General features: G+C 40.5%; 2 protein-coding genes and 1 long non-coding RNA gene across 18 annotated transcripts in view; 2 read left to right on the top strand and 1 right to left on the bottom strand.

Annotated features, from left to right (window-relative positions):
- GK (glycerol kinase) overlaps positions 1 to 7,130 on the top strand; it is a 37,712-nt gene extending 30,582 nt beyond the window's left edge. The window contains exons 19-22 of one of the 7 annotated variants that reach the window (XR_012039955.1): positions 1,444 to 1,530; positions 3,484 to 3,554; positions 4,660 to 4,996; positions 6,495 to 7,130. Coding sequence is in view for 6 of the 7 variants with exons in the window: in XM_072848529.1 (XP_072704630.1) it covers positions 1,444 to 1,530; positions 3,484 to 3,527 (131 nt within the window). In the remaining variant the exon portion in view is untranslated. Of the gene's footprint in view, positions 1 to 1,443; positions 1,531 to 3,483; positions 3,555 to 4,659 lie in introns of all 7 variants that reach the window. The other 6 variants (XM_072848529.1, XM_072848561.1, XM_072848542.1 and 3 more) reach the window with 6 other exon arrangements.
- Positions 7,131 to 39,627: 32,497 nt separating this feature from the next.
- Positions 39,628 to 84,299, bottom strand: TAB3 (TGF-beta activated kinase 1 (MAP3K7) binding protein 3). Of its 8 annotated transcripts, none has more exons than XM_072848451.1 (8): positions 84,117 to 84,299; positions 83,457 to 83,552; positions 56,131 to 56,319; positions 51,658 to 53,110; positions 48,393 to 48,553; positions 45,021 to 45,114; positions 43,576 to 43,659; positions 39,628 to 40,552 (listed from the first exon to the last, which is right to left on the bottom strand). In XM_072848451.1, exons 3-8 carry the CDS (start codon positions 56,230 to 56,232, stop codon positions 40,404 to 40,406), a joined length of 2,043 nt encoding a protein of 680 aa, XP_072704552.1. In that variant the 5' UTR covers positions 56,233 to 56,319; positions 83,457 to 83,552; positions 84,117 to 84,299; the 3' UTR covers positions 39,628 to 40,403. The 8 variants fall into 8 exon arrangements, 7 of the variants coding, with proteins under 7 accessions (XP_072704552.1, XP_072704578.1, XP_072704588.1 ...); XM_072848477.1 differs by lacking the exon at positions 83,457 to 83,552 and having other exon boundaries at positions 51,658 to 51,831; positions 51,976 to 53,110; XM_072848487.1 differs by lacking the exon at positions 83,457 to 83,552 and having other exon boundaries at positions 51,658 to 51,795; positions 51,976 to 53,110.
- On the top strand, positions 83,839 to 117,856 carry LOC140645202 (uncharacterized). Of its 3 annotated transcripts, none has more exons than XR_012039952.1 (8): positions 83,839 to 83,973; positions 101,339 to 101,436; positions 105,259 to 105,436; positions 106,056 to 106,393; positions 108,116 to 108,177; positions 108,741 to 108,832; positions 110,141 to 110,314; positions 117,617 to 117,856. It is a non-coding gene; the product is annotated as an uncharacterized lncRNA (long non-coding RNA). The 3 variants fall into 3 exon arrangements; XR_012039951.1 differs by lacking the exon at positions 117,617 to 117,856 and adding an exon at positions 116,233 to 117,536; XR_012039953.1 differs by lacking the exon at positions 117,617 to 117,856 and adding an exon at positions 114,601 to 114,906.
- Positions 117,857 to 144,179: the final 26,323 nt, after the last annotated feature.

The following is a 144,179-nucleotide window of genomic DNA, read 5'->3' as shown; positions in this document are numbered from 1 at the left end:
AATTATTACTTAAAACCACTGTGGAAACAAAGCAGGAAAATAAATAGATAGGTCTTCCTCTTGAAAGGAAGGCACAAGCAATATCTTGTAGGGCTCTAAAAACAGAGGACATGAAATCAAGGCTAACTGCAGGTTTTGCAGAATAGCATTGGTTTACAAAACAAAAAAAATCTTACCTAGAAGAAGAGATACAGCACAATTCTAAGACAGTGCAGGGATTTCATAAACTTTCTTATATATAACCTCATGTTACAAAGGATAAAAGTTTCATCCTGTGATTTTTCTTGTTTTATCTTGCCTTTATTATTTGCTGTATAAGAAGGAGGGATTGATAGCCACATCAACATCTCTTTGACCTACAAGGGCTAAGAGCAAGAAGTTATCACAAAGTGAAGAATTGCATAGATTTATTGATCACACACAGAGAATATACAAACACTTTTGAGGGACTGAACAAGATCTTTCTTTTGAAGTAGAGGGCGTTTTCATCTGTCAGGCTTGAATTAAATAAAACCTGCAGTCTTCTGTGATCTATAATTTGAATTTATATTTCAGCAGTATTTCAGGATAAGGTTTTAGTCCTGAATCATCCTACAGCACATCATTTATAGGCTTTATCTTCATTTCATTTCCCTTTTGTGGGAAGAACTATTAGAATGAAAAGAATTAAGTAAAGAATCCTCAAAATGTAAACTCCCCCCACAATCCACAGTTGCAGGCCTCAAGCTGCATGAAGTCTCTTACTTTATTCTTGAAAGCTAAAGCTAAAATTTTCCTTTTACCATCCTATATGTTGGTTTAAGTATTTTATTTAACACCGTGGTTATACAAACAATTCTGTCAAGGCTATTTGAAAGGGAAATAGGTAACTTAGCATGAGTAACAAGATTCACTTCAGTGTTGTCCATTATGATTTAGTAGCCTTACATCTAAACTCTCTGTTACGTATCCTAAAATCCCAAGTGCTTGATGTGTATCTTATTTATATATCTTTATTTCCTTTTTGAAGGATAGAAGATTCTGCCTTGCAGAAAATAAAACTAGATCTTGTTCTTCAGCTCATGTGAAAAAAGGGATATGTTTATCAAAACTTACCCTCAGTGATTATCTGATTTAACACTGGGGGGAGAAATGTTATTTTCCTTAGTTCTTGCTTTGAAACTTTGTCTTCTGCCTACTAGGAGTATTTAAGGTTGAAGAATACTAGAAATGGGGTCAACCTAGATAGTGCTAACAGTGGAATTTGGATTTGAACTCTTCTATTGAGAGCCTGTTTTGAATATTGTGCGGGTTATGCGTAATCTTTTCTAGTTTTTCTGCAAATGTCACTACATTTGTTACTTTTTGCTGTTCATATGATTTTTAACATATATATTGCAATTTATATATATATTTCTCTTTTGATTTGCTTGACTGGAAACACCCTCCCCTGGATGACATCAGGAGACACTAGTATCTTCTGTAGTCTGCCTTTGGGTTTTTTTATTATGAGTAGCATGATAATGTTAATCGGAGCAAAGTACGTCTCAGGTTAGTTACTATTTGAACTAGATCGCTTTAAAAGCTATATACACTAGTTTAAGTGTTGGGGGTTTTTCGTATTCCATCTGTTTATTTTTAGCAAAAATGACTGATGCTTTTTGTTGTTCATGCACACGAGTGTTTGAGGATGTGAATTAGACATATGGTACCTAAGGGAACCAAGTGAATACCATCTTGAATTCATCCTCATGTGCCGTGAAATTCATAGTTGTTAGATGCACATGAAACCTTGAACTCTCTCCTCCCTTTGTCTAGCTATGCAGACTGTACACAGTTTATAAAAGGGATATAGGTTGGAGCAGCCTAGCAAAGTTTTGCATTGCCTGCATTACAGTGTGCATTGCAGTTAGAATAAGGTTCCATCCTTTCTCCTGTATTTCTTCTCATAACATTTAAAATTATTTTGATGATCTCGTTTAAATAAAGTGAAGACTTTTTCTGGCCCTGAAAGGCTTCATGCACCCCTTTCATTTTTCTGGTCCTCTTGGAACTATTGTATGGTTAGAAATCTTCATCTACTAAATCTATAGAATATTCTTTTTGTACTTTGCTCTTGATGGATAAGTGAATTCATTTTGTGTAAAGAGAAGAGACCCTAAAAGGCCTATCTGCAAAACTGGGGAAAGGGACTGTGTGCATATGCAATGAAGATGCATCTTCAACCTATTAATATATGTTTTATTTTAAAAGAAAGTTCTTAATATGGATGACAGTGTTAGTTACTTATGCCAGAAGTAAGACATTTCATTAAGATATTCTTATGGTAAGAAAAAGAAGTTTATATGGTGATGTCATTTGTTCTTTGTTGTTGTGTTTCATAATTTCATTCCAAAGAAAATATTTTACAGTATAGCCATTGCTGCTGCTTAGTAAGCTTTTTGGGGATGGTTGTTTAGTTTTCTTTCTTTGTTTTGGTTTTGGCGGGATGGGCGGGGAGTGTTAATTAAACAGACAATTGAGGACTCTAGCATGCTCCTGTGATGATGTGTTTGTATTTTGTTTCTACTCATTTAGCCTGAATTAACTATTCAATTGTAATTTTCCTTGCATGGGAGAGACTGCCTGAGCTTGTAGGAGAACTAAAATCAAAATAAACAAATGCTAGGCAAAAATCAAACTGAACAAATGGATTGACATTGATTTACTAACTCTGGAATGGATCTGTGAATGAGAACAATCTTGATTATGAAGAATAAAATAAAACCAGCTGTGAATAAGTGGGTAAATTTTTAACAAGCTGAACTAAGCAACTTGAATATTAATTCCAAGTCAGGTTCTTCACCACATGGAGGATACCAGAAATAATATGAAGATCATTTTTAAGTGGGCAGATAAGCAACTTAAATTCTGGGTTTATGGCTTTTAAAAACAACTAATTGGTAACCTGCATATAAATATCTAACCTTGCACCACTGGAACTCATAAAAATTTTTTTTTTTCTCCGTTCCCTAAGCTTGTCAGTGCCTTTCTGACCCACAAGCGGCAAATGTATTTATCTCAACTTGCTCAAGCCTCCAGAACCCATTTTTGCCCATGTTTTCAGATAACAGAAACTATTGATATAGTTACAGTTACTTTATATACCAATATATTGGTACATTATTTACATGGTAAGCTTGGGGACAGGAGAAGTTGCAAGAAATTTCCAGCTCTTATTTGTTTTAAAAATGATGATGTCTAAAAAGGAATAACATCAATGATATGTACATGTTGTAGTTTTGCTCAGCTGTGTGTTATCTAGATTTTGTGTAGATATCTAGAATTTGTGTTTCTGATTGGAGCAAGGCTGCTTCCCCCTTAGACATTTACTCTGGTAAATATCCTTTTGCTTTTAAAAGCTGGAAATAGCTGACCAGACTTTCCTTATAATTCCGTACAGGACCGCCATTAATTAATTTGTTACATTTTATCTTTTAATGAAACACTGGAACTCCAACGCAGTCATCAGTATAGTAGGTTTGAGGATTGAATCTACTGAGGATTGAATTCATCCTTCATGTGCTGAAACAGCAGTAAGTCTTGCATGGCAACGGTGCTGTTGTTGAACATGTCTCTGTAGGGCAGGGCCATGATTTTACAACTACTGAAATGGGAAGGAAAAATCTGCTGTGGCAGAGTAGAGAACACTAACGTGGCAAAAACCCATTTACAGAACTGGTAAACTAACTGCCTTTTCATGCAGCACCTGATAACTGAATATGAAGAACAACACTGTATTTCATGATATCATTTCATAATTTCATCAAAATCAGTTGAATTACTTGTACCTTATTTTATGATCTTCATTCTTCTTCTCTCCCAGGGGAGAAAAGGCCAATATTTTGTTTTATTTCACTATTAAAGCAAGTTGTGTGTAGCAACTGGAGTCCTTATGCTAAGATTCTGTTAAGTTGTTCACACTAGTTTTGGAAGTGGACATCTGAGAGATTTCAACATATTCTGTAGCTGTACTTTTTTGGTGGGTGGGAGTTAACCAGAAGTGATACTATATTTTATTAGACTCAAATTTAAAGAAATGCCTTTGCATGCTTAAATTGGCACCTCTCAAGTGAGGTATATATGGGGATTGGCTATATACAGGATCTTACGTGACATCTGGGATATAAAGTTCTTTGACTTTATTCTCACAGAATAAGGTGTCAGTGCTGATAGTGATACTATATTCTTCCTGCTTGAATACCCTTTGGGTTTTTTTTTAAGATTCTGTTTTTCCTTTTTAGTTTCTTATGTTGTGATAGTTGCTGCCAAATTGCCTACTAATTTACATATAGGGATCACTATGCAGTTCTGCAAGTTAGTTGCAATAATGTTTCCCAAATTTCTGAAAGCTGAGCTCATATTCAGAAAAAAAAAATCTTAGAGTACCTTCCTTCAATTCTTCTACTTGTTAAAAATTTACCCATCTTAATAGTGTGGTCTCTTCTCTCCTATATGCACATCCCACACACATAAGTGCTGGCTTACCTAGTGTCACAAGATACGTCTAATTTATAATTGCATTAATTGAAAACAAAAGATGGTTATACTGAATTCCTCTTATAGCTCAGCTGTCTTCTAGTGTTATTAATGTTTTAGAGTAAATGCTATGCTACTAATGCTCATTCTTTCTTATTTAAGGTACTGGTAAATGAGACTACTTAGTGGACTCTCTGGATGCAGCTGATTTTTTTGTTTCGTTTTGTTTTGTTGTCTGAAGAGATTCCACCACCGGTGTGATTATACTACTTGTGTGACTAAATCCATTCGTGAATCCATCTGGTGCCAGTCCCTGAGTAACCTCCCAGTGGTACACTGAAACTTAATTCTTCAGCCCTTCATTACTCTGCTCCCTTCCCCATCAACTCCAACTGCGCTGGAGGCCTTTGTGTGGACTATCTCACATTATCCTCTAAAATTTCACAAGTCCCAGTTTGCTTTGAGGAAGTTGGTGCCACAAAACCCTGCAACTTCTGAGGTAATGTCAGATGTTTAGCTAACCTTTTCAGGGATTTGGTACTTTATACAACACACTGCAGAAAGTTAATGATGCACTATAGAACTTTGTAAACATCTTACAATTCTTCCAGCTGCTGTGTATTACCTTTCATTTGCCTATGGTTGCCAAAGATGTTTTATTGTAGTGGTCACTGGTCTGAAACACCTTCAGTGGTACAAACCTTTTAAACACTAGCTTAAAATGTATTCTCAGTAGCACACATCGCCACTGGTTTGGCAATGAAGAGGTTGCTGATATGGTCCACAGAGTAATGTTGGAATGATCAATTACAAAGTTTAAAAGTTTGGTTTGGCTTCTGGCATATGTAGTCAGTTTGCCCATTATAAGTACTTAAGACACTAAGTCCTGTAGCTGTACCTTTAAAGAGATAGGAGTAAAGAGATGTTTTGGCTAAGGCCATGTTTCTTGTTCTTGTGCTTTGTGTTAGTTTGGAAAGACATGCTATTGACAGGACAGTTTCTTGGTCCTCAGCAACTGGTAACTTAAAACTACTCTGTACAATGCACTTTTCTTGACCAATACTGCATATATTCTGTCATCCTGCTTAAGGATATTTTAGTGACTATTTGTTAAACTTTTGAAAGTTGAAGCTAACTTAGTTTTCCTTAAAGAGGGTCCACTCCAAATTAAATATCAGTGCTTTTGTTCTTGATCTCATTTAGTATATCTCAGGGACCAAAAATCTCCCATTCAGTTTCCATGTCCATAGTTTTAACAGCAAGTTGTCGCAAAATATGCTGGGACAACCCAAAACCCCGGCTTGGAAGAGTAAGCACTTGGCACGTGAAACGGGCCACTGGAATTCACAGGCAACATGCACGACAACTGAGTTGCGTCCACTTTGAAACTTTTTGTCCTCCACAGGTAAAGGAGTGAGGCAATAATCTTATCTTCAGCTTTCCTGTTTGTACGAACAACGTGACAAATGCCAGCCTTACTGGTTAGGTCAGAGAAAACGTGTTCTTGTATAGTGTCGTTAGATCAGTATAGAATGATAGTGAAGTTAAATGTGGGAACAACATGGAGAATTTCAAAGATGTGTTTAAATGCACTAGGAGTTAAAGGGAGCGTTTTTTTGTGTGCGTTTGTTCTTAAAGATTTTCGTCTTTAACAAAGTTTGGTTTTCCTTGTTAAACTATGATTAGAGGCTTAGTTTTTAGAAAGATGTTAAATATGTGTGTGTCTGAAGCAATGGATTGCACAGAAGTTCAGGTCTGTATAATATATTTAATATCAAATGCATATCAATTGCCTTTTTATTGTCAAGTGCAATGACCTTTGAAATGTGACTTTTAATTAAGAAGTTAGAGAAGGAACATTTTTCGTCCTGTGGTTGCATGTATAAATTCGATGGAGGGGATTTTTGTGCCCAGGTGAAAATATATCATTCAAATCCCGTATCCCCTGTAAATACTCAAATGTGAGGTGTGAGAACTAAAATTTCTGGGTTTTCCAGTTTGCTTTGGAGAGGTGAACAAAGAGCGAAAAATGAACACGAACCCGTAGAAAAATCTTCATACTCCTTACCTTTACTCGGAGCTGTTGCTGATCCCACCTTACCCCAAGGAGCAGGAGTAACAGCAGCCTTTGGAGCACACAGGGCAAGGGCAGCACACACCTCAAACACTGGACTTTTGAGTATGACTTCTTGCCAAAAACACTGAAGTACTGAACCTGGGAATGATTAATGTTGAAGTGTTGCCTTTGCCAATGATATATGTGGCGGGGGGAGAGGTAGCACATAATAAGTAGGAGGGGGATTTTTTGCTGCTTTTCTGACTTATCTTTTGCTGGGAAACACAATTCCTGTTACTTTTTCACTGAGTAAAAATCATTATTTTATTTTCAATTGCTGTTGCAAATATTTTTTAAGAACTTCACACCACTGTTAACTTTCTATCAATATAGTTGAAATATATTGTAAACTGCTTGAAATATATTGTAAACTGCTTGTTGGGGGTGAGGGGACAAACTGTTAAAAGTTAGATTTTTGTGAAGCTGTGATTTACTTTTTTCTATAAATTACCAGATTTATAAATTCTTACTTGAGAAATGCATTAACTTGGTATTAAAATACCATAAATAAATTGATGTAAGCTGTCAGTTTATTCTTGCACCTTATCTTTCAGACACATTTTCATTAATGGTTTTTACATGAGGCATTAGTATATATTGACGCATATTAAACAATAGAGCACCCTCTTTAAGTATCACAGACACATGCTTTAACTTGCGCAGATATACGGCTCAAATACATGCAGTACTGCATTCTGCTTTTCAGTGATATATTCAGTTTCAAGGACTAGATTAGAAACTGCATTTCCTCCACATTCAGGAAAAAGCAGGAAAACACAAGCAGAACGACAAAAGGGAACACGGTCGTAATACAGGTTTGATCCAAAGGTCTTGGACAACATCACTTGCTGGGGCCAACAGCCCAAACGGTTTTTGCTCTTATACGATGGTCTGGTAATTGCTACAGATTAAAGAGCCATTATGAGTTGGGGGAAGAAATGTTCATGAAATCAGAAAACATTGCTGGGGGCACTAGCCAGGAGCATAAGGTATTTCTGTTATTTTAAGAAGGAAGCACGGGGGTATGTGTATATGTGGAGGGTATACGTATGGAGTGTGCCCGCCAGATTCTTGTTTGTTCTGTCTCTGTGTAGCTCCCAATTGTATTCTACACATTTAGTGCTGCATAAGTATACCAAAGATGTAGTCTTCATCCAGCCTTTACAAAGTCTTTAGTCCGCTATAGCAAAATCAGTTGTGTGAGTCAGAAACACCCCCCCCTCAAAAAAAAGGGCATTTAAATACCATATCAGCACAGAAACCTTAGGTAACATGTTATTACTCAATATCAGACTTCTCCCTCTGCTCGTGAGACTCTAGAGTCTTCCTTGCACATGGCAAAATTACAGCCTTGCCCTTAGCTGCGCTGCACAAGAGCATACTCAAATTTCATGATTCATCAAGCTGGAATATTATGAGATGAGAACTTTGTTAATGTAATTAGTACCAGAAATTTACATGTATAAAGAATTTTTGTTCAACGAAAGCTAATACAATGTCTAGTCTGTTATTGGAACTCTATACAAACATGCTTCTTAATATCCATATCAGCATCCAAGCCATAATCTTCCATCTAAAGAATCCTGGATCTGTAGCTACTGGAACACTGTCCCAGTAAGAGCTGTTACACAAGCTCAGTATGTTTTGGGTTTTTTTAATTATTGTAATTGACTGGCATTTACGGAAGTAGTACTCATTAGTCCTGGAGATAAGGGCAGGCAAATGAGTAGCAGTCCCTTAAAGCTCAGAAATGATTAATATTGCTGGAATGATTTTCCTGTGCTGTCCAGAGGGACTTCAAGAGGCTGGAGAACTGGGCTGTCAGGAACCTCGTGAAGTTCAACAAGGGGAAGTGCCAAGTCCTGCCCCTGAGAGGAACAGCCCCATGCACCAGGACATGCTGGGGGCCAACCCCCTGGGAAGCGGCTTTGTGGGAAAGGACCTGGGCACCCTGGTGGACGCCAAGTTGAACATGAGGCAGCAATTGCAAGAAAGAAGGCCAACAGCACCCTGGGCTGCATCAAGCACAGCATCACCAGCAGGTCAAGGGAGGTGATCCTTCCTCTCTAATTAGCCCTGGTGAGACGCATCTGGAGTGCTGGGTCCGGCTCTGAGATCGCCAGTATGAGAGGGACATGGACATACCAGAGTGAGCCCTGTGACAGGCCACAAAGGTGGTGAAAGGATGGGAGCATCTGTCATATGGGAGAAGCTGAGAGATCTGGGACTGCTCAGCTTGGAGAGAGCTCAGATATAAATACCTGATGCAGGGAGTAAAGGCAATGGAGCCAGACCCTTCTCTGTGGTGCCCAGTGACAGGACAAGAGGCAATGGCCACAAACTGAAACACAGGAAATTCCATTCAAGCAAAAGGAAACAATCTTTACTCTGAGGGTGGTCACATACGGGAGCAGGTTGCTCAGAGAGTCTGGGGACTCTCCATCCTTCAAGATACTCAAAGCCCAACGGGACATACCCCTGATCTCGCTGACCCTGCTCTGAGCAGGGGGTTGGACCAGATGATCGGAGGTGCCCTCCTGCCTTAGCCAGTCTGTGAGTCTCTGATCAGGTCAGTCACAACTCATCTCCAGCACAGGCTGAAGGCTTGAGCCAGCTAATAATAAAGGCCAGGGAAAAGGAAATGCTAGTTTGTTTGGACAAAACCAGTTCACTTTATATGAATCAGTTTTCACCCCCTGCTGTATTTCGACATTATTCAACTGGAGTTACTGCTATGTTACCCTATGTATGTATTTGTTTTGGAAGAGTCAGCCCTATTGTGTGGGCTTATTATCTTACTTGTTTTAGTTTTGAGATATAATCTTTGAAGCAGTTGCTAGTGGGAGTTTAAGCAGAATGACTGTTTTTCAGATTCCTGATTGCTTTAGTCTAATACCCCATTTTTCATAGGGAATTGTACCACCAGGTGCTTCAAAGCAGCCCAGAAGGCACGCATGGGATAACGTGCTTCCAAAGAGACCACAGTTAAATTATAGTTACCTAAAAATATGGCTTCGTTAAATTTTTGTAATGGGAAGACATAGGTTTGGGAGTCGCTTCTTTTTGTCTGTAGTGTTTTTTCTTCAAATCCAGGGGCTGCTTATCTGGGGGTTCCTTCCCTGACTGCCCTCGAAAGTACATTCACTTCTGTTGGAAGGATCTCCTGCATGGTCACTTTTCGGTTCTGCAGGGATGGAGCGCTCTGAGAACTGGAGAGCCAGCAGCTCTAGCTTCCTGATGGCCTGAGACACTTGTCAGGTCTTGTGCAAACTAGAAAAGAGCTTGCAGACAGGACAGCTTTGGTGATCAGTTGTCACTGTCTAGAACAAGTGTTTTCCCTCCCAGCTCTAAAGCTGTTGGAGTTGTCTTCTGTTGGTTTTGGCAACAGGATGGGTTAGTCCGCATGCTCAACAGCACCCACCTTTCCTATATGCTACTTCATAAACAGCTTCAGAAGTTTTGAGCATATCACTTCAGCTACTTATTTTTTGCTAAGTTTTCTGACTACATCAGTCCTATCCATCTTCCTTGCAGGTGAACAGATTACTGAAAACCTGCCATAGAGCGTACTGTTTGACACAGAGGAACTCAAGATTCATTGGTGTTTATGAGCACAGAAATGCCTTCTGTACTACTACTCCATGTCCAACAACAGGAGTCAGCTTACAGTTGAGAGGATGCATAACACAAATATTAATACCCTCCCCTGCATGATGTTTCAGTATCAACATCGCTTTCTTCCACGAATACTGAAGCTGAGTGCTGCCCCACTATGAAGGAAGGTTACTTGAAAGACTATGTAAATGGCTGCAATCTCTATCTGCTTATAACTAGAGTCTAACTCCAAGTCTTTTGTGGACAGCATTTTCTGGAAATGAATGTGCCAGTGCTGCTTGTCAACCTTGATTTTTCAGGGACAATTGATTCTTCAGTTGTACAATTCTGAAGAATTGACTCTTCAGCAGAAGAAGCTGCTTTAACAAGAAGAAAAGCTTCTAGAGCTCTCACACTACAAATACTGGAGGCACCAGATATTCTCCAAGTTTTTTGCTTTTATTTTAAGGAAGAAGGGGAAAAGGGGGGAGAGTGACCTATCTGGAATGCGCAAGAACCCTGTCTTTATCGTGAAGCAAAATACGAGATGATAACTTTAATATTGTTCTCTACATAATGATTGTTGTGTCTCAGTTAAACTTCAAGATGCATATTATTAAGTCTCTTTAAGGCACTCTCCCCCAGGAAATAGGTTTGTATTACCAATGCAAGCTATTCTTATTTGGGCTCTAGTTCGTCTTCAACAAGGTGCAAACCACTTCATGTGCAACATGCCGCCTCTATTCTGTAACCCTCTAATACATAAGCCTTCAAGTAAACAAATTGTACCTTACCTTGTTTGGGGTTTCAGCTCATTGATGAACTTCTGACTCAAGAGTTATTAAGGGCTGTCATGCCCAGCAACAGATTTCAGATCACACAATCATTTCTTTGATTGTCTTTCTGTTTGACTGCTGATATTACATCAACAAACAACCGTATACAATGCAAGGTTTGCTGAACGTCTAAACGTTAAGTAATGTAAGTAAAATTCATATTAATTAAATTAATGAATTAAATTAAATACATGAGTTTATTCATGAGTATGTGAAATACCGAGTCCTGACTGATGTGCAAATGAAGCACGTTGTATACTGGAATATGCAGGTATGGTTTTATTATTCGGTGTGTGAGGTAAGCACTTAGGAAGGTAAAAAAACATACCAGAATTCTAGCAGTTCAGAACCCAGTGTAACGCAATAGTAAATCAATATAATGAGCAACAGGACAGTTGAAGGCCATAACAGTAGGATGATACTGATTTACAGAATATCCTTGAATATCTGAAATTGTTGGAAGATTTTGTTATAGCTTCATTTAAAAAAAAAATCAGTTAGTCCCACTTGCTTTTCAAAGTAGCATCTGTTGAAGCTATCACAGCAGCATTTGGCACAGTATTCTCAAAATGAAAATGTTGAACTCGTAATTTAAATATTTATGCAAAAACACGAGTCACAGCTGTACTACCTGACAATAGAAACAACGATTAAGGCCAAAGAAAGAAAGTCATGACATCTCATCACTGCCCAAGGGATGGTGAATTTACCAAATGGAGGTAGATGCATACCCTAAGGGGCACAGGCAATATAGAGGATTTATTCCCTTCCTCCAAGGGACTATAGCTGGTTTTCTGGCCATCAGTTTTTTGCTTTTCCTCTTTCTCCCTCCCTAGGGATCATTCTTCCACCTAATGGGATTGCCATTGTTAGCTTTAATTATTTTAATACAAGTTTCACAGTACTTAGAGTTCTGGATTAAAATTATTACTTGCAGGCATGGTTATATATATACGTATTTTAAAGCTTCTAGTTTTCACCTTTTCAATCTTTTTTTCTCTCAAGCTCATGAAGAAGATAAAAATAATTCCCTTTTTCAGATCATGTAGTGTTTAAGTTGTTGGACTTGGCAGCATATTTCTGTCCTCTAACTAGACTTTGGAAGACAGCTTAGATAGATAGAAGGTCTGTTGGGTCTACTAGAGCTTTTCTTCTCTTATTACTATGTGCCTTTTATTTTTTCTCTGTGTAGAGTAGTGGGAGTACATCAGGTGTATTGTACTCAAAGTTTATTATTTTTCCATTACCTCCCTTTCTTAAAAGAGAAACTTACAGTACAGTATAGTGCTTCATGGAGTTGTAATATGTCAAATGGCTGATTTTTATTTTCCTGACTCCCTATTTTTAATTAAATGGTATCTTCTGCTTTTTAGGATTTAATCTGTAACATGCTGAATAATTGTCTTAATTGTAGTCTGTTTTTTTTTCTGATGGGGGGGAACAGTGAATAGAGGAGTTTATTATTAGAAGGCAAGTTCACAGACTACTCTAAAATCAGAATGTGAGTAGATGGATGAATATGTAAAATCCTTGTAATTATTGTGCTTTCCAGACTTCATGGTGGGAGTTGTATTATTTATATTGATCTATTACATATTAACTGTGATGGCCCATCAGCTCCAGATTAAGTTTTGAGCCAGACTGCTTGTTTCCTTGCATGATCATTTTAGTTTCAAAATAACCTTCATTCTGTTTCTGCTGTTCCTGATGGGGCTAATGAGCAGTGCTTAAGTAAAATACCCCAAAGGCAGTTAAAAACCCAGAACTTAATTGCTGGTAAGAAACAATTTTTTATTAGAACATTGCTATTCAAAGCCATGATTAGTCATTTAAAATCATCCAAGTGATGTTTACGTAGCTCCTCCAGGATAAATATTATGTAGTGGGCTGTTGATTGGGTCTCTAAATGTCTATGGGGTCTGATCAGGTATTGTTTGCACATTAATAACATTTTCAAACACTTAAACTTCATCAGAGTGAGCAGGAATAAGTGACGAAAGTTTAGGGATGTGGGCACATGCCTACATGTTGACTGCACCGTGACTACATCTAAAGAGATGGTTTACTGCAGCAGGTACCAAGACTATGAATTGGGATCAAGAGCAGACAGGATGCTTTCTCCTTATTTTCTTCAGCAGAAGGAGTAGTTAGCCAGTGCCCAAGGACATCTTTTTTATCCTTCCCGTAATTAAATAAGAGACAATTAAGTGCAAGTAGTGGGAATAAAAGTGACTTGACTCTCCACTGGGGTATTTAGTAGCTCAAGGGAAGCTGTTGCTGGAAAATTCTGCGCAGTGGCCACTGGCAGAAGACTTGCTGTGCGACCTGCCCAGCGCAGGGGTCATGCCTGGGCTGCCAGAGACCTGGGGAGCTGCTGACCACAGCTGACTCTGGCGGCATTTCCCACCACCCAGCAACATTTTCCCAGTCATCCTAGAGACTTAATTAGGCTGAGGAGAGCAAGTCGTGGGGCTGTCACTGGCGTGTGCACACCCTGTTTCACCATTTGCTTTACAGGTGTTGGTGGAGCGGCATTGAGGATTGCTGGAGAGAGAGTGATGACTATGAAATGAAGAAGAAGCAGTCAGTCCTTTCCTCCAGTCGCCCTTTCTGCCTGACATAGACCTCTCACAGCAGCGGTGCACACATGATTTACCCTGTTTCTCCCCAAGCACAACCCGCAAACAATTGCTACAAATTCTGCTCATATCAGGCAGTACTTTTGCCCTTATATTAACTTGCACAGGGAAAATTTTCGACCCATCTTAGAGCAGCATTTATTTCAATGCTTGCTGATGTACTTAGTAAATGCAATGAGGAAGGATTTGAATGCACAAACAATGTGTACTGCCTGACTCTACTTTGATTTTTTTAAAAAGAAAGCTATTGCCTTTTAATTGTGTAAGATATGTCAATGCTTTCCAGACAATTTGTAAGCTCCTTTCACCCAGCACTGAAACATGGCGGTGTCTTTTCTGTGGAATGAAGCTGGAGTTTAAAGCAAATGCATCCATTTGCTGGTATCTGCTACTGCATCTCAATTTGAAATTTCGTGGAGCATATAGCTCGATATTCTGGGCTATCAGTAAACACAGTACCTCTCATTTGAAATTGGTACAGGTCTTTGATACTCTTTCATATAAACCCAAAAATGAATATGTGAAGTGCAAAACATAGCCTGTGCTCTGAGTGGGTTTTTGTCTACCTAAGCTGAATTTTGTATAAGTATTTAAAAGGTGAAGTATAAAAATTAGAGCAGAAATCGTAAGTCTTTATGAGTTGTGAATACATGGCACTTCAACTTTGCAACTAAACAAAACTATTGATGCATGTTGCCATCTGATAGCCTAAGAGACTCGTTAAAAAAAAATGAAGGAATAGTTTAGCACTATTTTACTTATAATTATATTATTTTATAATTATTTATAATTATATTATTTAAATATCCTTAAATTGAAAGATGACTAATTGGTCTGTGCAGGCAGCACTCTGTTCACTACTTTTGCTGTATTTCCTCTTGTGCTTTTCCCATCTTTTAGTTGTAGCTTGAAGGACAGGAAGAGATTTTACTTTCCACTGACGGTGCATTTCTTCTTTGTCTTTTCAGGACAGGCAAGTGCAAAAAAATAATACCCAGGACAAAGTGCTGGATGTAATAGCTCTGATCCAGAGAAATGTCTCCATTCAGAAAAGGTGTTCCACTGTGTTTTAATGTTATCAGCTTCAATAAAAAAGAAATAGGTGTGTGTTTCCAGAATAAGAAATCAACTTTGAACGATTCGCATGCTTAATCCTCCTCCCTGGTAAGGGCAGGAGGTTTGGGTTCCTTGATGAATGAGAATGACAAATATGCAGATCCAGCACAGTAATCCTTTAAACAATCATCCTTTTAGCAGACTTAGTAAAATATATACATAACTTAAGTAGGGAAAATCTGGCTATGTATCTCACATCACAGACTCTTTGAAATATAAAGGGCTGAAGCAAAGTAAATCAGTAAATGTAAGGACAGGACAGCAAAACTGGAGTAACAATTTTTCAGGAAAAAAAAAGTTTGAAAAAGTAATAAATGTTTCATTGCCTTAAATTCTAAAAAGAGTTTGATCAATAATGGGAAAGGTACCAAAAAATTTCTGTAACTCAGTATTGATTTTTATGTTATATTTATCCTTTGAAAGGCACTAGCAGGTCATTACTGAATTAGATAGAAGAACCCTGAAAAGTTAAGGACTTTTACCACCCTCAAAAGCTACATATTTGTTACTCAAGGTCACACCAACTGTTTATTTTTGGAAAACCATTAGTTCCACATAGTATGTAAGGAAGAACAGTTCCAGTTGCCAGACAACAAACCTGAAGTTTCTATTACTGTCTGTGAGGGCTCATACACAAGCTTTTCTGTCTGAAAATAAAGGGGCATTTTTTCTACCCTAACACAATAATTTATTAAGTTCTATTATTTCAGCTTTTCAGTTCATCATTAGCCAACATCACACTGTTACCTGATTTATGACCCTCATTATTACAGTTTTATGTTAAACCCATGGCATTTACATGTTGGACTCCTGTATAAATAAATTCTGGACTAACCAGAGACACCGTAAAATAAAACATGCTCATAAATACCAGCCTGATGGCTAAAAATTTCCCCCTCCCCTGAGGGAACTTCATAACCTCTGCATTTGTGTGTGTGCTTTCAGGGCTTGGACCATTCACTCATACGTGTGTTGACCTCCCATACAGACCCCCCAGCCGAAGGGCAATGTACAGCCCTGTTGTAGCAGTAGTTGTATGGTTAACCCTTGTGAGACTGACGGTTCTGCACTAGGTACTGAATTCCACGGGTTTCCTTCTCCAAATGAGGATGTTCTTGGATGCAGGTATCATGTTCTCTAACTAAAACGTACTAAAGGTCTTCAAGTTACGGTGTGGAAAGTATTTTCTTTTGCAGCTATGTCATGCCCCCAGTTTAGGTACTCGGAAGTTTCACATCCCTGTTGCCCTGGGCCCCATTTGTATTCAGCACAGAAAGTCACTGCTGGAGCACAGTCGGGATCTTAGGCGACCTGAATTAGCATCTGGACTTGCCCCACATTCCCTGCAGGGAGGCAATCTTGTTAGCAGAGGGAGACAGACCACGAGGCTGCTTACATAGCTGGGCACCAAAGTGTCTAAGTGAGGTGGCATTAATGTGTGTATGCTTGGACTTTTCTTTTTCTTTTCTTTTCTTTTTCTTTTCTTTTCTTTTCTTTTCTTTTCTTTTCTTTTCTTTTCTTTTCTTTTCTTTTCTTTTCTTTTCTTTTCTTTTCTTTTCTTTTCTTTTCTTTTCTTTTCTTTTCTTTTCTTTTCTTTTCTTTTCTTTTCTTTTCTTTTCTTTTCTTTTCTTTTCTTTTCTTTTCTTTTCTTTTCCTTCTCTTTTCTCTTCTCTTCTCTTCTCTTCTCTTCTCTTCTCTTCTCTTCTCTTCTCTTCTCTTCTCTTCTCTTCTCTTCTCGCTTTTTTAATGCATTTACTTGAGTTTCTTTATTGCTTCAAGGCACAGCAATATTTAATATCATTAATTTAAGAGTTCTGGACAACACAGGCGGTAGTGCAATGTAATATCAAACCTTTAGCTAGGAAATAAGTTTGGTAGATGGTTAGGCTAGCCTCTAGAAGGACAAGAGTCTAAGCAGTAACTTTATTCCTAGTGGTACTGGCAATTCAGATCTATCTTCATTTCTGGTGATGTTAAGAGTTGGGACATACCGTCTTTATTTCATCCATCAGCTTGGCTAAGCCAAAACACTTGACTATTGTGCAATGTTTATTTGACATCTTATCTATATTAGATTGCCAGCCAGCCTTCTGTTTAATTACACTTGAATGTAACTAAATTTACACTAAATTTAAATATATGCTTTTTTTTTCAGAAAAAGAATAATTCTCTATCCCTTTTTCTCTTGCAATAGCTCATGTTCACTTCAGTGCCAGGTTTTCATTTCACTCTCTGCATCATGACTACACTTTTTCTTTAATTATGTAATTTTTCCCCCATATATTTTCTATTGCTTCTTGGGGAAGAAAGTATCTTCTTTGAATATTAAATATACAGTAGGACATAAAGAACAAGGAAATCCCAGAATTAACCCTTCTACCTAATTCTGCTTTACAACTCTTCCTTTCAGTTTTTCCTTTAATAGCCTACCGACGTCATGAGAAATTGCTCCAGATAACCCTTTTTCCTCAATACAGACCAAATGCTTGTGTTGGGGGAAAAAAAGAATTGTTTAGGGAATTTTAAATGTAAGCCTTGGCATTTCCTATTGTTTTTACTAGAAATGCTGACTGCATGAATGAGATGAAGAGGAATGTGCTGGGAAAGGCTGCGCAGCGTTGCAGTGGGACAAAGCCCTAACACTGCTTGGGTGTACCTGATACGGTACCAGCAGATAGCTCCAGCTGGATCCTGTGCCTAAAGCAGGATGAAATTGGCTAAATTAATTCTCTGTTATTTTGGGACTTGTGAAGATTAGACCAAAACAACAATCCTGCCACCAGTGGTTTACTCCTTATTTGTTCTTCTTTTTACCAGGTAGAAGGTAATCTGAATGTTAAAAATAGTATGGTATCTATATTTTATTCAGTTGTTTTTCTTTCAGGTTTTGGTGCCCCAGTTAATAAAATGAAATATGGTGTAAAGGCTTTATTTAAGGAAAAATACATTAATTTGATTTGACCTTTCCCTGGAGATAAGGAATTATGAAAAGGACTTTGTGCTGAGTGTCTGCTTTAATTATTCTATAAACTGCAATAAAAGAAACAGAGTTACAGTGAACCTGAAACTCAACCACAGCATCCTTTATGTTCTTCCAGTGTCTAATTGCTGTATTTTACATATAACTTGCTGTGGAATTTTTTCTACTTTCTCTTTGGGGAAAAAAATATGCTGCTTCTGCTCTTTTAATCAGAGAATTTTTTGCTATACCTTATATGATTGACAGATTTTGCCAGACAAAATGGGGAAAATTTAATTTGTACTGTTTGATCTCTTATCAGTTTTGAAGGATGTGATTATTTCTGTTGATCTTTCCTAGAGATGATAGGTCTTCAGGTAGGTATCTTTAAACAGTAATTATTTCTGATAGGAAGAAAGGGAAAATAAACGGACTGCTCGGTGTTTGCTATTTACTTTGATGATATTCATTCAGCCTTGTTCTAAATGCCTTGTCATTATGTTTACTAGATAAAGTAACCACCGTGTTTTGGCACTGAATTTTGCTATTCATTCTCTGTTGTGCCTGGACTTTTGTCTACAGTACCATTCTCAACCTATACAGTCCAAACTGTCAAAACAAGTAACAAATAGACTGAAAAGAATGCATTGAAATCTGTGGAAGGTGTGGACAAAAAAATGTTTTTTCTTACTGGAAGGAGAGCTGAGCACATGAACACCAAAGACACTTTTTCTGTTAATACTCTTCACTGAGTTTCCATTATTGCAAAGGTGGTTTAGTGCTGGAAATAAGAAATTGCACTAGTATTAGAGCTGATTTATTCCATATTTTCCTGTAAAATAAAATTGGCTTCTACAATTAAATAAAACTACAAGTTCCAGTCTAATATCTTTTTACTCTACATAGTAATCTCTTTAAGTACTATAATTCAGATGTTTCAAGAATGCACATTGAACACTGGACACCACGGTTGTTGCGTTCTCATAAATACTCCTGTAAAGTATGTTAAAAATTGTCATACATCAAAATCAGTACTAGGTAGTTCTCAGTAAATGTTTTACTTGCGCTATGTGGATCTACATCGTTTTTTGCAGAGTTACATGAATATGATAAATTCAGATATCTTCAGATGACTTAAAAAAACCTGTCAGAAAAGAGCAGTGAAAAAAGAAGGATGTCTAAAGGAACTTGGTTGCCCTGTTAAGGGCTGCTGCCTGGCGTTGCATTTTTTAGTGGATTATCCTGTATCGACCAACCCCGCTCTGCGAGGTGCTGAGTTTCCCAGCTGCCGCTACACTCACTGGGAAGATGAAAGATGTCTGCACCTCACAGGATCAAACCCACAGATAAAAAGGAATAGCAGTATTTTCTCTGAGGCCTATGATTGAATGATTATGTTCTGTGAGCTATAAAAGTTTCAGTCTATGAACTACAAAACTGAGCCAGGTGCTGGGTTTTCCCCATACTAATTGAGGGGCAGCTGCTCGGACGTAGCAGACAACTCAAGTTCAATTCCTTACCGCTGTGCCTCTCTGCAGCAGCACCCGAGAGCAGTTGCCAGCACCCCGGCCAGCTGCAGGGCACATCTGCACGAGCTGAGGGCGTACCTTCTCTGGCAGTGGCCGTGCCCTTGCAGGCAGACGCTTAGGCACCTGCCTGAATCAAGGCTGGATGGAGGCTGGTAACACCTCACTCTGGGTCCTGGCACGAGGAGCGCTCCGAGTACAAGGAGGTGCTCCGGAGCTGTCTTCTCTGGTGGTACCTTGTGCACAGCTCTTAGTTTTAGGTCTGGGTTTGGTATTTTTTTCGACACGGATCTTATTGCAATATTGTTTTCTCTTTAAATGGGTGTAGGGAAAGCGTAGGCTACAACATTTGAGGCCCATTTTCATTACGAAGTCATGGTCTAGACCTCATAGTTTCATAAGCAGATGAAATGAGATTGCTCTTTATTTTCCCAGATGCTCCAATTCGGGGCAGTAACACAGGGCATGCCTGTGACAACCTGGATTTTGACAGAAGTTTTGGAGGAAGGGAGCTCTTTTTTCCTTTGTAGCTGGGTTTTGAAACATTCTCCTTGTACGTTATCCTGATAATTTTTACTGAAATCATTTTTGTGCAAGAGGCTTTTTTTCCGTCTGAAAGATGCCATTGCAGGCTTGATACTTAAGTTATGGGTTTTTGTGAGTATAAATTCATGCACTAAACAGTAATAAAATAATAGTTTAGTTGAGCCTGCTTTACACAGGCTCAGTCCAAGCAATCTCACAGTTATTTCTGGCTGAGCTGATGTATATCCAGTGTGGGGGTTAACTGGGTTTGAATGGAGAAGGCAAACATCTTTTAAATTGCTCTTCTGTATTTTTTAAGACTTTCCATTTACCTATTTAAATTTCATTCAAACTGGTGAGGACCAGCTAATGAATTGTATCTGTCCACAAGGAGGGTTTTATTTTCTTTTACCTTGGTACAACATTAAAAATGCTATGTTTTGTTTGTTTCTAATTTTGATGTAACAAAGGATATTTTCCTTCATTTCCAAGGCTTTTATTCCTATATTGAACCTTTTTTCTTTGTAAGTTAACACATGTAAATCATCAAGTAGTTAATTTGTATTATGCTGGCTTTCAGTAAAGTAGATTTTCCTAAGGGTACCTAGAAAGCTGATGCAGGTTTTTTCTCACCAATACTATGACTTGCTCACAATTATTTCCTTCAGCAGTTGTCTAATAACTTGTACTAAGAATGAAGAGTGTATAGTATTGTCAGTTTAATTTTGCTTTATTTGACTGGTTAAGAGAACAGCGATGACGTTTTCTTGCGTGGTGCCCCTGGGGTTACACGGGGTTACATCACGTGCGTAAGAGGTACGGATCCAGCTCCCAGCCGTGCTATGTGTGTGCCGTGCGACTGTGGACCGGTCTCGCAGTGCTTGTTTCTGTGGCTCGCCCCTTGAAGTGGGGAGAGCGGTAGCGCTTTGCTGCTGGCGGAGAATATTGTGGGAATGTGTTGGCTTCGATGCTGTCCTCTTGGAGGCCAGCTGCTTAACTGCTCAAAAATATTTTTCTTCGCTTGTTTTGTTAGAAAAGTAACTATGTCATTATCCCAGCTCAGGATTAATAGAGCTGTTTGATGAGTCTAGTAGGCTTGGTTGTGAGAGAGGGAAAGACAGGCTTTCCTAGTGTTCCTTTGGTTTACGGCTTATCTCAGCTTTACCGAGAGGCTCAGCAGCACAGCATTGACCTCAAGAGAGGGCTGCTGAGCATGTTTGTACTTGGTAATTTTGCTGCACCTAGCAAAGGACTGATGATATCAGCACGTCTGCTCAGCATAGGAGCTGTGGCACATGGATCTTGATGAAGCTTACGTAAAAATAACCACCGCTCCACTAGGAAGATGAGGATGTCAGCCTGAGATTCCTCATTCACTGTACCTGCTAGATCCATTGCTGGTCTGTGAATCTAAATTTCTTTTATGCAATGACGTGATCAAGATGCATTATGTCATATTCCAAAACTTAACCCCTTTATATTTGTTTTTGTTAGGATTTTGAATGGAAAGCTTCTGCTGAGTGGCAGCTTCAGTATTGCAAGCATATATCTGCAACTGCCTTAGCATTAGGCAGGTACAGTTGATAGATTTATTAATACCCACTGTAGTCTCAGATGCAGAGAACACAAACATTATAGACATTATAAGCACAAGAAGTCAATTTCCAGAAGGCAAAATGTTAGTTTCTCTGCAATTAAAACAGAGCTGCACAAGAAGATAATAAGTGTAGTTTCTGTATCCTCTTTTACCTAATCTTTAGGCCATTATGCAAACATCACAATGATCAACTCATCAGGTTTCTCTAGGCACTTGCACCATCTTCTATCTATCTTTCCAGACCAGTCTGGTTTTTAGGATGTAGGAGCATGTATTTGGGCACTTGTTGAAATGCTGATCGTCTTTAGACACCTTCAGAAGCCGGGTGATGCTGCAGAGCAGACAGTATGAATTACCCTCTAGGGCTTCAGCATCTAAAGGCTTCGATACCTTCAATTCCTTTAAATTACTTTGACCAAGTAAATCTCTGGACCTCTTGCAAGCCCTTTCCAATTCCAGAGATCTTTTACCAATACGTACTTAGGTCCTGCAGCTCATTGTGGACACTGAAATGAAAAAGGGAGTGGCACCGGCTGTTTGGCATGGTGAGGAAGCTGAGGGTTGCACTTCTGCACTCAGAGTGTAGAAAAAGTGCTCAGCCCAAACCCAGGTGGCCTGCCTCTGCTCAAAGGAAGCCTTTGCCCTGGGACCTTGTTCAGTCATGAGGCTCTAAGTCCAGTATTTATCCAAATATTAAAATATATAAGAAGTCAAGCTGCGGGTTCTGCCTGGTAGCTTAGTATGTTACTGGTGTCATCTCCCTGCCTTGTCCCCCTGGCAATACATGAATAAACCTAAATACCTGTTGTCTGACCAGAAGGAAAGGGGGGGGGGGAAGAAAGCCTGACCCTGCTTCTGTTTGTTTCCTGTCTGAAGCGAGCAGCGGGAGGGCTGAAAGGAAAGAGAAGCCTGAGGGAGAGAGACCCTGCTGCCGGCCAGGCAGGGTGAGCAGGGAGAGGGAAGGTGCCTGGGCGAGCAGGGACGGGGTGACGGCGGCACGTCCCCGCAGGGAACCGGCAGCAGCTTGGGAAGAAAGTGAAGCTTTCTGGGGTTTGACCAACTTGTGAGTCACAAACTAGTGATAACTATGGCTTTAGAAATGCTGTTGTCAAGCCTAGGCTGACAGCTTTGCGGATGGCCTTAGGGTATGAACGTGGGAGAGCACAAAGGATGTCACCTCCAGATCCACAGGGTCAGGGAAAACAGTTTTTTACTGAGTAGCAAAAGAGACCATTAGAGAGGAGTTGTAGGACTCATTTCTAATTTTATGTTGGAACCCCTTCCACTGCTCAGGCAGTGGGGCAGAGCCTTAATATTGATTTTTTTTTATTTTTTCAGCCATTTGGACCTGCACCGTGTGATTTTTCAAACCTAGCCAAGTATAAAAGGCGCTGTGGCATGTAACAGCGTAATTCCGAACTTTTCACAGGGGCATATATCTGCTATTTCCACAAACTTCTTATGTCAGATTTCGCCTTTGTTTTAGGGTCAGAGCATGGCCTCCAAAAAGCCCCTTTTGTACGAGCCGGCTGGCGCAGCCGGTGAGGCGGGCTGGAGCTGCCCGCTGTCCGCAGCGGCTCTCGCCGATGCAACGCCCGTCTTCTGCTTTCTGCTTCAGCGCCATGAAGGGACGAGCCGCGCAGGTTTCGTGAGGCAGCGACAGCTCGGACCCCCTGGCGCTTTGGACAAGGGGCCGGGGCTGCGGACGCTGCTGCCCGCGGCCCTGCTCCTGCCCCTTCAGCTGCCACAGCCACGCACAGAGGGCAACGGGGCTCTCAAGGGAGGCTGATGCTGGTGCTGAGGGCGCTGGGTTTGGGCGCCTGGGCACGGGCTGAATGGCTAGAACAGGGAAAGGAAAATGAAAGCAACAGCTGGTAAGGTGGGAGAGGGATTTTTTGCTTTTAAACCAAAATACAGCCGTTGTATGCAAGCAATAAAAGAAGGGAGCCTTCTTAATGTCAGCTTGTCTAAAAGAAGCCTTCCGACTACAAGTTGTGCTATCGTGTCTGCATGATTATGCGCTGACGCCTGGATATTTTGCAGCTAACATCTACGTATAGCACACACTAATTATCTTCCAGAAATATATACTTTTTGATTTGATTTATTTAGCAGGCATTACCTTCAGGACATTTTTGGTTCAATATAATTAAGCGTCCGCAGAAATTTCAATTGACTTATTTCTTTTCTCTTTATGCCTGCCTCATGTTGGTTAAACAGCTGTCTTCTAACTGTTGTCTCTCTTATTTAGATTTAGTTAGGAGGGCTTTAAGAGATTAATCACAAAGCCGCTAATTATTTAGCTTTAAAATTACCATACCAGCAACTTTAGAAGAAAAAGCAAATATAAATAATTATTAAACATACTTATTATTTGTTTCATTCAAAAATAGAGAAACTTATACAGCTGAGTATATTTAGTCATACAGTTTAGTATATTTAGTCAGACAAGCTAGACTAAGAATTATCTATACATTTTTGACTACACCTGTTTGTACGTTTCTTATAGTTTCAACACCATAATGTATTTCTTATTGTTTTAACACATGAATTCAATGTATGTGAGTGTACAGCTCCACTGGGACCAGCTACAAGCTATCAGTAAACCAGATTGGCCGTTATATTTGTTATATTGGCCGTTATATATATGCACCCACACACCCACCCGTGTACCACACCAAACAGCCTGCTTACAGGGCAGGTAAACACCAGGTAAAACTATCAATATTTTCCTATCAGATGAAAATAAAACCAAAACAGATATGAGTACCTCTCTTGTGGTTCATATCATGAATGCTCCCTTTGTAGGTAGTTTTTCTTTGCTAAATTCGGTGACTTAACTGCAGTTGAACAACACCACAGCAATTGCAAAACTCCATAAATTGGAAGGTGAGAAACAATAGCAAACCATGGCATGTGAGAAGTCCGTGCATCACACCAATATAATTTCAGATTAAGTGGTATTGTTGTTGCTTTCAAAAAATCTCTCATGGTGATAAACCCGACGGATGTGTAGCAGGTTGTCACTGCTCCCCTGTCCACAGAACTCCTGCTCTTGGCTCCTTCTCCTCTCCTTCCTCCTCCTGCTCCTGGAAGACACTGGCCACTGGCCCGGTGCTCAACTAATGCAGCTCTTCTTTGTAGGGAATGGCTGAAATCTTTGAAAAGGGCTTTGGGATTAACCTGTTAAGAGATTCTGTACTACTGCAATGTGGGAATAAATGTCACCTGACGACTAAGAGGTACATTTGAAAGGAATAACTGGGATTTTACCAGCATCTTATCCTGTCAAAGCTGATGGGTAAAATTAAGTCATATAGATTTAGTGCTATTAGTGCAACTTTCTGCAGTGTTCAGAATTAGTGCAGCACATCAGGTCGCCTTACTTTTTTTTTTAAAAATGAATCAAAAAAGAAGGGAAAAAAAATAAGTAATGGGGTTTTCAGTGATGGTGTGACATGTAGAGCCTTAATCTAGACTGTATCTCTTCCTACAGCATATGAAGGGTCTTACTCTGCTGCAGAATTTGCATTTCTGATTTTTCAAATGGTGGCAAACCAAAGATAATATGCTATATTATCAATATATTAGACCAAGAAAGCGCAGCCACTCTCTTCCCACTGTGAGCTAAGCTTGTCTCCCATGTCCAGCCTTAGCCATAAAATGCATAAAATGCTTATGGCTCGAAAGCATTTTTCCTGCTTGCAGGTAATAGCTGAGAAGGTGTTTATTCTGTTGAGTGGCAGTTCACTGGGCGTTGTGTAGCTGGGATGTTTCAGCACATTATCTACTGACACTCTGTAATATTAGCCAAACTCAATTTTTTTTATGTTTACAAAGCCTGAGTTTACTAAGCAAAATAATTAGTTTGCACTAGGTGGCTTTTACAAAATTCTAGTGAAATCAGGTGGGGTTTTTTTGTTTCGTTTCCCTAAACACTGGACAAAGTCACCGGAGGAGATGGCCGCACCGCTGCCGATGCCGCTGGTCAGGAGCTCGGAGCCGCAGCCTCGCAGCCGGCAGCAGCCGCAGGCGCAGCACCGGCTCCCTGCCGAATGCAAGCGGCTCAGAAAGAAGGTGAAGTCGGGTGTATTTCTGATAGGGGCCTTTTTTGTGTCTCCAATGGACAATGCGTCTGGAGCAAAACAGAAGAGGTAATGAAAAAATGGTCTTTCTGCAACATTTCTTTTAAATGATAGGCAGTTGGACAACTAGGATGTAGACTGCTTTTTTTTCCCCTTGAACAGATAACAAAAAAAATAGTTGTTCCTCATCTTACTTTCCCCACTTTTCTACCTCACAATAGATCTATGACAGAACTGAACACAGGAAAAAAAAAGTCATGGCTGGGGGGACTCTTCATAGATGAGGACAGCTACAAGTAAAGGAGTTTGGTATCATTATGCTGTCAGTATTTCCTGATCTGACACGTTCAGGGAAAAAGACTTAATGTTATCATGTTCTTAATAAGCAAACAGTTGCACTGAATGATATTGGTAACACAAAAAACAGCACCCAGAAATTCTACACATGGATCCCCACTACTCCCACCTCACTCCGTTCTCCATTCCCACAGTGGGAAGTGCAAGTGGACACGAATAAATTGGGGTATTTCACACCTGTGCTCCTTGAAGCAGCAGCCTACAATAACAGGAATATAATTTAGTCTTAAGGTAGGACTTACCTGATTAAAAGTAGGTGGCTTGTTTTTCTACATGCAAAGGGAAAGAGTCACTTTTAGGGTGAAATATGTTTTATTTTACAAGAGACGCTAACACAGTGTGCTGGCTCCTCTCCATATTAAAAGAGGACCCGAAGTGAGCAGTTCAGATATAGACTTCAGCCACGTGGCTATCTAAGCTTAGGGGAGGCAAACATCACCTTTACCGTCACTAGTTTTCTTTACCTAAAAAAACTAACCCAACCCTCTGTTCTTCAGTTGCATGTTTCCTGTTTCTGTCCATTCCTCAATCTTCCCGTTGCTGCCTCTGTGAGAAAGAGCATAAAATTTCCTGCACAAACCCGCCGTGGTCTTTTGCCTCTCACTGGTCTGGAGGGTGCCTCACCACCTGGTCACAGACTCCTGTGACGGAAGATACACTCAGATGACCCTTTCAGAAATGACGGCAGCAGCTAAAGATGCTACCACAATTTTTGTTCCTTCAGCAGGAGTGTATGCTACCCTTAGCTGTCTTCCCGAGGAGCTGCGGGGTTGTACGCAACTCACATAACACACTCAGACGCACATAACAGCTGAAACCGGTGCAGCCCTCCCGCAGCACCTGCCCAGACACATGTTGCTACATGCAGGAACGGTCAATGTGTTCATTCTTTCAGCTGATGTCTCCTGCCTTGCATTTTTGTTTGGTAAGCAACCAGTCAAATTTGGTAAGAAGCGGGATTTGTTAGTGCTGAAGCAATGAACGGCCATGCAGCTAACAGCCCAATGGCAAACTGCCAGAGTTCACTACTCTCTGACCAGGCTCTTTTAGATATTCCACAGGAGGAGGGTTTAATGTTTTAATACCTAATTTACTTACTTGAAGATATTTGACATTACATGGGATTTTGATACAGCAGAATGATACAGCAATGTTCTGAAATCACAACACAAGCATGATATAGCAATTGCAATATACGGCTGAATCATAATACGAAGGGGATTCTCATTCATGGTCTCTACATGTTCATCATCGTGATGCTGGGCATCCCCACTCGCTGGGAAAGAATACGTGGCTTGAAGCCAGCTCAAGCCTGTTGCTGTCTTCAAAGTTTGTTTTGTTGGCTGCTCAGTTTTTATACTCTGTGTTGGGCTGAGCCACGTAGACGCTTATCTCATGCTGCTCTGACTGGCTCAGGGGGACCTTCATGCTTTTCTGATTGACACAGGCAAGGCCATTTACACAACCCATTGACCCACTCAACTGATACAGCCATTTATCTACAGCAAAGGCCATCCCCTGGTCCCCTTGGTGTTGGGATGAGTTAATCTTCCTTTACAACAGCTGTGGTCACTCCCTGTATTCGTCCCTGAACTTCAAGAGCACATTGTCCTTGCCCATCTCCTCTGAGCCTTCTTCCACTGTAGGGGTGTGTTGGGCAGTCACAGAAACCTGGGACAGTGGAGAGAAATGTTTCAGGAGCAGGTAGTCTGAGCTCTTCATTCAACAGATGACAACATTAGGAAATCAGAAGATAAAAATACTCTTTATCTGTCAAGCTGAAGTTAGCACTGAACTTGGTCTATGGTACAAACACTTGGAGCAGCCACACCACTGTACCAGACAGACGACATGAGAAAATGAGTAAACAAGCAAGTGGGGCGGGAGGGCTGCAGGGGGAAGGAGAGTTAAACTTCAACAGAAGTGTCATACCAAGAACAAAAGGCAAGCTAAATATTTCTCGAAAATAACAACATTTCCTTGGTAGTAAATGCTATAATGCCAATTGAATGTTTTCATTTTTAGGGAGCAAGTACCAATGAGGACAGCTTCCAGTCACGTCCCTATTGACCGTAGTTCACCTCTAATACTGTAGCAGCAGATCACAAACAAAGTGATGTTTTTTATAGGCACTCATTTGCTCTTTTCTACAATGGGATACATTCACAACTTTGTTATTTTTATCAAGATGTATTTCATTGACAAACAGATGGGGGGGGGGGAGGAAAGAAAGAAACCTGAGAGACTTTGCTGAATAGCACAGCAGCACAAAATATAGTTGCTCTTTCTGTCTTTGATGTTCATTCACACTCCCTCCCACACACTCTTGCTGTGAGATTTTGTGGGAGAACATCAACCAAAAGGAAACACAGCTTTGCAGCAGTCCTTGTGCTCTTGCATTGGGGGAGCCCCCTGGGCAGCTGGGGTCGGGGAAACACACAGGGTAAGAGGCCAAAGCATGCCGGCTTCTGCACACCTCTGGCATAGCCAGCCAGTGATGGCAGCCTTGGGACATGCTGAATATCTTGCTTCTCTTTCCGTCTCTCCTTGGTCTCCCAGAAGCAATACACTTACCTCTTCTGAGACAGGCCTTTCTTGGCTGTTAGGACTAGAGGACCAGCTTATCTATATTCTATCTGACCCTTTTTCATGGACTTTGGGAAGAGTAAGAGATGTGAATAAAGGCACCGTTGCCACTGTGACAATAAGGGACAACCACTAGTCACAAAACTTGCCATGGCAATAAGGAAAAGCCCAGCTCTAGCTAGATTTCTGTATACTTCTTAAGATGCAGGTTTTTCAATATAACTACTGAGAGAAAGATATGCTAATGTTCAATAATTCTGAAGTTTGTCAATACAAGAAGAAAACAAAGTCGTATAATTGGAGAAAACTAGGAAGCTAAAAACTGAATGGGGTTTAATGTGATAAATCTGGTTTAGCCTTCCAGATAAGGAGGTAAGAAAACCTATTTGTAACTGTGGTCTCATATAACTGTTATGCACGATCAACATTGCGTATCTGTAATGTTTTTGGGTTGAGAGGAAGATGCTCTTCTCTCAAATTTCCCTACTCTCTTCTTTTGAGAGGTGTGTTTTTAACCCTGAAGGATAACCTCTACCAATAAAAAGTTAATCACAATGCCTTGAATACAGTATTTCATTTAAATAACTACACAAAGGAAACAACACATTTTACTCTTGATGTTCCTCACCATCATCTAACTCTTCTCACACCTGAATACTGAATATTGTGAATAAAAATAGCAACTGGCTGTAGTGTCTCACATGTTCTGTTACTAAAAATCTTAATCTGCCAAAACACGCGTACTAAACTGGATCGTCGTCTTCTGCAGCAGGACCCAGGCGTGCAGTTATAGAACTGAGCTCCAAAATACTCTCCTCCGGCCCAGCATGGAAAAAAGGCAAAAGTCAGCTATAAGGCATTACATGAGCACTCTCAGATGTCTTTAATGATAACACACTGCACTTGGGTCAGCATGGTTTCAAAATGGGTAGTTCAGACTGGTTGCCCCAAAATCGGAGACAGAGAAGCAGAGGCTCGGAGAGGTGACCAAGATCACGAGAGGAATCTGTGTCCAAGGTGGTGCTGGGATTTCTGAATCCTAATGGAACAGCACGAGTGGTGACCTCTTCCCGTAAGAAACTGGCATGATGTTTAATAAACCTACCTAGATTACACATGTGCATATCTCCGTCACAGCAGGTCTTCGGCATCAGACCAGTGACCTGCAGGAGGCCAGCAAGGCCTTTACTTGCAACTGGCAAAAGCAGGAGAAAAAGTGTGGCAGCTGAAGAACGGCACGACTTGATAAAGATCTGCATATCTGCAGAAGTTAGAAAAACTCAGACAAGACAAAATTCTTTTCTGGGAGAGAGTAAGTTATTCCTCTGGATAAGGAACAGGTCTCTCATTTGTCAGGGCAGAGAGTTTTTTTCAAAGCTGTTTCTCTCGTAGAACACATTTGGTATCAGTAGAATTTGTGAGCTGGAAAAAGAGCAAAGTGGTTATCTTTCACTTCCAGTTTTAAGGAACAGCTTTGAAAACTACTGGGAAACATTTACACACTCTGCATTTATTTCTGTAATAAACTTGTTTCATTTTTAAAGCCAGGCAACACCATGAGGGAATTTCACACACTTGGTGATTTTTATAGCTCATAAAAACATCTGTATTTCCCTCCTTGGTGGATAGATGATTCATGTTGCAACCAGAATACACTTAAATAGCTTAGTCATATTTAGCATAGCATCCTGCTATTCCTTGCTTGTCACTGCTACGATTATGTCTCTTTCCTGGGGTTTATGTGCTACGTTCTCGCGAATGACTGGACCTTCCGAAGTGCACTTCTGTGGCTACATACAGCCCGTGGTGTGGAGCTGCCAAATCCTGTAACCTGATGGAGACGAGGCTGCAGCTGCTCCGTGCCCCCGGTCAGACCAGCAGCAGGGCTGAACGTGTGCTCCCCGTAGGCACGCGTACACACAGGGGCGCAATACGCAAGTATGGGTACGTATGGCTGGGCACACAGATCCACACGGTCAGACACACTCAGCATTTACATCAACACAAACAGCACCAGCAGTCTCACTCTGATGCGCTCTCCAGTGGGTCAGGATGGAGGTCTGTTAGGGGCAGAACACGCATACGCGTGTCCAGTGTGGATCCCCCGGCAGCTGGGCTCAGACATGGGGTCTCTCCAGGGGCTGCCCCGGCCCCTCGCCCTCCCCAGCTGCTGGCACCTGGCACACAAGAGCAGTTGTATACACTTGCATTTTCCTCCAAAGTGTTCTCAGTCTCCTTGCCCCAAGTAGGGTATCCACCCACCCTGATCTACAAGGACTGAAGGCTTGGATCCTAATAATCTGATTCTCCATAACCCCAGTAGTGAGAATTAGCCTCTGGCAGTCTTGTCAAAATATTAAAGAATCTCTCAACCCTTTGATCCACATCTCTTCTGCAGTAGCTTTCCTATACTGCAAGTTATGCCATACAACACTGACAGGTTTTTGCTAAGCATGTAAAAAAAAAAAAATCCTTAGGGCAGCAGGTTCCTGAAGTGAGAGAGCTGATGCACTGGGCTCTAATTTAAAAGATCCAGAATTTCCCTGTGTAGACATCCAAGATGTGACCATCCACCGAGATGCGCTTGCCTCTGACCCTCTGGCATACAGGGTCTTTCAAAATCTGCTACCGACACATAAGACCGAGTCAACATCAGTTTGCGATGGGAGTGATTGGGCTACTGTGAAGTTGGATCAGAAAAATCAGAAGGCACAAGAACCTCCCCCCCAAAAGCCCTGTTCTGGAAGGCCCTATTTTCTCTCCCCCTTTTCTCAACTGGATCATACCCTGTGTAACGGCGGGCGCACCCTGTCAATACAGTAAGCCAATTCCATTTGATTCCCAGTGAGGAAGAGAGCACCTGAAGCGGACGGCAGGACATGGCAGTGCTCTGAGATTAGCGACCTGGGTGACTGCGGGGAGTCTCAGCATTGCCACTGATCCACGTAGATCAGGAAGACAAGGAGAAGGAGAAATAACTATTGCTTCTGAGTTCTAGATATTGAAAACGCATAGCTGGGATTTGAAATAGTCAGCCTCTCACAAGGACAGAATTCCTACTAAGGATTTATTAGAAAAAATAGACACTGTAAAGAATCACAAATGGTAGGGCTTTGCACCTCAGTCCCACTGGAATGGGACAAAAAAAAAAAAAAATCAAAATTTAGGGTTTAACTAGCAACCCAGGAAAGAGACAGTCAAAAAAAGCACATTGATGCACCTAACCCATTCTCTGCTTTTCTAAAAGATTAAATCGGGAAGAGGGGATCACTTGAAGTTCTACATGAACAGCAGCTCTTGCGCTGGGATACAAATTGCATCAGCCGCTATTCCAGGTGGAATAACATCTCAGAATAAAGTTTCAATAATGATGATTATTTTTCATAACAGATAGTGCATGCACACAGCTGTTCAACACTCACAGAATTGTCTTCAAAAGTTCATAAATCTGTTTGGATTTTTTCACTTCTAAGAGTCTGCTTCGTTTACAGAACTGTTGCTGGAGAGGAGTTGCTCACAAGGTGAGCATTTGCACCAAGAACACTTACAGACCTGAAAGTTCGTAATTTGGAAGAATTTTGCTATCCATCAGATAACCTCAGTCAAGGAACCATCAAATACTTGGGGAACCTCCCTGGCCAAAGCAGGATATATTTAATCTTGGACTAGAACTGGAAGGCAAACAACTGGGAAAACATGCCAGAACATGTAAAGGCACATGGTATCACGTTCAGTAAGTTTAATATTGCTGCAGTTGAAAATAAAAAGGAACTTGTTATCACTCTTTTGAAAAATTTGATTAATGGTTTTCTGTTTTAGTACTGTAATACATGGACTATTAGATGAAAATGTTTTGCATGCAAACCACTTAGCTTTTTATTTAATCAGTCCTGTGATAACTAAGGCCAACATATGTATTTAAAAACTAAACTTGTTTCGAATCTATCATTTCAGTTGTACAAAACAAGGTATGCAAATTTTGTCTGGCAGGTGCTGTTTTACCAGAGACAACGGTTCTTACTAGCAGCATGGGCTTGAGTTTCTTAAAAGGGCTACAGGACCATGTCAGCCAGTCTGCTTCTCAAACAGTTTCATTAAAAAGTAATAGTAAAGCCTGAAGTAAGTTTCAAAATGACATGTATTTTTTAAGAGTTGCTTTATAGATTTATAAAGTATTTATCTAGTTCTTTCTGTGTGGTACAACACTGACCTAAGGTATCAGTGTCGTGAGGAAGAGTGTGAATGTACACAAAGCTCGTTTCCTACTCACTGTAGCTTTGAAATTTTCAGAGTTTGAAAAGATAATGATCAGCAAGAGATTCATGGTCATCTATCACTATCAGTCAAAAAAAGAAAAAGAGAAAAGAATGTCTGTTTGGCTTATGAACAATCGTTTGGGACAAATGTAGGAGAAAAAAAAAGTTAAAATCAGTTGGAGCAGCAACCCAGTCAATCCATTAGGCTACAGTATCTGCGGGGATGAAAGATGACCAAGGCTTTTCACCACCACAGCTGTTCATCATGAAGAAAGCAAAGCATATACAGAAATCTAATTAGGGGAAAGGATTCATGAATCATCATAAAGACACCAGTCATTCTCTGCAAAGTTTTCTCAGACCCTGCTTACTCTAAACCCATGTATCTGTCTGGGAAGCATATCTGACTGTTACTCTCCCTCTCCTTGTGGGATGGGTCACAGAGGTACTACTCGCGGATCTGAACCCCAGGCAGTCACACGAGGCACCCTCCAGAGGACCAGGTGCTCTGCAAAGAGACCCATTTACATTGCCAAAAGCAACTTCAGCTTTGCCAAGCCATTAGAATTAACTGAATAGGCTCAAAATTAGAGAAGAAAAATTTCAGGTGAAAAATAATCCCCAATGCCAGGAATCTGCAAGGCTGGTTCAGGATACTTGAGAACAAACCACCAGAGAGCCCTTGAGAGCTTGTGATGAATATTCATCGAGCTCTGACTTATGTCTTTGATTTAGGGCAGGGAAGCCCCAGCTTCAGCTGACCCAAATCCACAACTCCCAGGTAGCTCCTGAACCACCTCTTCCGCAAGGGTGGGGAGTGTTTGGTCCTGGGTTTGGCGTTTTTGGTTTTTTTTGTTTTGTTTTTTTTTTTTTGTTCTTTCCCCAAAGGCCAATGATCTTTCCCGCTGTGGTAACCTCTACACGTCGGCTGACTAAGCTGAAGGCAGGCCCCGTGAAGTGACAGTCAGTGGGTGAGTGTACCACGAGGCATGCCGGATGGCCATCTGTCGCTGGCTCGTCCCGCGACGTGAGGGGACGACAACCAACTTCTTGCAACCCCCAATGCTTCACTGTCACATACCAGCTGCACATCCCAGCACAGGACACAGGGCCATAATATATGGCCATTAAATGCTTCCAAAAGATGGCACGCATCCCGTTTCAGCCGAGCCGCTGGCCACCAGCAGCTTCAGGCACACTGCTGCTGCTCTCGGTCTTTGCAACCGCCAGAATTCGGTACCAATCGTTATACAACATACTGATAAGCTGTATCAGTTTGGAATCAAGAGTATCACTTTCAAACCTATGATAACCTCCCTCACCTAGCATATTTTTTCCTGAAATACTCTGTATTTTTCCTAAGAAGAAAAAATAAAAAACACTCCCACATGCCTAAACTTTTTTCCTAACACACTTCCAAAAAAATGAAGCTTTTAGTAAAAAAATCAAGTAGCACCTGTGCTGCATGCCTTTCATTCAGAGGCTTTCTGTTTTTTTTTTTCTAAAGCAGTAACAGAATTGTATTTACTCTTTTTTTTAACAAAACTTGCAAGAGAGCCTTTGTTAACTTCAACAAGATCACTATGGTTTGGGAATAAAGGCCAATTAATTTGCCAAAATCTTCAAAATGGAACTTGTAAAATCAACAAATACGTGCAAGGTTTTAAGTCTTGCCTAAATGGAAAGAAATTATCTGCAGAGTAGAGTTTTTATGAATTTTTTTTTTTTTTAATCAAAAAATTGCAGTTTTCTAGAGAGATAGAATATTTAATAAAGTGTCAGTCCTGCAAGAGGCTTTTACGCGTCTGGCCTGGTTTTTACTGTCAAACTAGAACATGTCACAACCACAGACCTTCTATCTAAAAATTAACACAGCCCCTTCTCTAACAACTTTACAAGGTTTCCACAAAACGTCAGGTAACCCATTTAATATATAATGATTTGAGTCCAGCTGTTAGGTGAAATTAGTTATCGAAGTCACCTCCTTCCAAAAAGTGTATTTACAATCAGAGAGGGTGCAGTTAAAGAATATACAGCACTTACCCGGCACTAAGGATCATCTTGACTGATTAGAAGCAGCAGCACTTAATTCCTGGAATACTTACCAGATCACAAGACAAATCATCTCTCTAAGCACCACAGGTTTAAGACATGGTGCAGTACTATCAAAACCAAGCAATTCTTATGAATAAATCAATTAGTTTTATGCAGTTATTTCAGGCAGATACTCCTCCTCATGACTTCAGGGAAACAACAACAACAAAATGGTGGCCACGGTCAGTTGTTAGATCTACTGTCTTTTGGCTTTGTGTGATCTCCATCAGCATAATATATTTTACAGGTACCTTAACATTTTTAAACTTTTGTAAAGCTTTGAAACTTTTTAAAAGTTTCAATTGCAATGATTTCTGAAGTGAAAGAATCGAATGCTTGATTAAAAACCAGACCTATCCTGAAATTTATAAAAATTCAATTTAGCAAAAGGAATGCAAAACTAAATTCTTACACATTTGCTGACAAAAGCTCAAAGCCAAAGTTGCAGGTTTGTTAGACCAGAAAGTATTTAACAGCTGGAACTGTATGTGAACAAAGTACAGCTGTAGCACAGCTAGAGCTTTCAAGTTTTAGATTATGGGGAGTTGATACCATCAAGATAATTGAGAAGGCATACTAATAAAAAGAAACTGCCTGCATACTGACCTACGCATTTCAAATTCTCCACCCTCTCCCAGAGCAGCGCCTTTCTGTAAGAGGTTATAGCAGAAGATGGACTTTTGTAATCCAGATACTCAATACTACCGAGGATACGCAGGAATGCCTGCAATCAAGACTACAAACAAAAGATGACAATCTGCTATAGCAGGTAAAGCTACTCCTTGAGTAACAACTTCCCATTCAAAAATAAAAGTGGCGAGCTCAACTTCACACTCTGAACATCTGATGTCCTGTTTCCACACCAGAAGCTGCACAGAATATCCACCGTCTAAATGGGACTCCTGCTTGTACAAGCTGTCCACATTCACAGGAACAGGATTTGGACCCTGATTCAATATTCAGCAATTGCCTAATGAGAATCATATTGATCACCAAAAAGAAAACCCCCAAAGCCCCTGAAACGAATTTTTATAGCCACGGGTTCAAGTGGAAGACCAGAAACAATTGACTATGAAAGCGGAAAGGCTGTATTTTTTAAATGTTTCCTACTACATACAAGAACAAATGCAGGATGTGATGTTTGCTTAGTTTTATTAATTTATTTTTGCAGGAATCTGCAACTCGGAGTATGCACTTTCTGGAGGTACCATGCATGCATAGCCTCTGAATGCTTTTATACAATTTCATCTCTTAGTAATAAGTTCATTCACAGCATACACAAATCTAGAATGTAGACACCATATATACAGGATTAAACAAGATCGTGTCTTCTTTTTTTAATGAAAAAATTTAACAGGGTTTCACACAGCAGGAAATATGGATTAGATACACTGGTGCCACCATAAATAAATAAGTTTCAAGAACACAGTTTTTTAAAATTGGTTTCAAAGGTACTGAAAATCCAGGATTATAATATTGCATTAACTCAATTGATTTCTGATTATTCAAAACAAAAAAATATTTGCATTAATATTTATGGACATAAACAGCAATGAAAGCCCCAAACTGAAGAAATCTGGCAAAATTCAGTCACGGCTAGCTTCATATAATATTGACATTTTGAAACGAAACAAATGCAGCAGCACATAGAGACACTACTGACTATGAGATGTGATATCTGTGCATGTGTTCTTTCTTTATGGGATTTAGAGTCACTGTAGTACAGAGCACACAAATTCTGTGGTACCAAACAAGCTGATGAATTGTTTATGTCCAACTGTCCACTTCTCATCAGGATAGTCATTTTCACATTCTAGGGTATATCACTGAATTTTAAAACAGAAGCTATCATCCTGATGACAAGCTTGTTTTTAACATATTTAATATTCTCACATTCTTTTTTAAAACATTCTTTATTGTTTTTATTTTGTTTTGTCCCCATTTCAAGTCAAGTATTTTTATTTCAGTTTCAAGGGGTTTTACAATCAATATTAAATGTAAAAGTATTTAGAAATTGAAATGAGAGATGTATAATTGGGACAGATAAAGTAACTGAATGAAAAGGTTTTTTTTTTTAAAAAAAGTGATTTAGTAGCATATCATAACCAGAAAGTACTGAGACCAGCTCTTTTAAGAATTATTACACCTTTTCACCACACCTCCCATTTTTCAAGGGAAACACACACATACCACAGACACACAGATACACAATTCGATCTGATCTAAGACTACATTTTACAAAGTACTTCCTTTTGCTTGACTTCCCACCCCTTTCCTCTTCACCCAAACAAGACTAATAATTACATCAAATTAAAAGTAGATCCAAAGTTCAGGATTTCTTTTGGTTTACTATGTTCTGAATCATTTTCCACAAGCCCCACTCTAAATAAACTTTTAAAGAACTACAGTAGGATTCTATAATTAAAGGGAATTCATCTTAATAGCACAGTAAATATAAAATAAGCTTTATAAAATTTCAATGAACAGTGAAATAATTTTGAATATCTGAATGTCCAAGTCAGTTACAAACTCTACCACTCTAGTAGCATGGTTGAGAGAAAGCTCAGTCATTAAGGAAAAAAAGAAAACACAAGTAGTGCATTAACTCAACACAATGGCATCAGCGTCCCACCATTCACACACACACACACACACGTTTTATACAATACAGTGCATTTTGTATGCCAGCTGACATTAGGGTTTTATATGCATTCAATAAATATTACATAAACCAATCTTTTTGGCATAGTCTACAATTCAGTTGGGGTGTGAACGGCGTCACCTGCTTTCAGAAGGAAAATGGATCTTCCAAAATTCAGAATACAATTTACATTCTAACAAACTAAAAATATTCAAGCACCATGTAAAGTCTTTACTATTAATGTTTTGAGTATGGGCTTTTACAAATAAAAGAATACATCAGAAGGGGTTTTTTTGTACAAGCAGCAAATGAGAGTAACTGAAAAACTGGAGTAAAATTATTGGTACGAAGGAATTCATTTGCAATTTAACAACACTCAATCAGTCTTCCAAAAAATATCTTGCTGTCACTGCAGCCTTCCTTCTCTTCCTCTGGTGAAGCTACAACTAAGACTAGCAAGTCTCCATTTATGGTTATTACAGTTCAGGGAATTATTGGACAGCATGCATTCCCTGCCCCTCCTTCCCCCCCCCCAAAGTAGCATCTATTCTGTCTGAAAATGGCACAACTGTATTGATGTATGACACATCTACTCTCATTTGCTGTCATCTCAGCTGCTATCGTTTTGTAATTCCAGCAAAAACAAATGCTTCCAGAACTTCAACAGAAGTACAAATGAACAGAAAATTGAAATAATACAAAGGCAAAGGCATCATGATAGAAAAGTCATGAAGTTACTGGTATTGTTTTGAGTAATACATTACACAACTGATAACAGCAATGGTACTGCTTATCTGGGGTATAATGCTTCTGCTCATCTGTTTTCTAGTTATCTCAGTTTTGTCAGACTGTCCACTTTAATGAACAAAATTAATATTTGCCTTCTAACTTCATTTGACAGTAATTTTTTTACCCCTTTCCACATGTGATGAGGTCGGGAGGGAGGGAGGGAGGGAGGAAGGAAGGAAGGAAGGAGGGAAGGAAGGAAGGAGGGAAGGAAGGAAGGAGGGAAGGAAAACTAGCTCTGATGCCTTTGACTTTGTTTTGCTCATCAGTGGCGCACAGTGATTGCTGGAGATCTCTTAGCTTATTTAAAGTTATGCTGAGGATTTAATTAGTGCAAGAACATATTGAAAAATGCCAGATAAAATATTGGTTCCTCAAAGATCACAGTTTGTTTTTTACTGTTATCTTTATAAACTGCAGGGTGAGAAGACACCAGATTGAGCAATGCAGTCAAGATGAGTTTTCTTCCACCCACCCCTTACAAACGCTGCTTGATCTTAAATAAGGATTCAGACGCGTGATTGTTCTACCACAGCTTAATATGTTATCACACATCAAGTGAATTGTGGTAATTGACCATATGGATGTGGCTGCCATGAGCTAAGAGCAATTTCACATGAAGTAGTTTAAATCTCTTCTGGTAAGGTTTAGCTAGCACATATTGCCTCACAGTTGCAAAGTCAATTACCGTAACTCAGCTGATGTGCTTGGTTGTGTCTCTGAATCTTGACAAAGTCATAGCATAAAAACTCAAATGCACTGTACCAGCTTCTGACCAGTACACAAGAACATCCTACTCAGTCGCACAGTTGTGTAACATAATCACTCAGCTGCCCAAACCCAAGTTCGATTTCACAAGTATTGAGTGCTTTATTACAGCAACCTGAAGCATTCAAACAAATTGAACATCACCTTTATAATACAGTATATCATATGCATAAAAGTACCAGTATGATTTTCAGTTGCAAGTCTTGTGTTCTTCAACTTACGGCAAATATTTCCTGACCGAAATAAAAAGAATGCAGTGTGTAATTTTTCAGGATCTGGCATCTGCTATTTTATACAGGCTGGTTTATTAACAATGTGCAAATAAACCTTTACTGAAGAGCTAATTGATTAATTATTTTTCAGCTAACTTTGAACTGGGGCACAAAGTACCTTCTGTGCTGTAAACATCATGAATTCTTCACAAATTGGAAGCTGAAAAGGCCTAAGGAACTGGGTATAAACTCTTCTCATACACAACCATGGCTGAGCTCAAGTCTTCCAAACCAAATTTGGAGTAGTCTGTGTTTGGCATATGTCACTGTGCTGCTACAGAGCACAGGCTTAGAAGATTGTTGTATATAAAAGCATACTTTTAGCTTTGAAACACGACAGCCTGATGAAAGCATGCAGCAGTATTTTCATCTGTAATAAGGTAGAATTCATTCTTAGTTTATTACCAGTGTTGACACAGCCAGGTGAGCACTGTACAAGCAAAAGGGATTGTAAAAAATTACCTCTGATTAAACTCTCTGTAACACTCATACGGTATCTCATTTAGTCACCTTAGGTTACTATTTCAAACAGCAATTTTTTGTAGACATAAGTTACCCTGAAAAAAAGCAGCAATTACAAATACCCTTCTCCTTGTTTTTTTTATACATGGCAAAATTTATTGTTGCATTTACCTGTCTTCTTTTTCAGTAGCTTACAATCTAGAAGCACAGGGAGCCTTTGTTTTCCAGCTAGCTGTGGCCAGGTTAAGTTAGCTCTGGCTCTTCAGTTTTTCTGGTTAAGTGTAACATTTCACACCATTACTAAGAGTCCTATAATTTAAAAAAAAAAAAACCAACCCAGTATTTTTTTTTTTGAGCCACTAAGCAGTTACTATAACCACAGGACTAAACACCAGTAGTTATTTGCTTTCCTGTATACATTCGTCCCAAAATTAATCCTTTTACATTTTCAGGTTTCATTTTCTGCTTTGCTCACTGCAATGGGATAAGAAAGAATTTCACCCTTAATTTATTTATTTTTAGTGTAGCACAAGCAGAAACATCTTAACACATTACTCCCACCCCTTGCAATATGAAGATTGTTGACTGGCAAAGGCCGGGCAGATGGACTGAAAGGTTCCCCATGTTTCCTTCTCCTACAGCTGTCGGCTTGAGAGCCTGTTTTCAACCCAATGCAGCCCCTTCCTGATTTTCAGGTGTATCGTGGCATTTCACACTGCTCACAGCGATTTAGTGCTGGGTGATTTAGAAAGGTGCAGCTATCACAATTCCATGGAGCTCCTTCAAAGTCTTCATCTCTTGGCTGAGTCCGTGGAGTCTGTTTGGAGCTGTTTTGATGCTCTAAAAAAAGCCAAAGGAAAACATTTTTTCTTATTTCAGAAGAGAAGGATGATAGGCAAGGTCATACTGCTGGTTTGTCACCTCATTAAACGTTCTGTCTTAAAATGAACATGGAAACCTTTCCACTTAGGTAACATTAAAGGTCTTTTGCTAAAGCACTTCTAATTCGGTTTGTGAAATCTGAATATTTGAAGTATTTCACTTCTGTAGAGAGTCACTTAACCATACTACATTAAAAACAAAAAGAGCAGTCACCACTGTTAGGTCACTGATACTGCTAAAGGTTTAATACCTTAAAACATACTGAAGAGTTTGTTACTGGCACTGCAACACCATTCTGTTAAAGAATGACTTCATAGGTTTACGTACAGCTGTCTATTACCAAATTCTAAATTCCAATAACCCTACTTTACCTGAAGTGAGCCTACTTCTAACTTAGTTCCTTCAAACAGTCTGACAGATGATATATTTTCTGCATCTTTTTCTAGCATTTATCCAGGCTGAAGAAAATACAATATAAAAATAAAATGGTAGGCCTGTTTCAAAACAAGATGATTGTTTTTCTTCCTCATGGCTTTGCAGCAGGGATGTGTGTACATGAAGCAGCACTCAAGTCTGTTTTCATTCATAAAATCAGTACGTATGCAAATCATACAATGGGTATTAAACCATGGAAAGACTTGGTTTTCCAATGTCTCCCACCACCACTTCAAGACCTCAGGTTATCTACTAAAAGTTGACAAATACTCCTAGAATGTGTAAACACAACATTTTACAAAATGTTAATGTTCGAAACAACATTAGCACACATACCTAGAAGGTAAGGTTAAGATACCCATCTGCTAAACAAACATCTGTAGAAAAGCTTAATTAAAAGAGAACTTACGTTGTAAAAAAGGACTGCAATTTGTAATTTAAAGTGCACACATTGCTGTCATCTGCTAAGAAATCTAGCAGATGGCTGATGACAAAGTTAGTGCAAATAGTACTTAGGTTTGTCTTCAAAGACATAAAGAAAATAAAAGTAATCTCCTTGCTTAGACATAAACCTGCTCCAGTCCAGAAGTTGCATAGCCACATTAACAGTGCTTGGCCGCAACGAATTCCTTCTAAGCAAGCAAGTAGTGTGGGCACTAGGCTGCATTCATGTTGACTAGCCAGGCAGCAGCACTGAGCAGACCCTTGTCTGCCCATACCTGTCTGTCTGCCCATGCCTTCAACAGATGAATATTAAGGAAATGGAATTTTTCATGAAAAAAAAAAAATATTTTGATGGCTCCATGTTAAAAGCCAAGCTCAGAATACAGTACACCAGCCCTAAAACTGATCTCTAATAAGTTGACAGACAAAACCAGGAAGCTAGTCATAAAAGTCGTACAAATCCTTACAAGACACTATCTTTCCAATTGCCAAATAAAAATCACTTACTTCAGGCAAGTTTTGCACGTTATTTTGCTTTGACATAATAAATCAAATAGGCTAGTGTAATTAAGAGAATCTCTTCAAGCATCATGAAGTAGCAGTGCCTTAAATCAACCATGTGACCACTGCTATTTAACATGAATCCAGGCAGCTGCCTACATGCCACTGCTCACCTGCTGCTACTGTCTTTCCTGGACACTACCACCTACGCAGGGAACGCGTCCCAGTATTGGAGGTTTTTTGAACCACGAGCAGTAGTTCCTGGCCTCCTCTTTCTTTAAAAATTTCCACATATTAAGCATTTTATTATCTGAAAGGGTAAAATACTTGCTTCAAAAGAGGGGGAAAAATTTCCTTATATGAATTCAAAATTCAACTGCAAAAACCTTTGTGAAATGCTTATCAGCAACTAGAACCTATTCACAAAATTTGAATTTTCAAGCAGACTATATGATTACTGATTCAGAAGAGTGACTTCTTTTCTACTAACCATTTTAGTACATGCTAGTTACAGTAAGAGGAGACACATTATAATAAATCTTATCACACATAAAATTTTCAGAGAAAAGACCTCTGTTTTCTCTATATCAGAGCACAGAATCCTAGACTGGCTATTTCAGCAGAAAGATATGAAATGTTTAAAAACTTCCACTAACATTTGAAACCATTCTTTTAACAGATTTCAGGAAATAAAAGAAAAAAAGGTCCAAAAATACCTGAGACAAAAGGTAGTATTCTGCTCCAAAATGATCACTAAACAGTAGTGGAGCTCAGAGAGCTACCGAGCTACATGGCCACTAGGTGTCTGCCAACAGTGAGCTGAGTCACTCTGGGATGTACTGGCTGAACCTCCACTGGACAAAAAGAGAGACTACATAGCTCCTGTGCTTACATAAAGTGTCCTCAACTGGATATGAATCCTAGATACTATACAATTAGCACAGAAAGTTTTAGAAACCAGTAATGAACCTGTACAAGTGGGACACTGTTATCTCTTTAGACCAATGTAAGGAAACGTGTTCTCTCTTGGTCCTTAAAATGTCCGAAGCTCTCGCTGTGCTAAGATTTCAGGGCTACTGTGAAATTCATACTCTGCACAAAAAATAGGTAAAGTGTGACTGGTCAAGTTAAAATTTAATTAAAAATATAAATGCAAATTTTAAAAAGCTGCTGTGACCAATTAAACTTGCATAAAAGGTAACAACTAAACTCTAAAATCCTAACAACATGTATTAGAAGACTGCTAAACAAACCTGACAGAGTTTTTAACCTAGAAGTATTTAAAAAACATAATTAGGAAGCTCAAGTTAACACGTAAAAGTCTGTATACTCTCAACTCTTTCTCTAATAGTGAATAACAGTATTTACAAACAACATATTAACAGGACATTCATTTGCAACAACCTGCCTGAGGAAAACGAGTTGTAGCCAGGATTACTGCACTTACATAAAAATGTTCTGTTTTGGTTTATATATAGAGAAAAGTTATAATAATCGGAATTGCTTCCTGTCATCACAGGGGTTTTTAAAAAAAGAAGGGGAAATAAAAAAAAGCTTTCTCAATGCAGATTAGGTAACTTGATGCTTGCTTGTTGACCTACCCTTTTTATATGGCTTTGGTGGCACAACAGGACCAGGCTCTATGTTATCATAGAAGTTAGATGTGGCTTTCGGATCAAAGTTCCCTGTCAGAAAAGAAAAGTAAGAAAGCGTAACTCCAAGGTTATTAACATGCCTATACCAGTGTTATGAACATCTAGAGGCTTCAGATTTTACACATCTTTTTGTTATGACATTATATATTAGCTTTTTCCTGAGTAGTCTTTTGTCACATATTTTCAGTTTTGTGTCAATTCTAGTAATTTTTAGCAGGCTAATCCCACATTGAAGAATCAACTCCAGCTCCATGTTCTGCATTGCCTTAAAAATATGTGAAAACAAAGCTTTCCGTAGGACACATTATTGGTATAAAAGGAGGACTATGCATATTCTAATCTATTTGATTGTATTTATGTCAAGTTTCTGTTGCAGTAAGAGGATTTTTAAAGACCTAAGTAGATTTCTGTTTGCCAACTTCTTGGTTGCAACCTGTAGATCTGTTTTGTATTACTTGGTCAGAGCCTTTGCTAGCAAAAAGTTAAAAATTTAAGTAAAGAACCTTCACTAAGAAGTATTTTTTTAAAAAAATTTGCTCTTGACAAAGTCACTCTTAAGTCACCACTTTCTTAGTAATGCAGTTTAACTTGGCCAACAGAAATATTAGCAAGTCAAATTTATCAGGTTGCAACTGAAAAAGACACCTTTTAGAGATAAGTTGATATTGATAATCAAAATTGAACTTTAAAGAGTCCAAGTATCCACATGTAAGCACACACTATATTAGAATCATAGAATCATTTAGGTTGGAAAAGACCTTTAAGATCATCAAGTCCAACCCTTAACCTAACACTGGCAAGTCCACCACTAAACCACGTCCCTAAAGCACCTCATCCAAACGTCTTTTAAATACCTCCAGGGATGGTGACTCAACCACTTCCCTGGGCAGCCTGTTCCAATGCTTGATAACCCTTTCAGTGAAGTTTTTTCCTAATATCCAATCTAAACCTCCCTTGGTGCAACTTGAGGCCATTTTCTCTCGTCCTATCACTTGTGACCTGGGAGAAGAGACCAACCCCCACCTCACTACAACCTCCTTTCAGGCTCATATTCAGGCGGCTGGCTCATATTTGGCCACACTGCTGCCTCATATTCAGGCGGCTGTCGACCAACGCCCCCAGGTCCTTTTCTGCCGGGCAGCTTTTGAGCCACTCTTCCCCAAGCCTGTAGCGTTGCATGGGGTTGCTGTGACCCAAGTGCAAGACCAGGCACTTGGCCTTGTTGAACCTCATACAATTGACCCTGGCCCATCGATCCAGCCTCTCCAGATCCCTCTGCAGAGCCTTCCTACCCTCAAGCAGATCAACACTCCCACCCAACCTGGTGTCATCTGCAATTCTCCTGCCCATATTTAAATTATGTTTTTTAAAAAAACCTATCAATTCTATACCTCTAGATTGAAGGAGATCAACTTCTTTCAGTGTACAGTCAACATTTATTTGGAGCTGTCTGTTGAGGCTTCTCAATCTGGTCATTTCCTCAGGCTAGAAAGAAACAACCCAAAATAGTAATTGTGGGAAAGTCAGTATCTTATCTGACATAGACATAACATTATTATACCTTTGTTAACAGCTTTATTAGAAACTAAGTATAGATAAGGCACTGAAAAAAATAGCCAAGATTCCACTGTCTGTCCCATCCCCCCTACCCAATTTATTCCCTCAAAAAACATACTTTTATTGGCATTTGAGGAGGAAACCAAACCAAACCAACAAAACTGAACAAGTTACTTATTATTAAAATTCATTAGGAAGAAGATAGAGCTGAGCTCAAGTTTATAAAACCATACACCTTATGAAATTCTGTATGAATTGAAGACTTGCTACATGAGTTTACATCAAGACGATCAGGAAACAGAATACAAGCTGCAGTTCACATTAATTACTACTCGATTATAACTGAATAAGGTCAGAGGTTTATTTATTTGCATCAGCCCAAGGAGTTCCAACATGCCAAACCTTCTAGCCCAGTATATTAATATCGTTCAATGCTGCAAGACAGTAATTATTCTTAACAGAATAATCAGTTATTTAAGTCCATATATTTGCATATCATTAAGAAACCCCAAGTTACTGGCATATAAAGTGTTCTTAATGCTAGCAGCAGTGATTATTAACATGTATGTAGCAATAACTACCCTATCCTAGGATACATTCCAGCATCACAGAGTCACAAAAATCACAGAATGTTTGAGGTTGGAAGGGACCTCTGGAGGTCATCTGGACCAACCCCTCTGCCCAGATGGCGTTTGAATATCTCCGAATGTCAATGAGGACTCCACAACCGCCCTGGGTAACCTGTGCCAGTGCTCAGTCAACCACACAATAAAAAAGTGGTTCCTGATGTTCAGAGGGACCCTCCTGTGTTTCAGTTTGTGCCCACTGCCTCTGGTCCTGTCACTGGGCACCAGTGGAAAGAACTGGCTCCATCCTCTTTGCACCCTCCCTTCAGGTATTTATGTATATTGGTAAGATCCCCCCTGAACCTTTTCTTCTCCAGGCTGAAGAGTCCTAACTCTCAGCCTGTCCTTACAGGAGAGATGCTCCAGTCCCTTAATCATCTTTGTGGCCCTTCAGTGGACTCTCCCGTATGACCATGTGTCTCTCTTGTACTGGGAAGCCTACTCCTGGACACCATACTCCAAGTGTGGTCTCACCAGTGCTGAATAAAGGGGAAGGGTAACCTCTCTCCCCTTGCTGGCAACACTCCTAACGCAGTCCAGGGTATCATTAGCTTTCTTTGCCACATTGCTGGCTCATATTCAGCTTGGTCTCCACCAGGACCACCAGGGCCTTTCTGCAAAATTGCTTTCCAGCTGGTCGGCCCCCAGCTTATACTGGGGCATGGGGTTGTTCCTCCTCAAGTGCAGGACTTAGTACTTCCCCCAGCTGAATAGCACGAGGTTCCTGCCAGCCCATTTCTCCAGCTTGTTGAGGTCCCTCTGAATGGCAGCACAACTCTCCCAGTTTTGTGTCATCAGCAAACTTGCCAAGGGTACACTCTGCCCCATCATCCAGATCATTAAGGAAGATGTTAAATGGGATCAGACCCACTATTGACCCCTGTGGTACACCGCTAGTTACTGGCCTCCAACCAGACTTTGTGCCACCGACTACCACACTCTTGGCCTGACTGTTCAGCCAGTTTTCAGTCCACCTCACTGTCTGCTCATCCAGCCCATGCTTCATCAGCTTCTCTATGAAGATCTTACAGGAGACAATGTTGAAAGCCTTACCGAAGTCCAGGCAGACAACCACCACTGCTCTCCCCTCATCTACCAGGCCAGTCTTTTCATCCTAGAAGTTTATAAAATTGGTCAAGCTTGACTTCCCCTTGGTGAATCCATGCTGACTACTGCTGATGACTTCCTTGTCCTTCATGTGCCTGGAAATGGTCTCCAGGATTAGTTGTTCCATCACTTTCCCAGGGATCAAGGTGAGGCTGACCAGCCTGCAATTCCCTGGGTCCTCCTTCTTGAAGACAGGAGTGACATTTGTCCTCCACTAGTCTTCGGACGCTTCTCCCAAACACCATAATCAATCAAAGATTATCTAGTGGCCTTGCAATGATATCTGCCAGCTCCCTCAGCACTCATGGGTGCATCCCATCCAGGACCATGAACTCATGTATGTCTGCTTTGCTTAAGTATTCCCTGACCTGATCCTCTTCCATCAAGGGTATACCTTCCTTGCTCCAGACTTTTCCTGGGGTGTCTGGTACTCAGGATTCCTGAAAGCCTGTAAAGACTGAGGCAAAGAAGGCATTCGGTATCTCAGCCTTTTCCATGTCCTAGGTAACCAGGTCTTGTTGAGCAATGGGCCCACATTTTTGCTTAGTCGTGCTTTTGTCACCTATGTACTAATAGAAGCCCTTCTTTTTGTCTTTGACATCCTATGCCAGATTCAACACTGGTTGGGCTTTGGCTTTCCTAACCTCATCCTTGCACACTCAGACAGTGCCTCTGTATTTCTCCCAGGAACATACCTGCCAAATGCTGCCCTAAGACAGGAGAGACATACAGCAGCCATACTAGTTAGGCAGCTAACAGCCCCTACTATGCCTTCCAGCCTACATCTGTATGCATTGTCTATGTCAACACAGCGAGTTAGCCAAATCAGTTCAGGCTCACAACTGCACAAAGTGGAAGTTATATTTCAGTCAGATGAATTCTCTTATCAGAGCCTTACGGATGTTTTGGATAGAGTCACTTGCAGCTGTAAGTCAAACAGATAGGAAGAATCAACCAGGAAAAGAGGAGAGAGAGGTGCCAACTATTTAAGTCAACACTGCCAGTGAAGTTACTTGGCACATCCTGCACATACCAAATGGGAAATAGATTGTCTAGGAGATGCAACTACTCAAACAACAAAATACGTCACTATAACAAAATACCTTTTAAAAAAAATGTGAAACCTTGCTGCATGAACACCAAGCTGTATGTGGCTCGGGCTCTTAAATAGACTTGGACATACACTTTTATAGGTTCTTAGGAAAGTAACTATCTATTCAGTTCTGTGGTCCAGAAAAGCACATGTATACAAGTTTCAGAAATTCTGTTGTGAACACTGAGAAAGCTTGACACGTATCTGTTTCTTAAATTATAAGAACTGGCTTACGACAAGCCAAGAACTTACAAAAAAAATCATCTCCAGAGACTGAATATTTTATACCCCAAAACATTTTTTTTGGTATAATACTTTAGTTCATGAAAACAGAAAAAATAAATTGGTATCTTGAATTAAAATACTAACAAATTGCTTACTGTTGGAATTGCAGTTGTACAGCTAACTCTTCGAAGCCGTCTCTGCATTAGATCATGCTCCATACCATTGACTTCAGCTTTCAGGCGTTCGAGCTCTTCTTTCTCAAGCTTCAGTTCCTTTGCTAATCTCTCCATCCTTGCTCGTTGATGTAACAGCAAGGCTAATGTTTTACATGGAAGAAATAGTTACTAACACACAAAAACCTGGAAAATGCAATTCTTAACTTATGCGTAAGATTCATGAGTGACCTTTCTGGAAAAAAAAAGTGATCATAAACATGCAGCCAAATATCAGTGTGAAGATGCTTTCATGCCAAATGAACTACAATTTAGAATAAGTTCTTCCAGAATAAAAAACACATTTTAGACAGTAACTTGAAGTTGATATTACCATTTTGGTCAGAGCTTCTTTATTTGCATTTGGTCTTTCTCATCTCAAAAATACAAAGGCACCTGTACAAGGAGACAGCTTCTCAGGATGAAACAGCAACCTAGTTATATTAATACTGTACTGACAAAAAAAAAAAATACCAGAGGTAAGATCAGAAGGTAACACACACTTCATATCTGCTGCTCAATAGCAGCTGACACACTAGCCTTGAGACATTAGCCAAATGTCAGTCCTGAATTTTTTTCACTGCTATTACAGATTATGCTATAATAACTTTAAGTAGTCTTAGCTTTTCAGAGAGTACTGTAATTCTCAATACTATAAGTTGACCAGTGCTCAAAGGCAAAACTATAGAACTTCGATAAAACAGACTAGAGAATCCAAAAAATTAAGAAGTGGGGGCAGCTCAGGTGCTTCAGAGTCTTTAATTCTACAATAGAGCTCATTCACTGTCCTCTAACCTCTCTCTGCTATTAATCATTCTCTCATATTTTTGTCATGGTACTGAAATTTATGACAGTCAGACACAAACTGATGTTGGGCTCCCAGAGCAGCCACAGAAAGAATACTGACTAGCTAGAAAATAATATTCAGTTTCTGCAGGAAGAGCGTTTGTCAGTATTTCATCATCGTGCAAAACTGGCCAAGTTAATTAGTGTGATGCTTAGCACTTTCTTATCTGGCTGTTTTTACCCAATTAAGGTCTATTAGGACAGAGAAAAATAAGAGAAATTTGCTGTGGGTATTCAAGCACACCACTCATACAACAATGTTCCAGCAAACTGTTCAAATGTATGAAGATGTTGTAGAATCTGCAAAATGCTAATTCATACAAAGCACCAGCCAGCACCTGTCCTTTTCTTCACCCCTATCCAACACAGGCAAAGAAAAAACACATATTATCTCAAGAATATCTGCATACTAGCTAAAAAAAAAAAGAAAAATAAGCAACAATAAGACACAGCTGACTGGGGGAGGATAAAAAAGAGTCAGGAGCATAAAAATGACAGTGTTTATCATCAGATGTCAGTATTCTGTGCAAAAAAGTAGCACTGTACTTTGGATTTTGTATGGATCCACCAATTCATAAGTCATAAGTCATCCAAGTAGAGTTTAAGAGATTACAAAACCTAAAAAAAAAAAGTACAGATACCAGGCTGTATGATTTTCCACTATTACTATTAAACCTTGTCTTTGTGTGACTCCTCCAATTTAACATCCGATATGACTACATTACATAGCTTTGCATTATACTCTAGTACAACTCAAACATGACTCACGCTACAAAGAAACAGTGGAAGTACAGACACCAGAATGGATTTTTGGTAACACTTTACAAAATGGTTCATATTCAAAAGAAAATTAAATAAACTTGTTCCCTATATTAAGCTGTTAAATATACTCTTCTTTAGGACTCCTTTGTGATAGTAAAGAATATAAGTTTTATTCTTCTACAATTTATTTATATCAAGAGTTCAGAGTACAGCTATACCAAAGGCTATAATAAAGTCCCAGCTGTGGTAGGTATTACCACAAAAGCAGATGCCCCAAAAAGCATATACTAACTAGTTTTATTGGTTTTGTTTTCCAAATACACAAATCTAGTCAAAGATACAAAGGCAAAACCAGATTTCTACACTTCAGAATATGTTTCTCAGGTATGTGAAGCTACTTATAGTTTTCTCACATAACTGACAATCTTTAACGAAGATTGTCCTAATGTAATAGGAACACTACCAAACAAAGCATATGGCCTAGGAGTTACAAACCTACTAATGTTCATTCTCTCTAAATAACATTTCTAATTGAGTCTACCAGGTACAGAACAGATCTTTGTTGACAAGTTAGAATAGCTGAAAAGACACAAAGTGAAATAAAAAAACCAAAAAAATCAAGAACTACAAGGCAGCATTATAACCATTATTTCAGCTCTCTAAAGTGAAAGGAAGGCTAAAAGGAGCAATGGAGAACTATTTTCCAAACACAAATCCAGAAACAAAGCACATTCTTTAAAAAATTGCTTCTGATTATCATTCTGTCATTACCCCAAATGATTGGTTTGAATGCTTGCAGACTGATTAATTTGCTCAATTTTAAATGTTTCAAATCTATAAAGCAGATTACTATGAGAAAAGCAGTCTTCAGCTAAAGGTTAGATTTCACCTTTTTTTTTTTTACTAAATTACTTAATTCTTCATTTATGCGTGGCATTAAGACTAAATATGTTTTATCCCTATGCAGTAGAACACACAACCTAAAATGTTTCTGCCAACCTCTTCCTCCTCTTTGAAAATTCTAAGTGGAAGAAGTGAACTTTTGATTAAGTTCCTCAAAATAATTATTTTAATACTTTCAAAACAAAGGTTTGATTTGTATTGACACCTTAAGTAATTTTAGCTGCAATCCCACCTCTCCTCTTTCACTTAATACTCTTCAATCTAAACCAAATAAATGGGATTCAAATTCCCTGCAGAAGTTAGTGCTTCAGGTTTCATAAAGCACCCGAGTATGGCACAAATACAAAAGAGTAATAAAATCCACATGTAAATTTATGACACGGTTCTTCAACGCAGAATTTACAAACCGGACATACAGTATATGAACAAACCACTTACTCTTGTTAGCTGCAGTCTTTTCTTTTAAGAAATTCCCCTAACATCAAAAGCATAGCAACTTTAAGAACCTCAGAAATTCTTTATGTATGAGACTAAAATTTGGCAACATTTTTTAAAAATCAGAACAAACTCTCTCATTAGATGATTTTTGGTGCAAGTTCTATTCTTCTCTGTACAGCTTGAAAAATTCTCCGTAAGTAACAAAATCAAGCTGAAAATGCATTTTACAATAATACAATTTGCAGGGTGAAGCATTTACCTTGAGTGTAAGCATAGTCGTCTGATCCAGAACTAGAACTTCTCTGATACTTATGGCTTCCTTTTTCTCCTCCAGATCCTGGGATTACAGAAATAGGCTGAATAGGTTCTGGTGCTGCAGAACGCTCTTCTTGGTCCACTAAATTTAAAAGATTCTCAGTCGGTGCTCGACCTACTGTGATTTTAAAAATGGTTGGGTTTGGCTGAGATACCATTACCCGAGGAGACTGTGTTGGTGCACCTGTAGGTCCAGTTGGTTGAGTGTAGGTAATATATACTGGATTAACACTAAATGGAGGTTTGGGTTGACCCGACATACCTCTTGATGGAGAGCTTGAAGGAGGAGTAGTGGGTGCATACAACGGGTGCTGGTTTCGTTGAGATGGTTGATTACTTATTGGTGAAGGACTTCTGTTCACTGCAGTCCCAGGTCTTTGCGGTGGCTCAACTGTAATTTCTATTTTATTCATGGAACCTTTGGATAAACTAGGTCCAGCAAAAGGAGGAAGATATGATACAGAGTGACTGCCTTGCTTTTGGAAAGTCTGGGATGCTTGCTGATATGGATGGGGTGGGACAGTTGAAGGACTAGGAGGCATGAAAACATGTGAACTCTGGTGACTCAACTGAGGAGGTTGAACTTGGTGCTGAGGAGAGCCAAAGGGAGAGGGACACTGGGATGCCGGTGGTGATCGAAAAGCTGACTGAGGGATCTGGGGTTGTTTAGGAGAATACTGAGAAGGTTGGTAGTTCTGTTGATGTGGATACACAGGTAGAGGATGGGGAGTATAATGTGGAACTGGGCCCTGTGGCGATGAATGCCACTGTGTATTCTGAGGAGTCTGTCGTCCTGAAGAACTTTGAGATGTTTGTCTTATATAAATAGAGCCAGGAGTCCCATAAAGATTGCTTGGAATCTGTGGAAGAATTTGTAGAGCTCTGGGTACACTCTGTCCAGAGGGGAGGTTTTGTGATACTGTAACAGTAATGGGATTTGTACTGTACCGAGGTATGTGCATATATGTGGGAGGAGGGCCTTGCATAGCAGACGTGTTCATTCCTGGTTGTATGGAAGATGGCTGTGGAGGTGGCTGTGGAGGAGGAGTAGCTGCATTTCTATTCTGGTCATTCATGAAAAATGGATTGTAACTAGGAGAAGCTGCCACAACAGCGGGAGCAGAATGTGGTTCTTGAACTAAGCATATCAGCTGTTTACCTGCTGTGCGTTGTGGATCAATATGTCCATCACTTGAACTGTGTACCAGTGTACGACCACCATTAAGTTGAGCTCCATCCCCTGCATGATAGCTGGTATGAGGATGAATACCCAGATTAATGTGCAAAAGGCTATTTCTATTCATTCTGGTGTCATCAGGGCTGTGGTACTCCATATATAAGTATTTGTTGCTCTCCTGTGCGAGGGCTCGACAACAGGCATCTAGGTTGTTGTTGTTCTAGGAGTAAGAATGGACACCTATTATTGTCAAATAGCAAAAGAAAAAGCCACTGCTCAGCATTCAACGAGCATTCAACTGAAGCTGCAATCAAGCCTAGCTTGAACGTAACTAGGGATAACATTTCACAGACATGAATTTTGAAATATATGTAATACCTACTTGGTCAGAGTATGCAAGTAGTACATAGCTCACATTGCATCTAGCCAAATGCTATGGTAACACTAGCTACAGTATGACATATTAAAAAATCAAGTCCAGTTTTGGGGAAAGCAATGGTTAGAACTCTTGGCATCTTCTACAAGGAACAGGTATGTAAAATTAACTACTTCTAATAACACCACAAATCAAATTAAACTAGATCAAAATTGCAAACTCTGGAAAGTCAAAACAAAAATACAGATTATATTTTAATGTTTACCTGAGTATTTACTGTTTTCACCTTTATTTTACTGTTTACCTGAGTATTCCTCTTTACCTGAAAGTTTAAAAGCCCAACACTTTAAACCAGCTTCTCTTGGTAGGACAGAGTTTAGTGGCTTAAAAATGAAGTCGGAATAAGTATTGCTTGAAAAAGTACTGGCAATTCCATAAAGCACCTTAGAATTCTGACATAATTTCAACTGCCTTTAAGAATTTCAGACTCAAGGCTAAAAAAGGTTTATTCATACATCAGTGAGGAAACCAAATAACCCCTGTAAATGTTTGATTTTTTCTGGGGTGCCAGCAGCTGAAACTATACAGAGAAAAAATTATGAATCAAATCAAAAGTATAGTGGGGAATTCCCTTTCCCTTCTCCTCTCCACTCATTTTAGCTTAATCTAGTCCTGTTAAAAGAACGACATGAATGATAGCTTTTTCCAAAAGAGTAAAATCACTAGAAAGTATTCCAGATTGTGGATTTATTTTTTTTTTCTCCCCAGTTTCTCATACAACATCCTGTATCAGCTGTGGTTCAGTTTTTAATTTAAACAGTAGTTAAAGAAAAAAAAAATTCACTTTAAGTCAAGTTCAACTACATCTGGCCCTCAGCACCCTAACTTTGTTACATGTAATCCAAGACTGGTACCTTCTGTGACACACAGCACCTCCTACCAGAACAAGTGTGTACATATTTATATATACACACATACACCCCCGTCTTCCTTAGTGTGCTAGATTACCATTCTAAGGAATATACATTAAAATAGAAGTTAAGCCATTATTAAACACTATCACTATATAAAGCTTGTATACATATTAATACTCATGTGGCCTTGCGTACAATTTTCAACAGCCTATCCAGTTGGTTGAAAAGTCACAGTTACATTTCTTTTCTAAAGGACCAGTCAGTCTTAATACTAAAGTGAAGATGACTTTCCCAAAATTTCATACGATTTCACTATCAGATGAACACACATATTCAGCATCTTCTCAGATGAAGACTTACTACTGAATATGACAGAAGACAGAAGAGTCCACTTAGTTATGTATTGCTCTCACTCTATGGATACTTCTCCCTGACTACTTCACCTTCATGCCAAGCTCCCCTTCTAGACCCCAATGGTCAATGGGAACATCCAGATGTATCACAGAAAAATTTAAAACCAGAACATGTGGGAACCAAACCTTGTAATAACCACCACACCACAGTGCCAAGACAGCAGTCTCAAAAAAGTTAACTGCTACCATCAGCCACTTGCCATCTAAACAGGACTTCAGAGGGTCCTCAGCTTCCTTAGGTCACTTCATCAGGGTGGAGGTAGAGAGAACGTAGACAGGACAAGCCCTAATCTAATTTTCTTAGGGTATGGAATATATTTGTCATTTCAAAGGACCCTCAGTTTCTAATAGGTCCAAAACTCACACTGATTTAAATCTAGAGCATGTATTGCAATAGGTTAATGGAAACCAGCTCATGTACCTTAAAACAAATATAAAGTGGGTTTGGAAACAAATTCTACACTTAAAAAAATGACAGATATTTGCAACGTAATGTTAACTAGCTAGGCAGAACACCGTATTATAGATATAGAACACCATATGCTTCTGCAGCATTAGGGGTTCTTTAATTTTTTCAAAGATGTCTATGACTTAAACATAGTTTGCCAAAAGGATCATGTACTTAACAGTACAGAAGAGATGACTTTCAGGATAAGTAAAGCTTTATATTGCAGGGCTTCCACTGCTTTACATTTGTCTGAAAGCAATTCATTTGTATTTGTATGGTTTAGAAGACACACAATGCAAAAATTACAGCCACAGTTATAAGTAAACCTACTCTTATGCCAGGGACAGGTAGGATGCAAATACAGCTTTGCTACTTTCATATGCAGCAGTTTATCACATTGGGTTCCACCTTAGCCATGGCCACACAAGGCCAAACCAGACCTTACATGTTTCTATTCCACTCCTAAATCTTCCCATTAACAACAGAAGGTATTCCCAGATGACTACGACTTTGAAAAATGATTCTGTGTGGTCACTTATTATCACTTCCAATTTGTGATTTTAGATGAAGGTGGAAGGAAGAAATGGAAAAGAATAATAAAAAAAAAGAACTGCCACCTGACTTGGAAACAGAGAAGTAAAAATAAACCTTTGGACAGCTGTGGCAAAAATATGCCATGAGGACAGAAAACCTTTAGATTCCTAGTTAAATCCAGTTCCTTATCTTGGAAGAATGAGTCATTGTTTGCTAAAATCTCCTCCAGTATATGTACGTTATTTATGTAGTCATCATCAATAATCATCCCATTAGCCACTCTCCTTATTCCCTGTATGCATACAGTCACAGGTCGCATAGGCAAGGAAGAATAGTCAGTGGACCCCCCCCCCCCCCCCCCAACATAAGTGAAGAATGATAAAATCTTTGTACATAAAAGACAGGACAAAAATGCAAGTAGTGGAGTCTCCCACCCTTTCAAAATAAAACCAGAAGAATGAAAATCTATGCTCCATGTATACTACTAAAAAGAATTTTCATACTGCAAAAATAAAACACACAGACTCTTAAACTCTTAAAAACTCTTTACCATACCTGAAGCATGCACTGAGATACCACCCCTTCAGGTATCTCAGGGAAACGTTGTCGGAGATCATGGAGTACCTGCATGTCAAGTTGTTGACTGCCCTGCGCCATGCCAGATTGATGATGTTCCAGATTACCAAAAAATGGAAGTCAACAGGCCTTCCAATGATTGTGGTCTTCTGAGGCTTCTGGCATTTTCTGTAAGAAAGATGACACAATCAACTATCTTTTAAGCCATCACAACAACTTTTCGTCCTTCCCCAGCTGCGTGAGTAAAAGAATTACTGTATTACATTTTTAGATCTAGATATCAAGAGAGACAATGGCTTAAACACAAGAGTGGGAATCGTCATGTCTCAAATTCCAATATTAAAACACTTAACATATCACAGGTATGTCTACATTGCATTTCATTGGAATATGCTAGTTCAGGTCTTTACGCAGTCCCATTGTGGTACCATGTAGGCATAACTTAATCTGATCTGCATAAAATGGAACTGTTACGTATTTACTCCCAGTGAAATTCTGAACAGTTTGTAGGAAAGTGTGAAGTTATCACAAAGCATGCATGTCTTTGTTATTTACAACATGCTAGAAATAACAGGCTGGAAAACTAAATAGCACAATTATGCAAATACACTCCTCTAGTAATAGGGCTTAAACTCTTCCCCCTTTATATCACTACAAATCCAAGAAGTTGGAAGCAATTTTTGTGAAGCATGAAGAGTTAAACAGAATTTTAAAAGTACTTTTTAGGATTATGATAAGCATCTATTTAAGGTTTTTGTAAAGCACCTATTATATTCATACTAACATGATTAGTGACAAGAAACCCTCTATCCATTTCAGGATTCTTGTATTCAACAGCGAAAAGATTCCATCTGAACTTCAATACCCAAGGACTACTAGAAGGCAAATACAGTCTGAGTCAACAAATGCTTTTCTCACTTGTGGCTCATGATCACAGCAGTAATCAAAAGGTAGATGAAGTCTAAGATACATAAAGACTTTGCGTGAAGGTGGTGCATGACATAGCGCCTGTAACACATCTATTATTGCTAAGCTTCAAAAGCCTTTCCAACATGATTACTCAGTTGAATACTTAACTGCAGAGAATGTAGTGCTGTGTTCAAAAGCAGAAATGAAAGTCAGATACCAGCAGTTACTGTTCAAGTAATATTTTAGCTACTCAAAGTCCCAAGTTTAAATCATGCTTATCTCAACCTCAGTGCAATTGTGGGTGGCACATAGCATAGGCATTCCAGCCAGCTTTCACTTCAGAAGCTCAACTTCTAATAGCAGTCTAGAGCAGTACAACAGATCAGCACATACATATACCTTTATGCACTAATAAACTCCAACAGTTTCCTGTATCTTTCCTAAGAAAGTCTCTTAGTTTTAATCAGCAAGAAAATAGGACTTATACCTTCAAAGAAATCTAAAATGTCAGCTTTAGGGTAAAAAAGCTTTGGTGTTTTGGGTTTTTTTTTTTTTTTTATTTTGAATATTTAATAACCATGCCTTTCTTTTTTCACCTCTTTCTAAATAGTACATCCTTCCTCTGAAAAGGGGCAAAACAACAACAAGCACCACCGTCACAGAAACTCCACTATCTGGCTGCTTTGTATGTGGACAGCTCTTAACTGACATTAGCATTCATTAAATGACACATATGCTTAGAGGAAGGGCTGCTCTCTGTCATATCTGGTATATTCTAGTACCCTGTATTTGTCACATCACACTTTCTCAAGATAAAAGAGACAAGTTTAAAGAACAGTGAGATACTTGAATTATCCTGCTGCGATTTAAGAAATACTACAATGAACTTACATTGTATAATCACAAAGCAGGTCTGTCCACTGCAGTAATGCTGCAGACCCATTTTATTTTAAAAGGAAACGAGTTTCCACGGACTACAAGAGCCAGCTGAAACTTCGTATCTACACTCACAGTAAGGGATCTTTTATAAAACTTATTTTTTGTAAATGACAAACAAACACCATACTCTGAAAGGCAGACCACCACAAGAATTCTCAAAGAAAACCTGACAGGAATCAAGCTCTATGTGTTTCTAGACAACTCTCCTTTTCCCAGGAGGCAGGGGATGAAGTGCAGTAATGGAGGAGTACCCTACCAGAATAAATTGCAGTTAAAACCCCTGTGGAATAACAATGACAGTATCTGAAAATCTGAAATAGAAGATAATAATTTTAAGAATTTCATTTGCATGAGCAAAACCCTTTGCATCACTTCTCTCCAAACGCAAATTAAAATGTAACATAGGTGAGCAGACTGGAGATCCATCATCAATACATACAATATTTTTCTACAAAGCTTTTATAATAATCTAAATTAATAATTTCTTTGATGTTTTTCTAACACTTCCTGAGTATGTGTGGTGAGTAGAGGTGTAACACTCAAAGTAATTGGCAGTTATTGGCCAACTATGAATTTTATCACAGAGTTCTCTTCTAAACACAAATAATGGATAACGGAAATTTCCATTCTCATTTGGAAGAGTTGAAGCTTCTAGCCTTTACAGTTACACAGATAGCCTTCAACAGTCTACAAGAAACCTGAAATAATTGTCCTGAGAAGCATGAACACACAATCATCCACTCCTTGGATTCCATGGCTACACTACTGTGGAAATTTATTATTTTTCAGCCAATACCACAAAACTCACTACTGCCATATCTAGGAGCCCAGCATGTTGTCCTGCCTATTCTGCTTGACCTGCCTACAACCAACTGCACATTTTCCACTCTAAGCAGGCACAAACTGGCTGGAATACAATACTTGCCTGGTGCTGTGGAACAACATGGGAAGCAGGTAGAGAAGCAAGTTGTTCAGAGAGCCAAGAGTTTACAGTGCAGACTACACAGCTAAGATGCTTAGACAACAAGAGCTCTTACTAAGCCACAAGAGACTAGAAAGCAATCCTTCAGAGCGTCTTTCTTTCACAGCATTTCACAGGCTAAGGGACATGCCGAGGTGTACTACACTACCAGACTTATAATTGATGGAATAAATTAACATTGCTACATACACGGCAGTTGGAATGGCAAAACCAAAGCATATTGTTGCAGAATTGGTCCTGCTGTGTTAACACACAGAGATGACCTCAGGAGCCACTAGTGAATCTTGGGGATTATGCAAAGCATGACTCAAGTCCTAAACAAGTACACTAATCAATTTTTCACACCTTTTACATGCCCAAGGAAAACAGTATCTTAAATGTAATCGTCTTTCCTTTAAGCCATTTGTGTACCTTGTAAGTTAAGAAAAGTCAACAGTTCCACCAATCAACTGATGCCTCTTTTCTGAAAGAATGAATAAAAAAAGTAGAATTACTATATTCTTGATACTCCTCACAGATGTGTTCAAATATATACAGAAGGAAATCCATTTCACTACTGTTATTTTTGAAGCACTAAATCACCTAAAATGAAGATACATGAATCATCAGTAAAGAGATCCAATTGAAAAATAAATCAGGTCAATACATACTATCTGGAAGTTTATAAATTATGTATTGGTGTGCACTTATGCAATTACAATATATGCAGCAACTAAAATAATTCCTGAGTTAATTTCCAGAAAACAGGTTACCTGGAAGACAGTTTCCCAGGCCTCATCAATTTAAAGTTAATTGTTAATAGTTTTATAACAACAGCAGTTGGGCCTTGAAGGATAAGACCAAAAAAACAAGACAAAACACAATAACAAACAAATCCGTTTATAAAAGCAACACCTCAAAAGCATCCTGCTTCTATATGTTTTATGTAAATTCTTTCATCTTAAAAGATTATTTAAATCTTTAGATTACAAGGATGAGAAAACACAGACGGATTTAAATACAGTCAGGTAAAGAACCTCAATTTTTCCTCTGAATACTACACAAATATAATTCTTAAATTTCATTGTCCTGACTTCTAATCAAATGCATGCTGACACCTACAGATGAGAAGTGGATTTATTGAATGGCATCAACAAACTCAACCCAATATTTGTAAATTAATCTATTTTTTTTTCCTCCTTGTTCATCTCTGATTGATTGAAGTGTTGAAGATAAATTTTGGCCTTCAGATTTATAAATACAGTAGGAATTTCTTTAGGGCAATTCCTTCGAACACTTGCACGGGACTGACAGACTTTTAGCCAAGAGATAGAACAGGATTCAGGGAAAGCTAGCAAAGCTGGATACTCTATTCTGTCTAAACATTGCAGGTACTGGAGTATGAAGATACTGTGAAATTTAGGTGGACAAAACAGTAAAACAATATCAGCTTCTTAATTATGGAATCTTCAGAACAGAAAGAACAAAATTAATATTAACACAAATCAGTAAGCTGAAAGAAAAATGAACATATATAACATCTCCACCAAGCAGAAGTGAGTGTGACTTTAGAGAGATTTGAACTCATTTGCAGTAAATATGAAGTAGAAAATCCAATGAACAGTTATACAATCCAAACTCATGACAGTAACTCCTAATTGCTATATGTTTAAATACCATCTGCCAATACCAACAACTCACTTCTGTTTATATTTGCTACTGGCATTTAGGTGTAAAACTTCTGAGTAACACTGATATCAGTGCTACTCAGAACTTTATTCCTGTTCTGAACCAAACAGAAGAGCAGTAACAGTCTGAATACACTCGCTGAACTGGAACTTTCCTTACTTCTCTGGCAGTGGATAGAGGGAGAACTGTGAAAAGTGAGGACAGGAACTGAGGCAGCAGAAAAAGATACAAAATTCTAAAATTCCGTTTCATTAATCTAGATAAGTACAGAATTTTACTTTCACCAAAAACGGCAAGGTAAATAAAAATGAGATCATGTCCAAAAAAAAAAAAAAAGATGTTTTTTAAATGGAAGAACAATAATAAAAGCTTAACACTCATTTGTAATCGCTTTACTAAAACACGCCATTTTTTTTTCAAAGCCATGCTAGACTAACTGGCTGCACAGCATGAGTGACAATCTGAGTGACATTTTAAATCTTTTGTTCTAAATTTATTTATTAAATGGAAAGAAGTTGTGAATGCATCATATGAATCACATTCCTTCTTGAGGTAATTTCAATCCATGAGACGTTTCTCTTCATTTGGTCATGTTAGCTACAGTTCTTGAAATTACTTTTTCAGTTTTGTCATTGCATTTTTCCTATTTACTTGTTTTGCTGAAGTTGGTCTCAAGAATAAGTTATTCCATCTTTTTGAAAAAAAATCTGCTCTAGTCTAAAAGCCTTTTAGAAGAACACAGACCATTCATGCTCGAAGCACAAAAGAACGAGCAGTACTAGACTTGCTCTGCAAAGTAATGTTACTAAACTATACAGCAGAGTACACAGAGTGCTTATGAAGTAAAAAAAGTTTTATATAGATCACAACTTTTTACATATAATTGAAAAAAATTAGTTGCCTATCAATAACATGTATTAGGATGTTCATGTTTCATAACTACTTACTTCTAGATTCCTAAATTCAAGACATCTTCTAGTATGGAAATAATCCTACCAAAAAGTCATCCAGGTACTGAACTACAGTGTTCTCCTTTACCAGGCACAGTACATAACAGATTCTCCAAATAATCTATTATTTTTTCAACTGTGAAAATTATTTCATTGTACTACTATAACACAAACAAAGATTTAACCTGCATTTAAAAGATTAGCCTACTTACTAGAAGTATCTTTATTAAACCCTATGGCCCAAGAAAAACAGTGAAAACATTCCACCTCTCACAAATGTAAAATATCACCTATTCCAGCTTCAGCACTCAAATTCAGCAACTAGTCCAAAGCATTTATTACTATGTGGGAATAAAAACAAAAAATCTTGGGCAAGTTAAGTCCCTAGAAACTGTCTTACTGGGAAAGGATTTCAAAGTTTTTATTTACATATACATGTATATGAAAACTATTCAGTGTATCACACATTTGTTACAGTTTCTTGAATGAAGCTACCCTGTAAGTGAGGACTGCTTAGGGAGCAGATGTCAATTTAACTTCTAGAATAGATGCGGACAAACTTCCACTGCCTCCAGAATCATCTAGAGATTTGGCTACAGTCGCCCAAGGATGCTAAGATTTAGTGCATATGAGGCAGCATGAAAAACCAGTGAGATCAGTTGTAGTGAGTTACAACTCATACACAACTGAACAGCTTTCTCCACCTTTCTTCCCACTCCAGTCAACTCAGCTGAACTAACTCAACCTGCTAAACCAATTAAAAAAAATTTTTTAAAAAATCCCTTTTTGCTAGCTTAATAAGCTTACCCTGCACAATGCATGGCCCACTGAATATCACACCACTGTGGAAAGGAAGAAAAAAGGGAAAAAAAGGTAAAAAGGGGAAAGGGACACAGGATCAGGAACAAAACCTCTCTCTTTTCAGCACAGGTAAACCAACTGATCAGTTAAAGCCATAACAAAACAGCACCTTCACCTGAAGCAGGCTTAGAACAAAAGAACCGAAGCTGTTCTTGTATGAACAGCACTAAATCAGGATAGAGATTTTTGCCAAGTGCTGTCAATACTGGAGTTAGAGAACATGGTTGGGGCACTGCAAGAAAGCTGACTGTCAGCTGAGCTCAGGTTACACCACTAGCAAGAGGTCAGAACTGAAACTGTACTTTAAACTCCACGTCACTTCCCCACAGTCCATGTAATACTGTTCTCTACAAAAATTCTTTCTGAAAACTATGATGGACCAACTGATTATAGGCAGCCAGCTCTTTATCACTGATATGATTATACCTTCTACATCTCCGTTGACACATTGGTTACACACTTCCAAAGGCTAGAATACCCTCCATACACTGCATGCCAATAGTAAAACATGAGAAGACAAGAAGGGAATTAGCTCAGCTGACAGATTTAGAAAGCACTTTATTAGACAAGGTATTAATATCTTTTGGTTTTTACCTAACACTGTAGTTTTAACAAATAAATATGATTTCGACCAAAGTCTACATTACTACATGATCACATCCCAACTTCAGTACTCAAGCAGATGTTAAGGTGTACAATCACTGTGGTGCTCCCTACAGTGACTGCAAGCATACAGCAGAAAAGCTGTTAAATAGCAACACTTTTGTAAATAAGCTTGTATAAAACCACGAAATGTGAAGATGATGATTCAGACTGCGTTGCTTCACACAAAGGATTAACTAAGCAAAAACACATTTTTTAACATCCCATCCCACACATACCTACTATTTAATAGGCATCTGCACCCAATTATAGCCTTGTAAACATGCCTGGCATGTGACCTGGCTGCAGATGCAATCACGTAATCTCACCTCTAATCCTTGAGCAGCCTCTGGAACCACTGTTGGCTTAAATTCAAAGGTGCCTGCAGTAGAATGTTAAACTGACTCTAAATGGTTTAAAGTCATCACACTATACTGATACTGGGAATAATACAGAGAACAATTTTGTACACTAAGTTTCCATTTATTTAACCATTCAAATAAACAAAAACAATTAACCAACTCATCCCACAAATGTCAGAACACTCACATCAATCCAGCTAAGACTTTGGATTGCTCTTGCAGCAAAGGAAGGGAAATACTTTTATGGCAATGTGACACCTTTATAAAGATTTGCTAGCTGGAAGATCTTAAAATCTCAGAAATATGAGAAACTAAACTGTTATAACAGTGCCAACAGAGCAATTTTTCCTCACAACCATCTTCAGTCACACACTCACTCTTCTTAAACATGATGCATGACAAAAAACAACTATTACTTTTTCCTGCAACAGTCCAGCTAATATAATTTTTAGGATTACATATAGCTAAGAACAACTCTCCTACCTCACAAATCACAATGACCATTTGTTACAGAAGCTTCTTTATTTACAGGGTGATACATCCTACTGCTTTGGGACTGTATTGCTTCACAGAATAGGAAAGACGTACAACAGAATTTAAAGACTTTTTGTCAGTTCAGACAGACATATGAAGCTCAACAAAGCAAAAGAAAAGCAATCAATATTTAAAGTTGAGCTCAGCATGCTGCTGTCACTGCTCTGAATGAATGGCTACATCACTAAAAACACAACTTCATGGTTTGGCAAGCTGTCTTAAGATGAACATTCATTCACTTGTATAGAAGATGATAAACAGATTCATAAAGCTCCTGGATGGTAAGAAGGCAATGTGAAGCACAATAAAGAGGTATACAGCAAAATAAAACTAAAAATAAAGCTGACAAGCTATTACTGCTGACCAATTGGTCTCTTATATTATGGTAAAGTTATACCAACTCACCTGACAATTCTTGGTTCAATATCCCTGTCCATTTAGCCATACAATAGTTACACAGCCATACAATAGTTACACAGATGTGTCGTTTGATGGCCTAGAACAGCTTGGAGTACCGAAATGGAATGCAATTCATTAAAACCAGTATGATGAGAATACTACTATCTCACATTGATGAAATGGGAGTGTAAAGCAATGAAGACATTCCTTCTCTCTTTTTTTTTCCCCATTTGCTTAAACTTGAGCAATGAACAGTTTTATCTATGTTTGAAACTATTTCCACAGATTCTATAAATGAGGAATATGGTGATACAATGTGGTGCGCCTCCATCACACAAAAGCAACATGCAATTCTGAGGTAAGAGAAACCTGGATGGAGGAAATCCATTTTTGGCACAACACTGACACTGCCTAGAAATAGGACTCAAGCATAATAAGGTTTTGTCTGCGGGCAAGCATGTTAATGATACAGGTTGTTACTAAAATTCAAAAATCATAATCAATCACCATTTCCTCTTAGGCATGTATTTTGTGCTGCTTTGTGTGCTTTGGCATTTGCTTTGGGTGCTTTTCTCCCTTTCATTACAGTCTGTCATCCTTGTGAGCCATCAACATCTAAATGGACTGGTGTTACCTATTTACTGTTTTTCCTCTTCCATCTATGATGAAGACAAAAAAAACCCATCACAGGAACAATATAAACAGTTTATAGTGTTTACACAGATTAAAAAAATAAAACATCAGGCACTGAGATACAAAGTTGCCAGGCAGAAAAGGAGTTAGAAGTATTGTTCTACAAAGATCTAACATTTTCAAACCAAGTCACACATTATTCTATGGCCGTGGTCACAATTAAATTTCTGTCCTTTAAGGTAGGGCTAGTATTTTACAATAAGAGGCCTTATTTATTCCACCGCTTGGAAGCAAAAGAAAAGGAGTGAAAGTCATCTCTACCCTATATACAAGTCAAATCTCCACAAAGTATAATTTACTTTTAATAGCTACATGGTACGTTATACCAGGAGATATTAAAAACTGAATGATAATGAGAAAACTACTTAACTGGAACAATGATACTCATTTTAGCAAGTAGCTAAGACGTTCTTGGCCAGTAATTCCTCTACCAAGTAGATCACAGAATCATAGAATGGTTTGGGTTGGAAGGGACTTTTAAAGATCATCTAGTCCAACCGCCCTGCCGAGGGCAGGGACATCTTCAACTAGATCAGGCTGCTCAAAGCCCCATCCAACCTGACCTTGAACACTTCTAATGATGGGGCATCCACTTCTCTGAGCAGCCTGTTCCAGTGTCTCACCACCCTCACCAGAAGAAGTTTCTTTCTTATATCCAATCTAAACCTGCCATCTTTCAGTTTAAAACCATTGCCCCTCATCCTGTCACTACAGGCCTTGGTAAAAAGTCTCCCTCCATGTTTCTTGTAAGCCTCTCATCTACTGAAAGGCCATATCAGATGCTAGTAAATACTTCATTAGGAATTTATGGTTCTCTCACTCCAAGGAGCAACTAGAAGCGGCTCTTGCTACATAATAAAGTTACAAGAGAAGTAAGTTTTCAAGGCAGTGAGATAGTTCAGGAATGATGCTACTATGCAACAAGTACTAATTTCCTGAAGAGTTCTGTGGAATACTAATTTACAACTAAAAGTTGAAAACGCAAGTGAGTTTGTATGCTTCACAGATAACCCTGAGAATATCACAACTATCATGTTAGCACCAAAAGCTATGAGGATGATGAAGTGCCTTTCTTATCAGGACACATGATCTACAATTACTGACTGAATGTTTGTGAAATATAGGCTATGGCTGGAAAAAAAACCTGCAGTGAACAAGCACACTGTCAGATTTCCCAATTCATAAACTCTAAGCATTGGCCCTGCTAAAAGCATTTTTATGATACAAAATTTTTTTGGCTGTTATATCAAAACAAATCAAAATGAGCCAGAAAGGATGCAAGAAAACATGAACTGAGTATATACTATGAAGCATGGGAAAAGGTCTACTGCAAATGCATAGATCATAAACTTCAGCTTTTTTTTTTTTTTTTTTTAAGTACAGTCTGCTGTTCATATTTCCAGGTTTAACAATTACTAGAAGCTGAGGTTTATACTAAAGAGAAACTTCGCTAACAAACTGCAAAAATACTGGACTATTCATACACAAATTGTTCCAGAAAGTGAGCTTCCTTCTTAGAGGTGAGATTAACATTTTGCAAAGAAGAAATGTCTCTGAGTATTGCTATGGAGGAAGAGTTATCTGCAGGTTGCCAGTTTGAATCTCAACCAGCTCAACAGGAATTTAACGCTGTTCCAGCCTAAGAGATGTTTGATAGCTCCTACACAAGGTAAGTGATTCTCAGCATTAGCTCCTGCTCCTACATCACGAATTCATTGCTACGCTTTGAATTCACTTGTAAGACATTCAGAACAGGCTTTGTTGCAAGATATATTTATTTACACTAGTCAAAATACAATGAGACCTTCCACAGGAGAATTACACAAAATGAAACACTGTACTTACTTTTGCAGGAGTTCAGAGCAGTAAGTATTCACTGAAGCTGGAAGTTTCAAAAAGACTGAAGACAACAGTCATAATTTAAAAAATATGAACCAAATTGTCATTTGGTTTACTACACAGAACTTGTAAAATTTCAGAGTTAACTACGCTCATAAATCAACTGTTACATATTCAAATGGCTATTCACATAATTAGCCTAAGTGTCTCCCTCACTTTTCTTCACCTTCTCACTTTGATTTGAGCTTCTCCCTATTAAAAATGTTTGCTCTAAAAAATGAATTGCTATCCATAAACCTGAAAGAAACTACTGTCCATCTGCAGAGTAAAAGCAACATAATCACGTCAGTCATCTGAGCTTGTTGATATTTCCATAGAAGGCACACAGCTGCACTTCATGCATTCAGGGCTATACCATTTGAATTTTTAACCAGCTATTTGATTTACTTGGGTGGCTCAGTAAACAATTTCACAGTGAAGTAAAAGCTTGGCCATCCTCTCAGAGTCAGCTGAAGCTGTGCAAGAACTACAAAATTTAAATTCACTTTTAGTCGACCATGCTATGAATTAGTCATAGGATGAGTGATTTATGACAACAGAAACTTTAAAAAATAAAATTTGTTTATGCTACCAAAGAAAACTTGAACTATTTGAATTAAGCCATTCTTAAGGTAGAAAAGTTCTAAATCAACTGTTTAAAGATCAGGTTTTCTGCTTCTGAAATATCCCTGACAGACTTTTGTGATGGCTAACAGTAATAGTGTTGTAAACCACAGTTAAAAATAACCAGATTCGTATGATTCCTCTGTTAAGTCTCTGATGAGTTTTCATATGACAAACCTTGAAAATACTCTGGATTGAATACACTGACTGAATCAAAGATTTCTGTTTTGTTGATAACTGCATATATGGAAGAGCGTTACAGGATAGGATACAGACAATTTCTGTAACACAGTCTTAAACTTTCACATTCTGCATCAATAAGAAAATTACTGCAAAGCATATTTATACCTGTAAAGAAGTATTCATTTTTTTGCAGAGATAAAAGGAGATACTAACGAGCATTAGTTTCAATTTAAATGACCTGTGTAAGTTTATTAGCGGCCAATATAACTGACAACAGCGCAAAAAGCAACATCTATTGCAAAGACTACCTGCATACTATATCCACTACAACTCTTATACCCAAGATGACCAGTTGAGAAAGAAAAAAAAATCGTACTGGGAAGCACAAACACCTATGCACACTGTTTCTGGCCTGACTACTACTAGCCTCTCCTCACTTTGGCCACCTTAAACTAGAAGAAAAACCCTAGATTAGAAAGAAATGGAGTTGAGTGAGCGGATGAGAAAACCTCATTTCAGGATCTCCAGCAAACACATACTAATGGAGGATATGACTCTACACAGAGGAAACAGAGAAGGGAAGTGGACAGGCACATATAAACAGGAACAAAAAATAAGACAGAAATAAGGAGAGAGTAGACAGAAAAAACAAGGAACAGACAGGAGTCAATATAGAGCAATGCAAAAGACTATCAACAGTACAGAGAAATACGAACCACATACTCCCTACACATCAGAAACATCAACTTCCACTTTGGAAGTTTTGAATTAAGCTCTGGTGGCCTGACTGCATAAATTTCTTTGACATGACTAATTGCTATAAAATACGGTGGACAAGTTATGCAACTTGCCGGTCTTTTCTATCATTCCAGGAGAATTTGTTAAGATAAAGAACTGTAACACGAACCTTGCCTATTCTGGGATATCTTCTGACAAGTCTTTGCATGAATACCCACCCATAAAGGCATCACAAAAAGAGGTCATATTAAGAGGTTACACATAACATCATATTAATTGTATTTATTTTATCTATATATGTTTATTCCAATATAATTATAACATATTAATACATTGAGGTGATCTATAATCATATGCGTTCCTCTATAGATGCTTGAGTGTATGCCATAGTTGGGGAGTTGCTGTATCCAATTTCCTAGCAGAACAGAAAAGATACTTAAAAATAAAACCATCATGTACCAACAACATATATACATACACACGTATGTGTAGGTAGCTATATATATGTATATATACAGATGCTGTATAAACCCTTGATTGAGCTTTTCTCTTTTTTTTTTCTTTTGCTTTTGGGGGCAGAGAGGAAAGAGTGCCTTAAAATTAGATTTTTGGTTCTGCAACATTATTTGTTTTAAGGCCACATTCATCTTCTATTAACATTATTTTAAGATGAAAAATTTTATCTCAGCTTAGCCCCAGACTGACTTTCTGGGGAGATGTGCCTTCGATACTGCACAAATGCAGACATTTTAAGATGTTTTCATTCTGCACTGGCTTCAGCCTTCTTTATAAAAATACTAATAGGATACAAAAAAAGTCTGGTGGAAGGAAAGCTGTGAGTTTCCCTCTTTCCGTAAGCAAGGTCTACGTTATAACTGTGGCAGAGAGAAACCTTGGTAGCATAAGGTCACTCAGATAAAGCTGTAGCTGCCCTGTCTATGGAACTGCTTCAATGGCAAATCTCCATGAGGAAGTCTAGATATTTCAGACCCACTTGTTCCATAATCTTAGGCCAGAAATAGGACAAGCCAAAACAGATAATGGAAAGACCAGAATATGAATACAATTGTTCATCCTAAAATGCACTGATGCATTCCTGCCAAAATTCTTGTACAGCTTAAAAGGACTTGAACAGTATCCAATAGCTTTACCTGATAAAAACTTTAGAGTGTCCTCTTCCTTACAGACAGCCTGGCACCAAATCAGGTGTTTTAACACCAGAGAGGGCAGGCTGAGAAACTACAGATAGCAGCAGTAAAAGGGCAGCCACCAACACCAAACTTTTCCACAAATGATATTAATTTCCATTTCACATTGCCAAATAACTGCTGTGCTCTTCTGTGTGCACTAGGCAGAGGACAGGATTGGAAACTGATTTTTCTAACAGTTTAACATTAAATTAGAAGCTTTATGAGTTACAGTCACTCATAGGTCACTCATAGCTATATAACAGCATGAACTGATTCTAAAGACCATGCTTTACCTCTCTCTTGGAGGCTTTCAGTCATGACTTTGGTAGGTTAAGGAAGGGTAGGTTAAGGTAGGTCAGGACTGTGTTTGCAGTCCTGACACCTTGGTTACTCAATGACATTGTCTGCAAAGGCAGGTTGTCAGTATTCAGGTCACCAGTCATAACATTTGTTTATTTTTGTTGGTCTGGTACCAGGCCAGAAAATTTCAGATCCAGGTGATGAGATTAACGCAATTCCTGGCTGGAGCATGCAGGACTTTTTACATACAGCTGAGTATAAAAAGACCAATTTTGTGATGATGGAGCTAGAGCCCTCTTTCACAGAGCCTGTGATCACAAGCTACAGCAGAAAGATGTTAAACAACTCTGTGGCTTTATAAAATCAGGCTTACAGTATAAAAATTAAAGGGAAAGAGGTCCTTTACTACTAGCCAGTCTTTACACAGTTGACACTGCATGGCTGTCTGATGGTGAAGTGACGAGCAAATTTCACTTTCATCAGGTACAGCTACAGAAAAAAAATAGGTATAAATCTGAATACGAGACAAAATGAATGAAGCACACTTTCTGAAACTTTCAGGAATAAGTAGTATTTGGCTTTTCAAAGCATTTCACCCAAAAGTCTGTACTCACAATTTCAGTTTTTAAAATACCTTACTTTTATTCTATATGACAAATATTCTTCCAAATGTAAATTAAACACGCATGTTAAACACTTAAGGCAATCACCATCTCTCTAAAGCCAGATCATTTCCACACTATCTGCCCTACTGCACTCCGTTAAGGTTGGTAGGATAAACTGCTCTGATTTCATTTCCCTTTTCGGAAGCTATCCTCATAATCCTGCTTCAGAAGAAGAAGAAGAAAAAAAATAGGGCTCAAAGACAGCTTCAACTTAAAATAGTTACTAACTCATTCTACTCTTAAAGAGGTTTGGATTATTTCACTTCTCTAAAACAAGAAGATACTGTCCAGCAGCTCAAGGTAGGTGCATCCTCCAAAAGCACTGTCCTTTTTTGTTTTAACAGACCTCTCCATTCTTATGGGATATATGGGCTCTTGTGGATAACTTGGTAAAGCAGTAGCAACAGAACTGCTTGAAACATTCTTTGCACTACACTAAAATTGCCCTAGTATTTGTGCTGTGCTCAGTGCTATTCACCTTCACAAGAATGGAAGAGTGCAACAGATATCCATCCAATAGTTTGAGTGGTTGCAGATGCAAGCTACAAGAACCTTCAAGTCCTTCTTTCACCTGATGTGGTACAGTGGTTTCTTTGCTTAGATGCTGCAGCAAAGGAGGAGATGTGGTCTTAAGTTAGTCCTTTAACCAATCTCCCAATTTCTTTACTGTTAAGAAGTGGCAGTGTCCATTTGTTTTGTAGAAAGTAACAATATGGAGCATGCCCAGCTTTTCATTTAGACACTAAGAATTTCAATCTGAAATACAGGTCTTTTGGTCTAACTCCCTGGACTCTTAGAAGAGCATCACTTGCTGAGAACACAAAGGGAAAAAATCAAGGTCATGTACCTCCCCGCAAATCAAATGCAGTCTTGTATACAACAGGAGGTTAGACAGCAGAAAAATCTAAAGTTTAAAATAATTTGCAGTCATCCCCCTGCCAGCCAAACGTACTGCCACCAGAGTATTCCCCCGAGGCCAATAACTGACAGATAGTGTCTGCTCTAGACACAAGCAGCACAAAGTGACAGATTTGTACATTTCAGAACCAAAAAAGCAGTTGAAAGCAAAAATACATGAAAATAACATTGTAATCTGATGCCTTGATTCTGAAATCATAGCTTAAGTAGTCACACCCTCTGCTTAACCAAAGAGCCCAGTGATTTCTTCAGAATTCTCGCAAGCGTTAAACACAAACATATCACAGCTCTAAGCATTTGCGTGACCTGGACTCAAGTGTAGCTTCGGGTTTTCTCTGCTTTTAGAAGAGAGTGCGGAGAGGGAAGGAGCTGAAAATCTTTGACATTTATAGTGCTCCTTAAGCACAAGCCTTATTCAGAGTGGTATCTGTTTTGTTCTCCATGTCGTTCTTTCCCTACAGGACAGAAAGCAATGCTACGCTTCCAGACAACAAAACACTATTATTTTATTTTGAAACAGAATGCAAACCTATCTGAAAACTAGATATAAACATACTTCTAAAATGCTACAAATAAGCACATCTTAAGAATAATTCTGCTAAACAGGACTGTGTACTTAAAACTTGGGTTTGGATACCTGAATGGCCAGATGAGCTAAGCAATGCTGTAACAGACCTGTTAAGTTAGACTATACATCATATGCAGATTCTCTTGCTCCTTCCCATTGCTGGAGAAATATGCAAGTTAAGTATTTAGATACCTCCATAGATGCCTCTTCCTTTGATTTGGCATCACATTTGAAAAACAAAGATAATTTACCTTTTAAAAACCCCTTATAATACAAAAGTCTTTGACTCTTACCTTAATGACTATTTCACATCACCAGTTTTCCATTATAGTAAACCAAATTAAGTACTGTTTAAAGTTTGGGGTTTTTCTTGGCTAAAAAAGAATAGAATCTTTTTCCAAACATTATTTACCTGAGAACCACAATCAAAAGAATCCCCAGTTACCAGATTTACATAGTAGTAGTATTTTAGCAAACTTTTCTGCCAAGGATTACTAGGCTCCATTCAGGCTATACACAAGACCTTGCATACTCGAGGCCCACTAATTCTCCATTATTGCGTAAACAGTTTAACCTGTGGAGTTACTCTTAGTTCAACTATCTTATTACATATTTTGTCTAATTGTCAAGTTAATTAAAATAAATTTCACACAAATTTGAACACTTGTAAAAGCAAATGTACATTCAACTCTGTACATACTCGCTCAAATACAGGATCCCTACTACTTTGGTAATTTGTCAGGTTTCCACACCCAACCATTCACTTTGATCAGAAAAGCAACTTTCTACATATTTGAAAAGTAAATTAACTGGACACAGACAAAATACTCTTCTAATGAGATACTGCCTTTATAATAAACAAACTTCCAAGCATGCCTAAGAGTAAAGACATTCTTCATGTAGTTATACATGCTCAAATCAACTGAACTGATTCCAGAATAAACAGAAACTGCACAAAGAAAAACAGGCATACATTTAAGCTACAAGTTCAAACACTGCAGTATTGACTATCTACTTATTTACATCAAAGTATTCACTATGTACACCAAACTTGTCAATAACTGAACACCATCATGAAAGAATCATAACAAGCATGCTTAGATTGTATGCAGGGTGAGATTTTTTAATAATTTATTACAAAAAGCAACTTTTAAAATTCAAATTATTACTTTCAAATAAAAGCCAAAGAATTAAAGGAAATCTAATTACTAGAATTCAAAATGACATATTTCCAATTTACAGAATTGTTCATACAACTGTGTTTACCTAAATAAAATGGAACTTTCAAATGTAATTTACATTTTAAGTCAGTTTTTAAATTACTAGTGTTAACAAATATGTCTCTTTAGAGAAGAGTATATAATAGAATAGACGTAATCTAGGCTAGTCTGGGAGTCAGCAGAAAGACTTAAATTACTAGTAAATTCTGTAATATTAGAACTTCTGATTAAGGTGCTATTGAATGCTATTTCCAGAAAAAAGGGAGAAGAAAATAAATTCTTAAACATCAGAAGTGCAAAATAATTAACAGAAGGAAAAAAAAAACAAACAACCCACCAAAACCTACAAACATAACTACACCAAATACCAGGCTTCTTACAAACTTTTTTTAACAGGGAGCGTAGGGCTGCAGTCTACTTCCCTTCTGTGCAGAGACACAGAAATAGGCAGTTATAAGGGAAAAGAAATACTGAATATCCAAGTCCATCCTTTTTTTCTCCAGCATACAGTGTCACAACTGAGAACACCAAACAAACAACAGCAATCCCAGAAAAAGAGGAAGTGTTTTGCTATTGTTGTTGAACTCTGAAAAACTTTAAAAATTGAAAAAACTGAGCATTAGGCTCAAAACCCCCTTAACTTCAGGAAATAAGTTTTGGAGGAAAAAAAATCTTTGTCCAGGGAAGTATTTATCAGCATAAAATGCTTAGCTATAGTATAAACTCTGGATGTTTCCACAAGAGAAAACTATCACATAGGAAGTCTCATCTGACTGTTTCATAATCACTTTAAATCAGCAAAAGTACAATAATTCTGAAAAAAGAATTTGCTTCTCCTTTCCTTTGAATGCTTGCTCCTCCCAATGCACTAGCACAAATCTTTAGGGTCCAAATGGCAAACTAAACATATTAAAGCTGAACTTTGATTTACAAACCCTAAATACTAGTTCAGTCTGGATCAGCTCCCTGATTCACCTCAAAACCCCATGAAACCTTGTGTCCTAATCAGATACAAAACATTGAGACAGAAGCAGGCAGCCAGGGGTGAGAGAGAGAAGTGTTAGGTCAAAATGGTCATGATGAGATCTCACCACAAAGATCCCAAAAGCAGATTCTCCCTTTAGGTAACACAGAAAATACTATTACAAATTAGACTATTCCATTATGAAAGCAGTCCAAGTAATAAATCTTTGATTCCATTTAGCAGATTTCCTTCTGGGACACACAGCCACCTCATAGTTGCAACCAACTATGCAATCAATAGTTCTGGTTGCAACCAATATATCTAGTTAGTCATACTTAGTGTTTTAGACACTGAAGAAAACCAGATAACATTTCTAAAAGTCTTATTCTCAAGGTTAAATGACAGAACAACCAGTATCCCTGTGAAATCCAGATGATTACATTCAAGCAAGCCAGGAACCTAAACCTTGGAGAGGGGCTGATTGTTCCCAAGTTCCCTGAAAACCTGCCTTTCTGAGTCCTCCATTTTCTATTTGGAAGAATCAGGAAGAGTTCTTCGCCTCGACCACAGAAAAACCAAAGCTATCAGTCCAGATTAGTTGTGAATGAATTTCAGGGATTAGCCAAGAAGAAGAATCACAGAACAGAGAAAATAAGCTAAACAGCAGGGCAAACTATGCAAAATACCTATATTGTGCTCAAAAAATACTAGTATTTAATACGAGATGCATAGAAGTGATACAAGTTTCATCCAGTGTCTTCCAAAAGAATTAAATCAAACACCTAAAAAGAAGTTTGCAATCCTCAGAGATCCCTCCTGAAAAGTTATTCAGCAGAAAGTTTTACAATTACATTAATATATTCAGAAGTTACTCATCTTTGACTACCTGTAACTTACTTCATAACAAGAACACAAATTATATGTACTCAAATATATGCATAATAATAACAACCTATTATAATTCAATCTTGAGGTTTACACCTTAGTAAAGTCATTTAATATTTAAGCATTCTTTTTTTTCATAGCTAGCAATGTAATTAACCGTTAAAGGAACCCTAGTTAAATACTGTTTAATACAATTGCAATCCAACTATTTTACTGCTTTTTAAGAATGCATTCCTGAAATAACCACCACAATTCTTCTGAATATTGCAAAAAATCCAGCAAGTTTTTGTAAAATACCTGTCTACTGGATAGTCTTCTACTAGCATTCTGTCATGCTATACATACTATCAGGTAAACAAGCAACTAAGATGTTCATACTACATGACATGGGATCATCGCTATGCATGAACAAATAATCCAAAACATCAAGTTTTTCTGATCGCTTGACATTTCTTATAGTTTAATAAAAATTCAGATCATTTATGATTATGTAACATGTTTACATAATTCACAAATTCTACTCTACACAAAAATAACTTATCCTACAAGTTTAAGTATACAATACACTTGCTGGGAGAACAAACCAAACAAACAAAACTCCCCCCAAAACTAACTGCAGTAAAACAAAAAAAAGCCAACAACAACAACAAAAAAGACTCCGGGAAAGCAGAAAAAGGAAAGTTCTACGCAAGTCTAAATGCATTCCTCCTAAGCATGTAGAGTTTTCATTTTCTGAACAGACTAAATAGCCTGTACCATAATTAGTTTAATTTAAAAATTAGCATAGCTTACATAAGCACATGGCAGTCATCATAACTGATTTCTGATGGCAATACAACCAACAGTGGCAAAAAAAGTATATAAACATGCTCAGTTCAGAAAGCAGCATTTAGGAACTAATTCAAAATATCAGTAACCTTTACTATAAACTACCACTAACAAAGCTTAAACTAAAATATGCCATGAATGGGCAAGTGGATACAGTAGACCAATGATTACGCTCAGGCAAATTTATTCGGAGTAGCCCCAAAGCAGGTTTGCCACTGTCATGAGAGCACAACTTTTACTGTAAGACATGCCTGTACTTTCTGGAATCTGTGTTCTATCACATAATAAAAACACAAGAACAAGAGATACTAAAATGTTAATGTCATAACTACTGTTTTCCCTCCTGAATCAAAGACTATAAATCAAAGAAAAATACTTAAAACTTTTTTTTTTCCTCTTCTTCTAGCACTCTAAGTACTTATGAAACCCTCACCTTTTGGACCTTTCAAAAAACAAGAGACATTAAGATAATTCTTTAGATTTCTTTACAGAAAGGTGGACTAAAATGATCTATGATGTAGATTTTAATAGGAATCAATGGGGAGGAAAAAACAACCAGAAAAGGACTGGTTTTTTTGTTGTTTGGTTTTGTGGGGTTTTTTAAACTGAATTCACAGAAGAATAGCCAAACAACTTCTGATCCTTTCCTGCCAGTTCCCCAACACCACTTCCCCTTCATCCAGTTCTTAGAGTGTAAAGTCCATATATCAAGTCCGTGAACAGCAAGCGCCACAGGGACTGCTTCAGTGAGTCCAAGACTGGCAATAAAAAGTTGTCCCCACCTCCCCCGACCAGCAGAAGAGTAAGCAGAATTTTCTCTTTGAGAAGATATGGATTCCTTAAAAGGTGAGAGAAGTAGGAGCTCTTCCCTCATCTTTTCTGTTGTTTCTAGGAGGGGAATCCTCCATCAGACTGAAGCCACCTGTCCACTAATGCTGTGTTTCGACCTCTCACTAACAGATCTACATGAGAACAAACTGCACCAGGACTTCTGAAAATTAAGAGCCCAGAATCGAACTGTATAGCTAAGAACCAAACAACACAAGCTGCTGCCTCTGTGCCCTGATCGCATCTTGGGTAACATATGCTCTTAGGAGACCTGTCATGCATTTTTGTTACAACTTTTACAGAAAGTGGTCTCAGTTAGGGAAAAGCAGCTTTCAAGTGACTGGGTGTTCCTCCAGAAATAGAAGTACTGTTTGTCACAGTACCAGCAATGTCTGTGTTGTTGGTACTAGGGCCTTGCTGAGTAACAACAGGAAAGATCAGTGAAGACCCCTCAATGTCTGCATTACTATAGGAAGATGTCATCCACGTAATGGTACTAAAAACATCAAGACCTGCTGTACAGAGTTGCTGAGGGTAGTTTCTTTCTTGTCTTTAGAAAACTTAAAGTTGTGCTCTACAGAAGCCACTAATTCATCTCCCTCTCACAGACCCTTTACTTCTACATGAAGGAACTCTATTTCAACACTTTGGTGACTTTTTGACCCTTTTTCTCTCTCTCTTTTTTTTTTTAATACAGTAGAAGATCATTTCTAAAGACAAATCAAAAAAAGCTGATCTTACTTAGGTCTCTTAGGCCTAAGGCTACCTTCAGCCTCATTCACCTCAACTCCCAAATCTGGAAAAGGATTGGCAGGTAGAACATTTACTTGACTTGGAACTTTCTTTAGAGCAAAAGAAGCATTTGCTGTATCTAGAGAAAGGGCTTCAAAACCACAGAGGCAGATTTCATTTAAGAGGGTCTACATTCTGCCATTTATAAACTTAATTCCACTGCAACAGATATAGTAGAAACTGCTTTCCCCTTCTGTCCCCTCTTCCTTTAAACTGGATATTCCAAGAAAACAATAGTAAAATAATATGTTTGTTACAAAAAATGCTAATAAGCTCAAACCAACACAGAAGGAAGCTGGATGTGAACAGCGACTTATCTCACTGTCACTACCTGCTACTGAAAGCAGTACACAGCTAAGACTAACACCTTCAATAGAGAAGCAAGGGAAAGTACGAAACCGCATACATCATCTTTAACAGTTATTCAAAAAGCTTATAAGCTCACAACACGAAGCATTTGCAGACCAACTGAGATTTGTTTTGAAATACCTGCATAAAACACTGATGTTCATGAAGAAGGAACAGCAAGCAAACTTCTATAACTACATTTTCACAATGCTGTCCTAAGAGCAGGAAATGAAGCAGAGACGCAGACTAAAATAACTGGTACCCCATGCTGTCCATTTGAAAATCACTCATGAGTTGCAAAACCCATGCTAATTTACAAAAGCACCGACAAAAATGTCTCTTTTAAAATATAATTTCATGTAAGTGTTATGAGTTCAGTTACAACACTTACTCGGCAATTCCATGATTACTAAAGTCACATTTGCACACTATCAGATCACCTAGCAGCAAAAACTTGATTTGTACCAGGAAAGGACATATAGTGGCATTTCAGTAGAATTACCCAGAAAACAATAAAAGTTTTTACCGCCTTCAAGTCAGCAGTGGGAAGAAAGATGATATTTGATGTAGAAATTTATCCTATTAACTTTTTTTTGAGAAAATATGAAGCAACAGAGTGAAATTGTACCAAATTAACACTTTGTCTTATCTGGACATGTCATTTTTGATCTGAGATTAGCAGCATGACAGTGAGAATTACTATTCCACCAAGATAATCTTAAGAATTTCAGGAAAGAAAGGCACATACATTTCAACAGCAATGCTCCACAAAACACCTAGTGCCTGGCTTACTACTTCTGCAAGCTGATCTTCAAGAACATCAACACGAAAGCCAAATTTTACATTCCTTTCAGAACTTTCACAACATCCAGGTTAAAAAACCAAACAAACAACAAAAACCAACAACCCCCTCTACTTGCTCTGAACTATTATTGATCCCATGCCCAACACCAAAAAACAAAGAAGAAAACAAATCCATAACACTTTCAAGTGCTAGGAATAAATGTCCACAGCTTGAGTTAAGCCAACGTATACAAACTCCCCACAGAAAAAAAAGAATTATACTTGAGGATTTATACCAATGTGACAAATGCTATGACATACATAGAACAAAACAAGCCTTTCGCCAGCTATTTTCAGTAAGTTGTGACACTGTAAACCAGTACGAATTGTTCAAACAGATGAGACTTCAGGACAAATTACATTAGAACATAACCATGGAAGGGAAAAATAAAAGCTTAAAGCTGCAATGAGATTAAAATACTAGCACTGCTGTGGATCTTGTTACCAAATCTGATAAAAAGAAACAGTCAACACTGAATACATTTTAGAAAAGTATCCAATTTTTTTCTGCCATAACATCCAAGACAAATACTGATAGTATTAGAATTTTTTTCTAAAAGTATCCCTAGATCAACCGTGACTTCACAGCAATTGATCCACTTTTCAAATTAATATACACTTTAGTGAATATACAATTTCATTTGAAAACAAGTATTTCATTAAAGAGTACTGAGTGTGGAAAATGACTGAACATAATCTGCTGAAAGGCGTTTTTAAGAAAACATTCTTAATGATCCACGAGCAAGCCCATATGCAGGTAGGAAAACATCTATACTTAAGCTGTGACAGTCAGGTTACTGAACACTACTATAGCAGAACAACCTTTATTCTGTAGCTTTACTGTTTGCTTACGAAGCCATCTTGCTTTATACAATCCTCTGAAAAGAGCAAAAGGAGAAGTAGTTTTCCTTACAATAGAGCTAGGTTAGGACAAAACCTGGTAATACATTGAAGATGCTTTTAAAATACCACTACTTTAAATTCAGGCCCTGAATAAAATAAAACCCACCTGGAATTCAAGAACTAATGTTTCTTAAGACAAAGCTGTATATAACCTGAACAGAGATGACATTTTTCACTTCAAACCATAGTGCTATGCTGGCTATTATGAAACAGTACTTGAAGGGGGAGAAACATTCAACGTAGTAATCAATGGGGTGTGTGAGTATTGAAATGTTAGTTCCACTCTGACATTAAACTGAGACACACACACACACAGCATGATCTAGCTTGTATAATTAATCTTCAAAGAGAGAAGAACAACAAGAAAGAAAACAAATATTAAGAACTAGCTGCCCATCTTGATCTGTATGGTATACTAGCAACATTGTAACTTTGTCTCACCATCTTATTACACACTGAATTTTGCCAGATGTATCTCTGCTTCTCATGTCAATACAAAGGCTTCAGTGATGTTTTTTCTGGTAGTTGTGCACATGAGTCTCCTGGATACTAATACCACAGTGCCATCTTTTAAGCACTGACTGACACAGCACAGAAGTTGCTGACCAACTATCTACCTTATACAGAATAAGATACACTCAGAATGGATATTCAATACCACAGAACCATCTACACTGTCGGCTCGGACTTAACATCATTTATCTGAAGCTGGAGAGACAAATTTGCATAGTATTGCTAGCATATTCACAATTTGAAAGCCTATCAAAGGACAACTTTGATACTTTAAGGTTTGGCAGAGTACAAGAACCTGTTCTGGAAATGTTTTCAACCAACACCTTCAACATTTGCATACATGAGTCTAAACAAGTATTTCAAAACGCTTATCTTTCCATTTAGAAAGAACACTTCAAACATGCGAATTGGCACCATAGCATCACCACACATTCAATCTCAACAAAACGATTCCTGGTCTTTCACAAGAACAAGACAACTAACACCACCCTTCAGACAATATTTTAGTCTACTACGCCCATACAGAAATAACAGTCTACACAAAATTTACATTATATAGATAACTGAAGGATAGCTCCAACTTGCACCAGAAAAGTTTGGCAGGGATTTGAAAGTAATACCCTAATATCAATTTACTGCATTAGGCAGCACCACCAATTTCCAGTTTAGCTTTATTTTTCTGTTTGAGTAAAGACAGTAACAGGGACAGGAAAAAATATTGCAAAACACAAGTCACAGATATTTCTACCCTCGTACCTTGAAACACTTGCATTCAAAAGTAGTCTGAAAGGTGCTTATGAGAAAGTTTGAGGCTTTGTATAAATTCTCTTAGTTTCACTCTCCATTTGTCACCTGCCTTTTAAATGTACCATATAACAAAAATAACTCTCTCACTGCAAACACCTTTACTTCCATTTATATGCGCACACATAGATACATACACACCAGGCACTGTACCTACTTCAGCTCACAGCAGTGCAAAGAGCAGCATCATACAGACGCTCCTAGAGCAAAATGTTGCATACCAAAGTTGAGTGGGATGAATAAACATACATGATAGACTTGACATTATCCAAAATTTACTAGATTTGATCATTTACCCAATGTTTGGATCATCACTAAAATATCTCTGGTGTCAAAAAAGTAAATCAAAGGGTTTTGCTTGTATTGGTAGTGATTTTGCTAAAACATTGCAGCTGTAGAAGTAAAGATTTGAACTATCATCTCACTTGAAGATAGAGTTCTTAGAAAAAAGCTCAATAAAACACCTTCTTAAGTTTCCTATTTATTATGTACTGCAGTATATCACATGTAACTCTGAGCCTAATGAAGAATACTTTTGCCGGTCATACTTTGAGGCTACTTATGCTATTTAAAAATACAGACAACATGAATCATCATGGGATTAAAGTCAGGAGAAAGCGTCTACAGACCAGCACAACCAAAAACTTAACTTCATTTAAGCACTACAAAATTTTTGAGAGGGGACAGAAAGAGACAAGCTATTACTGGATAACCTTAAGAATCATGCTAATATATTCTCTTGGATGACTTCAATGGAATCCTTTACCATCAGGATTACCATTTACCATTACTCCTCTGCAACTGAACAGACAGATATCAGCACAGACATATCACCAAAGCTGGGTGGAAAAGACAACACGCTTTCACAACACCTATTCAATTTATCTTGTCTTCCTCAAGATGACGACTAATGGAAGGAAAAAGGAGCCTCGATGAAATCGAGACAACAAGAAAGAATGGACACAGATCTCACAACACCCTCTTTACATTTATCTGCAATCACTTATAGTAAAGGTTATGACCCAAGCCAGATAAAAATACACCATAAAAGTATAGTTTCATAATATGCATCCACCACACTTATCCAACTCACTGTACCGAAACCAACAGATTTAAGATTAAAGGCAGACTTAAATGCTGATTTTATTATCCTTTACTAGTGTGTGTAAAATTTGATACATTATTAATTTTATGGATGAACTGAGACAGTCTACATATACATTAATACAGGCTGTTACAGCATTCTTCAGATTGCTGCTATCAACTGACACCATTCACAAGACAGGACAAAGGGCAGGCTTTAACAAATGTTGTGAAATACTTTATTTTTAAGAATCTTGTTCCTCTCTCTCTACTGAGAGGAAATGAATTTAACATTTCTTCTTTTTACATTAAATATGTTAACTGAACATATACTTAACAAGGGGCAGAAGAAAGTAGTGCTCTTCTTACAGATCTGGAAAACAAAATTAAAGCTATCAGAACTGACACTGATCTTTGACCATGCAGGCTTTACCTGTAAGTTTTAAGAGTTCTTTTATACTAAGCCCTCTGAAAACAGAACTGGTCAAGTGGACCTGTTACAGAACATAAGCCTATAAACAAATAATTACTACTCAATTTTGTAACAGTGAACACCAGCACTAAAAATAACAGACACCTATCAATACATCAGCAGGATGGGTTGGCCTATCCACTCTCAATATTTATTTAGAATGGAAGAGGGGAAAAGGAAAGCTACTGTACAACATCAAGCTGAAAAATTTTGAGATATAGTTAGTATAAAAGCAATTATAAAAGCATTACAAATAGCTATCTTTTTAGCTAATTTCTTTATTTATCTAGTATTTACTGTATTCATTAGCTATAAAGGTATTAATAGACTACTAACAGCATCTTCAAAGTAGTTACCACCAAAACCTTCAAAGACAGTTTTATGCATATTTACCTGAACATAGTGTCTTGCTTTAAGTTTTCCCATTACCTTCCAGTGTGGCATACCTGGGCCATTCCATTTTTTGGTGACAGGGATTCTCTACCAAACTCCAAAGTACAGTTACTCTCAAGCCATCTAAGTAACTGCCTTTCCTCTCCTTGTTTTCTCCTTGCTAAAGCAAGGGAAAGAACAGCCAGTATTACAAGTCATGTCTGAACGAGGGGAAAACACACCAACTGCAGAGTCAAACACTAACACTGGAACAGTATCAAGCCATAAATAAGAGTAGCATCCTTCCACCATATCGACCTATATTAAACGACAAATTCAAAGAAGACTCAAGCTGTTCTTCCCACGAGCCAATATAAACAACCGATAAGATCGCAAATCCGACCTGAAGACAAGACTCTGGACAGAGCATAACTAAGGCCTTGCTACCTTTGGGGGCCTTCTACCTCCAGAGCCAAACCACAACAGCAGCATCATCATACTGCAGTCAACACGTCGAAGAGGCGGCAGCAGCTGCTCTTTTACCTGTGAATTTATTTGGAGGGGGGTTATTTGTTTTTACACAGCAAGAAGAGCATCTGTGGCCCAGCAGACACCACAGCCCCTGCTAAGTGGAAACCCGCATAAGATCTCCGGGCAGTCAACCAGCGACCCTCTCCAAAGGGCTCCAAAAACAAAGACCAAAGTTTTCTCTCCTCGGTGCGTGGGAGTGCGGCAGCAAAACAAGAGCCAGGATCAACACGAGCACCCTCCCATCACCACATCCCTGCCCCCCGCGGTCCCCAGCGGATCCCCCCGCGCTGAGGTCCTCTCCCCGGGGCAGCCTGTCTCCCTCCGGGCCGCCGACGGGGAACGGCCAGCTCCAGCCCGCTCCCACCCCGCCTCTCCCTCGGCCGGGGGGGTAGGGATCACCCCACTGCCCGGCGGAACGGGGCGTAGCATGCAGGTATCACCCCCCGCTCCGTCCCGAGCCTCCCTCCCTGACGGGGCACCCCCGGCAGCGGGCAGCCCTGCCCGCCCCCAAATTCAGCCCACACACACCTCCCCCTCCCCTCCCCCCCCCCGGCCCTGGGGCCTGCCCGCCCTCACCGTGCTGCGCTGGGGGCTCGGCTCCGGCGGCTGCATGCCCGCCCGCCCGCCCGGCCCCTCGGCTCTGCCCCGGGCCTCCGGGACGGCGACCGTTGGAGGGGGACGGCACGCGAGGCGCCCCGCGCGGGCCCCCCCGCTCCTCCTGGGCGCGAGGCGGCCGGGGGCGGGGAGGGAGGGAGGGAGGGAGGGAGGAGAGGCGCGTGCCCCCCGGTGAGGGCGCGCGGAGCGGGGCGGGGCGGGGGCGTTCTCCGGGCGGCACCGGGTCTCCGCGAGAGGGGGAGAGGGGGAGGGGGCCTGGAGCGCGGCGCGCGGCCGGGAAGCGCTTCCGGGATAGGCGGGCTGCGCCGCACGCTCAGTGCGGGGCGCTGAGGCCGCCGGGCGCGCGGCGGGGGGAGGGGCCCGGCCTGCGCCGACCAGGCTCCGACATGGCGCGGCCCGCGCGCCGGCTGCCCCCGCTCTCGCGAGACTTGGCGGCGGGGGGCGGGGGTTTGAACGCGCGCGGTAGCAAGCGGCGGGGCGGGGCGGGGGGCGGTGCCCGGTGTCCAGTGCCCGGTGCCCGGTGCCCGGCGCCCGGCGCCCGGTGCCCGGTGCCCGGCCGTGGGATCCCCTGACGGGCCAGTCCCCGCGTTCGCGCCGCCGGTGTCTCCTCAGCTCTTTGAGGGGAGGCTGTCCCGGAGCCGGTGCGGGGTCGCTGGAGGCCGGCCGGCTGGCCCGGCCCTCGGGGGTTCGTGAGGGCGCAGCCGGCCGTGTGTTGCGCCCGAGCAGCGCGGCAGAGGGGAGGAGAGGTGTGCGTGGCAGCGCCCACGCGAGTTCTGACCGCGGCTGGGCCTCCATGGTGCCGCGCAGCCCGGCAGGGCGTGCGGCAGCCTGCACGTTGGCGGCCTGGCTGGGGGAGAGGCAGCGTTGCGCTGCCGGGCGCGCAGCCGGGGCCTCGGGGCCCGAGTCGGCGGGCGGGAGCTAGCATCCGCTCGTAAGGGCTTCCCCCTTGACGGAAACCTCTGTCTAGCGTGGCTAGGCGGTTGTCGAAACTTTTGGGCTTTATTTTCTGAATATTGACAGCAACGATAAGGTGTGCAGACGCAGTTTACAGCACGGTTCTTACACGTGTAGCAGGGGATAGCTGTTAACGTAGAAATGCCTGTGTGCTGCGCTACCCTAAGCGCTCGTCATCCTGTGCCGTTCCCAGTAATGGTTTTGTGTCCCTCTGCTCGCAGGACAGACTTCAGGCAGTTGGGATGACACAGATTGATCCAACGTGGACTTTTCATTGACGTCAATGGAGGTTGAAATCTTCCTGTTGAGGCAGAGCCTTGCAGATGGTTTAGTGGGTATACGTTGGTTTTTCATCCACAGGCCGGGCCTTAGTTTGAGATCATGTTCTTCTGCTTGTGTGCCTGCATAACCTGGTCTAAAGCATCACCTCCCAAGTGATAAAGACCCAGATTTGCGTTTCTCATTTCTTTTTGCATTCAAATGTTTTTCTTTGTTTAGCTAGCATCCATCTTCTGTAGATCTTTTTTTTCTTCTTAGTGCTGTTCATCAGAGCCACAGAAACACCATTGCAAAGAAGTTAATCGGAGCAGATGCAGAGTTCCTGTAACCACCTGCTGTCTCTCTCCAGTAGAGATCTGGGAAGTGCAGGGTGAAGGGATGAAAGGAGGGGCCGTGTATCTTGTATTGCCATTACTGACTCTCCACGTCATCTTCCCTACGTGGAGGCGTGGGCTCCTGTGTCAGAGATTGCGTGAAGTTAATTAACAAATTCCTGTATTCTAATCCCTACATCGGAAACATGCCAAGCCTGACTAGCATTTCTGGAGAGGCAAGATGCAAAACCAGAAGTAAACAGGATCTTGGTACAACAATACTGTTGCTTAACAGAGACTGATTCTTATCCTATGATTGGAATTAACATCAAGATGCTGAAGTGCACATTCTTCAGAAAAAATCCATAATTTCCAAATATGAATGCGTGCTTTTGGACCCAATGAGTAGATCCAGTAGCTTTATCTAGTCTCTTATTTTCTTAAATTGTGAGAAACAGCCCTTTGTATAGTTGTTGATCTTTATGCACATGAGAGTCGCTGTGCCCTGGATTACACGTACTGGCCCTGGCTTGTTCAGCATTTTTTGTGTTGTCCAGCTACTGTCTTAATTCATCCTGTCATTTGTTGCTTCCAGATCTCTCAAATCAACATCCGAGTCAAACCTTTCCTCTGCTGTTTTTCACTGTCTGTAAACTCTCTGTACCACAGCTCCAGGGTGTCTTGGCTAGCCAGTGTAGCATCATATAAGTAAGCTCCATGGCTCCGTTTCAGTTCAGCAGCAACCAATCCTTTATTTTTGTTTGGAAATGATGCTTTTCCTCTGCAATGGACTGTAATGGAAGACTCTCATCTAGCAATTGCTTGATTTATCTGTACCCATCCACTTTCAAAGCAGGAGTGTTCCAACAGAAATTGCAGAGACTTTGTATTTTTCATCTGCCCTTAGCTAGTCATGGATTTGAGAGCAGGACTGTGCTACTGGCAAATTAATCAGTCTTGAAACTTCACAATTAATCATAGCAGAGTCAGTGCTCTGCTCCAGAATTTAGGAAAAAAAATCCTTATGGGTATTAGGTGCCTGATTACCCCGGAAATCAAAGAGTGCATATGTTTTAACTCTGCTGAACACATCTCTGAAAGGAGTTCATTTTATTGCTGATCCAGTTCTTCTGTCTCCTCTTATCCGTATGACAACTACAACAATTGATTATACGGAAAAGTAATATTAGGAGAGTATTTAATGTATTTTTAGCTGCTTCTAATGGGATTTAGCAGCTGGAAACAAGGAGAGCTGGCACTGAGGAATCAGGGCAGTTCTTAGACAGCTGTGTGAGAACCAGTGTATCAGACAGGGCTCTGACATACATCACCATTTTTTTCTGTATTTTAAAAAATGTAATATATGCAATGAAAAATTTGAAAACTAAACCTCCATACTTGCAGCTGAGACAGTTAGCTCAAAGTAGCATGGAATTTATTGTTAAATCTAGTTCTGTAATAACTTCTAGATGAAAATGCCCCTGGGTTTTGTGTGATTTATTTTTTTTTTTTAATTTTTTTAGATTTCATACTTATGGCAGTTATTACTACCCATCTTTGAAAGGCCTCAGGTTGGGATTTAAATTCCATGCTACATTCATTTTTAAGCAGAACAAAAATGTAGTTATTTCTGCTCCCCTTTTCTCTTTATGAACAGCAATCGAAGAGACCCATTTTCCTATTTTGGAAGAAAGCAATTTTCTGCATGTTTGTGCCTAAGAATTGCAGCCAGAAAAGTACCTTGATAAAATGGCCCTCTAGTATTCCATATGTTTTCTGTCTGAATAGTTCCTATACTGAGTTAGTTCCATTTACAAATGAAATGAGTAATTTTTCAATGTAAGCACTGTAAACTGAGTCTTGAATCTAAAAAGTCAAACTGAGTTCTTTCTCCCTGTTACACTGTGGTCAGTAATGTGTATTTTGTCACTGAAATATGCCTAACAGTTTTATTTGATGATGCATCAAGTAGAATACAGTATGAATCCATTTGTCATAGTTTTATTTACAAAAAGAAATAACATTTTTGGTCTTTGCATACTTGAAGTAATTAACATCGTTATAAAAAAGCCAGGAATGTGTGTCTACAGTAAGGAGGTACCATTTTTCATATCATTTTCCATACAGAAGGAAATTATCTTGGGATGAAGTCTAAGCAGAGTAATCTATAGACCTGTGGTAGTACCTTGTGTTAGCATCAGATCCTGCTGAGTCCTATGACAGTTTACTTGTGTACAAGAAGTTGCAGACTTAAGGGTCTATTTAGGTGAAAGCCTGTAGAACCAGAGTTCACAGTGAAGGATATCCTTTCTATAACAATTTTAATTCTGCCTACAGAATTAAATAGGAAATTTTAGTCCCGATATGTCAGTTTAAACTTCTCAACTGTCTAGCTATTCTTTAATAAATCCTGTGTCATTGGTTTTTAAGACCACCTCACTTCTCTGTCTTTCATTACATTTTAAGGAATGTATCGCTGGTCTTCCCTCATCTTAAGGTGAATTCTATGCCCTAAAAACAATTTGTAGAGCATGATTCATCTACTAGATTCCAAATTTAGTCAAAACTTTTTGGACCTGTGCATCGCTCTTTGTACTTTTCCTTTTGCAGTAAAGCTGTTTTGACTCTACTAGGTACCCTGGTTATTTTTCTGTTGCAAATTGTTGTCAGCCATGTGACTCTGAGAGAACAGTATAAAATGTTTATTGTTTTAACCGGGATCATGGATCAAGAAGTTGAGTTCAAAATGAAGATATCTTGGAACTTAAGAGTAAACACAGCAATACTAAAGTTGAGAAGTCAAAATAAACCTCTGAGAAAAGGGAAAAGATTCATAAGAGCACTTGAGAAATGCTACTACTTTTGTCTTAAGTTGGAATCTTTTCTACCTTACAAAGTGCAGATCTAAGCAACTGTCACTTGTCATACCCTCTGAAGGGCTACCTAACACAGTTTGGGGAACCTGTTGATATATGTATAAATGTGCATATATATATGCCTGGTAAATGAGAAGGCATTATCCCTCACTATTATCTTTTCTGTGTCTAGTGTTCTCCACTTTAGACATACAATACTACAATCGCATCTGTATATACACCAGAAAGTTTTCAAGGCGTGCCTTTCTATTCTCAAGTTCTGTGAGTGAGTCTAGCAAGTGGGGACAGAACTCTGCTGCTGTTTGGGGAGTGGTCTTCTGGCACAGAGTACAACTCAGACATTGGGAAGAGCAGTAGAGCTAGTGCCAGCGTGCACCTTTTAGCTGGCTTTCACTTTCATCGAAGAAAAGCTGTAGAGCAGTCCCCATTTTTCTTCTTGCAATTTCCATAATTAAGTTTGCTGCTTTACAAATTTCTAGCCCGTGACTTGGAAGAACGAGGTTCTACAGAAATACAAGTTCTCCATAAGCACTTAAAATCTTAAGAAAAGTTTCAAGTGTTCCTTTGCAGAGTCTTCTTAACTGCTGCAGTCCTGGCATAGTCATTGTCACTAGAGCTATTTGGTGCTGAAAGGCTGATTGAATCAAATCAGTAATAACATGGTAAGTGTCATGGCAAAAGTGTTTTCTGAATGTTTGAATGGGATATGTAGTGTGAGGGAAGTGAAAAGACATGCTTGCATGTATGCCTTTATGAGCATGCATTTTTGTTGTTAGGGTTCAAAGGCTTTAATAAGACAATTCAAAGAGGATATGTGATTTTTTTTTTCTAAAGCGACATGAAGACTGTATTTATCTTTTGGATGATATATATAATTGATTCCTTTGGAGGTATTTTTCATTACAATAAACTTTGGTGCTCTGGTCAATTCCGGTTTCTAAATACCTAGAGTTTCCCTGTGGTAGCAGGAATTTAAATGAATGATGTAATTTGCTCCTTCTGTGCCAGTGTTATTGTGTGGGACTACTGTATTCTATAAAATTAGCTGTCCTTTTTATCTTGGGTGTGGCTGTACTTCCGCGGTGGACACAATGACCGTGGTGTAAGTCCATTTTACCATTTACGACCTACGTGTGTTACATAGATATACCTAGACTGGTGAGTATGTGATTTGTAAAATTGCTGGTAAAGGATTTTGAAATTCTTAGGGATAAAAGAGATACATTTGTAAATTACCATGATAGAAGATCGCATGTGCTTTTCTTAATTTAGGATGATTTGGTGGTTTGCAGTCCCTTCAAGATGAGAGTAACATTTTTGCCACAATTCCTATGATCAGATCTAGTAGTATCACGGGGGTATTTCCAGTTCCCATATTTTTCACTGAGGTGTGACATTTGAAAGGGAGATAGTACTTTTGACTTGTACTGACTGCTTGTCTAAACTCATCATCACGTACTGTCAGTGGCCCAGTCTTTGCCCAGTGCCAGCTTATCCTGTGAACAGGAATATGGGCAGATAGCAGATTACCACATCACATCAGATATGGTTGCTAGTAAGAGCAGTCAGAATGATTGGGTCAGAAAAAACAATCTTTAGAAACAAAATACCCATCCTTATGGGAATGCATAAGAGTTCTGTGCAACATATAGAAAGCACTACTGCCTGAGGATCAAATGTTTCTTACATTCTTTCTTCCTTTTCTACTCATATCTATTGGGCAAGAGAGACATAAATGGTGTTAGAGCTCTGTGGTTTGTTCCAGAGGGGAGGAGCAGTGTGTTTTGACTGTAATGCAAATACTTCCTTTTGATATCTGTTGTTATATTCCTGGAAAGATACACAAGTATAATAGAAAATTATTTTCAAACCATGCTCCGTAATACTGCAGAAAGTTACAACTGTGCTGCAGGATATGAATAGAAAACAAATACTTATATGAGGTTTGGGGGGTTTCCTACTCATTAACTAAAAGACAATATATCTAATTCTGTGATTGTTTTGATTGTATTTTACAGCCTGATATGGGATGTTTGGTTTCAGCCCTACTAAAATATTTTGGGGCAGCAGTAGGACTGCTTTAGTAGGGCATAAGATGTGCGGAAAACACTGTTAGCATTAAGTCTATTGAGCTAGCACTTACAGTATCTTTACACAGTAAATGATGAGGCATAACCAAACCAAGTTTAATCTAGCTACCATGCAATTTAACAGTCATAAAAACATAGCACTGTAGGTTTTAGTTAGGGTTCACAAACTTCATATATATGTATATGCAGGGTTTTCTGCAGGTTTGTACAGTCAGTGATGAAGTGTGTGCTGCTGAGTCTGTATTACTTCTGTTGCTGGTTCGAGCTAGATAAAAGTTAAAGTGAGCGTGCCCAACTATGCTACAACCAACTCTCGTGGAGACGTCTGCACAGAGGCTGCAGTGGTGTCATAGTACGTAGACTGGGTTAGTAGCCAGAGATTAATGCAATTTATGACCTGCATGTGTTGCCAGCTAATAACGGAGGATTTTGTCTCAACTCACTGGACAAACATTTAACTTCCTGGAATTTGAAAACGAAGCTTTAAGGTAGATCCCCATAATTAAATAGTTAAAAAGGTCTTGATCATTGATTTCCAGTTTATGATTATCTTGCTAGTACTGCATAACACCTTACAGCCAGAGTAGTTCTGTAAGTCAGCAGCACCACTTGTAGAGGAAGGGTGGGGTTCTTGAAGAACACTGGTAGTTCAGGGAGAGTTGAGGCTAAGACATTTTTTAAATCCTGGCTTGTGCTGCAACACTTTATTGGAATAGTTCCCTCAATTCTTGAGAAGCTAACGCGTAACTCTGAAGACGTCTGTGACTGCGTTCCCTATTTCAATCTCCCACCTCAGGACAATAATCAGTAAAGTACCAAACTCCCAGCAGCCTGTGAGATCTGCAAGTATTGTAAAGGTCTAATGATAATCTAAGGTCAGAGGAGAGCACAAGACGGTGTTGGTGGTTCTCAGACTCCGCACAATATGACCTCTGTGCTTGTAATATCATGTCCTTCTGCAGCCTTGGCACTACAGACTTGTATGCAACAACGAGATTTTGCAGTCACTTACAAACGTGTCTCATGTAGAGCTGGAGACACATAGCTTCTATTTCTCAGAGTCATACCAGGTCATATGTGGTGTTTGAGTTGTTAACGAACTTGCTTGCTGAGTTGCATTAGTTTCCAAGTGGGATTTCTTTCATCTCCAGCTAGCTGAAAAGCATTGTCCCTTCTTTCTACCTGATGCTGTGGTCAATAGTAGCAGGTGCTTCAAACACTTCCAACACCCCAATTGAAGTGAAATGTGAAGACAGCTGATGCAAAAAACCATCTTAACTTCTCCTTACATCTGTCTCTCTGCTGAGCTCCTTTTGCTACCTGCTACATATTCCTGGGTAATAACTTCAAAGCCATTAATGAATCAAGCCACACAGCATCAAGTATCTATGATTCTGTTTTGATCCACAGACCACTGGTGGGTTGGGAAAAGCTAGTTACAGGACCTAAGATAAAGCACACGAAAACTGGAAACAAACACTGCTGTCACCAGGCAGAATTAGATGAATGTTGAATAAGACCATTTTTAGGAAATTCCAAATGGTCCATGGAAAAGTCTTTCACTGAGACACTCATAATAAAGATTCACCCCTTCTGCTCTCTTTAAAACTAAACACTCCTCAACTTAGTCCACCATTTTTCTCCTTAATGAAAAGAAGTAGATTCTCTGAAGACAAGGAAGAACTTATCGCTGCTGGTTTCATATGGAAGACTTAAATTTTATAGAATTGGGCAACTATTCTAAAATGCATAGCTTAGATACATTTGTTCTGTACTATTCAAGGCTGTCATAGTCCAGCCTTGTGTGTTTTTCTCTACACAGGCTATCAGAGCACGGAAACAAGTTCTGATTAACCTTCTGTCAGGTACTGCAGGAATAAGAGCAAGCAAAAGAAAGGAAAGCGAATTGTAGCAATTCTCGTGAGTTGTATGACCAGGCAAAATCAGGGTGGGAGGCTTCCTTCAGGCCAGTAGTTTGAAAAGCTATGCAATGTTCTCAGGGGGAAGGAAAAAAAAAAAGGAAAAAAAAAAGATGAATGTTGAGTATCAGAGAGACATAACTCAGGGAACTAATACCTTTTAAATAATCCTTTAATCTGACATGCAGCTTTCCACTGGAGAAACGGAATGTCCTTTCCAAGCAACGTATGTTCCTTTGTGTTAAAGTCTGTGCCAACACAATAGTAAACACAGTGAATGCGAGTTAAAAAGAATGAAAATTATTGAAATTAATGGAGAAGAGAAAGTGAATACTCCATATTTCAGAGAAATAATGTCAGGGAACTAGGTGAAACAGTAAACAAATTAGGGTAAATATTTCAGTTGTCATTAATGATAGTGCCACTATAAAGAATCTTTTTTTTCAACCTATCCCTAGAATTGTTTTCTTCACACACACTTTCAATTATATGTAAAATGAGGTCGCTACTCATTTCCAAACACAGATAGCTGTGTATTTTTAATTTAAGTTGCCACAAGGGAGCCGCACGATCCTTTATTGCAATAAAACACAAAAGCATGTTCTTGCCATGGTGTTGTGGTTTAGCCCTAGTTGGCAACCAAGCACCACACAGCCGCCCACTCACCCTCTGCCCCGGTGGGATGGGGGAGAGAATCTGAAGAGCAAAAGTAAGAAAACTCGTGGGTTGAGATAAGAACAGTTTAATAATTGAAATAAAATAATAATAATACTATTTTTCACATTAGGCAGTGGCTGGCTGATGGCACTCCTATTGAAGACTGTGCTTTAAATGGTCTGCAGGTATGGAAAGTTACTTTTTTGTCTACCTTGTCCCCAAGAAAATATTTTGTTTCAGAGTCTACATATGCCATTGAAAATGTACCTTCAGCAATATAATAGCTGGAATTATGTTACTCATCCTTGGAAACGGGGACCCCACTCCAAAACTGTCACCTGAATTTATCAGGCTATATTGTGTCTGGTTTCAAGTGAAAGCCATTCAGTTTTACAGTACTTGGAAAGCAGAGTGAAGTTTAAAGAAATAGCTGCTTTTTAAAATTACCTTTGAAACCTCAGTTACAGAGGGTCTGCTACTTGTTAACATTCAAGTCAAGGCAAAATTATTTGCGCTTACTTTGGCACAGAAGCTAATCTTTATGCATCGTTTGCATGGGAAGGCAGCCAGGTTCAAAGCATAGACAAAACTCCCCTAGTATCCCCAGAGTGGAGGGTTTGCAGGACTCCTGGCCCAGCGCCTTTCTTAGCAGCGCCATAAATCTTCTGGGACCCATCAGCATAGGGGAGGCTGAGGCTGATTTTTACCTCTTCTATTTCCTATCTCATTGCAGTCTTTCAGCCAGAAAATGTCTGCCAAGGTGTACATAGAAGGAGCTGGTATACTTCCAGGAGCGAGTTTGTGCTATTGAATTCTGTCAGCCCTGCAGCTTCACTCAGACAAAAATGTTACTGAAGTCAATAAGCTTGCAAGGTCTTGCAAAAGCTGTGTGATTTGTTGTTTGGTTTGGTTTTGTTTAAGGATGAGGCAGATTTTAGGACAATAATCAAATGGGACCAGCATCAATTATTTTTGTTTTTCAAGTAACTATAAAAAAAATACATAGTGTACAGAAATTAACTCTTAAACCCATCACAGCTGGTTTTATTTTTAGATTTTTAAGGAGCACATTTAAACCTAACATAGCTGGAAGATTTCCCCCTGAGTTGGTGTACATAGGCTCAGACCCTTAATATCTGAGAGGATAATCAAGAGGAAGACATACTTAGTTGAAAGAGAATAAACATGCATATCTTTCTTGCTATAGGTAAATTTTTTTTCTGGGCTTTCTCTTTCATCAGTTATGACAATGCAAATTTTCACTGCTCTGTGGTTTTTAGTTGTTAATGACAGGATCCCCAGACATCAGAGAAACCCATACTGTCAATTTCTATTTCCATTTCAGTCCTCTGGGTTGTTGATGTAGGCTGAGAGTCTTTAGATTTTACTGTGGCAGGCTAATACCTGTGAAACCAAGTGACCACCTAGAATCTCTTACAAGAGCAATACGCTCATTAAAGATTGTTAATAGACCAAAACAGCAGTTGCTTTCCAGGCCAAGGTTACCAGAGGCTAAATTGTTTGAAGCTTGATTCCATGTAGCCTAAGAACAGGAAAAGTGTATAATTAAGTCTGTTTAGATCACTGTCCTTTTGCCATCATGCATGCAGTATGATAACCTCGAGTCCTAACTGAAATGAAAACTTTGTCAGCTCAGTTTAGGTGTTTACAAGATGAGCATTGTAATTAAAATTGAAATGGTAGTTCCAGTCTAATGTCTTCTTTTTATATATATAACTTTCTCCAGACTCTTGTTTTTTGCCTGAATTATGTCTTCATCCGTCTCATCTTTGACCATTTATGTTTTCTATGTTACACTACTGCCATAGTATGGAAATACCCACTCCTGTGCAAACTGTTGTTCCTGTACAGTTCTTTCTGCTTTCTGTGAGGCCTTAGCGTATTGCTAAGTTTTGTTAGATCCCAACTTTGTCCTGCAACTATTTCTAAGATAAATATAATGGTTTATTAATGTTGATGTCTACCAGCTGTGGAAGTGTCCCCACACTGACATGTGATTGCGTGTAAGCACTTCCTACCTTGCATCACATCTCATAATTTGTAACGATGAAGACCAGGGTCAAAGTGTATGTAGGGGATGCTCTGGGCTGGAATAGTAGCATTTCATAGCCATTTAACACTGGCAAAAATAACTACACAGGATGTTTTTTCTTTAAATAGTGTGAAAAGTACCTGCCTCAGTTACATCTCTGCATCTTCAGTGACACCAGAGCATTCGTAATACATGTCACCAAGTCCTGAATTTGGCCTAGAAATTGTGAGGCCGTTTAAATTTTCTTACACATGATTTTGCCAGTACAGTTAAAATATAGTTATATCGAGACGTTTGCTCGCCAAGATACAAAACACCTTTATTTTGCTCTCCAAGTGTTTGTTTAAAACAGACAATTTAGCTCATATACTGCGATTGCTTCCTGAACAATAAACAGCAGAAACGTAGTTCCTAACAAATCTCCTATTCGTTCATCTTCCCCAAAGTATTTCAAGTAGATAATTAACAGTGGGTAATTAGAAGCATCTTTAGTCTGTGTAATTGTGCAGCCTATAATTTTTCATAGTAATGTGATGTATTTTATCTAAAGTTGTTCAACACATATCTTTGTAACAATTTAATTTGCATGCCTAGTTGGTACCGCCTTCCCTCAGTTGCCTTCATTTTGTGAGATGCTCAATTAGTCACAAGGCTAAACAGGCAGACTCAGGCAGATTCACAGCTTTATTTGAGTACCCTTTGCTCACTGAAATCCTTTATAGGACTTAGAAAATACACTATCCTTAGGGCTAAACATCCAGTGCAGCAACACAGCCCTCAATTTATAGATAGCACACCAAGAGGGAGCAATTCCATGGTCGTTACTTCTTAGCAAAAGGATGCGAGCGTCTGTGAAGTTGGAGGGATCCGTTAGCCGCGTGTATTCTTTTCCGCAGCTTTACAGAAAGCACATAATATTGACATTTCTGTTCTCCTCATCATGGGCTTCTGTATATTCTCTGAAAAAAACCTGCCTCTCACTACCCCTACTAAGCCATGGTAGTTTTATTGCCAGGGTGCTGCGTGAATCTAAAACAGAGTGCGGGTTTGGCTCAGCAGAATTGACTTCTAAGTAATGAGCAGCCACTGTATTCTAATGTGCATGTAAGCGTTACATGAAAAAAATGCAGTTTGATAACTTTAATGAAAAAATGTTTTATAAGTCAGCTATTTAGAGATTAGCACCCATTTTCTGATAAAATTGTAAGGTGAACACAGACAAAAAGTAGTTCATATGTTAACATATTTACATTGTTGCTGTCTTAATGTTTTAACAGAAATATTCTTAGTAAGAACATATTTCCTAAGTGAACATCAGCTTGGTTAACAATTCTAATTCATGTAGAACGATGGGCCATATTCTGTATTTAGCCTGGCATGAGGCTTCAGCAGAGAATAAGGTGGGCAAAAGTAATTTCACTCTGTCTCTGTGCTGTCTGAATTCTGGGCTTGATTGGGTCTGCTTGCTCCAGGCCACAAAGCTCAAGGGTTTGAAGTCATAACTATATAAAATTCAGAGTCCATGTAAGAAGAAATAAAACTCAGCAGAGCTTGGCACCAATGTAAAATGCTTTTGTGATGGGGTCAAAAAACACTTTTTGGTTATATTTTTGATAACTCATTGAGGTGAACTGTGTTGCCCCGAGGAGGAGAAAAGGCCATTCATGCATGGGAAAACAAAATTGTTTCAGCCATGACTCTCCAAAAATGTCTTCTACTCTGTGCTAGCTCCTGGCATGTGAGATGATTCCCCATGCCATTGATACTCACTGGTCATTTCAGTAAACCTTCTTCTTCCTGTCTTTATTCAATTTTTTCTGTCTTAGGATAGATCATAGTAGATAAATATTGTGCCATTCCTTTGTCCAGTGGTCATTTTCTCTCTGCTTTAGGAAATCTGTGAATTTGGTTTTCTGTTCCGTTAGATTGTGTAGTGAAGCAATAGGATCCTTCTTCAGTATCATAATGACATCTTTTCTAAGTTCCTCTGTCACATTACTTCCTACACACGCGTGTTTCTTTCCATGTTCTTTCTAATGCACTGTATCTGAATTGCCATAAACTTGAAGTATCAGTCAAGGAGGCACTGAGGAGGTTTGAGAGGAACAGTAGCCAAGAAATAAGCCAGGCTTCCAGTGAAAAGGAAGAGGCTGAAATACCAGCCTCCAGTATCTTGAGAGAGCCATCTCTCTTGGAGATTTTAAACGTTGGTAGGGAGGAGGGTTTGGTTTTTTGTTTATTTGTCATCTCCAAGAGTCTCTTGGCAACTAGATTCCCTTCTTTTGATTTCTAACAGCTTATGACTGTTCTGACAGAGAGAAATACTGGAGACATAATTAAAAATAAAAAATAAGGTTTTTTTTTATAATGCATTTCGTCCACAAGAAAGGGGTCATTTGGCCATGGACCGTAAGCCCTAAGGCTGCTGGTGACAACTTCTACAAGAAATTTGTCGCATGGGCAAGAAGCAGGATCAGTACATAGTTTCTTTGGCTTTCTCTTCCTTTTGGGAAGGGATGTGTGAAATTCTTAGATGATAGAGATCCAACAAAAGGGGAGCATCATTAGCAAAAAGATAAATGTAAATAGCGGAAATGTGCATTTTCCCAACCTAGGTTGTGCAGCTGTGCTAAATCAGAGGACTGGGTTTGTATGAGGTCTATGATGTAGAGAGAATTTAATGGAACATTTGTACTGTCGAGTGCTGATAATACTTCTGATAGAGTCCAAAAGCAAATTCAGAACATGTTTTGGTACAACATCACCCCCACCAAAATAAACCAAACTCCCAACACAACACATCTGAATGGCATTGTGACTTGCACACGCATGGCTGCCAACAGATTTGAGTCCAATTTTGTTCTCAGTTACCCAACTGAACTTAGAGATTCATTGCCACTTTGGTGTACATACTTCTGGACCTTTTCCTGCCAGCAGCCTCTCCTAGTACCAGAAGTATGCGGTATGATTGCCTCTTGCTGTAGGGAGGCTTTAGGTTGTGGTTATGTGGTCGTTTTTAGTGACCGAATCTGCAGTGGTCAGCAGACTCCTTTCTGATTCTTTCATTGATATCACAGCCCACTGTGCACAGCATCACGTCCACATGACAAGTCTGGAACAGAGCTGGCTTCCCTGCTATCATTAACTTTGGTTCATCACGATGCTTCAGCAAACTGCCAAGCTCTCCAGTAGTAATGAGATAAATATAACCAACTGAAGTAACAACACGAGTGTAAGCAGCAACTTTATCTTGCCATTTCAACTTTACACTTGGGAAAAGGAATGACTGTTCTGAACAACTATCACAGCAGTTGCTGATATTAGCCTGAGCTGTTGATGTTGACAACGTTTCCAAAGGATACTTACAACGTCCCAGTGGATTCACATTTTATATACGTCAGCTTGTAAATGGTTGGAACTTCCTTTTGGCATTACAAGGGATCAGCAGTAAAGAAGCTACATAAGCCAAATTCTCTCTTGCTGTAATTGCTGCAGTTGACTTTTTAGATGATCTGGCCCAAAGTATGCATTTAATCCTTTCAGTGCTTGGGGTTTTTAAATTTATATTAGTGAAACAGCTTTCCCTGGTTTCCCCTGGATTTATATTGATATAAATATACAAAGGATACAGAATCATGTTCCTGAAAGTGACCATCAGAGTACTTAGTGCTGCGGAAGGAGGGCTAAATACTTCTCTTATCTACGCTGTTGTAAATCCAAAGTAATACCAACAAATCAAAATAATTTAGTTTGACAGGAAAATGCGATACCTAATATGGAATGTGTATAACCTTCAGCACCCACAATCGTAAATCTGTGCTAGCAAACAGTCCACCTGTATTGATGAGACTTCAAAGTAAAAAATTGATGTGGTATACTGGGGGGGAGCAACCAAAAAACCCTAGTTCTAACAAAATAATATGGGAAACACGCCTGCTAAGCAAAGGCAAGTGACCTAGGGTAGGTTCCAGTCTATCCTGCCATTGTATACCTTGAGCAACTCTACTGACTTCACTAGTGTAACTGAGAGCAAAATGTGTCCACTATATCTTTAAGAGACCAGCAGCCTTAGGACAGCAAATTAGCCTTAATGTGTGTCAGTAGTACATCTGCAGCCTATATGTCAAATGAATCTGACTTTTTAACATACTTCCTCTGAGAGTGCAGTTGCAGATAGTGTTGGTGTATCTCTGCTTCTCATTATTCATTCGAGGATGACACCTTCTATGTTATGCTTCCTACTGTTGTGCATTAATCTACTTTGCAGTTTTATGTCAAATACCTTTTTGAAATCCAAGTAGATTATGTCCTTTAATCACTTTGCCCAGTCTGTGTTCCTTGTGATCTCATCTCTTATTAATATCTTCAGGATCTTGCCTACCACCAAGGTCAAACTGGTCTATAATTTCCTAGCTCCACCCCGGGCCTTTTTAAAGAGGGTTATGTTTGTGTAACTGTGACCCTTCAGTAGCTGCCTCCTTTTCAGAAGGCTGTGAAGAATCTTTCACCTGGTTTGTATGGTTTTGAATTCTAAAGTTTTCTAGAAATCCTGAAAATGCTGCTTAGTTTTAGTTGCTCTAGTTTGCCCCAGTGTGTTATACTGTACATCTGGACTCCTCTCTGCTAGAATTTTTCCATGTCTGGTGTCATCTCCTCTTCTTCCTACATAGAAAGTAGCTCACTTCATTTTTCATTTATCTCCTGGTAGTGTAAGGTTTCTAATTTTAAATCAAAGCCTTCGTCTTTTTTTCACTTTTGTGAATATAGTGAATCTTTTGCCATTGAAGTGTGGGCAGCATACAGGATTGCTTGGGCTATACTGCTTTCTAATACTACTTTCACATTGTACTTTCATGTGTGAAAATCCAAAATAATTCCTAGGAAAAAACTTTTGCTAATCCACTGAGATTGGAATCATACCTATGTCTGGTCCTCATTGTGTCCTGTCTTCTCTGTACATACATATCAGGTTAGAAAGAAGTTCCTTAGTGGCAGGACCATTTTATTTTGTAACCTTGAACACCTCCAAGCATAAGCAAAATTAAAGAGAAATAACAGCACAGTAAAGAACGATATACAGATTACAGGCTAAAGTTGATCATGATGGAGAAAAGCCATCAGACAAATAATGTTTTAATATATTCTGTAGGTATATACTTAGTCCAGATAGATTGAAGCAATTATATTTGCATGGATGAAAATGAACTGTAGAAAGTTGATTAAATATGTAGCATCCTCACCAGTGGCTTCAACTGAAATGCAAATAAGCAAAAAAACATATCAGCAGCAAAGACCATACCTGTCATAATTAGAACTGATGCTTTTGGTTAGGCTTGACTACAATAATGAGTCACAGAAAGAAATTTTGACTTCATATTGTCAGGCGTATGTGTGAAATGAGAGTAAACAGGAGATTTCACTGGAAATTCTAGTTAGGAGTCTTTCAAGAAAACTGAAAATACATAAAAAATAAAGCATGGGAATTTTTCTTGCCGTTTAAAACTTTTCTACCCTGATAATTTACGTCAGTGGTATGACTAGATATATTTTTACTTGTTTTTGATTTGGATTCTCTATCTGAGAGAGATAGCCAAATCATTTTGTATGCAAAGCAGTGCAGAGAAGGACATTGAACATGCCACTTACATGGTGTCATCATTCTCAGCATGTAGCATAGCTTCAAAGGCATGTCACAAATTAAGATCATGTTTAACATACTGTTGTCTTTGCTGATGCTTATGAAATTTGCCACTAGCGTTAACAGCTTTTTTTTTGTTTTTAGAGGCCAGCCTCTTCATGAGGGAATATACATACATGACTTGGTCAGGGGTACAGTGTAATGGCCTTTTGAAAAACTGTGCGTTTTTACCAGCAGTAATTAGCAGTATGGCATGGGAGGGGACACGAGTGGTGTTCTCAGTCCTTCCAGTGAGAGGGAAGGGTTTGGGCAGGAGTGGGTGCCTCTAGTAGATCAACACTTGGTGTGTGGCTGGTGTCACAGACAGGAGTTTGACTTCTGCACGCATGTGATCGTTTTGTAGGCGCAAGGACTTCAAAGCGGGAGCAGGATTCATCTGACAAAGTGTGCCAAGAGCGTCTTCAGCAGGCTTCAAACCTAGTGAGGACAGCTTGAAACTGGGTAAGCTGGGGAAAGTTTATCATAACCTATAGAGAAGCGAAGGCACAGGGAGCAGTGGGAAAGTGACAGCACGATGGAGAGGGTCCTGTACTTCTCTGTGAACGCAGCATGACGGGGTCCCTTTCAAATGCCTGTGCACAAACACGTGCTACAGGGGAAAAAAGAGGAGAAATTAGAAACCTGTGCACAGTTGCAGAGCTGTGCCTTCGTTGGGACATACATGGTGAGATAGATAGCGTATATGACTGGAGTGCTGCATAGGAGTGTGTAGGCTCTTCAGGAAGGACCAGCCAGGAAGGCAGTGAGGAGGACCCGTGCTCTGAGCAAACGGGTGGCGGGGTGATGAGCCAGTTGAGAGCTTGTGGATAATGATCGGTGGGTGTTTTCAGTGTGAGGGTGATCAAACACTGGAACAGGCGACCGGAGGGGTGGTGGGGTCTCCATCCCAGGAGGTACTCAAAACTCCACTGGGCACAACAACCTTCTTGGACCTGCTTCAAGCAGGGGCTTGGACCAGATGACCTCCAGAGGGCCCATCCAAGGTAAGTTATTCTATGATTAAGTGGACAGCAAACATACAGTGTTTAACTTCATGGGACTCCTATGTTTAAACTGGTTTCAGAGAGCCCACACACTTACTTAAGCTGAAGTATGAGCAAGAAGTGTGCCAAAGCTGAAATCTAAAAACGCTTATCTATTTTATATTTCATGTGAAATAAAAAAGAGTAGCTATAATTTTTTGCCTTTCCTTTGCACAAATACAAACGACCACCTGAGAGAAAGGGCATAAATAGTAATATTCGCTTGGGAAGCAGAAAGAGGGGGGTAAATTCTTCACCTTGATCAAGCACAAAATAATAAAGACAATGAATTCCTGGAGCTGTCCTGACATCGCGTCCAGCAGAGGGCAGGAGAAACTGCAGAAACAGGCTGCGGACACTGCTTTGTTACTTTCCATTTTATAGTACGGAAAACCTACAAAAGAAAAGCAGCAGCCTGGATTTTACAAACACTTCTAGACAGAACTGATAAAAAGACAGATTAGTGCCTAATTTTAATCGTGTTGAAGTGGTCTAGTGCAACTCTGAGCGCAACAATTTTCAACAAAGCAGTGTACTACAGATTACCTGTTGGTGAGAAAAGCTATTCTGAATGTGGTAGTCGGAGCATTAGCAGTGAGGATATGAGGCCATGTTAATATAATGCTAACTATGGCAAGAATATGAATATTCATTATAATGACTGAACAAAATATTGTGGTAGGAAAAAAAACCAGACTGTTTAGGAAATGAATGTTTGGTAGCATGGAATTTTGGATGGACGCTTTCAAATAACATGGAGAAAAACATGTTGCAGTTTGCAACAGGGGTATAGAGGTTTCTAGTGACGTTTTATTCAAATAACACCTGATGGAAAATAAAAGGATTATTCCCTAATTTACAGCAGTATAGGGATTTCCAACACTAATGCATTTTCAGAGATTGTATCCACAGTGATAAGTGAATGGCATTCAGAAACAATAAAAAGCTAGAATTAACATGGGATACACAGAAGACTGTCAGCATATCGATCTCTGTAAATGTCTGCTGTGTCATATAGAAGGATTGAAATTAGTGGCAACAGTTTTTATCTGTAGATAACACCTTTAATTAAGTTAGGAGTAGCAAGTGAGTATAAATAAGTGATGCATTTTTCCTGCTACTTACCAGAGTCATTAACAGTATTTTGAGGTGCCTGATAAAATTGTCAGAACATAAATAAATCCATTAAGGTTACTCTGAAATAAACACTAAAAGTATTTCTGTGAGTAAAATTTTGTTTCTGTGTCAAAGGAGGACCCTTGCAGAGAGGGGTTTTAAAGGGATGGAAATGGGAATAGAGTCCACCTGCTGTACCTCTGTGGACCTGCACAGTGAACAGCTACTTTATCCAATTGTAGGAAATTCATGCAAATTCTCACCCAAATTCTCATCTACTTCGCGCTCTGAAGAGTTTATGGTTTATAATACATACAGGCAGAGTCCTGGTAATGACACAGAAGCCTGTTCAAGCAGCTCTAAAGACATGGAAACCAGTCAGTTGAAGTCATTCAAGCAGCCTACTCTTCACTTGTTCCCTTGAGCAAAACCACAAATCAGAGCACAAGGAGAAAAAGGCAACAGACCCTTCCTCTGAGATGAAAAAGATCTGTTTGCAGAGGGTTTCCAATCCATACTGTTTCAGGAGTATACAGCTCAGTCATGGCTTAGCTGACCTTGCCTCTTTTGACTACCACATCCATCATCATAAATTCCGAATGCTCTTTGTGTAGATTCAGGCAGGTGAATTCACCCTTCCATCAAAGGCAGTGCCACGGCCATCTCCTAAACTAAGAAAATTGCTGAGTATTGTGACAAGAGGCAAGGATTAGGTGAAAAAACACTAAGGCATCCCAGCTGTAGGGTTTCTGAATTGTGCTTTTTCTTTGGATTTTTTTTTTTTTCATATATATTAAGACTGTGTAATGCCAGGGGTGAAGGCAGAAGTGAAGTGCATCTAAACCCAATTTAGCAGAAACTGAGTTTCCACAAGAAATGCTGTTCATTTCTACAGAAGCCATCTAGATCCTCCGAATTTAGAAGGAGGGGCATTGCTGTGTGCAGGATTTTGCTTCTGGTGAAAGGCAGGAGCTGACAGTCCACTGTGTCTTCTGATTGCCAAGTTCAGTGCGAACTAGTTGCAAGTGACCTTGTTACTCATAAAAGAAAGATCCAGTTCAAAGATGCTGCCAATAAACAGTTAATTCAGTTTGGCTGAAGTCTTTTCGCCTCACACAGTGGTACATCACACTGCTTTGAATATTCATTCCCTTCATTTTCATCCCTGAGTAAATGAATCAGTTTTCAGTCTCTGTAATTTATGTAATTACCTTTGTCATTTGCATAAGATTTAAGCACATAAAAGGACTGAAGAGAGGAGAGGGATTTTTTTTAAAGTTTTAACAACAAAAATAAAACTGTGATTTTGGTAAAAGAGAACAACAAACATTCTTTGTCACACTTGAGGGCAGCTGCTACAGTACTTGTCACTGGATGCTTGCAAGCAGAGCGTCTTCAGTTTTGTCACAAGTGGCAGAAATAAGAGAATGTAGAATTATTTTTTCCCCTGAAGACAGAGAACACAAATTAGTTCGAAGCTAATTATGCTTTAGTTTTTTCTCAAGAGGGGTCTGAAAGATAACTAGAAAGCAGGCTTTGGGAGGAAGCATTTGCTCCATAACTAGATACGATGAGACTTGAGTGGTAGATATTGGTAAAGCATCTGTTTTACAAATGTTTTATGTTGGACTAGCGCCTTTTGCACCGGGTGCTGATTTTGCATACTTCTAGCTCCATCTAAAACAAGTTTTGTATCATTTTAACTATTATTATTATTAAAACTGAAATAGCTATACTAGGTAGCCTCCAGTGTGAATACTGTTATAAATGAATAATGGTGATTAGATTAGCATAAACAATTCTCTCATGGAAGAATATTGCTAATTCAGCACAGCTAAACTAATATGAATTTTCTGTATTGAAAAAACGTTTGAGAAAGTTCAAGGAGGTCCCTGAGGCAGCAGTATCTTCAGTCCTTTTACAGTCCCTGTCAGGGACCACTATTTTACTGCCAGTCCTCACTCAGTGTTCTGCCTGAATTTCCTCAGCTTACCATGAAACCTGTTGGCTTCACTGACCCAAGTACTCCTGACAAAGAATCAAACATGCAATTTGCTTTATCCAGGTCTTAGTCATAATAAAGCTGGTTGTGAAATGGTAAACATTTGTGCTGCCCCTCTCTTAGCATCTTTCAGCAAAATCATCTGATGGGTCTGTAGTCAGACGCGCGCAGAAGGCTAAACCTTAGGTCACCGATGATGCTGACACAGGCAGCATAAGGCAAAGAAGAATGGGGAAAGGGATGAAACAGAGAACTAAAGGAAAGAAGTGAGAAAGAATGAAGAAGAGGAACGGCTGCTGAGGTGAGTTCATTGTGGTGAATTAAGGTGAGTATTTTTACCAAAAGCAATATACCCGTATCATACATCAGAGCTTGTGAATTTGTTAACTTTCCTGTTTAGCCCTTAAAATTGAATATATTCTGAATCCAATATGTAACAAATGTATTCGTATCACTGCCTTGTCATGCTTCCATATTTTCTCATAGGTCCCAACGCTTTGTTTCTGAGGAAACTTGTCCATCACTTTTAAATACATTTGTAAAACACTAAGTACTTCGTAGGACAAAAGTCAGTAGGGGTTAGGAAAATGTGTACCAGGGCTTTTTGTTATGTGTACCAGGGCTTTTTTTTAAAATTTTTAAAATGTGTACCAGGGCTTTTTGTTTGCTCATTGTTAAATGAACAGTAATGTAAGGACACTTCAGATCATTCAGAGGCTAAAGGTGCAAAATACAAGGAGTCATCACTTCAGGTGGAAGGTTTTTTATTCATGCAATAGGTATGCAGGTACAAAGACTATGACGGTCTTTTATCTCAAGCTCTCAGAAAAAGCATTTTAAAAGTGAATACTGCTCATGACAGAAGAGTGGGCAGGTGAATTCTTTTTTTCTGTAATATCTATTCTCTGCTTCTAACAGAGGCAAATATAGCCGTTGATCCTGTAGTTCTGAGTTCACTAGGCAAGGTAATACCAGCGAGTTAACCCGCGAGACTCACAGGTACGAATTATGCAGCTTTTTATAAATTCTCCAACTAAAAAGTTTTCTGGAGGTGTTCTATGAAATTACATTGTCTCCCTCTAGTGACTGCTTCTGTCTCCTATCTCAGTTTTAACATGAAGTTTTCAGGGATTGGACATCTTTTACATTTTGTATTGCAGTCACACCCAAAGCCTGAATTTGCATGGATACATCGGTATTTTGGCACATCAGAGACAATCATTTAGGCTGTGATAACCAGGACATTTTGTTTTAAAATGTGAGTTTAGCACATAATTATTTTTTTATTTATTTCTTAACAAACAGCAAATTTGATGCAATAGAAGATAAGTTTACCATATATATTTCAATGTGGACTGAACCAAGTTAAGTAAATGGCTGTGAATTATATTACTGCTAGCTGAGATTCACATTTGAGAAAGTTTTGTTTGGTAGACTGTAGGATAGAAAGTAGAACAGCTAAGAAAAATAATCTTTCACTCTGTTGCTCAGTCTGGCAATATCAAAACCAATATAATATAAAGTGTAGGTCATATGCAATCCTAAGAATGTCACCACTAATGCATCACAGGTTTGATTTTTGCAGATGTAATAATTTTCTTTCTGTAAGCCAAATGAGTGTGCTCCTGATTCAGGCAGGTGGAAGCAGGAAAGCAGAGCATCTCTTTGATGGTGATAGACACGGTGGAGATTTGTTTCAAAGACAGGAGAGACTCTTTGCGTCAGGGCTAAGTTTAGGCCTTGGAAATATCAAAGTAAAGGCTTGGTTCTCTAGTGTCCGCTGTGGTTTTTGCTATGTATGTATCCAGTTAATGAGAAGTTAGTGGAAGGTATGCTGTTTACACCTATTTGGGGCTTGACCTGATAGGTAATTAGTGTGCAGGTTGCTCTGAAAATCACACAGAGTAAAGACAGAATAATGACATGGTGTTTGTCTGGCTTACATGGATGTAATTGGGTGAAAGCAAGGATTTGTGGATGAAAACGAAGAAATGAAAAGGGAGCAGTCCCTCATGGGTGGTCCTGTGTTAAAAAGACAACTCTGAGGGTGCTCCAGCCTTGTAGCAGCAGTCGGGGTGGAGAAGAAGACACACAGCTGTAACCTCAATAGCATGGTGGAGGCTGTGTTGGTCACTCCCTCTGCATTTCCCCATTTTTAACCTCAGCTCGGCACTCAAAACCTATCTAGTTCCGATGAGCAGAAGCGATGAGCAGTGTTCATGAGCTGACCTTTTTGAGTTCAGGTGTGTGCAAAAACAGACTAGAAAATGAAGAACAAGGCAGGAGATGCTGGGTTATGCGGTCATGTATTGTTGTGATCTCCGCTGAGAGATTACTTCAGTGTATTGGAAAAGGGAGAAAAGTAAATGTCAGATCTCGAGAAAGAATATCCTTGCCCTATCTTTAGGAAGTTCATTTTAGTGAAAGGAGTCATGAACTGAAAGGCATTAGAATTGACAGTCCAGTTGTCTGAGGTCTCATTGACCAAATCCTCCCCTCAGTTGCAGTGGCCGTAAGCCTGCAGTGACTCTCAGCACTAGCAATGTGCTGCAGGCATGGAAACAAGAGTTCAGATGACTGCTTTAGCTGCTTTCGTAGCTTTTGTACTATGTTTTAAGAAGCATGTGGACCTTGAATCACTAAATGGAAAGAAATTAAACAAAAAAGAATTTGGCCTGTGTTACCTAATACCATCTTCATTTCACCCTTTTTTGGTTCTTTTTTCTATTTGGCTGTCTTGCACGTGGTCTCACCTGAAAGCTGTATTAGAAGGCAGTTTTGCCTTTCTTTGTCAGACCGATATTTGTGCTACTTATTTTGCAGTATGTGTTGGTACAATGCAGCATCGTGTACATCATCTTCTTCTTCTGCCACATAAGTGCTTCTGACAGAACATGTTCAAAACTGGTGGTGTGCAATGACATTTTTCAGACACTTTCAATAAAGATGTGTAAAACTGTTCGTGTATCTTTTCTTTCAGGACAAGGTTAAGAAAAAAACCCTAGCACGGGACAGCATTTTTTCTGCAAGCTTCTGATTTGTGTAAGTTAGCAGTTGAAACTAAACACAAGTTACCTTTCTGACATATATCCAAATCTGAACATTTGGAGGTGGAGTAGTATTTTTGGACCAGTTTGTGATCTCATTTATGGAAATTCAGTTCAGAAAAATGTCTCACTAAATTAACAGGGATTAAGGCTGAGACAGGTTGCTACACAGACTCTGCGCTGCAGGATAAGTGTGTTTGGCCATGTCTGCTGAACCCCATATCATGGGTTGAGGTCCAGATGAGTTGCACTCTCATTCTGTCCCTGTCCGCACATCCCTGTGTTTGTTTCTCAGGTTCCCTAGTTCAGGTATACCAACTGTGAGTAGCAAGAAATAATAATAATTCGCTCTCTCACAGCAGTTTCACGCGGGAAGTACTTTGGCAAAAGGCAGCATTGCGACAGTTTCACAGTTGAGAAACCAGCTAGGGCAGAGGGAGGCCAGTGAGAGTACGGTCTGGGTTTCTGGAGCCAAACAAGAGAATCACTCTCCAGTCCTAATGCGTTGTCTGTGTTTTTCTATGAAAAGATGCTGGCAATGCCTTTTGTGCTACACAGGGTCTGATGTGTGCCTCTGAAAAGCTTCACATCTGCTCATCTATAATTTAAGCAGTTTCTTGACAGAAGCCAGAGTGCCAGACTCTGAAAAGGTACGTAAGCCAGTGCTGTCCGGCTGCTCCATCCTGCTGGACCACATCAGTATGCTGGATCGGCTTCTGGAGCAAGAATTTTTCCTTTTATCAGGAATCATACAAGAAGTTGCAGAGTTCATTCCATTTTCCCTGACCCCTTGGGGCTCAATTTGCAGGTCTGTGCTGTAGCACAGCTTCCCACCAACTAAACCAGCATACAAGGCAAAGCCTAATCCCTCTGCAAGCATTTATACAGTCTATGTATTCTTCAACCTCTCTTCTGTGTTAATTTTCCTGTCAGGTTTAAATGGTGCTTCTGACTCTATGTGAAAAATAGTTTCTCTCCAATAAAAGAAAATCTGGAAGTTGCAGCACCAGATTGAGACTCAGAAGTCCTCAGTTATGTTTCTACAAGTGCCATTGGGCATGCTGGATGATCTTGGATGTGCTACTTCACTTCCCTGTGCTACCACTTCTCCTTTTGTGGAAAGAAGGGACAATGATACTGACCTTAGTTATGAAGTACTTTGGTCTGGCAATGTTAAATGCTAGGAAAGAATGAAACGTTACTAGTTTAAGCAAGAAGGCATATTACCTTGGCATACCAAGGTCTTAAGCCTCATTGTGTCTTTATTTGCAGCTTGCAACCTGAACGGCTGATCCAGGCTCTTTGGAGCTCATGGTTAATTATGAGGCAGATTAGGGGTTCTGCTGAGGCAGGTTGTCGTTTCTGCTACACAGAGACTTCATTGTGCATAAGCAAACCTCAGTCTTTACTAGCACAGGAATCTTCTTCGTGTTTAGGGAGAAATGAAAGTCCTTTACCTTTTCTCTGTAATAATCACCCTGTAGAATAATGGTGGCTTTTCCCTTCCTAAGAGCATCGCCACCAACGATTAATACTTCATCTCCCAGTGCCCATCTGTTCAGCTAGAACAGGAATCATGAAGCTGGTCTCCAGCATCCCCAACAAGTGCTTGCAGAATGGTTCAAAAGCACACATAACACTTTTCAGCTCCCACTCATCTGCAGAGAATCCAGTTTGCCCCATTTGCCAGCAGGTCTGATTTAAAAAAGTGCTTGTCCAGAACTGACTCAAGAGGGCACCTTGCCTAAACTGGGACAAATACCCTATCGACAGAGATCAGTACGATTTCAGAGGTAGAGATGATGGCAATAAGTAAAATTGCTCAACAGTTGCAAGCACCCTTCTTTCAAGTGCCCCCTCTCTGTTGGGCGCTTTGTCCCTGTCTTTTCCCTGGCCTTCTGCAGGTCTGGGTCCTCATCGCTTGTGTTTCCGATGAGTGACCTTTGCTTTCTCCTTAGTGCCCGAGTGGCAGCAGAGGCACCAAGGGACCTCTCGGCAGCTGGAGGGAGGACACGTTGGCGCGTTTCTTGTGCCTCGCTGACTTGGGGCAGCCGGAGGAAGCAACTGAGCCCTAAACTGCCTTAGTCCCTGTCGCTCGGTGGGGAAGAGTGGTCAGTTCCTCGCTGAGGACGGTGAGTATGTAAGCAGGGAAGCTGCGAGGTGCTGAAGTTCATTTATAATGTTTGGAAAATTCCCTGTTAACCGCTAATGAGTCTTTACCAACTGTAAACAAACTCTGCTTTTTTCATGCTTGTCTCTTACGACACTTGAGTGGATAGATTCTCTTGGCAGTGATCAGGACACGCTGCTGACACCAGCATGACCCTCTCTGTCATACTTCATTTTTTCACTACCAACAGTTTCCCTTAATTCCCTGAAACAGCTGGATCACTGTGACAAACTTAAAATCAACAAGAGACATCTCAAAGCAAGCCTCCAGCCTGGAAAATTTTAGTGCAAATGTTAAAGCTTACTAAATCATAAGCATCTGAAAACAAGACATTTAAGCCTGGTGACGTTAGCTATAGGAAGGACTAGCAGGCACAACGATGACATTGGGTTTCAGTGCCCAGTTCATACTTAAAAATGGAAATTGCGATGAACTTGTACTAAAAAAGAAATCAACTGACCTATTCATTACAGCACTTGGGAAAACAGCTGGGGCAGAATGAAATGGGCAAGACCAAAGAAGCCTGTTAAGCCTGACAGCTCAGTACTGTTTCTCAGTTTTTGGATCCCTGTTGGGTGATCTTTTCACAGAGAAGAGTTTCCTTTGAAAAAATGTATTAAAATGGAGGAGAAATGGGGTTGGCCATTTTGTATCAGGGAGTGTGTTCCTGGATATGCAAGTTAAACCACATGCAGATAACTGATTAGAAAGACCTCTGGCCAAAACCATTGTTATTGTCTGACCATAAGAAGAATAAATTAAGCTTCCTCGGGCAGCTACCGTAAGTATGAATTTATGCATAGATTAACGCACTAATGATTTATGCACCTGCCCTTTACCTGTAAGTCCTTTTCTCTGGGATTAACTCTAATTTTCAAGGACTCAGCACACTGAAACAGTCTCTCTTCATTACTAATTTCACTTTTTTTTCTCCTTCTTTCATACCAACCTCTTTCCCCACATTTAAAAAGGTGATACTCAGTTCGTCACCATTAAAATGTTTAAAATTCAGTGCTTTGCAATGCACAGGGTTTGAAGTATAATTCAATACCACCAAAACAGGGATATTCTCAGTTTCTCTCTGTAATACATAGCATTTATTTCTAGCTCTAAAAATGGCAGCATAGATCTTAAAGTCAGCATATTCTCATGCACGGAAAAACTGTTTCTCTTCCCTTTTAGTTCCCAGTAGCCCCTTAAGGCTAGATTCAGAAAGTAGAGGGTGGTTAGGATTATGCCCTGAATATCCCATGTCAGAGGGACGCTGCTGCCTGTGGACACTGCCCTCCCCAGACCCCTTGCTCCTGGTCAGGCATCTACGAGCAGCGGGGCAGAGCTGGCACCAAGGGTTTGCAAGCGGGCTGAGGTAAGATTGCTCCTCAGCGTCAGTCTGGCCCAGTGCCACTCACAAAAGTGTAGTAAAGCACCAGTGGATATTTTGCTTTCCAGCACTGAGATTTCCTTTGTTAGAGACCCTCTTTGGCATTTTGCATGGTTGGGACAGCATGGCCTGGGAGAAATAAAAAATTTGCTTTCTAGGCAGAAAGGTAAAAAATTGCTTCAATAATAATTTTAAAGCATTCTTTGCTCCATGCATTTTGATTTGGCGCATCCTTTTTGTGATTTCCAGGGCAGTGGTACCCAAAACATGTGAAACTGATACAGAATTGTGGCAGTGTGATGTAGCAAGGCACTTTGATGCTACATGGTGCTTGGCTAGCGCTGAGATGAGAGTGTCATATAAGTACTCGGAAAGAGTACATAAAAGTTTTATCGGCACTAATTTGAGATGACCTGCATGCTGTATTTCTCTTGGTGTGTCATACCATGTGAGCTCCAATAAAATCTTTATACCCTACTATCCCCTCAAGCCTTGGATACATATTTTCAGTTAAAGGTGAGGAACTAAGTGTCAGTAGTATAGAAGGAGCAAGGGTCACGTTGTTAAGTATTCCTAAGATGCTGATTTATTCTCTCCTTCTGTCCATATTCCTTCTCTGCTTTTAGCCTGCACAATGTTTACCCTACAGAGATTTTCTCTGTAATAAGCATCTGTGAGACTGGGCTTCACATCTCTGACCTGCAATTCCTCTGCTGCACTAGGGGTTATATTAGGTTTGTTCTTACTGTTTTGAGCAGCAATAATGTAGTAAAAAGCATATGTTTGAATAAGCATAGGTTTGCACAGGATGTGTCAAAAGGCAAGATCATACAGTTTAGCTTCCGCAAGGAAATATTTTTGGGAATGCAGATTCAGAATGGACCACCATCACCCCTGCAAACTGTTCCACGGGCTGCTAATTGAGCGATGCAAATGGGTTTTGCATTATACTGCAAACACCTAGGCATTGCAGGGCAGAAAATATTTGCCAGCACTTCTGACAGAGTTAGAAGCAAAATATAAGCAAAGCAGGTGTAATGTGGCTCAGAAAAAGAGCAGGGTATCACACTAGGTCCCTGCTGTAGCAAGGGGTGGGTTAGATGACACTGGAAGCCCACAGAGATGGGCAACTTCCCATGCTACAAAGAAAGAAAAAAAACTTATCATATAAAAGCTTTTTCAGATAATCTTTTGTATTAAAATATCTTCTATTTTACTTACATCTAACCTGAGCCATTATCTGCATTTTGGGGCATTTGATCTAATCCCTCAGGAAAGATTTGGCCGGTTAGTGGCTGGTCCTGCTGCCGCTACAGCCACCAGAGGACACCTCAGAGCTGGCATAAAGCAGCAGGGTTGCATGGACCGCTGAAAAGCAACACTCCTTAGACAAAGCATTACCTTCAGGCTTCCTTAATTTCAGTCAGTGCTTTAAATTGTCCTTCTTTTTATTTATGGTAACTTTGATAAATAGGGATTCAGTAGGAATTGCTTCTAGTGACCTAAATTGATTAACACGATGTTTATGTTACGTTTAGTGCAAAATAGTAATTTGGCTCATAATTAAATACAAGGTTATGATAACGAGTGATCAGGTCAGTCAGGAGGGGTTATAACACAAAAATTGTTTATAATTTTTGTGTTACAATATTCAGCAGTTTCTACAACTTGTCATATAGAACTCCACAAAGCAGCTTTCCATTTCTGATGCTTTCCTACAATGTGACAGGACCCAGCAGTGAGCAGGGCATATTGCTTCTCATTTTCTGGTAGTTTATTGTACAGTGGGGCCTCCCCAGCACGTCACCTCCTCCTCTGGTGATATTCTGAAATCTTTGCCTTCTGGCCAGTCCATGATCACTTCCAAGATTCCTGGGTGACCAGGGCTTCCTGTTCAAGCCTGTTGTGTGATCAGTGCAACCCACTTACTCCACGTAGCATCAGTTGCATGATGTGTAGAGGGGACCCTCCCTTTGAACATCCAGCCCAGCACTGGCAGTCGGGGTGCAAGGAGGAGCTGTGCTTCGGTACCAACCACTTCCGAAGCAGCTTGAACCCCTTCATATGCTGCCAATATCTCTTTTTCAGGTGGAGTATAGCTGGCCTCGGATCCTCTGTATCCCTGAGTCCAAAACCCTAAGGGTCGACCTCGAGTCTCCCCTGGTGCTTTCTGCCAGAGGCTCCAGGCAGGGCCATTCTCCCTGGCTGCGGTGTAGAGCACATTTTTACATCTCGCCCTGCCCCGACTGGCCCAAGGGCTACTGCATGAACTATCTCCTGTTTAATTTGTTCAAAGGCTTGTCGTTGCTGAGGGCCCCTTTGACATTGTTCTTCTTCCGGGTCACTTGACAGAGAGGGCTTAGGATCAGACTGTAATTGGGAATATGCATTCTCCAAAACACCACAATGCCTAAGAAAGCTTGTGTTTCCTTTTTGCTAGTTGGTGGAGACATGGCTGTTATTTTGTTAATCACATCCATTGGGATCTGACGACGTCCATCTTGCCATTTTATTCCTAAAAACTGGATCTCCTGTGCAGGTCCCTTGACCTTACTTTGTTTTATGGCAAAACCAGCTTTCAGGAGGATTTGGACTATTTTCTTCCCTTTCTCAAAAACTTCCTCTGCTGTGTTGCCCACAGCAGGTGTTCCAGAGCTTCACCCTGTTCCAGTGCAGTCTGGATCAGTCCATGGCAAATGGTAGGGCTGTGTTTCACCCCTGGGGCAATCGATTCCAGGTGTACTGGACACCCCTCCAAGTGAAAGCAAACTGTGGTCTGCACTCTGCTGCCGAATTGAGAAAAATGCATTAGTGATATCAGTTGAGGCATACCACTTGGCTGCCCTTGACTCCTGTTCATCTTAAAGTTCTAGAATGTCCAGCACGGCAGCACTCAGCGGTGGCGTGACTTCATTCAGGCCACGATAGTCTACTGTCAGTCTCCATCTCCATTAGACTTTCGCATCGGCCATATGGGACTGTTAAAGGGTGAGTGAGTCTTGCTGATCACTCCTTGGCTCTCCAGTCAACAAATCAGCTTATGGATGGGAATCAGGGAGTCTCGGTTGGTGCGATATTGCCACCAGTGCACCGATGTGGTGGCGATTGGCACCTGTTGTTCTTTGACCCTCAGCAATCCCACAACAGAAGGGTCCTCCAAGAGACCGGGCAAGGTAGACAGCTGTTTAATTTCCTCCATCTCCAAGGCAGCTATACCAAAAGCCCACCGGTACCCTTTTGGGTCCTTGAAATACCCAAACAATTTTTGTGTTATAACGCAATATAAGGGGTTATAACAAAAAAACTTATGCTCTGTTTATTTAGTCAATAAGGCCAATGCTCAAAGTCATATTTTCATGCCTTCAGAGTAGTAAAATGTTGGTGAAACAAAGTAGGCAAATTTTCATGTTTTCCCAGTGTATACATGTGTAATCAATTTGATGTTCTCTCCTGAGCTGAGAATACAGTTGTCGTAGGCATTTATCTGCAGAGAAAGCGATTTCAACAAACATGACTATACTTATATTATGTAAATGACAAATGACAAGTTTTATTTAAGACTGGTCCTTTGGTTTTCCTTTGGCTTTTCAGTTAAAACAAGAAAAGGGGAAACTGAAAAAATAAAGGAACGTAGGGTAGTTCAAATTAGAAAGAGGACGCATTATAATTCACAACTCATGTCTGGGTTTTTTTCTACCTCAGAGTTTTTGACAAGGGTTTATCACAGACTAGTTGAGCTCTCTAAGGGACTTCCAATTCCTTCAGGCCTGTGCAAGAAATGGGTGTTGCTGGACCTCACTGGGGGAAACTCTCAGTATGAAAACTTTAAGTTAGTGTAAAAGGAGGGTTTGGAGGTTTTGCTCCTGTCTCTTGAACCAACCACCAGATTGCTCTTTCAGGGGATATATTCTGCTGCCTTGCTAAAAATTGTCTTGCTGGCCATATTTCCTCTGGACTCACAACGATATTATCATTACCTGGGCACAAGCCCAGGACCTGAGCCATTGCCTGCGGAAGCTAATGGGAACCCCCGGCCAGCCGCACCGGCTACTCATCAGGTGCTGCAGCTCTGCAGCACCACCACCATAGGCGGACCTCTTAAGGGCAGGACTTAGCTTCACTCTTGTTTCAGCGACGAAGATGATAATATTTTCTAAATTTTTTTCTCGTTGTAAGTGTATCATCCTCAGACAGCTAAATAAACATCAGTATGGCCCCATGTCATCCCATTTCCATAACATACACAGAGGTTGTAATTGAATTTATTATTCAGATGTATTCAGCTATTGAAAACAAGCTAATTGGCACAACATATGCCTTGGGGATTTTTCAACGTTGTAAAGTCACAATGTATTAAATGACAAAAGTAACAGCATTTGGCACGTTTTTCCAATCTGAAACTTGATTTAGATTTGATTGGTCACAGCAACCAAGGACAAGTCAAGTAAACAGGGCCTAAATCTGCAAAATTCATACTTGCCAAGTAATTTTATTCACAGGTTACCCCACCGATGTCAATAGTTCTGTTGCTTGGAAAGCTGTGTTTGTCACAAGGGAGTCACCTGTGAGTTCAGTGCTGCACCTCCCTGTAGCGATGAGAGGCGTGATGGCAGTCCTGCAGTGCCCTCTGAGGCTACGGGGAGCTGCAGTGGAGTTCACTTGGTTTTGCGACTGGTGAGGTACACACGTACATACATAGAAAGAGAAATGTCAGCATTTTGATTCACAAAGAAGAGTCAAGTCAACTTCTTACCCCACAGTGAAGAGTCTGGCTGGAGAAGAATGGGTAACCAAGGCAATTTTTCTGGATTTTAGAAAAAAACAAAAAATACAAAAACTTTTGTCTTGATATTCTACTGTTGCATACCAGGAATCAGATGACATCTAAATGACTGTAGTCCTCCTCAACTCTCCTTCCAGAAGTTCCTTCTTAATCTCAAAACACTGCTTCTCTGAGTAGATCAACTGCAGAGCTGCCGTGTGGAAAAAGGTGGATGCCTCTGCCACGCTTTTACCTCCTCCAGTACTGCAGCTGTTCAGCAGGTGATCTTTGGTGTCTCCACTTGAAAAAGAAACCATTATTTTGGTGCTTTAAGCATCGAAAGTTGATATGCAGTTCACATATTTTTATGTTATACCTCCCCCAATTAGTGTGTCATCACATACCTGCAAAAAGGGTGTCAGCAAAGTAATATTCAGATTTATATGTATGAGCGTTAGGTGGATGGCAACATTTAAATGCTTAATGCTGAGCCACTAGTTCTGCTCACTGTGGTCACATACAGGACCCTTATCAGAAAACCAGTGTCAAGTGAAATTGTACTGAACCTTATCAGAACTGCTGTCATTTTCAAGCAGCAAGATCTTTGGCTGATTTGTGCCAGTGCCATCTCATGAAGGGGATCACTCAGCTGGATGCGGAACAAATCAAATGGTACTAAAAGTCTTTGAAAATGATAACGCTTGCACAGAAGAGCACTTACAGTCTCTTTGGAAGTGGGACTTACTTGGCACATGATTGCTTTTCAGGTTAAAATGGTTTCTTTCTAAATAAAGATTTTCTCACCATATTAAGTTAATGTAACTGGATTGTGTTCATACAAAGACCTATAATGATTGGTTTTTCCCTACCAAACTGCTGCTGTAGCTTCTGTTGCCAGTTTGATTAGCCTGCCTGCTTGTTTGAAGTAATGTCAAAGATTTTTAGTCTTAAACATCATTATAAATAGCCTAAGAAATGTTGCTTAGTGATGTGGACATAAACATGTGGACTCCTTTTTTCGCTAGATCTTTTCCACATGCTTTGCCTGCTTTTTTAAAAGATTTTTTTAAAATTTAAATAAATGCTGAGCATCTAATATTGTGCTTCCATTCTTCTTTCAGCATACATTTTTCAGCACTCCATCATCTACCCCCGTGTTGCTCAGCTGTTGGCTCCATTTCTCTCTCCCAGCTGAGAGTGCTCTGTGCTTTCCTCGTGTTCAATCTCTGGGCAATGAAATTGCCCACAAACACAGTCTTCTGCAGAGCAAGGTTGGGGCTGGTCTCTGCTGTGACAGTAAGGAAAGGTTTGATTTCAGTGGGGTAGAAATATTCCCTGCCCATTTGTTTCACTAGGGTACAGAATAGGCCAAAATTAAGAACATATGTAGGCATTTTGTTGAATCTGGGCCAAAGAAATCAATGGAGGTTTTTTTGAAAACTGAGTATCATACACAGTTTTTTTCAATGCTGTCTCTGTAGAAAAATGTTTCTGAAAAAAATTGACACAGTCCCTACAATCTCCATAGCCATAGCCTGATAAACTAAACAGGGACTTTCTGCATGTGATCTCCTTTCTCCTTGGAAAGTGGTCTCGTCCTCTTCTCTTTTCTCTTCTCTTCTCTTCTCTTCTCTTCTCTTCTCTTCTCTTCTCTTCTCTTCTCTTCTCTTCTCTTCTCTTCTCTTCTCTTCTCTTCTCTTCTCTTCTCTTCTCTTCTCTTCTCTTCTCTTCTCTTCTCTTCTCTTCTCTTCTCTTCTCTCTTCTCTTCTCTTCTCTTCTCTTCGCTTCTCTTCTCTTCTCTTCTCTTCTCTTCTCTTCTCTTCTCTTCCCTTCCCTTCCATTCCCTTCTCTCCTCTCCTCTCCTCTCCTCTCCTCTCCTCTCCTCTCCTCTCCTCTCCTCTCCTCTCCTCTCCTCTCCTCTCCTCTCCTCTCCTCTCCTCTCCTCTCCTCTCCTCTTCTCTCTTCTCTTCAAGGCAGGTGTCTAAGAGACACCTGTTGTACTTCAGGGCAACCCCCTAATGCAAAAGTCCTTATTCTAGGAAGCTCTGTCCTCTGAGAGGCATGTGGCTGTTTGGTTTTAAAAAGCAAGTTTTTTGCTGTTTATTCCTCAATCTGTTGCCTGTCAGCCAGGGTTTTGTACTAAACCCCATCACAACAGTATCTGAGCCTGAAGGCTGTGATGAGCAAGGTGGGCTTGGGGGATACTCTGCGGTGGGGAGGGAGGATGCAGACGGGCTGCTTTGGGAAGGACTGAGTTTTCTCTGTACTTTCTGTTTTAGCTGGTCTGTGCTGTGAGTGTCACTGCTGCAGTGGGAGATGTCGATAGAGACAAGAGTGAGGAAGAGCAGCCCAGCCCAGCCCAGCCCCGCTCAGCCCCCACCTCCTGCCCCGTCCCATGCTGCAGCCCCTGGAGAAAGGAGACTTTGTTGTCGATACTCACAAGCTTCATCCTGGGCTTATTGATCTGGGCTTATCCGGGAATTAACTGTCATCTCCATTAGGTATTCACTGTTAGCACGGGTGTTACTGTGATATTTTAGACAAAGCCCTCTTTTGAGATTTACTGCTTGGCTTCTGCTCATCTGAGTTCCCTTTAACGCAGGGAGAAGAAACTGCAGCTTTTCAAATATCTTAATGAGAACAGTGTTAGCTGGTTGCAGGTATTCATGTGACAGGCCTGTAGGCTGTCAGTGTATGCACAGGTACGTATGTCTGCAGAACCGGCTCAGCAGTAGGCCTGGCAGCCCAGTTTAGCAGGACTAAAACATTCCTCTATGATTGTCGGTAAACACAATGAAACCATTTGAAAGTGTCGTGGGTTTTCTCCTAAGCAGTAGTTTTGAAAGTATTCACCACCTCAGGAAGCAGAAAAGCTACCTTTTAATTCAAGAATCATGGGAGAGAATAAAATAAAATAAAAAAATAAAATAATACAATACAATACAATACAATACAATGAAATAATAAAATCAAATAAGTCTGGGACAATGAGTTTGTGATCTGTCACTGAGTGAGCTAGTGACAGGCCCTCTAAGGAGAGAGCAGTCTCCTAATCAAGACGAGTGCGAGGTGCTGCGGAGCACCTGAAGGCTTCCATTGCTGCAAGGGGCAGCAGGGGCAGCAGGGGATCAAAGGGCACATGTGATGCTGTGTTTGCTGTAAGCGGCTAGAATGGGAACTTAAAGCCAAACAGTTGCTTGCTCCTAGAAAATTTGGTGGAACGTGTACCAATAGTTATTCCTTTCATTCAGCACATTACAATTTTTCTACCCGTTCCCCAGAGGTCCTAGTGTCTTTGACTTCCCACTACAACGTACGACACACTCGGAGTCACCCTGGGTCGCTCAGAGTCACCCAGCCTTGCCTGGGTGGCAGCCGCCAGCAGCCAAGAAATGGCCAGAGCAGCCTCTGAAACCACCTCTTGCCCGCTCCGCGGTGATGCCCCTGTTCACAGAAGGGTAAAAGGGAACACAAGGACACTTTTTACTAAATGTGATAAAAATTCATGAGACATGTGAATGTGCATATGCTAATGAACGCGCCGCAGGTGAGGCAGCGGTGTGCTAATTGGCGTTACCAGCCGCGAGCGCAGACCGGGATGTCGGCAGAGCCGCTCTCTTGCCGCTGTGTAATTACTTTGCTGTGGTTTTGCTGCCTTCCTATCATACCCTCGCTTGTTTTTATGTCTTGCAAAAGCGTCGGTACCCTTGTGTATCTAAGCATTTAAGAGACAGTGAATTCCTTACCTGGAAATTTGTTCACCTCAGGATTTAACGAGCATATATCCAAATGTGGTGCGTGGCGAGTTGCTGACTCCAACCTCCGGACATTGTCTTCAGCATGTGCGTAAGCAAAGAACCCATTCAGCAAACAGCCAAGGCAGGGGGAATAATTATACAGCCCCTTTTTTAAGCCAAAAGTGCTCTCTGTTGGGAAATACCAAGTGTTATACTTTAGAGAAATAAAATGCCATCAGTAATGTGTGCTTCAGGGTCAATGCTGTATAATCTGCGACCACTGAATGGCATTACAGATCTGTGGACTGCCTCATCCTGCTTTAGTAACAAATGCAACTGGGATAGAAAAATAATGTAAACTTAGCTTCCCTAGATAAAAGAATTTTATATGTAAAATACGTTAAAAAAATAAGGTCAAATTAAGGAAACATTAAAATCTAAGAGATTAATTGGGTTTAGGCTTTCATCCAAATCCTCTTACTCTTTCCCAGGACGAGGTTCCAACAAAGCAAAAGCTAAATGTGATAATTGCTGTTACAAGTTGATTTTGAGAAGTGATTACTCTAAGGCAGGCCTCTGCATATCTCCAGGAAGAGGATCTTAAACGTCTTGGTGTATTTCCCTGCTTACCCACAAGATTCACTCATGCTGAGGTCCCAAAGCAATGCCTTCAGAGTCTGTATTGTCAGAAATTGCGTGCATCTGTGCAGATATTGGTGATATCTGATCTGACCATCAGCCTCTGGCATCCCGCAAAAGACTGCCTAGACATACCAATCCAGCCGATTAGAGCTTCTGCATTTTAATGCTCCGTTAAAGTGATACCTGTGATCACATACCGAATCTGTCCTGATGCACGTGATCAGGTACTGAATCCTTACTGATGCTTCCCACCCCTGGCTGCCAAGAGGCCCAGCAGAGCCGTAACGGAGGCTGACGGATGCAAACACTGCAAAGAGTGATTGCAGAGTCCGGCGCTGGTGGGAAGCCTTGCAGGGCCTCACCAGCAGCATGTGATGTGCCCAGACCGGAGCACATGGAGAGGGCGGGGGGTGAGGCTGGGCAGCGAGGAGAGGCTGGGCACACGACGGCATGTCTCACCTGGCAGGCCCGGGAAAGGCGAATGTCCTCCATGGGCCATTTATAGCACTTGCCACTCACAAATCTGCGTCAGGCCAGAACCGACTGGGTAGAAGCACAAACATGGCATAACTGTACAATAACACCTTCTGTTCCTTTAATTATGAATTGTGCAATATTACTTATAGGAAAAATTATTTTTTCACTGTGGAAAACAATACTGCAGAAAACAGCAACAATGCAGATGAACATGATTTACTGCAATATTCCTCAGCAGTTGCAGTCAGAGGATATTTTTCAGCTGTCATTAAGTATTTGAACATAGCAAGAAGCTAGAATGGCATACATATTGCTCAGCAATTTTTTTGTCCTTCTGAGGGATTTGCTACAGGTACCACAGATGCACTGGAATTTACTTTATCCGCTCTTTAGTTGAGTGTATGCAGGGCAGCAAAACAAGTCAGGGCAACATGACCTCAGAAACTGGTTCCGCAGAATGAGAGGATTTTAATTAACCGCAAGCTCTAAAGGGAGTTTTGAAAGAAGTCCACATACAGTTACAGTAAAAGGGCATTCTGGCCATTTTGCCTTTTAAATGAATTTCCACATGGGGAGAGAGCAGGGGAAGGAGGAGGAGAAAGGAGGAGCCCTTTAGAAGCAGGAGGGGGGATAAAGACCCGTCCTGATCAGATGCCAGGGAAGCTGGTCTGTTGGTGCACATCAAAACTGACTGGCACTGAAATCAGAAATATTAGAGTTCATTCCTGCTGCTTCTGTGGACACTGCGAGTTGTCAGATTAAGAATACTTTTAAACGCATTAAAGTGTAATATTTAAGGCACTTTCCTCTTTTTGCATTCATCTAATTCTACCACCCAACACTCCAATATATTCTCCTGCTGTACAGAAAAATCACCGATTTTCTTTGTAGTTGCCCCAGTGTGTGTGCAGTGTTGAAGAAGAGCATGCCGGTCAGCAAGGGGTGCGGGTAACACTTTAAAACGCTTGAAACAAGACCCCTGCTGACTGACTGTCACAACCAAAATCTAGTAGCTGATTGCAAAGCATAACAACATTATTTGTGCCTCTTAGTACTTGGCTGCCACGCTGACTTCTGTCGGGCCATGGTACCTGAAAGTCTGAGCTGGTAAAACCCAAGCAGCCCCTGAGAAGCACCGAGCTGCTGAAACACAGGGAATGAGAAAATACTTGGTGGCCTTGAATCAGCGCTCGGTACCGTTTAGAAGTAGGCTCTGAGCAGTTCCCTGGGCCCGTTAAGGCCTCTTTTTTCAATTAAAAGAGCACCGTACTGCGAGTGTGAAAGCTGGCAATGGCAGGGCTGCCTTTGATGCAGCTGCTGCTCCTTGTTCCTCCTCCGCTCAGTCACGCTCCCAGGGCAGCTTGCCTCTGCTTGGGAGGGCTGCCTTACTCACTGCTACAGAAAGGGGGAAAAAAAATAAATGAGTGGGTGGGGGAGAGAAAAGAAAAACCTTCTGGTTGCACTGGGAATTGTTTTTTGGACTGTGGCGTATTTACAGCCCTTTTACAACCCACCGAAATAAATAGGCTCCCAGCGGTCACGACGTTGTTCTGGGCAGCCCACCTCTGCCACGCGGCTGGAAAGCAGCAGCCCGACAGCGGGGATGCATGGCGAGAGCGGCGAGCACGGAGCTGTGGCTCACAGCGTGAAGAAAAGCCTGTGTGCCGTGGTCCCCGGAGTAGGCAGCAGCAAGCTAACTGAGCATGCTTACAGAGCCAGGGCCCCAGCCATCTTCTAAAAACCCTCATGATACTTTTTGGGATGAAGTCAGCCCCAGCCGTTATGCTACTCTGTGCGGTAGCCCTCTTGTTTCTTACAGAGTTTCTTTGTGCTAGAATCGCCCTTTGCTTTTCACAAGGGGATGGTGAACCCGAAGCGGGTAAGAACATAAAACAATATTGTGGTCCTTAAATGGTGAAGGAGAGAGGATCATGCATTGCAGCTTCAGGCACACCGAGAGCACGGAAACTCCCCAAATCCCACTGTTCAGGGAAGGAGGCTTTATATATAAATGCACCGGAGTACTGCAGTCAGCGGTGGTAATTAACAAATGAAAAAATAACATCCGTGACCCTTAGGAAACACACAAACTTAAGCAACGCAAGCAGCAGTTTGGTTATAACATCTTCCTTGGCCCATCTTCCTGTAAGCCAGCCTCTTTTCACACTATGTGTCTGAGGGGCCTAGCCCCAAAAACTCTGAATGCAAGTGAATATGTGCAAGCTACACCAAGTTTCAGGGTCTTTAGAAGGACCATGAAAGTGCCCTGTTGGGGCGCAAATAAAGACCCATTTGCCAAATCCATTAGCAGGAATGGATTATCGCATATAGGAGACAGGATGCCTCTTTGGGTAAAGACAGCTTTTAAATATCTGTCTACCAAGATATGCTTCCCAGCTGTTAATTTGGATATTAAAGAACATCATAGACATGACAGGGATTCCATTAGCCTTTTTAATTTCTGCCCAGGGACATGCTATGTACTATTGCCACACATAGCACTACTCAAGTAGATGGAAAAGAGTGGAAAGAACACAATTCCCCTGATTTCAATTCCTTCCTTTCAGCCTTTCGCAACCGATTTATCTGGTTTATGGTCAGTGCATGCCGCAGGAGGTGGGCGTTAGTGATCTGCTCCTCCAGCTCCTGTGTCCCACGTTTGATCCATTGAGGGTTTGGTGTTGGGCTGCCGCTCGAGAAGCAGAGGCTCCTGTGTTTCACATGTGTCTCTCCCAGCGCAGTGGCCATCCCATAATAATGGTGTATAATAGTTTCTCACCCTCTGTGGATAAAGCAAGAGAGCAGAGAAGGGAAGCGTATTACAACAGTGACTGGGGATTGTATATATATCTTTCACAAAAAAAGCCGAGAACCCAATGACTGTTGCACCAACCTAGCAGATGCTTCCTCAGGTCATGCAAAAGGGTACTTGGAAGCCAGCACAGCGCTGAAACAGAGAGGAGCCTTTTATGTCTAGAGGAGAACAGAAGTCACGCCGAACACATTCGGACTTTTTTATCTCAGAATTGTTGTCTCCTCTGCATAAAATACTCTTCTCTAATATCAGTTGGAGAGTCCTTCCTTTTTTTCTTTTTTTTCTTTTTAAATAAAATTTTAATGAAGCTGCTGCTAATGAGAGCTCTGTCAAAAACTTCCAATTATTACCACAGTATCCCTTGATGTTTGTGGGGAAATGGAGCATTGGAGTATTAATTGACCTCCTGATAGTAAAGAGGACCCCTCTAGCAGAATGAGGATTAAAACTGAGAAGCTTTTGGAGTCCAGTGCTATAGTATGGAAAAAAAAGCTCTGAAGATTATGGGAAGGTCATTAGGTTGATCCAGAAAAAATTCCTCTGCGGGGACGCGAAAGCAGCTGGATTAGCAAAACACCTTCAATCCCAATGCTGAGTTTATCCAGAAGTCAAAATGAGTTGTCCTCCAGATAAAGAAGAATGAGACCTGGATAAAGAAGGAAGGACTGCTTCTTGCTCTCCATAAACGCCTATGAGTCCTGTCAATGCAGTTGTAGCCTGTACACCATATTGCTGAGAAAAGATTTTTGAGAGCTGTTTTCAGTCAGTTTTGTGTTAAAAAACCAACAACCAAACAAACCAGCCCAGACAGAAGCTCAGAGAACCCGGTAATTCATCTGGGAGTTCATGGACTGTGGCACTGCTCCAGCACTGCCATCACTAGTCGCAGTGGCTGCCACCCTGACACCCCTCAGTCTTCCCTGAAGGAGTAAATTGTCTGAGGAGGAGTAAAATTTCTCACATAGGAGAACAGGAGAAACACTCCTCTGAAAAAAATAAAAGCCCTAGAGAGTAAGACTTACCTTACAGAGTTAGATGAAATACCTATGCCTAGAAAAGTATGTGACAGAGAGCCCATAAAAATGTGCAACCAAGTAGCTGTTGACTTGCTTTATCTACAAATGTCAAGTTTAATTCATCTATTTCACATAGTTAAGGGCTTACATACACTGTAATCTACATATAAATTCTAGGAAAAATAGCAATTTATACCTAATCTCTGCCCTACATTTCTGGTGGGAATGTGTGGTACAGTAGCATTTCTCCCCTTGCAGGAAAACCCATAGTCAATACACGGTTGTGCTGCTGGCACAAGTTACAGTGGTTGTCAGTTTGATAGAAATCTGTAAGAAAGCCCCTCTCTGCAGTGCCCCTTGAATCTCATTTAACCGTGATGAACAGTCCTGTAGCCTTAACTTCTTTCACTGGTATAAAAGGTTATTGTACTCTTTGTGGGGACAGTGTGAAGTGGGGTAAGAAGATAGAAATTAAAGTCAAGAAGAGCAATGCGGTCAGAGATATCCACCCATCCAGTGCATCACATCACCTCTTTAACAGTTCTGTGCACAAACAACAGGGTAGGTATTTGGCACATTTAAGCTCTTCACACCAGTTCATGACAGAGTCCAGGCAGGGTGCACCTGCCTGACTCATTGCACATCAAAATTGCCACGTGCCAGAGAGCTATGAAAATACACCACATGCTCTGAAGAAGTGAAAGAAGGAAAACTCCCAGCATGGTGTGAATTAGACTCCCCTCATGGCTGGGAAAGGGTTGAGCTTTCAGCTGGTCCCAGAAAAACGGGGTAAAATGAACTTTCACCACTGGCTTGTGCTTTCTCCCAAGGCAAGAGCAGTCCCAGTGTCCGCACTACCTCATCACTGGTCACAAAACGTAGTCCCTGGGTATAGGGGCTGCGTTTGACCTGACTGTGACTCAAGAGCCAGGAATGGGCTGCACCGATATGGTCTGCAGTATTTTGGGTGAGCGGTGTAAGTGTCAAGTAGTCCAGTTCGGATAGCCCCCTCCCAGACTTTCAGAAGTTTATGTGAGTCACACGCTTGGATTGGCAGTCTCATAGAGAAAAAAGATTGGTTTTCCTTGTTGCTTTACTTGTCTGTAGCTTTCTGCCTACAAGACCTGGTTCGTCTCTCACTGAAGCTGATGGGAATGTTCTTTCCACATTCTGTCTGGAAAATAGGCTGTCTCATTTATTTCTGTGACTTGGACTTCTGTACAATACATTAGAAGATTATATATAAGTGACCTGCTAAAGTGGCCATCATTTCAACGGGACTAGCTGGCTACATCTCTGTTAGCAAATTAAATGTGCTGAGGACCACACTCTGGCAATGAAGTCAGTTGGCGCAGAAGAGTCTGCATCCACACTGTTGGTCCTTCTTAGCCTCCCGAGCAGGGTAGTCATATACAAACTGTCGTGGGGATGGTCCCTGACCTGTGCTAACTCGTAGCCTGAGGATATGCAGTACAGAGAGTATGAGTTACCCTAGGCCAAAACCGCCCCAGAAACTGTTGTAATAATTTAAAAGCATACCTGATGAAGTTGCAATGCCCGGGAACGTCTTACGGTGTTAAATAGTATAGATATAATCTCTGTCTGCTTGAGACTCAAGCATAAGTATTGAATACAAGCTTAAATGATTACCTTTTTTACTTTATACTGATGGAAATTCTTACTAGATGTTTCATCTTAGCCTTTTTGAAGTAAAGTCCTATCTTGAAAGAAAGCTCAGCCCTCATACTAATCAGAGGCTCCCCATTTACGGTATTTCACTGTAAACCAGCTTGCTTAGTTTTTAAAAAAAGAAAGGTGCCTGTGCTTTTTGCCATTCTTTAATTCTGTTTAACCTGAACATGACACAGGACAGAAAACTGCAAATTTGTCCATGATGAATAGAAATAGAAATACTGTGGCTGACAAATTCAATCTGTTAATTCATGCAGGGTGTTGCAGGAAAGGATTTGGTGATGATAACAGGGTACAGTTCTGCTGTAGGATGTAGGAGCCACAAAGGCATCTGAAACAAATACTGGAAAAACCACCCCAACAGACTGTAAATAAGCCCCACAATTTGCTAAGAGTAAATTCTATAAATATCTTGAGAGTTATTCCATCAATACTCATTTAAATAGCAAAGCTGAAGTCATTCAGACGTTTTTTGGGTAGGATAAAATTTTGTTTGACACAGCCAAAGACTGTAACCAGACGTGATATATTGTTCTGCGTCACCTCTGGTTCAGTGACATGTAGGGGCATTGTTGAAATAGCAGATTATTAGAGAAGTTAGAAGCACTATAAAAGACAGTAGAATAATGCCAGATTTGTGATGCCAAGCTACATGACAGAATGAGTACAATTTTGAAAGCTTCAACATCAACCAGAATAGAAATGCAACTTTTAGTATTTTAGTAATAGTGTTATTAACAAACTATCTCTAAACCATGCCAAAGTACTTAATGTGCTATAATAACGCCAATTAAAATACAATAATGGACTTAATAATGTGGCCTATAATGGAAAAAAATATTCATGTGGATTATCTCTTCATACCCAAGAGAAAAATTCCAACAAAAGACGCTATAATGAACATAACGCTAAACATCCTTAATGTAATATGAGTTAGAAATACACCAGGATAGAAAATAGTGTGGATAAAGTCAAAGCCGTGTCCAGAAGGTTCATCAGCTGCTTTGCTGCAAATTTTGTTTTGAATACATAAATCTTCAAAGACACCATTAGCAAAAGCCAGTCATTGGCCCAGGTTGGTTTGAGCTACACTTCCGAGCAAAGTTCCCATCAAGTTCAGTCTTGCCAAAGGCAGGTCATCTTGGTGGCTTCTTCCAGGCCCTGCCTCTCCCAGTGGCTATTCTCACATCAATTAGCACTGGCATAGCAGTGACAACAGTAGCCATTCTGGGTAGTCCAGGGACCCTGACCCGGTATTGGCACTCCAGATGAGGTTGCTTACTGCTGGATTTACGTGATCACTCTGGTTTGTCTGTAATCCCAGCTCTTTAGAGACCAAGTTCATTTCACCTAGCCTTGGGCACAAAGCTTGGCTTTCTGCTGGAGACATGTCTTCATAAGGGGGATATAAGAGGTAGTGGTCAAACAGCACATTTGGGATCCAGCAGCTTAATGTCCTGTTTGTCAAGCGAAGGCTTTCTGCATATGTTAACCCTGCACAGAGCTGTGCTGTTGGCTGGGGATACGCAGTGTACCTTTGAGTTCTGTATTTGGAAATGCCCCAGTCTGCGTGTCTGCACCATACAATACCAGAGTACTCTTGTATAGATGTTTGTTAGCCCTCTCATGGACTACAGATATCTTATTCATTAGTCCCTTATCTGTTAAAACCTGTGCAAGCTGCCAATTTATTTGTTAGACATCATTCAGTTCCTGCATATTTACTTTTGCTTACTGGCCTTTCCTGAGATTTTTTGAAAATCCAGCTGCAAACATATGGTGTTGCACAGGACTGCTCAATTCAGTTTTTACCAGGGTCCATTGACACCCAGCAGTACCAGGCTCCCGGCACAGGGAGCCATGACAGTGCCTGTCGGCTACTGCCCGTGGCCAGCCACGTGAATGAGGATCAGGCCAGTGACAGCAACAAAAGATGCAGGCTTTCCCGCGGGAAGGCAGGAGAGGACATTGCACGTTTGAGATCCTGGCAAGGTCCGTTCTTCACTGTCTACCTCCAGGCCACTTGAATTAGGCCCCGTGCAGCATCTTAAGGCTTTCGCCTGCGGTCCCTAGTTTCTGCTGAAAGATAACAGGGCTGAGGTGTATAAATCACATCCAGGGACTTCTTGAAATTCTGTCTGGAAAAGGAGAACACACTTAAAACTACGCTTATGGTGAACTTAATTATAACAAGACTTTATTTTATAGTTTTTGAGAGCTGAATTTAGGTTTATATTCAAGAACCCATCTCCAAGTTACAGTAAAATACAGCAAAAGGTTAAATTCTTCTCCTCAGCCTGCTTATTCCGACAGCGTAAATTCTTATTTGTATCTTACTGATTCCAAGACAAAGTAACATCAGAATTCATGAACAATAACAGACAGATAAGTATTTAATCCAGAAAGCAATGTGCAAATCTACTAAAAAGAAGTGTTTTCTTCTCAAAATTAAGGCCTTTTGAAAAGGCACTCAACTCATTGAAAAACAGCGGTGCAGAATGAACCATGCAATGGGCTAAGCAAGAAAATCTATAGCACAGAAAGTAAAGAAAATGGATTCATTCATTTACTAGCTATGTTACCTCTCTTAAAATATGCTACTACACCATTGTTACTACTCTGTTTTCTGTACTTGTCTCCGTTTACCTTTCCAGCAATGTGATTTAACCATTTATACCCTCTGTACACCCTTGGCTGATATTTTGTTGTTTTGTTTATTATCCATAATGTCAGATTTGTATAAACAAATAAGCAGATAGACTTTAACGTGTTTTAAAGTAAAAAGTTCTAGTGAGAGATGCATTACCAAAGTGATAGGGATTCTCAAATACAAAGGTGCAAACTAAGAAGGAGAACTCAGAGTAACAGGAGAATAAAAATTGCACAGAAAATATACTGACCAGGAAAATCCAGATGTGTTTTTGTGCCATTCCAGAAGCAGCACAATTCCTGATCATTCTGGCTCAGCCCAGAAACCTCTAGATTTGTCTCACATCAGGATTTGCTTGATTTAAATAGATTTAGTGTAAGGATGTTTTCTAAATGTATGGTAAAGACAACCTCCCCTCCCAATCAAACAACTAAGAACGTTATACATTAATATGAACAACTGCCTTTGATATAATTAACACTCATTGCAAGGAGCCCCAGCTTTGGTGAAATAATGAAGTAGGTAAGATCTAAATCATACCAAGCAGACACTGTAATTGGTGGGTTATTGAACTTAAAAATTCAAATGGCTAGACATAAAATACACTGGAGAAATGACAGGAAGGAAACTGATGGAAGCAAGAGCACAGTACCGTTTGCTGGGTGAAGGCACAAAAAGGATTAGAAAAGAACGGAGTTTGAAATGGTTGGGCTTTGGGTCACATCTCTGGGGGTGGGGAGTCCTCTTCGTGTGGGGAAACCTCGGCTCCCGCTCTGCTGAGCACCGTGCCGGAGTTGCTCAGCACCTCGCCAGGTCAAACCCCATCGGGGGGCTTTCAGGTATCCAAGAGGTGACAGGAGTTAAGCTTAAGCGAAGTAACAAATGGTCCAAGGACATGAGACAGGGAAGCTTGTCTGGTCGTGATCTCAAAGGCGTGGTGCTGGGGAGGAGGGAGCAGATAAAATGAGAGCTAGCCGGTTATTGAAGTACCTGTGGCCGCACATGTACTGTAACGGGAGGCATAGCTAACTTGGACAAGATAACTGCCGAAGCTCTCTGCTCCCCCCTCTCCTCTCCCCTGGCTGCTTCCCTGTCAGATGATTTGGGAATTCAGAAATCTCAGCAGCTAATCTATACCATCAGATTTCTGTCAGCCCTGCAGTTTCTTTTTTTAATCAATATTGAATGTATACTGACCCTGAGATGATGACGGTGCAGAATGTTTTCAGGTTCTTGAAGGTCACAATAAATTTTGGAAAGCATTGTCAGCATAAAAAGGCTTTGGTGTTCTTTCACCTAAAGCTGGATATGAATGCGCTATGACCTTTATTGCACTTGTATCAATGTTTGTGAACGATGTACAGCTCAGATGATGAAGAGACCAGCACCAGGGTCTTTTGCTCACTTTGCTGCTGTGGTACAGTTTGTTGGCTGATACCTGTATAGCTGCTACTGAGCAGAAAGCCTCTATAAACAGGCTGTCAGGTTTAATTGGACTACCTGGTAAATATATTGTTAATAAATACGGATGTGCTTTTGCGTGGTGCTGAACTGCTCTCTTTGGACTTACTGGGGGCTGCAGCAGCTCAGTACTTCCCAGGATGAGACCCAAGGTGCCTCCTATCAAATACAATTGCAATTTCATCATTGATGTTATTACCAGCAGGACTAAGCCTTAAAACTTGTGGAAGGCTTTTGAACCTCTTTTGATCTATGCATGACATAACGGCGAGGCTCTCCAATGCTATTACGTGCATAGTGTAAGAACGAGATTGTAACAGCTGATACAGACGGTGACAATGCAGCCAAATGAGCCCCGTTCCCGAGTGTTTGTTTTCTCAGAGCCCTGGAGAGGGGTAGTTATGGGAAAATCTTGAGTTCATTTAAATCAAAGATGCCTCTGGTGTGTGTGATTGCTGAGAAAGGTGACAGGGAGCGTTCCCTGGGCAGAGGACAATGTGTATGTGTAAGTGCGTGTGCCTATGTGATAATATGCCCATTGTGATTTTTAAGAAAATTTAATGAATTCTAATGGCCTGACTTAATGCTTTCTGAATGCTGCACAGCAGCAAGATGTGGTTGTTTGTTAGTAGGTAAAATATTTCGCTGATGGCTGAAGCGGGAATTTTTAGGAGATTCATTTATTTAATGATAAAAAATGTGTTATCGAGTCAAATGTGCTGATACTACTTCTGTAAGCTAGCCTGTCTGCTCGGTCTGATAGTCCGACCGCACATACATGAGTGATGCCAACCGTAAGAAAAAAGGAGTGTCAGCATCCCCTCCTGGTAATGACAAATGCTATTTACTCCAGCAAGGGAGTTTTTTGGAGAGGAAAAGGAATAATTTCAGGTTTATGCAAGGCAGCGGGGGAGAGGGAGTCCTTCTCTCCTGGAATCAGTCACAGAGCCCTGCGCCAGCTCCGGAGCCCTCTTGGTCAGACCCGCCGAGGGCTGTTCATTTCACAGCCCTCTGGTTCAGATAAGCAATCAGAAAAGCATCTGATTTCTACCCTTAAAAATGCATTTCGTGTTGCTTTTTCTTCAAACATTTATTTGAAAAGCCTCTTCAAGAAAATAGCTGACTTTGCTGTCTGCTTTGTTTTTCCATTGCACTTCTCTGGAACGGAAAGACAGCCTGAAACAAGTTAAAATGAACAGAGCCAGCGGGCTTTGTCTCCCTGTGTCCAGGTACCCAGGGCTTGCGGATGCCCCTGGGGCATTTAGGGGAAGTGTTCGGAGACACCAGGACTGGAAAATTTCCAGATTTACTGCAAAGGGCCGGAGAAGGAGGAGGGTGGAAAATGTTCCCTGCAGCAGACAAGCAGCCGATGAGCATCCCTCCTCCCAAGGGACTGCGAGGGAGAGACGCGCCACTGCTTCGGGCAAACCCCAAATCTCACGCCGGGGCTCTGTGGGCTTCGAGTGCTGCTGTGTTGCACAGCACAGCTTCCAGGTAAGGGAGTGCTGTGCTCGTTATTTCCAGTGTCTTGCCCAAAGAGAAACACCTATCAGTAGTAATAACGCAAACAAACAAAGCCTACCTGGTTTTACTATTCAAACATAGCTAGAAATAAGTACATTAATCAACTTAGTACGTTAGGAGGAAAATGTTTTCCTGTTTTACCTAATGTGAGACACTTCGTAGCACGTTTGACATGGTCTCCCAGCAACTAATAAAAGTAAAGACAGCAGTGTCTTTTTAAGAAATGCATCTTTGCTAGTAAAAAGTAGCTACTTAAGCTGGAACAGCTCAGATTCAGGCATCATCGGTTTGTAGTGCCGCATGTAATCTTTCAAGCCCTTGCTCCTGGACAGGCGGCTTCTAGCTGACCGCAGCTGTAGAGGTAAGGAAGACACCTGACAACTTTATGCCTTCTTCAGTCACTCTGTGAATGCTGGAGTCACTTGCCCATACCTTGCAAAACATCAAACATCTTCTCTCTGTTATCTGACAGCGAGATAAAACCTACCTGCTGACGTGACTGCTGCTTTCCGACCGAGAATACAGTAGTTTACTGAGCACGTCATGTTCAAAACTGACTGAGCCCCGACATAAATCTCTCGTCTCTTTACATCGCCCATGTTGGAATTTGGGAAAAATAGACAGAATCGCATGCTGAAGTAAAATAACACGATCAAATTAACACAGAGCAACCAGGAAGAAACTAAAATAGCAACATGGTCCTATCTCATTCTGGAGCTGGAGCACAGCCAGTTTACAGTCTCCTTTTCTCTGGTGCACCCTTACTGCGAGTAAAAATCTGTTATCCAAGGGTACCTTGGAAAACCACCTGTAACAGATTCCCAAGTCACAGATACAAGTCGAGTTAGTTACATGCAAAGGCTGACCTCACATATATGCTACAGCCCAAATGTTTTTTGGGGATGGCTTTTCCACCAGTGAAATTGTATTTAACTAATCATGCTAGAAAGCCATCCATATTTTCATGTAGCATTTAGTTTATGATCCTTATTAATATAAATAATAATTATTATTATTACTTGTGGTCAAACAAAGGTATGTTCTTTGTTGTATAAAACATAAAAGGAGACACCATCTCCTCCAGTGCAAAGTTCAAGAGGACTCAAATCTGCTGAACCCTTGAAAATTTTGGACATGGAGATTCCCAGTGCAGGCAGTGGTCGCCAAGATGTTTCAGTGGGGTCACTCTTGACAGCAATCTCCTTTTCCTGGAGGGCAGAGCTGATTCCCCCCCCTCTCCTTGGGGGTCTGCTTTGCTCAGCCAGCCATTGCAAAAGCTGGACCAGAATTCAGGCACTTCCTGACCTTAATGAAGACTATTGCCTGCACTGCCAGAAAGAAAAGAGAAAAACAAGAGAAAAACAACCCTGCCCAAACCCCTAACTCTATTTCAAATGAGTATTAACAGAACTAATTAGTTGTTTCTGATTTGCTGAATTCAATCCAATAAATGTGGGCAGTTGGTTAATATATTTGTTCCAGGATCAGACAAGCATCCATCATCCAAACTCGGTGCTATTAGACAGCTCATTATATCTGAGCGACGACTATTGATTAGCAAAACCCTAGGCCCAGAGTTTGCAAAACTCTGAAATTTATCACCTGGCTTTCAGAGGCACCAGATATTCAGTGCTGTTCGCCTCAGGGGAATCTGGCAGCGGCTTAGCACTTCTGAGATTCAGGCCATTTACTTAGCTGGGTAAGTGTGGATTTATAAACCTCTACTTCCTTTTCAAATTGCAGGGGTTTATATGCTTGCTAAATCCATGCCATTTCATGAAAATAAGAGATTAAAATCGTAAGGTAGGCTAATGCACTTGAGAGAGCTGTTCTCAACACATTTTTGTTCTGGCTGTGCTAGTCCTGGTCTCCCGGCAGCCCCCTCTATGAGGCCCATCTGTCAAAATGGGGCTGAAGAAGACATCTGCACTGGCAAAGGTGGCTGGACCTGCTGGTGCCTGCTCTCCTTTCCCTCGCCCCTTGGTAAAAGCATTTTAGGGAGGGCTGTGGGTCGGCTTGAGGCCCTCCCTCCCTCCCTCCCTCCCTAGCCATGTCAGCTGGCTGCAGCACACCCTTTGCCTCCAGCCCAGCCCCGGGGCACCGTGCATGGCAGCTGGGTGCTGCCACGGCCCGAGCACAACGCACAGGTCAAGTCATGACCAATTCCTCCCGTAAATTGCATACAGCGCTTCCTCTCCCCCAAAGGAAAGCATGCAGACGTGTGTTTTCTTCACTGCAGAATGGAAAAGGAGGCTGTATCAGCATAACTAATTATTTTTACTAATAACTTCTGACAAAGAGTATGACTGTCTCTCTTGGGCAAATATTACCTACAGAGGAAGAAAAATTGTGCTAACTCTAACGGTACCAGCACTTGTTTAGATCACCCCGTTAGGATGGCAATATTGCAGCAGCGTTGCTGGCCATGGTTTCATCTTCTGGTTGCAAATTGCTGTTTTCAGAAAGCACTGCCAGAACTGATGCTGTCAAAACCAACTCTGCGTTACAGGGTTCTTCCCCTTTTCTGTGACCTTGGTGGTAATTAAGTGTCTCGTTCTTACACGGAAAAAATGTGAAGCATGAATTGGACCTGCTGGCCTGGCTGCTGATTTATGGGTCAAGTCTCTAGCTGTTACAGACAAAATTTTTAAGTCTCTGATTAAGAAGCCCTGCTGATTTAAGGATCTCACAAGAAATGTGTGCATAACGAATTATGTACAGATGATAATTCAAATCGTTCCTTGATGATTCATATCACCTTCCTTTATTAAATTACCATTTTAGAAGTCTAACAAGGGCAATGCAAACCGACGGGTGGTGACGTTACAATGTGTATAACAGGTCAGTTGAGCAGCACGCTGAGAGTTTGGGTGAGTGGTATTTGGCCCCAGTCGGAGACACCAGTAGAAAGCAAAGGCTTAAGGAGATACAAGAGACAAACGGGTGTCATTACAGGATAAATGTTCAACATCCAGCATTTCTGCCTCTGGTGTGTCTGAACCTGTGTTCCTCATTTGAGCAAAAGTTTCCAGTGAGCTGCCTGCAGTAAAGCCCTCCTCCAGTATTAGTTGCCATATTAGTATTAGTTATTAGTATTAGGTATTAGTATTAGTATTAGTATTATTTGCAGTATTATTTGCCAGTAACAAAATGGCACTGTCTGTTCTCACTTAGGAAACACTGAGGGCTACCAGGCATCACCAAAATCTCTACATACATGGGTAACATGTTACAAAGACACGTAAAAATGTGTGGCAGAGTGAACAATGTTTTTTCTTTCTGGGTTCTTAGCAGGGCCTTACTGGATCTCAGACTGACATGCTTGGGAACCTGGAAATACCTGCTGTGCCCCCTGTCCTCTGGAAGGGGTGTGTAGCAAATAGTGCTGCAGACAGCATGTGTCTCATGGCCGGATGGTAGAAGGAAACAGTGAGCTTGAGCAGTGGGGACTGGGAAATGCAAATGCACCGATTCCGACGTTGCTCTAGTGTCATGTCATATCTTTCTCCAAGCAAACGCATAATAGCAAGCTCTGCCTCTACATCTGACATACATCAGCAAAGTAGTAGAAAATGCAATTAGCCACTGTTAATTTTTACCATGACATGTCCCAGTAAGAAGGCTCCGCTTATTCCTGTATGTGTTTCATAAGCTGATGTGAACAAAGTCTCAGGAGCCCCATACCTTCAACCTTCTCCAGCAGTGCCATTTTCTCATGGCTGGGTGTTACCCAGAGAGCGCAGAGCGGGTGGCAGGGGGTGGCCTGGACCGCAGCCCTCGTGTCATTGCAGCCCTGGTGATGACAGTAGGGGCTCAGGATCTGCTCCCAGTCACCGGGTGAGCACCCGCACAGGTGGGGATCAAATAAGCACACAAGGGAAATCAGAAAACGGTGTTGGCATTTTAAAGGTGCTAAGTAAGTGGTAAAGGCAAAAAGCAGCGTTCCATATCTGCTGTAGTTTCACAAAGAGATTGTGCTGCTCCTGTGAAACATTAGCTCTGCAATTGCTTAAACCCTGGGGTTTTGCATTATCTAGCCAATACATATGCTAAAAATGAACAAAACCATATTCTGGACTTCAATAATTTTCACATTCCATCGCCTGCAATGAGCGTCTTCCTGGCAATAACTTAGTAAGCCCAGCAAAACAAGACTTCAGCAAATGCACTTAAAATGTAATTAATATACAGAAAACCAGACCATAACAGCTTGTGCAAGAAAAATGGCTTTCAGCAGGAGGTTTTCCGTATTTTCCACAGGGAAATCCTGGGGGACTTATGTGTGCATGCTTATGCAGTGCATACACAGTAAAATCCAGTGTGTTCCGGACAGCCAGGGCTTTGCTGAGCTTCCTGGGGCGCTGCTCAGCACAGAGCCCAGCCTGACTCTAGGCACACAGGAGGCAACGCACCTTCGCTGCACAGCACGCGTGCTCTGCCTCGGGGTGCGTCAGCTCTCGGGCCAGAACCGCTGCCCCAAGCGAGCCCTCAGATGGCCTGAAATCCATCAAGCAGCCTCTTTAATGCTGGGATAAAATTTCTGGCTGGAAAAAAGGCGCTGGTTAGGGCAGCGGGGGTGGTGGCTGCTAGAGATGCTCGAGGACATACAGCCCAAAAGAGCACAGGCAGCAGAATCAAGCCACAGTTACGCCTGTCTTCAGAGGGTGCTGAAAGGTGTTTGTGAATTGCTTTTTCTTAATTTGTGAATTTTCTTAATTTATGAACCAATTGCTTTACAGCCCATACGAAACTGCTGTTGAACCACAAAATTGTATTAGCACATCTCTGTGCTGGGCGGGGGGATAATTTATCTATGAGACTGGCTTGTCCATAGCCAGAAACCTCCTGTAACACTAACTCCTTCAGTCACAGCAACGAAATGGCATTTCTCACCATCCAATCTCATTATGTTCCCCTTCACTTGATCCTAATTATTCTGCTATGTTCTTACCTCAGAAATCTTCTCCAGTAAGCCCTAACCTCTCCTCAAGTATCATTTTCCCTTCAAAAGCCTCTCCAATTTAATTCCAAACCCCACTCCTTCCCTAAGCTGCTTTATCCCTCCTGACCTCTTAACATCTTCCCAGTCTCCCCTTATTTGCCTCTCTTATTTTTACCTGATTATCAGAGGCATTTCTGTATACCCGTGTGTGTATGCATGAATATAGTTACCATGATCCTTCTCTCAATCTTTCATTAATTTTCAGGAGCTCTGGACTTACTTCTGGGATATTACTAAGACAAAATACATAGGTGATTTCCAAAGCTCCTGGAAGCACTCGAAGGAGTCAGCCGTGTAAGGTCACTGAGGGGGCACTTCCCAAAGGCAAAAAGACAATGCTTGTTTCAGATGGTTTTGCTGCAGATAAACGGATGGGCTAATACCAGGGCAGGCACTATCAACAGGTTTTATGACAAAGCCAGACAAAGAAAAAGAGCTACAGCCACTGGAAAATGTGCCAAGGTGCCGGAGAAAGCAGGTAAATGCATGGGTTAGAGAAGCAGCGAGTGCAACTCTAGGCAGGGACAGACTCACGGAGGAGTCGTGGTGCGATACCCAGGCACGGAGCTGGGTACGTACGGTACACGCAGAGGCTTGAAATCATGCCGAGTGGGACTGTGGCTCCAGGTAGCTAGTCAGAGAAATTCAATTCCCAGTGTGGGAACTGAAATCATTAAGACAGCATTTCCTAAAGTGTTTTTAAAGGATGAATTGTGATGCGGTCCCTTGCTTACTTAAAAAAAAAAATTACTATTCTTCCCTTAGCCTTCAGTGTAATCTTAGTGGTTTCAGACAGTTTTGCCTAGTCACAGGGACTTTTGCATGAAAAAGGCGGGCAGCCTGTGAGCCCTAGTATTTAATTTGTACATTTTTCTGCACTTCTAGGGGTGAAATTAACACAAATCGGTCTCATAATTAATTGCATCTCTCTAGGGATTTAAACTGTTTTGCAGTTACTTCTCTAAATTTCTCATGTGGATCCTTTAGCATCTAGTTCTTTTCTTAATGTCTGTCCTAAAAACGTAGTATTCTTAGAACGCAACTGTTAGTATTTCTCTAATAGGTCTCAGATTCTCTCTCAGCGGGAGTATCATGTTCTAGTCTATCATGCTTTTCTCTTTCCGTCTCGAAGTCTGTTTGTTGTGAAAATTATTCAGTCATAAGTTGAGCTTCTCTCCTTTTTCTAGTGAGATGTGAAGGAGAAGATAAGAGAGAATTATTTTCAAGAGTGGAGCTGAAAGAATGAAAATAAAAGCTAAGAGCTAAAAAATTCATGTTATTTATTAAAAAAATTAAATGCTGGAATCCAGGCTAAGAAGTGAAGAGAACAGTTATTTACCAGCTCTTTGTTTTAATAGCTGCCCAAGATTAAAGTGAATAATGAAATGAAGTTTCAGAGCAGAAAGAGCAATGCCCCATCCCCGAAATGTTCAAGGTCAGGTTGGACGGGGTTTGAGCAACTGAGCTAGCGAAAGATGCCCCTGCCCACGGCAGGGAAGGTGGACTAGAAGGTCTTTGAAGGTCCCTTCCAACCCAGACCATCCTGTGACTCCAGGATTACAGGATTCTCATGAATGTATTTCATGCTAGTATTTAAAATGACCTTAGTGAGTGCTGAAGGTGCCCCACTGATGGGGCTGTGGCAAAGCAGGCGTGCAGGGCGCAGCTTGCCCGCCTGGTCCTCCTGGTCGCCCGCCTGCCTTTCCATACCAGTCACCCCCTGCCCTGCTTTGAAACAGGGGCAGGGCTCGGCGCGGGTAATTTTCCCTGCTCGACAGCGGCAGAGCTCCTGGCTGCGCTACCGTGGGTTTTTCTACAGGTATTTCTATCAACCCCTGCAGTGTGGGTGTAATATTGTACCTCTTATGGAAAATCTTCCAGATACATGACTTACCAAAAAAAGGTTACTTTTCACTTCACAGTCAGCAAACTAGAGTAACACTGAGTTTTTCATAAGTTATGCCTTTTTTAGGTACAGTTCTATTTGTCTCTGAATTCCTGGAAAATTTACTTCAGTGTAATCAGATTATTTGACACGGGTCCTCTCAGTTCTGCGCTGTTGTATTTCCACATTTGAACTCACTGCCTCGTTTAATATGTATTTCTTTTTCCACTTTCTTATTTTTTTCACATTCTCCTTCTCTGCATGTTTCCATGTATTTGCAGATGAAAAATTAGCCCTGCAGACCACATTGTTCTCCTTGTGAGAAGATTTATTCTGCTCCTGTTTGCTTCCCCGTCCTTTCTCTGCCCCTTCCTCATCCTCTGCCTCCTTTCTGCAAGCAGCAGGTCGAGGCCAGCCTACCTCTCAGCTTGTCTCTGCCTTCTGCTTATATTCTCTCTCCTCACACTTCTTTCATCCTTCCTTTTTTGCTTTAGAAATCTTTACTTGCCCTCATCCCAGGTGTGTGCCTGCCTGCCTTGCACGACACACTGGTGGCAGGTGATGGCAACCGCTGAAGGTGGTGGCATCTCATCTCAACATACCACCTCCCCTTCCATTAAAGCACCATTTTGTTTATTGGTTATGACATTTCTGAAATCTTGTATGAACTTTATAGCAACTGGGTAGTGTTGGGTTATGTTGAATGAAGGTCAACAATTTAGTAGTGTTGGATGAAGGGCTGGTGTCCCCACACACGAAAGAGGACAGTGGCACATGGGTGGGGGGCACATGACCCTGCTCCTGCCCCTCCCCAGTCTGTCACAGGAGGTGACCAGCCGCCCGGCCAGGGGGACCTCCATTGCAATGGGGTGAGCAAAAGGCACTCAGACACCTTTGGCTTCCCCCCCATCACTGCCTGGGGGGGGACAGGACTTTTTATGGGATGCAGGGTAGAGCATCTTGGGACTGCACATGATTTATGGGCTGTTTCAGAGCGGGAGGGGCAAAGGTGGGGAGGGGGAGGGATCAAGGTGGTTTGGGGAGGAACAAGTGTGGGAAAAGAGAGGGGAAATGGGATAAAATGGGTGGTTGTCTCCATAAGTCGCTGGTCACTGTGCTTGTCTGGCCCTGCCCTGCACCTGATCAGCGCAGTCTGTCCCTGTTTTCTCATTAAACTCAATTTCTGACCATTTTCCTGGGTGAGGGGCTCTCTCTGGCTGGATGTGGGTGTGGGGGTGTCTGCGTGGCAGCAGCTGGAGTGGGACCCACAGGTCTCAGTGCCCGGGCACCTGTGGGTCACTGCTGGAGCATGTGAGTGTGCGTGTGTCACCAGCAAGCATCAGGCTGGACTGCCTGGTGAGGATGGTGAGTGGCCTGGGAGCCAAGGAGAGACCAGAGGATCTGCCAGTTGGCTACCGGAGGGACCAGGAGGTCCCAGCCGATGACTGGGGAGACTGTAGGGTCTGGAGGTCACCCGAGAGACCTGATTTTTTGCCTCTGTGTGTGTGTGTGCGCATGTGCCTGCCAGCAGCACCCACTTGGCTGGATGCAGGGGCACGCAGCAGCCCCTCACGGGTAGGGGCTGTACAGAGGCTGAGCACCGTCACGACTCTGTCTCCTTTGAACATCTGCTGGTGTGATGGAAGCAGAGCTGGCTGATGCTGAGAGCTTTCAAAGCTCCGCACACGCTGTCTAAACTGGAGGAAGACTTTGATACAGACTGTCAAACCTTAAATAAATCCTGCTTCAGCTCACCTGGAAGACATAGTGCTGCACTGTAAAGCTGCAATCCCTGTTGAAACCTCTTCACGAGGGAGGAAAAAAGAGAAGAAGCTGTAGCATAAGTCAGCCCGCTATCACTCAGTGTTGCATGTTGGCTTTCTTTGTAGATAAAAGTGTTTGCAATCAATAGCTTTGAATTCTATTTCTGCCTAGGTCCCTTTAAGTGACAAACAACTAAGATCACATTTTTGGACCGAAACCATGAGAAAATGTCATTAATGGTTCATAACACTCAGTCTCTGTGCCCTTGGATTACAATTTTAATACAGTATGCCTGGGTCCTGGGTGTACTAACTCTTGTGTAATCAGCCATTTCGCATTCGTGGTGGAACAGGGAGGTATTTCCCCTCGAGGGAGTTGAAAGAAAATAGACATCGCGTGGCAGCCTTGGAGATTTGTCATGCAAAAAGGCCACTGGAGTTTGCACCTTTAATAAACTCAGGAGAAAATAAACCTACATGCACTTAGAGTAGTCCCTCTGTAGTAAAGGACATGTTGAAAACTCTTGGGATGGACACCTATAAGGCTTCCTACCCAGAAGGAGGGGGGAGAAGGGGGACTGGGGTATCCGACCCTCCATGAAGAAGGCTGGGGAGGCTTTAACAGTGCCAGAGCAAAAGCAAAAACCTTATCTGTTTTTACTCAGGCCCTGCCAGATTACAGGGAAAAGAAGGAATTCAGGGTGCTGCAGCTTCATTTTCGGTAGCCGCTGGCCCAGGCAGGCGGGTCAGGGATGGCGAGCCTCCCCAGCCTCTCGCTCCTGCCCGCCTGAGCAGCGGCTGCAGCCAGCAGCAGTCAGAGGTGTGCCGCAAGTTGTCAGGACACCTTCTCTTCTCTCCCTCTCTCTGTGCTCTTTTTGCTCTTTTCTTCCCTTATTTTTTCTTTCTCTTGATGTTTTTGTTCTTTGCCCCATGTTATTGTTTTACCTCCCTTCCTTGCTTCATCACTTGCATCTCCATTGTCTCTCTACCCTCAGCCGTGCCCTTAGTCCCTGCTAGCTCTCCTTTTGTTCCCTGGCTGGCCTTGCCGTCTCTTTCTCCCCTCTACCTGTCCTGTTGGGGTAATAAGCTGAGGTATAGCAGAGCAGTTGTTTGGCTGGAAGCAGTGTCTCCCCAGGCAAATATCTTTCCCTGTGCCCCTGTGTGTCCCTTTGTGCACTAGTGCATGAAGTTGAATATAACATCAGAAACACCAACTTTGCTCATATATTCTTTCCCTTTCTCTCTCTCTCTCCCCCTCCTTCTTTCCCCTTTATCCTTCGTATTTTGTGTGCACTTGAACACTGTCATAGCCTCAATCTGATTACAAATTAGTGTGGCTCTCTCAAAGCCAGCAGACAGGGTTGAATTAAAGGCTTATATCAATGCAAAGTGAAAAAGGAAGCATCTTTTCTTTAGAAGGAGACAGACTTGATACAGAATGATGAAAAAGTAGAGTAGATTAATAATGAGGACAAGGAAATGGCAGCCCGAGTGCACTTCACAAGCCTACCACTCTTCCATAGCTTTTATGCATTTCTGCAATATTTGCTAGAAGAATAGAAAGGAGCAGCTGCAGGGAAAGGCATAGACAAATTACAACCCATTGGTAATATCTGTATTCAGGACAGGGCTGAAATATACTCAGATGCTGTCCCATGAGATATTAAATGATACTGTTATTGCATTAACCCATGGTTAGTTACTGCTCTGTCACAAACATACTGCACTGTCTTGGGCAATTGCTTTGCCACGGGGCTTTCAAGGACAGTAGGGATCTGAATAACTTCAGACAGGTCTATATGGCTGGATATAGATGGACTTGCGCTTGCTCTGGCCATGCTCAAAGTTGTTTGGGCAGAGCAACAGCAAGCCCAGGGCCATATATCCTCATTAGTGTGATGCTATAGCAGAGGGAATATGCAACTGGACAGTGCCAGTGCAGGAATACCTGACCACATGTGTGCAGCCATGCGCTTAAACATTTTAAAGTAGACCTTGGCAGAAATGAGCTTCCTCTCCCCTGTGTGAGGGCGTCTGTGTGTATATATAAATGTGTGTGTATGTATGCATGTATATAAGTACAATATATGTATACATATATAAATATATATAAAGTATGTAAAAATATTAAATAAACTTAAACATGCAAAGCAAAAATCTAGTTCTGCTTCACGACAGACCTTCGTCGTGGGTTGGGTTGGGGTTGTGGGTTTTTTTGGTTTTTTTTCTTAAGAAAAAACAAACTGTGAGTAAGATATCCCTTTTGCACCTCAGAGCACCGCAGGAGTGCTATTTTGCAAATGCTTTTTTTTCTTTTGGATTTGGAGTGACGATTGCAGCTCACCTTTTCTCTCCTCCCATGACTGTGTCCTGTGCACAGACCTGTTGGCTGACGGAGGGACTAGCGGTGGCTCATCTCCCCCTCCAGGTCTGAGCATCAGGTCTGCCCTGGGCTTGACAAACCATCAGTGTTCCTCACACTGGTTAGTCCAAGAAAGTCCCAGGAGGTCCTACTGAGAATTCGATTTTCAACCAGCCTAGTGGCACTTAAATGTCTAAGCCGTATGTACTTCTAAGTCATCACAGAGACGCTAAGGCACTGTGTACTTTTGAACACGTTACCTTCAGTCAGCTTTGTGTCCCTGCCTCCTCCCTGGCAAGTGGAGAAAAAGTATTTGTCTTTCACAGGAGATGTTGTGGGGATTGAAGACCATATGAGATGAGATGCTTCCTATGTAGACAGCGACTGCTCACAGGCTCCACTGACCTGAATGGAAAAGAGTCCTGGCCTGGGGGAGGAGGAAGATAAAAGCCAGGTTTGGTTTGTTATCAAGGACCTGGTGCAGGATACAAATGTGTGGCCACTCAACATTGGAACGGCAGTAGGAGCAGGGTGCTCTATATGCAGAAGCATATGGAGCAGGAGCATATAGAGCGTATAGAGCATCCTTCTTATGCAGGAGCTGGGAGACAGGGTGCAGGGGAGGCAGGGCCCTGGCAGGTTTGTCCCTCTGCCCTGC

This window comes from Ciconia boyciana, chromosome 1, assembly GCF_034638445.1.
Source record: "Ciconia boyciana chromosome 1, ASM3463844v1, whole genome shotgun sequence".
Classification (NCBI taxonomy): Eukaryota; Metazoa; Chordata; class Aves; order Ciconiiformes; family Ciconiidae; genus Ciconia; species Ciconia boyciana.
This window is presented reverse-complemented; position numbering and strand designations above follow the sequence as displayed.

Bases quoted from the DNA above. Each gene is read 5' to 3' on its own strand.
- TAB3 (XM_072848451.1), bottom strand. From the start codon at position 56,232: ATGGCGCAGGGCAGTCAACAACTTGACATGCAGGTACTCCATGATCTC. The intron at 53,111-56,130 runs GTATGGTAAAGA...TCTTACTCCTAG, and splicing joins TATCTCAGTGCATGCTTCAG to AACAACAACAACCTAGATGC. The intron at 40,553-43,575 runs GTAGGTCAACAA...GGCTTTTTTTAG, and splicing joins ACCAAAGCCATATAAAAAGG to AGCATCAAAACAGCTCCAAA.